We start from the raw sequence: 144,179 nt of genomic DNA on the forward strand, positions 1-144,179 counted from the left end.
TGAACATCAACAAAAGCAAAACAAGGGTAATGGAATGTAGTCGAATTAAATCAGGTGATACTGAAGGAATTAGATTAGGAAACGAGCGCTTCAAGTAGTAGATGAGTTTTGCTATTTGGGCAGCAAAATAAATGATGATGGCTGAAGTAGAGAGTATATAAAATGTAAACCGGCAATGGCAAGAAAAACATTCCTAAGGAATAGAAACTTGTTAACATCGAATATAGAATTAAGTGTTGGAAAGTCTTTTTTTATGGTATTTGTCTGGAGTGTAGCTGTGTATGGAAGTGAAACATGGGTGATAAACGGTCTAGATAAAAACAGACTAGAAGTTCTCGAAATGTGATGCTACAGGAGAATGTTGGAGATTGGGTAGGTAGATGTGACACATCTAATGAGAAGGTAATGAACAGAATTGGGGAGACAAGGAGTTTCTGGCAAAACTAGACAAAAAGAAGGGATCGGTGGAAAGACGTCAAGGGATCATCAGTTTAGTATTGTAGGGAAGTGTGGGTCGTAAAAATCGTTGAGCGAGACTGTGGGACGAATACAGCGTGCAGATTCAGAGTGATGTTGGTGCAGTAGTTATTACGAGATCAAGAGTCTCGCACAAGATAGATTAGCACGGAGAGATGCATCAAATCTGTCTTTTGACTGAAGATCACAACAACAACAACAGTGGAGCGTCGTTCAGTAAGTCTGCAGGTATGGTGCGGAAGGTGGATCAGTTTGTTTGACGGTTTCGGGATGGATGCAATCCGGGCTCGGAGCCTGTTTGTTCTTTTTTCGTGTATTACCAGTGTAGATTCCTCGCGAAAAAAGGGGACAGTAATACCTTAGTTTTCGTAGTTGCCATCTAGTAGTCAGCGGAGGTCAGTGTGAAGCTGCTTGTCCAGGGTGTGGTCGCCGTGAGGAAGTAGCTTGTTGAGGAGACACTGTACTGTGCGTCTCCAGCCGCTTGTGGCAGCACTAACTCGTTTCTTCGGTTTTAATAATACTGTCGAAGGTTAGATACGTTCAGTCTGCAGTTTAAACGGCTTTCCCCAAAATATTGTTTTTTAAGTTTGTCCTAACATTTGTAAGCCAGTGGTCTTTACTTGTCTTACGTGGTTCATCTTTGTATCGTGTTTTAGCGTCGTGGTAATATTGAAGTCTAATTTCTCTTTCCTGTGCTGACTTCTTAGTCTTAGTCTTGTTAATAGTTTAGTTTAGTTTAGTTATGTCATGTTCCGCAGATAATTTTCACGATTATTTTATCGATATGATGTGGTACTAGTCAGATTACAAGATATATACACAAAAATGAATAGTGCTAATATTGATATTTCTGAAATTTTTAGTTCTACACACGCAACTACATTTAGAGGTACATTTCTTTACCAGTTCTGAAACAGAAACTCGTCCATACAATAGAAGGAGTTGCCCAAAAGAAATGATAAAACTTGATCTGCTACCTGCCAAACACTTTATGTTGTTGGGCAAATGATCAAAGAGTTTTGTTGCTGAATAATGTACTCCTTTTTGAGCAACTGACAGCTTTAATAAGGAATAGTAAAGGTCATTTTTCCCTCTAGTGTTGTACGTATGAACATCACTGTTCTTCGCGAAATAAAATGGATTATTTATAACGAATTTCATTAGCGAATATATGTACTCTGATGGTGCAGTTAAAATACCTAACTCCTTGAATAGGTGCCAACATGACGTCCTTGGATGAACAGCACTAATTATTCTCATTGCTCTCTTTTGTGTAATCAATACTTTATGTCTAAGTGGTGAGTTACCCTAGAAAACTATTCCATAAGACATTATTGAGTGGGAATATGCAAAGTACGTTAGGAGGCTGATCTGTTTGTTACCAAGACTAGCGATTATACGAAGAGCGAAAGAAGCTGAACTCAAATGTTTGAGTAGCTCAGTAATATGCTTCTTCCAGTTCAAGTTGTCATCAATGTGAACAACCAAAAATTTGCTGAAATCTACCCTGTTAACTGAGCCCTGCTCATATGCTACATCAATTGTCGGTATAACTCTATTCAGTGTGCAGAACTGGACATAGTGAGATTTTTTAAAATTAAGGGAGAGTCCATTTCCTGAGGACCACTTGATAATTCATTGAGAGACATCCTTAACAATATCTTCAGCTGCTTTTCAGGAATGCGATTTATTATAACACTCGGTCATCTGCAAAAATTATTAGTTCTGCTTGATGAACGTTAAGTGAGAGGTCATTCACATGAATAAGGAACAGCAGAGGACCCAAAATTTAACCCTGTAGGACTCCCTTTGTGATAAGCCCCAGTCACTAGAATTTACCACTCTCCCAAAATTATTTGTGTTATTCAGCACAACTTTTTGCTTTCTGTTCGTTATGTATGATTCAAACCAGCTGTGTGTACGGCCTTCAGTTCCATAAAACCTGATTTTTTCTAAGAGTGTTGCATGATACACTCAGTCAAATGCCTTGGAAAGATTACAAAAAATACCAACTGGCGATAATTTGTTACTGAGGGCTTGTACTCTATGATGGGTAAACGTGTAGATACCATTCTCAGTCGAGTAACCCTTCCGGAATCCGAATTGTGACCTGCTGAGTAAATTATTTTCACTTAAATGTGAGACTACTCTTGAATACATAACTTTTTCGAATATTTTAGAAAATATGCTGACCATAGTGCCGTTTATTTGCGTGCGTCGGGTACTGCAGGTATTGCTCTGCAATTTATGCTTCCTTGGATGGAAAAATATAGCAAAATCTTCAATCACGTGCCTCAGTTTTGCCAGTTTGCTTGCGTGGCAGCAACCTTGGGTGTTGTGATGTGTCTGTGGCGGTGTTTGTTTTAGTTTATATAATTATTGCGTTATGATCACTGAGTATTCTCCTATCGAGCACCTGCCAGTTCGCTGCCTGTATTAACGATGTGCCGTTTGCCAGAGAAATGTTGCTGCCTACACCACTATTTCCGCGGTAAGTTGGCCGTTGGCCGGGTTTGTTTAAAACGAAAACATTACATTCATTTATAACGTCGACTATTACTTGTCCTCTAGCGTCCGTTCTGTCAGACTACCACAGGGCTGACCTCACATTTGTATCTGTCGAGGTAAGTAATCGTGTTTAATTTGTAAACTGCCCGACTTCTTTTGTTACGTCAGCAAAAGGCTCTGTATCAAGTCAATACCGGGCGTTGATCGACGAGACGATCCATGTTTCCCTGCCTGAAGGTATTTAGACTGTAACCGTAAGTTGTGCACATAGTAGCGTTATTTTTGTTATTGCAAAGTTAGTGTTTACTACAACGACTACAGCCATGACCTTGTCTGTCCCTGTAATTTGCATGTACTGCCCCGTAAGGCCTGGAATCCTCCCACCTCATGTGTACGGTTCTTGTAGCACATGTCCTCGCATATCTCGTTTACCAGCTTGCCAAGCTCTACGTCCACGTGTGTCCCATACAGTTTAGCTGCAAGACATTCGCTATTGGAATTTAGTAAAAACGAAGCGCTTCGGCGCGTTCTGGGTGTGATCGAGGTACACGTACCCATGCTCCATTGCTAGGTTATTATAGGCATCGTTCAGCTTATGGCCTTCATTTCTACGTTCATATGATTTGCGTAAAGGATTACTGAGTTCACATTTACCTTTTGGTGGGTTTTCGCTTCGTAGTATCATTCTGTCTGTTTGTTGAGTGGTGGGGTAGCATATAGCGTCGTCCAGTGGGTTATTCAGTCTTGCTGCTAGTCTTAGTGGAGTTTTAAAAACTTCTTTGTTTTACAGTCGACTTAGGCGCTAGTTCTCTTCGATGTCATCGTAGTCTATTTTGATTCTTACTACATGGCTTTGTAACTCTGTCTGATGTATTGTATCGCAGTGTTTTTCTCTCGATGTATTTCCTTTTTTCGGTGATGCGGTGTCTCGTCAGGTGAAGATTATGATTTTTTCAGTGTGAGATTTTTGTGTATATGTTGTTTTTAGTATCCTATAGTTTGTGGTCACAATTTGTTGTTTGAAGTCTTCTGTTTGCATTTGTTTCGCATTGATAATTGTTTCTTGCATTTGAGTTGTCTTTCCGTGTGTATTCTCCCACAGATGAAATGTACAGTATGCAAATATAGTTTACATTTCGATGTTTCATATTCAAATTTTCTGTAGTTGTCATTATATTATACGGTAAACTGTTCTCTGGTGCGGGAAGAATTAATTTGCTTTTATGTTGCTTCGTAGTGTCCACATGTACTGTTGTTTCGTCTATGTCATAATCCTGTTCTGGATGGGCCTGGCCGTGTCTCTGATATCTATCGTCATTTTTATGTACTTCTGTTAAGAGTGGTATGTTGTATCTAACACCTATGTCATTATCCTGTCCTTGATGGGTCTGAGCATCACGATATCTTGGGTATGTGCCATCATTTTTATGTACTTCTGTTGAGTGTAGTGCGTTGTTTTTAGCGCATCCTTTCCTGAGGGCTCCGTCTTCCAGTTCTTATACTCTAAATGTCGTCGTTTGGAGTGTTGCCAGCAGTAAAAGTTCGTGACTGGTGTGCCTCATTGCATTGTAGTCCATGGCGCCGTAGTAACGTGCATTGCCGACGTTATCTGTTAGGCTAAAGTATTTTTCTTGCGCAATATTCCAACTATTGAGAAGATTCATGTCTGTTGGGGAGTCTATGATCAGCACAGCCCAAGTTGTCGCCTCCAGGCTACTGCACGTCGCCACGCTCTTGTTTTGGTTGCTGGTAATTTGTGTTTGCTTCTGTGACGTGGGATGCTGGTGTTCATGACTGTGTTTTGTTGAAAGAATCACTGTTCATTTCTGTTGTTGATATTTGTATTCATATCTTTACCTAAATTTCTAAAGCGTGTTGTCGCCTCATTGCTTTTGTTGTGGTGTATATTAGCAGGCATTGTTAGAGATTTCATTTTCCGTTTCTTTCTATTTGTCATTTGTAGAATTCTTTGTAAGTAAGGTATTCTACTCCCCCAGATTTGTTATATATTATTTTCCTGTTTTGCAAAGAACACAGCTAAAAGTTGCTTCTACATGACATTCGCATTTTTTGTGACCAGATTTCGCATATATCCCTCAGATAGTTTCCCTGTCACATTTTTTTGACGATGGCCAAAATCTCAACAGCTGAGCCCTTTTGCACAGACACATAGTCCATAATGTGTAAAGAGTCAAACAGTATGTACAGTCTGCCCCCTGTAATAATAATAACCTCACCTTTGGTGTCACCCCTAAAATACTATTTACCATTCTGTTCCCTTTGGGAACTATTTTGAATCGTATTTTGACTTATTCTTGAAATTCGTCTTTGTTGATGTGGTAGCTAACGTGTATTTCAAACAGTTCTTCTAGAAAGTCTTGGTTTGTAAGTGTTGTTGTAACGCTGCATACCGCCAGTAGTGGTCTTAGCTTTTGGTGTTCTTCGTATAGAATGTCCTATAAGTTCGATGTTTTTCTAATAATCTTCCTCTTGTCTGTTTGTACATACGTTCCAAGAATTACTGTATTTGCTTTATTCCTTAGGACTTTAAATTTTATTTTGTCGAGTCTAGGGTTTATTGTTTTAATTAAGGTTTCCTTCACAGGATTAGGATCCTAGTTGTTCTGTGATTTAAAACAGTGGACAGTTGCGTCTTTATCTTTTGCTGATTCAATTTGGTCTTCAATCTTCGTTTTCGGCTAGGTGACCGGACTACCTGCCGTGATTCCAGCAAAAGTCAGTGGTGTTGGCCTCGTTTCAGTAGGTAATTTTCTATTTTCTTCCTTTAGGGCTACGATCTCCATTTCCAAACGTTGAATTCTGTCTGTTGTGTCAGGAGCATTTGCCATCGCTAATTGCATACGCAAACGTTCGGTTTCAGTTCTTAGGTCAACATTTTTCGTCGAAGTCTGATTTGACCGAGTGCTGATGCCCATATTTTGTTCCTAGCTGGTGCAGTAATTGTGGTGAACACGATTTACTTTTTATGTTCTGATAGAAAATCCGTCAGAATTTCGCTACAAAAAAAATGGTTCAAATGGCTCTGAGCACTATGGGACTTAACTTCTGAGGTCATCAGTCCCCTAGAACTTAGAACTACTTAAACCTAACTAACCTAAGGACAACACACAGATCCATGCCCGAGGCAGGATTCGAACCTGCGACCGTAGCGGTCGCGCGGTTCCAGACTGTAGCGCCTAGAAACGCTCGGTCACCAGCGGCCGGCAATTTCGCTACAACTGCTATCATTTTTGATTCCATGTTTGTACGTCTGGGTATTACATCCCCTGCTGAGCTTGTTCATCGGATCACTCCCTGCTCCCGTGTTGGTGTGTTGTCATTCCCGTTTCCTTTTTATGTTACAGTAATGTTTAATTTCGGCGTTTGGTCACCTTTACCGGTGTTTAATGCACCCGATGCCAGCCTGACCCAAGATGTATGCTCCACTGCCCATACGAGTGCGGTTTCTGTACTAATGCATGGATTGTTTTAGCTAGTTTCATTTAAATTTCGTTCTACATCTACATCATACTTCGCAAGATACCTAACGGTGTGTGGCGGATGGTATTTCTAGTATCACTAACTGAGTCCATCTTCCCTGTTCGTCTCGCGAATGGCTCGTGGAGAAAATGACTGTCAGTAAGTCAGTGTATTAATTCTATTTTCTCGTTGTGGTCATTTTGCGAAATGCATGTGGGAGGAAGTAACATAGTGTCCGATGAATCCCGGAAAGCTCTGTCTCAGAATTTCAAGAGTAAACTTCTCCGTGATGCACAACGCCTCTTTCGTTATGTCTGCCGATGTAGTTCGTTGAGCTCCGTAATACGCTCGTGGCGAGTAAACGATGCCGTGACGAAAAGCCCCATTTTTCGTTTGATCTTCTCTATCTCCTCTACCAGTCCTACTTGGTGAGGATCCCAGATTAATGAACAATACTCAACAATCAGTCGAACAAGCGCCTTGTAAGCTGCTTTCTTCGTGGATAAGTTATACTTTCGTAACGTTCTTCCTATGAACTCAGTCTAGCACCTGATTTTCCTATTGTTTGTTTTATGTGTTTATTCCATTTAAGGTGCTCTGAATAGTTACTCCTACAAATTTTACGATAGGTACTATTTCTGGAAATTTGTCATGAATAGTGCAGTTGTACAGTAGTGGATTCCCTTTCCATTGTATGCCCATTATGTTACACTTATTTACGTTCGGGGTCAACTGCCAGATGATGCACCATTCATCAATCCTCTGCAGGCTATTCTGCAAATCTGTACTGTCGTCAGGCGTTGCTGCTTTATTGTAGACAACCACATCATCTGCGAACAGTCTTCAAGAGCATTTGACACTTTCTACTAGATCATTTATATGCGTGGTAAACAATAACGTTCCTATCACACTTCCTCATGGTACTCCGGAAATTACCTTTATATCAGTCTATTTTTTTCCTATAAGACCGATGTGTTGAGTTCTATCTGTAAGGAAGTCTTGAATCCATTCGAAAATCTGGTCCGATACACGTTAAGTTCGTATTTTTTTCATTAAACGGCTGTACAGACAGTATGGAATACTTTCCGGATGTCAAGGTGCACCGCATCAACCCGAATTCTATTGTCTACAGTGCCATCGGGAGTGAGTTCAAGATTTTTATCCGAATTCTTGCCGCTCGCCTTCGGCGCGTCATTCCTCAAGTCATCTCTCTGGATCAAACGTGCTTTGGTGGTGACAGTAACAGTCAGACGGCACTCAGCGATTACCGTGACGTCATAGCCCGGCCACGACATGCCGCCGTCACGGTGCCTTAGTGACAGTGGACTTCGACCACGCCTTTGATAGAGTGAGTCGTGTCTTTCCAGAAAACGTACTCCGACGGATGGTCTTTCCCCACAGGTTTATACGCATCGTCTTGCGGCTCCTCCGTGGTGCCACGTCGCGAGTGGTGGTCATCGGCCGTGTGGCGGGCCCTGTTAATGTCATGCGGTCGGTTCGTCAAGGATGTCCGCTGTCGATGCTGCTTTTCGCCATCGCCCTTGATCTACTGTTACACGGTTTGAGGAGCCGGCTCACAGGGATAACAATGAGGGGGAATGATTTCATCTGCCGCACCTATGCAGATGACGTGGTGTTCTGGGTTCTATCGGAGGATGAAGTGCGAGAGGCACGGGTATGGATCAGCCAGTATGGGACTGGTGCGGGCAGCCGTGTGAACCTGACGAAATCTAATGCTATGTCCGTCGGTAGAGGTCTTCCAGCAGAGAGTGAGGCTCCATTAGTGGACAATCTCAAATGTTTGGGGATCATCTTCACGCGTGATATACAGCGCACCATCTCATTTAACTATAAACGCCTGCTTCAAGGTATCCGCAAACACGTTCGTGGCAACCTCCTGAGAGCATTGGACATGTTACAAAGGGTGTATTTTGTTAACACTCATCTAGTCTCACGACTACTCCATTTAGCACAGATTTTATCGATTCCAAAGGCAATGGCACACAGACTTCAGGCGGCTTTCGGCTACTTTGTAAGCGCGGGTCTTATCTTCAAAGTAAGCAACGACACTCCTCGACATGGTGGCCTCGGCCTTGTCAACGTCCAAGTGAGAGCAGCTGCCCTTTATGGAAGCCTGGTTGACGAACTGGTCCCTCCCCCTCTAGTGGCATCTGTTGCAGTGGCCCATATTTCTTATAGTTCTCATATGTCAGGACCTTTTTCATCGAATACAGTTATGTCCATGCCGACTTGCCCAGTACCAGAAACCCTACCGCACGTGATGTTTACCGCCTAATGATGAGAAATCATACTCGGAATGTTGTGGAAAGCCGACATCTTACGATCGCTTGGCCCGTGGTTTAGCGTTCTGTGCATCATATCCTCCTCGACACGAGCGCATCTGTGACCTGATATCTGGTCGTTAATGGGAAATACAGGACACAACTTCGTCTACATGCCATAAAAATGACAGATTCTCCTTTGTGTCCTCGTTGTCACACGCTTGATACGGACGAACATCGACTGATGTGTGGATCTTCTGCACAGGTGTGGCAGCTGATTCAGAAGATGCTTGCCTTTCTTCTACGTACGACTCCCCATGACACTACACCGAAATCTCTTCTGTACCCAGATGAGACATACTTCCCACGTACGAAGACCAGTGCTGTGATTTGGATAAAAGGTCTCTCCATCTCATATTTGTTCTGATAAGGTGATAAGAGTGTTCACGATTTTTGGACGTTCCTGCAAGGTCGCTTTACTTTTCTCGTGCATCATCCGCGATACCGTCAGTACTATGCCAACTTTTTGAGTAGCGCCTTCTTCGATTCCCACTGCAGCTGGGGTGTCCCAGGTATGAGAAGGTGGTTTCAGTGTGATTGTGTAATACCAGGAATCGGTCCACTGTACCGGCAAAATGCAGTATTCTTCGTGAAGACATGCCTGGAACATGCCTGACTGCCTTGGGATTCAGTGTGCGTCTACCCACAAGTTGTGCGGATGCCATTTTGTCTGTTCTGCCAGGGGGGCGTTTTCTTTTATTTCTATAATTTCCTTTTTATTTTGTTTGTTATTGATGGTAATTCCACAAACTGTTTTTCGCCTGGATGAACGGAAGAAATACTTTTCCAGCTGATGGTTGTTGCTGTCTCCTATTTTTAGGCATTTTTCTATTTGGGTGAAGTGCTCGGTTAATCTCGTTGTTCGTATAACCATTTTTCGCAAAGGCCATTCGTAAATGATTTAGTTCTTCTTGTAAGTAGCCTGGTTCACAGAGACCATTTTTAGACCTACTAAGAAAATTAGTGAATGCCTAAGATCAACAAAAGATGCTCGTCACCCCCTAGCCACCCCAGGGGTATATAAAATTCCGTGTAGTTGTGGCAGGGTTTACATAGGAACTACAAAAAGAAGCATCAATACACGGTTGACGGAGCACAAAAGAAACTGTCGCTTGGGACATATCGACAAATCGGCACTAGCGGAACATGTTTTTAAGGATGGAGATCACGAAATAAAATTTGGTGAAACAAGCGTGCTAGCGAGGACGTCGCACTATTATACACGTATGTATAGAGAGGCAATTGAAATCCACAAACATCAATACAATTTTAACCGTAAAGAAGGAGGATTAAAATTGGATAAGATATGGCGGTCGACGTTGCATCAATCACGTGACAATCGATTGGCTGCAATCGAGAGAACAGACGATAGCCAGAGATAGCTGCACATCGACGCCACGTGACGTGTGGTGGCGCCCCCTACGACATCCATAGAAGCGGCGGCCCCAGCTCCTAGCAGCCAGTCGTTGACTCACCTCGGAAGATGTTCTCCGTAGTTGAGAACGAAACGTCAGGGAGAAGAAGTTCTACAGATCGACCACGGCAACTTAGCCCGGAAGTGTTTACTGATGAATAGGGTGATAGGTTCGTGTCGACCTACTTCCCATCATTCTTTTTTCACTTTTTGTTTTGTAAAATATTCTCGAAGTAAAAAAAAAAGTTGGTAGAGCACTTGCCCTTGAAAGGCAAAGGTCCCGAGTTTGAGTCTCGGTCCGAGACACAGTTTTAATCTGCCAGGAAGTTTCACTCAACAAGTAAGTTAACGATTTCTCAGAAGAGTATAGACAGACATTAAAAACGTATCCAGTAACTACAGTAAACCGCATATAGCACGTGGACTGAAGCAGGTGTGTTTGATAACATTACCAAGACCACAGCGGCTTATTTCACCAAAACGACAGATTGTCTCTAGCATTCCACATCACACAGTACCAGTACTGACGGCGATGACACAGACTTTAGACCCAGCAATAAAAATATCCATCCCTGCCCATTCTCCACGACGAAGCAAAATTCATCACTATCTCAGAGTCCTGATGCCTGGCCTCTTCACTACAGACTCTAATAAGCAAACGAATGAAAGAATATGTTCCTAATTGAATACTGAAGAAAGTATAAACTGACACCTAATAAAGAAAGGTAATTTTGGTTCCAATCTTGAAGTCAAGAAAGAACCAAACACGCAAGCCAGTAGTTACTCAACCATCTCTTAAGGACTTTAGAACGAGTGATAAACTGTTGACAGGGCTAGAATATAGAAACCAGAAAGTACTTTAGCCGCTTTCAGTGTTGATTCGGAACATATCAAACAGAAGTCAATGGTCTAGTGACGGCTGTACAGCACTGCTTACTATGGAAACAGCTTCTCATACACCGATGAACCAAAATATTATGATCAGTGTTGCTCCACCTTTGCAACGCAATGCCGCAGCGTCACTGTGCAGCATGTATTCGGAAAGTCCTTGGTAGCTTTCTGCATGTATGTCTACGCACGTGAAGCCAAATTCTCGTAAATTGCGGACCGGTAGTCAGTCAGCGCGGAGCTGATGCCCGAGAGCGAGCCAGACGTGTTATATCAGACAAATCTGGTGATCAAGAAATGAATGTGAATGAACTATCGTACTCCACAAACTACTGTAGTACAATTCTGGCAGTGCAACAGGGATAGTTATCCCGTCGGAGGGTGTCGCAATCGGGGAATACATCAACCGTGAAGGGATGCACATTCTCCGCAATAGTATTCAAGTAGTTAACAGCTGTCATTCTTTACAAGTAAACTTACAATTTCTATTACATCTATCGTTATTCCGTCAGTATCGTCGTTGTCGCTTGTCACAGTTATTGACTTTGGCTTTTTTGTTTGACTTACTTCTTTATGTTCTTCCGTATCGGAATTTTTTCGTTTACGTCTAGAGTCTATGTCTTTTCCAGGTGTAGTCGGTCTTCTATCGTCTTCGTCTGAATAATCAGATGAATCAGATGAGATGTCCTTTTTGGACATATTAAAAAATGAATCTATATCCTTTTGCGATGGTGTGAAATAATGAAATGGATATCTGCCAGTCGTAATAATAGATCTGAAAATAGAATTAAAATTTTATAAGTCACACTGTGTACCTTGATTTACGGATCTTATTAAATCTTTAGTGAAAATACTTTCGATTCTTTCAGCAAACGTTGCTTTCAGACATATTCTACAAAATAAAATATCGCTCATCTGTAATAAAGTTTCAAAGTAAAGAGCCTTGGATGTACATAGTATTTCTTGTGTTGTAAATCCGTAATGATCCTGTGTCGGTTGTTCAGTCAGATATAATATATTAGATGGTCTATTTACAAAATGATTATTGGTTAGTATACGTAATTTACCTTCGTCGTGAGTGTTAACAATAACATTCAAATAACAATCTGAACATAAAACATTATATAAAACTGGTTTTCTCATATGATCATAGTGTCTGAGACAATAATTATGTGTTTGGTTAGTGATATTAATTTATAATTAACATTGACAATTTTAATTCTATATCGTAACTTACGCCTCGTATCAAATCTTGTCCATGTTATCAAATCTCTATCTTTTAGAGAACAAATACGCATAAAGTGATCATATCTCCCAAACGCTACAATACTCCAATTAAAATGTCTCTCAAATTCTTCATTACGAGTAAATATTTTGTATGTCGTGTTTGACACTGCTTTCATTACTGCGTTATCATATAAACAGCTTGGCCAACCCAAACCTTTGAGGACTATTGTCTGTCCTCCATAGAGTAAGTCTTTAGTTGACACAGGTACCTTGTCATCGATACATGCTGCCCAATCTGCACAACGTTGGACAAATCGATCATCATATTCTCGGCTTCGAATGAGTAATTCTTCATTCTCACCTTCACTGTCACTTTCAAAAACTAAGCGTCGAATCGTACTACTATTAATATTGCGTCTCGGAGGAAACGATTCGTTACTCAATAAAGAGACACTATTGGAAGAACTCTCGTTGGAGTCGGACGAACTCATTGTATCGCTCCGAGTTAACGCAAATTAATTAAAATAATATTATAAATACCTTTCTTCTTCGAAAGCCACGATTTTACGCACTGTTTCACTGTTCAGACCTATGACTGTAGTAGCACTTGTTCATCAGGTACTGACTGAAACGTACTCAATCGAAACAAAGCGACTCCTTATATATCCGATTCACATCTGCACACAAAAGAACATTAGTAATACAAATGAACACATTTTTACATAACTGATTACTTGACAACGACCCCCAGCCACCCGCCGACCCTCGGCCGTGACGTCACGGCCGACGCTGCCAAAGGCACGAAGTAGCACTATGTGTTTCTTCAGAATGCGGGCGATTTTCCCCGAGAGTGTGCCTGTGTATGGAATAAATGCAGTGCCTACCTCCTCCCTCGTGACTTCATCCATCTCAACAGGTTGTGCTGCAGTGGTTGGGCGGAGATCACGTTGAATCTGCCACACCCATTTTTTCGAAATACAGTTCTCAGATGTTCCAATTCCTGGGGTAGACTCTCTGCGTCAGAGATAGTGCGCGCCCTATGTACTAGAGTTTTAAGTACCCCATTCCTCTGTGAAGGTTGGTGGCAGCTGTCTGCGTGCAAATACAGATCAGTGTGCGTTGTCTTCCGATACACCACATGACCTAGGGTGCCGTCAGCCCTTCTCTTGACCAGGACGTCAAGGAAAGGTAATTTACCCTCCGTTTCAGTCTCCATAGTGAATTTGATGTTGGGGTGTATGGAGTTTAGATGTGTAAGGAAGTCAAGGAGTTTATCCATACCATGTGGCCAGATGACGAAAGTGTCGTCCACGTAACGGAAAAAGCAAGTGGGTTTCCATACGAATGACGACAGGGCTTCCTCCTCGAAGTTCTCCATGTACAAATTCGCTACCACCGGTGAGAGTGGGCTACCCATGGCGACTCCCTCCGTTTGTTCGTAGTATTCTCCATTAGGTGAGTGACTCGATATACCTGGTTTCCTTTCCAAGTGGCTGGCTGCTACAAGCCTCTCAACTGGACACTTCTTCGGCTGCGTGGCTCGCTCGTCTGGGGTGTCCCATGTGGACTTGTACAGTGTCGGCAGCCGATGAGTGCATGCGGTCTTGTCGTGATCATTAACGGCGATGAGAAACAAGAAGGAAGCCGAAACGTAGTAGCCACACACATCCGTCTTCACGCGAGCAGCAACAGTGTTATCACCGAACTGGTTTCACATCATGGACAGACCACCGTCGACGGTATTAGGCGTCCTCACGTCAACTGACTCTGTGAGGAGGAATTCTGCACAAAATCTGATGATGAGAAACGTTATACCGGTATCTCCCCTTGCCGGCGAAATGCTGCCGATGAAAATGTGCTCCGTTACCAAGAGTTCAACCGGCTTGCTTTGGGTCGAAATCTCCCACCCGAAGCTTTCACAGAGACCTGGGCTGCGTTGCCGATCTGGATGTGAGAGTGAGAACGGGAGAGCTTCAATGTGGCTTTAACTGAATTTCTGTCTTATCTGTTTCACATAGTAAAGACATTCGTCATAGTCTATTTTAGAAATTTCATTAATAACTGCATTTTTCAGAGCCCTCCCAAAATAAAGGTGCGTCCACACAAAATCACTCGCGCTCGCCCTGTGGAGCCGAGCTATATTAATAAAAAATTTGAAGTGGCACAGACTGGACAGTTTGCCATACACAAGTGAATGGTGTCTTTCTATTATGTTTATCCGATGGCGTTCCACTGAGGACGCCATCCGGCTGGCCGGTCCAGGCAGTTGTAAAACAGCAGAAAGAGATTCGTCGGTAAACTGGCAGCACTTGGAAGAAGGAGAACTTGCGGTTTGTTCAAACAATGAGTGAAAACGCGTTGGAGTGTACGTTACACAGTTTTCTTCCTGTGAAAGTTGATAATTGAATGCCGATCAGGAGTTCCTGTTGGAAGTTGGTTTCACGGCTGGTCTGGCCAGACCGGGCTGGAGGCAGTAACAGCGCCAGTTCGACCATAGCGCCTCCGGTCGCATCCCTAATGAGTTGCTTCAACTTCGCTGGCGTGGTGACTACGATCGAAGGGGAAGGTACACGCTTTTCCCCGCAAGCGGTCCGCCGGGCCATGTGGGTGATGCCAGACCCTAAAACTAACTGCACGCAGATGAGGCACTGGAAGCGTAGTCATTAAGTTCGAGGCTGCATTTCAGTGCACAGACACAGCAGACACGAAATGAACAAAATATCTGATGACCGTTTTCGAATCTGCGGAAAATCTTATTCCTGAAATTGGGAGGTTAATTACTTTTTTCAGTGAAATAGTATAATGTGTCTGGGTTGGAGATGAGAGGCTTCAATGGTTTTCGTGGGATCATACGTCCAAAATTCTTAGTTTCTTAATATTTCGCAAACAAATTATCGTTTCTAGAGGCTATTTATTTTTAGAAAAGAACGGCGTTTCTCAGTGCAAAGAATGTTATCACCCAAGAAATCATTCATGATTCACTTTGGAGTATCGGTAGTTTATAAAATATTGCCAGCACAAGATCTAACCAAAAGGAACGACACTGTTGCAATAGTACGGAACTGCTTTTGCTGGTATACTAGCAAGTGACGTTGGACTGTATCCCTACGCTGAGACAAGTTTCACTAAAATACATCAAGCGAGTGACGATGGACCGGCATTTGACGACAAGCTTGTTTTCGTGCACAGCCGGAAGGCAAAATCGGCGGATCTCTGGTGCAGCTTCACTGAAAATGACATGTAGGAATGTTTGGAGCGGTGGGAGGAATGAATGTACGCCATATGGACTTAAACTGGCCGTAAATTGAAGTCAACCATTTGTAATTCAATGTTATTGGAAAATTAAAAAGGAAAGTTATGCGTCAGTTTCATTTCTCTTGTGGCAGACTTCGTGCACAACATTTTGCGGTAAGGCGAAAGAACCCGTCTGTAGTGAACCGATCGAGTTGAAATGGGCATAACGAGAGAACGTAGTTCACGAACGACGAGGAGACGTGCGCTAACAAACCACGAAAAATAGTGTCAGTCGTCTCGTGTGTTTTCCGTCAGGCCACGAATGTCCACTAGAAGCGCTCACTATTCTTCGAAGTTACAGCAACACTTTTTTACAGTCACTGTCTGAAATGTAAAGGCACAGCTTTTCTTTTCCAAGACTGGGAAACAGAACTTACATCAGTCAAAAGTACTACCATATATTCTCTTCAGTGAAGTAGTTTATCTGATGTGTTAGACAAATGTCTCATCAACAATGAGGTGCAAAATGAGGAACGTTCTATGCTGAAGCTGCAGAAGAGGAATTTGAAAATAATTTGAAAATAATAATTATCTTTGTCAAAGGCGTGTAAAACCTGGTGCCATACTCACTTTATTAACACTATACAGTAATGAGGAGGCGAGTGAGAAAATTTCTGATGAGTGCAGACGCTACTGGTGGCTTCTAGTGTGTTTTGTTTCACATATAAAATTGAAATACAGAGTTCTGACTTGTTGCCTGGGACCTGCCATGCTCGATATAGAAATATCTCATTGGCGGCGGTGAGACATGTGTTCACACGGTTTTCAAGATCCTTTCGAAGCACTCCAGTACGGTCGCTGCTTGTGACTGTAGTATATTCCTAATACATATTAACGCGAAGTGTGTTGCTGCTTTATACTGGCTTAAGAAAAGCGAGGTGAAAAAGGTCCAGATCTTAACAAGCAATGGAACTGCTAACGAAGTCCAGCTAAGGCGGTGGAATATCTGATGGGTTTATAAAACCTTCACTAATATCTAGGAAAGACGTAAGTTACAACATGTCTCAACCAGCCGATAGATGATTCATCTGTTGTTTGGGCACTATGCTTATCATGAGGACATCTCCAGAAACCAGCGCCAGAAGTGTCTGAGACACGAAATTGAGTGTTCCGCCATCGGGTCGTTATCTATTATCCACACAGTAGTCAATGCAGACTAGACATTTGGGGAATTCTAAGTGGCATGACGGATACAATTTTATCAACTGTATGGTAAATACTCCTTTTCGCGTTGAGGCAATCTACGGAAAATGTGTCGCGCTCACCGCGCACCTGCTTTACGCGTAAACGAAAATTAAAGGTAAAATCTGAGAGTTTCGAGTGATGCTGGAGTGGGTGGAGATATGCATCCAGCAACGCATGATAAAGCAGCTGACAGCACTGAGAGAGTCACCACCAATGGCTTCTGCACCTAGTGCTCCACTTGTTGACCAGTGAAAAGCAGCCAGCAGCAGAAGTACTAACAGACTAAAAACAGCTTAGTTCAGTGGTTCTGTTGTGTGCTTCTCTGTAGAAGTGAATAGTATCCGTTTATTGGTCTGTGTTGAGGACTGATTTTTAATTTTTCTAATTATTTCTATATGTCGTGAGAGCTTCTAGTAGTCGGTCTTAGTTACAATGTCACTTGTTGACACTAACAGACGAAAAACGTCAATTTCCACGCTTAAGACGATTTCACTGATAGCGAAGTGTGCCTGGGAGCAGCGCTCGGGATGCAAGGTTAACTGGCCACATTCGGCATCAGCCGGTAGCTATGGCGGATCTCTGTGGCAGCTGTCGTGCCATCAGCGATGCTTGTGAACCCTGGTGCCAATGCTTCAGATGCCTGGTTCATCCTCACTGGAGAGTGAACGGCGGAAACGCTTCCTGAAATTAAAACCAAGCCGGTGAAGAGACACAGAGCTGGGCTCGATCTTCTCGAAAGCTTGTGAGGACGGGCTACTTGTTTTTGGGATATCCAGCACTAATCATTTACCCTGAAATAACTATGCTACGAACTGTTCTTTGAGAAGGAGACCCAGCACCAATCGAACGAGGTAACTTATATACAACATTTCACAGATGTCGTACATCGCTACACTCAAGCCTGTCGATTACGAAGTTTTGTGTGTCATCCACTCACGAGAGTCAAGGAGTAAGTATTCTCTTAGAGCGGTATTGTCTCCAGACTGGCACGCACAATGAGAGTTTGTATTGTGCAATCCCTAACCGGCACCGCCCTCACGCTACTTTAGCGTTCAGTATCATTTTTCTGTTAACGGCGGCTTTGAAAAAGTGATACTGCTCCCCCGCTGCATTAATGGAAGACAGACCCATTTTGCCTGTATGAAATGAATATATTAATTATTCCGTATAGAAACAGGACATACACATTTCAAATACAGGGTTGCGATTGTCAATTTCGTTTCCTAGCACATCCCAGTTTTCTTTAGGCAGGCAGACGTCTGCCAGCCGTTTCGGCAGACATCGTGGGGTGACACCGGCTTTCACGGCAGCGTTATAGCGCTGTAATTTCGCCGGGTCGCCTGCTCTCCACAGTTTTATAAAGCTCTACTGGGACCCATCATCAGCGCTCGGCATGGCGGCTGTTTCTTTCCGGACTCTTACTGCACGTCGATTTGAACGTTTTCGCAGCACCTGGCGTTAAACTGGACGTCTCCTTATTTATATTATCCTTTCCGTTTTACTCTACTCTGTAAAAAATGTTTTTCATATCGGCTATCTCCGATAGACACTGTCCAATTGAAAAATCCGTCCCTATAAGGCAAGTGTATCCGAGCACAAATGGTCTTGTCTAGCCCCTTTTGTACTCATAAGTTTACCCTTAGAGGACTCAAAACCATCGTGGAATAAGATATACCTTTAAAAATGCTCGTTGCAGTTTTGAACTGAGTTAGTCAATTATTGGTGATTAGTGAAGGAACAATGCAACAAATACAGAATGAAGTCCGATATCAGTATTAGCGCTACATGGTTGTAGGATTCTGGGTGTGACAGGAAAGACAAGTCAGCTTACCAAGTCGCAAGTTTGGACTGAATTTCTGTTAGGGAAAGTCATATTTGGGGAATGCATGCCAATAACATGTACCCCTGTTATCCTTGGATGGGATTGTGGTGTCTGTAAGCATGCGTCATTAGACTTATTAGATTTATTAACAAGACACTGCAAACTGGGCCCCAGTCTAACGATGTGGTTGACTAGGCAGAACTTAGTGCAGTTTGCGATCCGCAGGTGTTATTTTTATGCATTCCACCATATCACAAGCTTAGTAATGCACAGAATGCACTGCTAACAAAGAGATAAAGATAAAAAGCATGAACAATCGCAAGATTTCAGTCTTAACAAAGGAACAAAAGGTAAGATGGCTGTTGCACTAGAAATACCTGAAGATAACTGGCAGAAATTAAAGAGCAAGCATGAAGCTGTGGTTTCAACCTGGAGAGAACAAGGGAGTTGCCTATGAGTTTCAGGGAAAGGCACATACTCGCTACTACACTGAATCAAACCTAATCCCATACGCTAAGCGTGATGCTTTAGGAAGAGAACTGGACGGAATGTTGCAAGTTGGTGTGATAGAACCACCAGTGAGTCGCTATGATTACCGTTTAGTGCTTGTACTTGAGAAGGACGAATCAGGCCGTTGGCACTAAAGGCTAGAAAACTGAACAGAATTTCATTAGAGGAAAGGGGTCAGCCCAAACTGATGGGTGAGTTGCTGTAAAGGTGTGACAGGGTGCAAACTATGATGAGTCTGGACCTTAGGCCCAGGTACTTGAATTGCTCAGTCGACAGTACATGGCCTTTCTGTACACTGAAAGGACACATCAAGTGATACGACACCGATTTCGTGTTAGGTATTTACCCCAGACTTCGTGAGACTCCTTGGTTAAGTGTTGGGAATTACTTAACCAAACAGGTGATCATCTATTCGCAAATTAACAACTTGCCAGTAGCCGCGAATTAATGGAAGAAATACAATAAAAGCTTAGAGAGAGTATTACAGAACTTCTTCGACAACGGAATGACTGTAAATCTGAGGAATTCTGTGTTTAGACAGGAGAATTTTAAATTTTTACGGTACACAATTATCCTTGATGGAATACTGAGAGACCTGTAAAAAGTGCAGGACATACAGCAAGCATCTGACCTGAAGAAAAAAATGGTTCAAATGGCTCTGAGCACTATGGGACTTAACATCTGAGGTCATCAATCCCCTAAAACTCAGAACGGCTTAAACCTAACTAACCTAAGGGCATCACACACACCCATGCCCGAGGCAGGATTCGAACCGGCGACCGTAGCGGTCTCGCGGTTCCAGACTGAAGCGCCTAGAACCGCTCGGCCACTCCGGCGGGCTCGACCTGAAGACTGCTTGACAGGTGCATGCTGTCATGGCAGTGCTCCATACCTATTAGCCCTCACAACACACAGTTGTACGTGGAGGTGGGACGAACAGTGCCAAGGATAATTTAAAAGTATCATACAGAAAATGTGTAATGCTCTGATTCTGATCATCCAGATTTTGTGCAACAGTTGCATATTGTGACAAATATCTGAAGTATTGGCGTGGGTATAGGATTATATGGAGTGTGACTGTGAAACAACTCCGAGGATCACAGCAGAGTGCTTAACAGCCAAGGGCAGATTTATATGATGACAGAGATAATTGTAGGCGTTAGAGTGGGCATGCAACTTATCTGGCGCTTCCTACTTGGAGGGAAGCATGATAGGCTCATACGATGGGTTTTAACATTACAACAATATGAGTTCAAGATCAGTCACCTCTCAGGCAAAGAAAATGTCATAACTGATGCTTCGTCTAGCTTATCTATAGGAGCAGCGAACATTCTTCAGCTAAAATAGAAAGAGAAGGAAGTCAGAATGTTGTATTTGAGGCAGATTCCTTCGGAAAATTTCCTACCAATCTGTGTGAGGATATGCAGAAGGAACAGAGGAAAGATCCCTGCCTACAGCAGACAATTTCCAAATGCAATGACTATGAGCAAGTAAAACGTCGACAACGTTATCTCATAAGGACTTACGTACTGTATAAGCGGGCCAGATAGGATGGACCAATGCCGGCCTTTGCGGCAGACACTGTGGGTCGTCGTTGTCATTCTTAATACCTTTCTGGAGATGAAATTTCACCGAGTACCCTGCTTTCTTCAGTTTTACGAATGTCTATTATGGTCCCTCACCCACACCGAGCTTGGTAGCTTCTTACCGCATGCCGATTTGAATGTTTTCACAGCATCGGACATTAAACTGGGCGTCCTGTTATTTACTTGTCACATTCTGTTGCACATTCCTTACAGTGGTCTATACAGTGTGTAACGGATCATTAGATCATAGTGATACATGTGTCTGATTCGGTCTACAGTCTTCAGGAGACCCAGGTGACCAAATGTTAGTGCGATGAGGAAATACTGCTGGATCACGGGCTACAGATGAGCTGGGATGACGAGCAGCCATTTTTGTCCCACCATATCATAGTTCCTCTTAAGCAATGTTTCGTTTACTATTTGGAATACTCATTAGGTTGGTTTACGGCGTCTGTGGTTTTCAGCAATACTAGTTTTTCCCTTTCTTCAGCATTAGAGACATTTAATGTAGCTACGTCTGAGATTTCGTCAACGCTGCTGTGTTCCGCCAATGGATTCCTTCAGAGGCAGTTAGCATCCTTGTGTTAGCGTCCGCTTTTGTATTCAAATACGTCGCTGTAGTCCTGAAGCCACAGTGCTATTACGCGTGTCGACCCAATAGATCCTTCAGGTCAGTCAGCCACCGTAGAGAATGGTGATCAATCAAAGTGGTGAATGGTTTGCCGAACAAACAAGACCCGAAATGAACACGGCCAGAACTTGTAGGTTGCTCAGGCAACTGCAAGGAATTTCTCTTCCGTTGTAGAGTAGTTTTTCTAGAATTTGCCGAGTTCTCTAGAAACATGAGATATAACCTCTTCAACGATTCCGGAATTTGCAATAGAATTGCTCTTATACCAAAACCTTTAGCTTGGGTGCGGAGTTTGGTCTCAGCGTTCTCATCGTACAAGGCTAGAACTGGAGAAAATGTTACATTCTCTTAAGGACAACGAAAGATCGTTCTTGCGCCTCGTTCCAGGAAAATTCAGCGTCTCCCTGCAGTAGTTCTTTCAAAGGATATGCCTTGGTACAAAAGTCCTTTATTAGTCGCCGGCAGTACGAGCACATTTCTAGAAAACTTCTCACATCACGAATGTGTCAAAGGATCGGGATATCTGTGACTGCTGCTATTTCCCTTGGATCGTGGTGGACTCCATCGCTGTTCACTAGGCGCCCCAAGATTTTTATTTCTTGGACGACAAAGAGGCACTTTTTCGGATTCATGTAATCTGAAAACTGTTCAGTATGGTTGTCAGGTGGCTTAGATGTTCTTCAGATGTATTCGAAAAAGTCTGTAATGTCATCCAGATAGCAAAGACACGTCGTCCATTTAAGGCATCGAAGCAGGTTGTCCATCATATTTTCGTAGGTGGCTGAAGCGTTATATAGCCCAAATGGCCCGACTTTGACCTCATAGAGGCGATCTGAGCTTATGAAGGCAATCCCTTGCTGGTCAACCTCGTCAAACTTGATTTGCCAGTAGCCCCTCCACATGTCCATAGTAAATAAATACTAAGCTCCTGACAAACAGTTCACGGTGTCGTCAATGTGCATCAACCGATAGGCATCTTTCATCGTGACACTGTTCAGTCATCAGTAATAGACGCATACACGCCGTGTGGCGTCTTCCCCTTAACAAGAACGACTGGAGAGGACCGAAAACTCCTTAAAGGTTCAGTAGTGTCACCTTGCAGCACCATCTCCTATTCCTCCCGTATTATCCATCTTTTAGCCAGTGAAGCTCTATATTAGCCCTGGCTAGTTGATGGATGATTCAGTGTTTTATCATGAGCCACTTGATTCGCTAATCCAGATTTGAAAGTATCCAAAAATTGGCGAAGGATGGCTATTAATCGGTAGGTTCTTCCTGTTTGTTGTCTGCAGTGGTAGCACACTACAAGACCTTGTCGATGACACTAAGCCGCTGGCCTTGGCTGGTTCAGCCGTCCCTGTCCTTTGATGATCAGTTGCGGCTGGTCAAAAAAATTTGTGATCCATAGTTCTCAACGACTGCAAACAGTGCTTGCGATCGGCGCTGGCTAGTAGGTTACTTTTGTGAGCCTGAGAAAGTTTTTGCAACCAAAAAAGCTTCACAGTTAAGCTGTGCATCGCGATTGACGACAGTAACTTATTGTTGATGATGGCAGGATAGGCTTGTAGGCTTGTGTTCAACAGCAGACAACCATCCCGGGCAATCTCTGTTATGTGTGCTTGTTGGCATAGCTTCGTCGATCCGGATCTCTTATCTTCCACAGTCTATGATTGCTTGTGATTTCTAAAAGAAGCCCCATCAGAGAATAAAATTATGACTACAGTCTGTAACAGTCACATATTCGAAGGGCTGTGTTCTTTCATTGATATTTATTCTTGCAATACACGTTCCTGTTCGTTGGACTTAATTCCCATTTGCGATCTTCAGCGCAATTGCTTTCGTTTCACGGAACATAATCTTATTTAGCTTTTGACGATAAGCATTCGACGTTACTTAGAAAGAAGCCTCTATGCCGATTATCCCCCAGACTGGTTGGCCGTCGATGATCGGTCTATGAGATTTACGGTCATCTTGAGAAGTGTTGTCAATGAAGGATTTTCGTCTGTGGCGGCCCGTCGCTTACTTTTCCGGACCTCGGTGGCTAGGAGAGCGTCTGCTGCCTCCTTGTGGCGTTGGAGGACGGCTATGGCGCTTTGGGCAGCGACTTCGTCCGATGATCTTCTCTCCACAGATCGACTATAGCCTTCCGCAGATGAGTGGCATTCATAGGACTGTTGTGTTTGTTGACGTCTTGTTGCTTAGTAATCTTTCTCTGCAGTTGCGCACATTTCCTGGACGACCACGGTAAAAACAGACTGGCGTGTTGTCCATCCTTCAAAAGTTTGTTCTACAGCGGGGTGTTGTACTTGGTGAAGAAGTTCGTTGTATCTGCGCTGGTCGGATGCTGGGTTGCAGTTTGACATCGGTAGGTTAAGAATGAGTTTTCCCTGTCCATTCTTCATTGAGCATATGGTTCGTGGTGGAAATTGATGATAAAGGTCAAAGAACCTCTTCTAAAATATTCTTTATTACCTATTGACTTATCGGGTAGAAATTCATGGCTGTTATCGATTGTGAACTCGGTCCGACATTTCTAGCTACCATAGACTGCTGTATATTTTCTCTTATTCAATTTATATAGGTCAGTACCGCTTGTAGCGACTGTAATAAATATCTTATTAAGACAACATGTGTTTCGGTTCATTTTAAATTATTTTTAGCAGTCACCGTAACAAAATGGTTTTTCTTCCAATTCTGTTCGCTAAGATCATGAACAGTTCTCAGGCACTGATTTACTACTGTAAGCAGTATTATATTATTATCATTACTCATTATGTATTCTTAACGTTCTTCTACGCACATGTGTTAAATTTTGTGCACAGGACTTTCACTGGCCGGAAGTATATATAAGTTTTTGCGTCGTATAGATACCCTGCCACCTCATTATTTCGTTCACTTCGTTTTTATATTGCGGGATGTGCTCGTCTTTCGTTTTGCTTCGGTGGTAGTGGGAGTATCTGTTGTTGCTCTGTGGTGTGTGTGTGTGTGTGTGTGTGTGTGTGTAAGTGGAGCTAATATGTCGTAACTTCCTTGTGTGTAAATTATTACTTCAGAAAATAATGGATACCAAGAATTTCTAGGTGCAAACTTGAAGGACGCAATCCAGAAAAACATAGAAATAAAACCGCCAAACACCATACAAAACCAGGGACTGTCAACAACCACCCCAACAACAACAACACTTCACAACAAGGACATACATAGACGTTTTAAAGGCAAGTCCATCTGTTACATTATTACATTTGTCTAACGCTCAGAAAGTGTATTAGTACCAGCAAACCACCAGAAAATCGCCAATCAAGATACCAGCGTTACACATTCACGAGAAAATAAACTACTAATATATTACAAATTATCTAACTTAGAAATAATTTACGCTCACCTCTTAAACATGCGTTTACTGTCATCATCAGCATATAATCGCCTTTCCGTTTCACCCTCTGTTTATTATGACATTCCAACACAGTGAAATAATGTACCATTGGAGAACAACGCATTTACATACATACACTGTCTGACATGTCCCATGGGCCAAATTACATTTAACTCAATTGTTGTTGTTGTGGTCTTCAGTCCTGAGACTGGTTTGATGCAGCTCTCCATGCTACTCTATCCTGTGCAAGCTTCTTCATCTCCCAGTACCTACTGCAACCTACATACTTCTGAATCTGCTTCGTGTATTCATCTCTTGGTCTCCCTCTACGATTTTTACCCTCCACGCTGCCCTCCAATGCTAAATTTGTGATCCCTTGATGCCTCAAAACATGTCCTACCAACCGATCCCTTCTTCTAGTCAAGTTGTGCCACAAACTTCTCTTCTCCCCAATCCTATTCAATACCTCCTCATTAGTTACGTGATCTACCCACCTTATCTTCAGCATTCTTCTGTAGCGCCACATTTCGAAAGCTTCTATTCTCTTCTTGTCCATACTAGTTATCGTCCATGTTTCACTTCCATACATGGCTACACTCCATACAAATACTTTCAGAAACGACTTCCTGACACTTAAATCTATACTCGATGTTAACAAACTTCTCTTCTTCAGAAACAATTTCCTTGCCATTGCCAGTCTACATTTTATAACCTCTCTACTTCGACCATCATCAGTTATTTTATTCCCTAAATAGCAAAACTCCTTTACTACTTTAAGTGTCTCATTTCCTAATCTAATTCCCTCAGCATCACCCGATTTAATTTGACTACATTCCATTATCCTCGTTTTGCTTTTGTTGATGTTCATCTTATATCCTCCTTTCAAGACACTGTCCATTCCGTTCAACTGCTCTTCCAAGTCCTTTGCTGTCTCTGACAGAATTACAATGTCATCGGCGAACCTCAAAGTTTTTACTTCTTCTCCATGAATTTTAATACCTACTCCGAATTTTTCTTTTGTTTCCTTTACTGCTTGCTCAATATACAGATTGAATAACATCGGGGAGAGGCTACAACCCTGTCTCACTCCTTTCCCAACCACTGCTTCTCTTTAATGCCCCTCGACTCTTATAACTGCTATCTGGTTTCTGTACAAATTGTAAATAGCCTTTCGCTCCCTGTATTTTATCCCTGCCACCTTTAGAATGTGAAAGAGAGTATTCCAGTCAACATTGTCAAAAGCTTTCTCTAAGTCTACAAATGCTAGAAACGTAGGTTTGCCTTTTCTTAGTCTTTCTTCTAAGATAAGTCGTAAGGTTAGTATGGCCACACGTGTTCCAACATTTCTACGGAATCCAAACTGATCTTCGCCGAGGTCCGCTTCTACCAGTTTTTCCATTCGTCTGCAAAGAATTCGCGTTAGTATTTTGCAGCTGTGACTTATTAAACTGATATTTCGGTAATTTTCACATCAGTGAACGCCTGCTTTCTTTGGGATTGGAATTATTATATTCTTCTTGAAGTCTGAGGGTATTTCGCCTGTTTCATACATCTTGCTCACCAGATGGTAGAGTCTTGTCAGGACTGGCTCTCCCAAGGCCGTCAGTAGTTCTAATGGAATGTTGTCTACTCCCGGGGCCTTGTTTCGACTCAGGTCTTTCGGTGCTCTGTCAAACTCTTCACGCAGTATCGTATCTCCCATTTCATCTTCATCTACATCCTCTTCCATTTCCATAATATTGTCCTCAAGCACATCGCCCTTGTATAAACCCTCTATATACTCCATCCACCTTTCTGCCTTCCCTTCTTTGCTTAGAACTGGGTTGCCATCTGAGCTCTTGATATTCATACAAGTAGTTCTCTTCTCTCCAAAGGTCTCTTTAATTTTCCTGTAGGCAGTATGTATCTTACCCCTAGTGAGACAAGCCTCTACATCCTTACATTTGTCCTCTAGCCATCCATGCTTAGCCATTTTGCACTTCCCGTCGATCTCATTTTTGAGACGTTTGTATTCCTTTTTGCCTGCTTCATTTACTGCATTTTTATATTTTCTCCTTTCATCAATTAAATTCAATATTTCTTCTGTTACCCAAGGATTTCTACTAGCCCTCGTCTTTGTACCTACTTGATCGTCTGCTGCTATCACTACTTCATCCCTCAGAGCTACCCATTCTTCTTCTACTGTATTTCTTTCCCCCATTCCTGTCAATTGTTGCCTTATGCTCTCCCTGAAACTCTCTACAACCTCTCGTTCTTTCAGTTTATCCAGGTCCCATCTCCTTAAATTCCCACCTTTTTGCAGTTTCTTCAGTTTCAATCTGCAGTTCGTAACCAAGATATTGTTGTCAGAATCCATATCTGCCCCTGGAAATGTCTTACAATTTAAAACCTGGTTCCTAAATCTCTGTCTTACCATTATATAATCTATCTGATACCTTTTAGTATCTCCAGGATTCTTCCAGGTATACAAGCTTCTTTTATGATTCTTGAACTCAATTACCGGGGTAAAACCAAACAAAACGTAGTATTCATAGTCATCTACAGTTCGTGTCATAACATAATTACACGTAGTGTACTGTACTACAGAGAATTCCCGAAAACATTCTACACTTAATCAAAATGCGACATCACGAGGTTTCTCATCAGGGTTCACTCACCTTATCTTGAAAATCATCAAGTTGGTAAATAACCAAGAGTCTTTAAGTGGGGCGATGGTAAACATATATACTTATACCTATAACTGATTGATTAACCTTCATATTCCTGTCTCCAAATTAATAATCATACTAAGTTAGTCATGGTATGTTTCACACACTGCTTTTCAATCCTTGATTAGAAAGTATGGTAATCAAATAATGAAAATCAAACGTCGTTAGACACCCGTGATTTACGCTTGTGGAAAATTCAAAGTCTCTTCAAGGTCCTTCATCGTTTTAAAGTTACCAGCTCCACACTCATTTCATCAATTACATGCACTGCTTTCCGCGTCAGAGAATAAAATACAACGTACTCAATAATGGACTTATTTCAGATCGGCAAACTATTCATACATTATAAACATTTCCCACATAGCGACAGTCCGCTTATTTCAGGAACTCGGAATATTCATGCTAACTCATAATAACCTCTGGAACAACTGTAAGTCGTGTATAACCGTTCTCAACTACTGCTCAACTATATTGACTAACCAAGATTTTAAAAAATCATCTCAAAACATCTACATCTATATAAATACTTTGCAAGCCACAGTACAATGCGTGGCAGAGGGTGTGTTGTACCACTACGTGATGTTGCCCTTACTGTTCCACAAGGACATAGAGCGAGGGAAAACATTCGGGAGGACGACGGTTCAATCCCGCGTCCGGCCATCCTGATTTAGGTTTTCCGTGATTTCCCTAAATCGCTCCAGGCCAATGCCGAGATGGTTCCTTTCAAAGGGCACGGCCGACTTCCTTCCCCATCCTTCCCTAATCCGATGAGACCGATGACCTCGCTGTCTGGTCTCCTTCCCCAAAAAACAACAACAAGAGCGAGGGAAAAACAACTGTCTGTACATCGCCGTTCGAGTCCTAATTTCTCTTATCTTATGTTCGTGGTCCTTGCACGAAATGTATGTTGGCATCAGTATGATCGTTCTGCAGTCAGCTTCAAATGCCTGTTCTCTAAATTTTCTGAGTAGCGTTCCTAGAAAAGAACGTCGCCCTCTTTCCAAAGATTCCCGATTGAGTTACAGAAGCATCTCCGTAATACCTGCGTGTTGATCGAACCTACCGGTAAAACATCTAGCACCCTGCCTCTGAATCTCTTCGGTATCGTCCTTTAATTCTACCTGGTGGGGACCCCAAACGCTAACAGTACTCAAGAATGTGCGTCACTAGCGCTCTACACGCCGACTACATTATAGATGAGCTACACTTTCCCAAAACACTCCTACTAAAAAGAAGTCGTGCATTCGCCTTCCAGACTGCCAACCTGACGTGCTCATTCTATTTCATATCGCTCTGCAACGTTACGCCTAAACATTTAATCGATTATACTTTGTCAAGCACAATATTACTAATGCTGTATTCGGAAGCTACAGGATTGCTTTTCCTACTCATCCACATTAATTTAAATTTTTATGTATTTAGAGCTAGTTGTCTTTCGTCACATCAACTAGGAACTATGTCTAAGTCATCTTGTATCCTCCTACAATTTCTCAACGATGACACCTTCCCGTACAAAACGGCGTCGTCAGCAAATACCCGCAGACTGCTGCTCACCTTGTCCGTCAGATCATTAAGGCATATGGAGGACCGTAACAGTCCTATGACACTTACCTGTGGCACTCTTGATGTTAAAAAAAATCAACAAATTCAACTCACTAAAATCACTAAAACATCAATACATCGTCAAACATCATTGTCAATCGCACCTATAGGGAATCAGTAAAACAAAATTTACTTCAAAAACCACCTCAAAGGTATACAGCTAGTACCACTATAGTCTTGTAAAGAAACACGCAGAACACCTAAGAAAGACTTCATTGAAGAAGTGAACCATGTGATCATCTCATTGACCATTCCTCCTATGACTTATTATTATAGAAATGCACAACATGAACTTTTATAACAAGTTATCATCAGAAAAAATTCAGTCATTAACCACATTCATTAGAAACACATACCTTATAAACATTCTGAGCATTCTCATTGATACACACATTTTCACAGATGATTAACCTTCATCTCATCACTCTCAGTCAAACAAATTGATGGAAAATAATTCACATACTCATAGACGTAGAACATAATAAGAATAAGAATAGGAAACAGAAGAAAACGACATTTGATGCACACTCGAGGACTTTATTTGTTGGTGGTCATGCACCAGAAAATATTGACAAAATCATCGTCAAAGCTATATAACACTAACTCAATAGTGGAACCATCAGTTACAAAATCACCTCACTTCCTAGGTCATAAATCAGAATTAAATGCAAAACTAAACTGACTGAAGCCAAAAGATATAATCACAATCTCACCTGAGCAGAAAATCCAGGAAAACTGTAAGCATAACATGCAAGAAACAAAGTGAGGCTTCAGCTGAGATGATTGAGTGCTGAATAGGTGGTCTTCATAGCAGTGCACATAGTTGCCTTTCTATGAATATTTCGCACGATCTGACAGTGAATTGCTAGAAGTGGACTTGTATATGGGTGTGCTTAGAGCTTTCCTGGATTTTCTGCTCTAGTGAGATTGTCATTATCCGACATAAAACACAAATTAAGCTGTATCATCTATATATCATCTACTATACCTATTCCTCCTACGTACACATGTATCTAGCTTCATATATAGAAACATTCAAGACATGGAAAATTACCTTTCCAACAGAGAGAGCTAAATGCATCTTATATACAAGAACAGTGCACTACAATTACTTCATGATAACAGACAAAAATTTCACTGAGTTCAAATTTATTCCACGGCTGAAATCTCTGAGGCTGAATCCTTTGGATTTACCACTAGTCACACGAGTCTGGCTAGAAGAGTCCTTGAGCTTCGGTAGTACAAAACTAGATGAGAAGCTAGTGGAGCTTTATCATCATGTCCTGACATCCACGTATTTTTCATTTAATGGCAGCATTTTTGAGCAGAACAACGGAGTGGCTAAGAAGCATAGGGCACTGAGGATTTACGACTTGCAACCAACGTGTTTCTGGAGATATATTGATGATACCGTTCTAGTGTGGCCTCATGACCGTAATGCTCTTAACCGATGTTTGCACTACTTCACCTGTCTTCACTCCTTCATTGAATTTACCATGGAGGTCGAAGACCGAGGGACGCTTCTATTTTTGGACGTCGTGTTTTACAAGAAACATAATGCTACTCTGGGACTTATTATTTACAGAAAGCGATCACATAGTGATCTGTATCTGCAGGCTAAGAACTCAGGGCTTATGCTATTTCCGGTGCGGACAGTTTAACCCAGGACCTTGCACATTTGACGGATGTGTTTACGGAAAATGCATACTATGAGATACAGATTCGTCGAGCTGTGGAGTTTATATCATCCCCGGCGGTGCATGAAGTGGAGCACCGATCTGGGGTTTTCAGTCCTTATGCTGGGTGCATATCGTTAAAAACTGAAAGAATTTTAAGGAGTTTTAACGCCACCTACTAAGATGAAGGCACTACTCGGCCCTGTCAAAGATAATTTAGGGCTTAAGAAGCGTGGTATGTATAAAATTGTGTATCGGTGTGGGAAGGCTTCCACTGGCCGTTCGATTCGCATAGTTCAGGAGAGGTGCGTGGAATGCCATTGCCACACGAGACTACAACAGCCTTAACATTCGGCAATAGCCGAACATTGTTTAAACGAGGGACATGAGAGAAAATCTGAAAGACTCTGGTAGCTAGTACTTCAGTGTTTTGGAAAAATGTTTATGAAGAGGCAGCTGAAATTATGTCGGCAAATTATTTGATTAATAAAGACAAGGGCTTAGCCTGAGCCAGACGTGGAACCTCGTACTATCTCACATCGAAACAACGCTTTTAGGTGTAGCCGGCCCGAGATTTTGAAGGTGGTCTTCGAGTGAGACTCATCGTTGATGTCGGCGTTCTATTAGGGACTGCGCCACCAGCATAGATTTGGGGCCAGAAACACTGGTCGGTGGTAAATACGCCGCTTACTGTATTAAGTCCTGTATTGGATGACAACTTGAGGACTTGGAATCAGTTTTCAGCGGCACTTTACACCCACAGCGTTCTCCATAAAATGGCGGACAAGTGGATTGCTGGAATATGGAGTCATTTGATTTTAGGGTCGAGCAGCAGACACGAGGAGACTACCAAGAATTTCTGCGCTGGGAAAGGCTACAAAGTCAAACATACACGTTTTAAGAAATACATCTACTCTTTCTCTCCATCACTCAAGCGAACAGTGCGAGTATGGAAGATTGGTTCAAATGGCTCTGAGCACTATGGGTCTTAACTTCTAAGGTCATCAGTCCCCTAGAACTTAGAACTACTTAAACCTAACTAACCTAAGGACATCACACACATCCAAGCCCGAGGCAGGATTCGAACCTGCGACCGTAGCGGTCACGCGGTTCCAGACTGTAGCGCCTCGAACCGCTCGGCCACCCCGGCCGGCCTATGGAAGATTCTCGATTATATTTCTCACAAATGAACCATCTGTTGCCACAAGATGAGAGACCGTGTTCGGTTGAGATACGATGTGTACCGCCTGTTATCATGATGGAACGTTTGCTTAGGTTACCCTTCCCTTCTTTTTGCTGTCATCTCTTTCAGTACGGTACACGAACACTTCTGATTCGCACCAGGGCTGCCTGAAGCCAGCAGAGATTGGCACTGCTCCTCTCGGGACATCACTATGTCATTCGTTACCAGTCCTCAGTGCAAATGTCAATACGGACATCCTATAACGTCTCCCAGGGGAATAAGACACCGCGTTTGATGCAGCTTCCGAAATCTTCTTTCATGCTGATGCAGAAGCCGAGACGGTGGTGACCATTTTGCCAGTTGACAATACAGTCATCGCCTGGCCGTCGCCGAACGACATGGTCCTCCGGAAGTCATGCGATTGTTGAAGAACGGTTCCCAGCAGGTCGCAAGACTCTTGAAGATCTGAACACATTAAACTAATGGTCCCGCGACATGAGTGGCTCACTCTCAGTGGCGTCCTCATGCTCCAGCGACGTAACAGCTACGCCGAAGTGGTCATTCTACAAGTACTGCAACACCGTGACTTGACATTACTTCTCAAAGATTATTGGGGCATGGTCCTGACGAAACGGGTGGCCTGCCAACGTGTATTCTCGAGTGATATCGGATGAAGATATAGAACACTTGGTTGTGCCATGTATGACATATCAAAGCAAGCAAGCAGGCAGCCCCAATACTTCGGTATCTTCCTTGGTATGGTGTGAAATCCCCACTCTCTCGCATTCATGTATATTTTGCAGGGCCGAGTCTGGGCTACTCCTGGTTGATCGTAATAGATAAGGACTGCAGTTTTCCATATGTTTCACGGATGCACTCAGCATCATCAACAAAAAACTATCCCCATCTTAACTTGCATCTTCTAAACTCAACGGCTCCCAGAAACAGTTATAGCGGATAACGACATTCCGTCCACGTCAGCAGAATTTTACAGTTTTTTGTGTTGAGACTCCCGTAATTTTGGTACATATGGCGCTGTTCTACCCACTTCCAACAAAATGACAGAGGGTTTCTTCCGCATGTTTCAGACTCAACTCGTAAATTTGCAACAACACCATAATACGAGGGGCGTTCAGAAAGTAAGCTCCGATCGGTCGCGAAATGGAAACGACTATGAAAATCCGATAAAGCTTTGCACAGATGTGTTGGGTAGTGTCTCTAGTATAACCCCAGTTAGCATCACGTCGCTCTTCTCATTTCTGAGCTCGCAGTGAGTGCGTAAAGATGTCTAGAAAATAGTGTCTGCCGCCAAGTACGAGGGCCTGGTGAGAAATTTCGCCTGAAGCTATGCAGCTAACATTACATAACTGTCGTGCTGTTTCTTCTTCAAGACAATTCTCAGCCGCATTCTGCAGGGGCAATGAAGATGCTCATGCATCGTTTTCAAATGGAAATGTGAGATTACCCACAATACAGTCCGCAATTGTCTCCCCCTGAGTTTCATCTCTGGTCACATGAACCGCTGTCTTTGAAGACAACATTTTGACACAGACAACGAGGTGTAGGCCAGCGTAGAGAATTGGCGGAAAGCACTGGCAGCTGCCTTCTATGATGAGGCTATTGAAAAGTTGGTACAACGCTATGACAAAAGTCTAAGTCAGAACGGCGACTACGTAGAGAAGTAGCTGAAAGGTGTAGCTAATTGTTACAAGTAAAACATTTCTGATGTTCACTGTGGTTTCAATTTGGCAATCAATCGGAGCTTACTTTCTGAACAGGCCTCGTATTAACGGAGGATTCAGTTTATCTCTTGCCTGCTACCGCTCCTGGCCACAGGACGGAAGCACCTCATTTGAAAAACTCCGTCGTTGGCTGAATCAATCAGAACTGTCTGTCATCCATCCCACCACTCTCCCGCCCTCTACCCAGCGTTCTTGCTGTCACCGTCATGCTACTGAGGATATAGTTGGTCACCAAATGTGTGCAGGGGTCGCCAACACTGGCTCCTGGCACACATCACACATCTTTTCGGCAAAGCCGCCATCAAAGTCGTACTGCGAGATGGCCCCTGCTGTAGAAATCGTATCAGTCAGTTGCGTCTTCGAGGGGAAATGGCTGCCGATACAGAAAATTCCCACAATTTTGTGTTCCAGAGTTGAGCTCCTCAACGGCAGGAGCATCGGCGGCGACCGCTGGCTGCCTCAGCCACAGGACCCGCAGGCTACAGGACCTAGGTACATCAGCCATCCGATGAGCGAGGTGCCCACCCATTAACATAGCCCTGGCCACCCCTCTTCCGGCTTCCCAGCTTCTCTGTTTCCACAGGACACCAGCAGCGGCCCCACCACCTTGTAGGACCAGAGATTTGTCAGCCTCTCTCTTCTAATAGCTGGAGGCACGCTATGTCGTCGATCGTAATCTTCCAGGATAACAACGCTGCACCACGATAGGATTGTGCCAAAAGTCGCAGGAGCTACAACGATAAACACCACCACGGTAATTCCGAGAGCACGCCTTGCGTAGCGGAAGCAGCGGCATCGCCCCAAGAGGACGCACTCAGCGCTGACTTAGTTCTGCCGGATCAGATGCTGAAAAATAGGTCTCACTCAATCCTTGCTCCTCAATAGTATTTAGACCGGCGCGCAACTACGACTAGTGAATTCTCCATTGACTAAGTCTCTTGGGCTTTCGCCAGCTACTGAAACGGTTCTTCAATTAGAAGCTCTCTAGCAGTCTTCTCACGACCTGTCGTCCAGCGCCCATCGATCTTCCTAGAAATTTCGCTTCTGCAACTGCCGGCAGTGGTCCTCAAGCAACGCTGAGACCTAGTCTCTACATTGCAGACCTATAGGACTTCGCCGGCCGGTGTGGCCGTGCGGTTCTAGGCGCTACAGTCTGGAACCGAGCGACTGCTACGGTCGCAGGTTCGAATCCTGCCTAGGGCATGGATGTGTGTGATGTCCTTAGGTTTGTTAGGTTTAATTAGTTCTAAGTTCTAGGCGACTGATGACCTCAGAAGTTAAGTCGCATAGTGCTCAGAGCCATTTGAACCTATAGGGCTTCGGTATTTTGGTACGACACAGTGTCTGTGCAATTAATGACAATAAGTTCCGCGTAATCCACTTACCTTGATTCTAGTAATATGATCCTGTTTTCCGTGGCTGACATCCCACCGAACTTGCACATCTCACTCACTTCAAAGACAGATAATTAATTGTGAACTATACCCTGTGTCGTCTAATTATGCTCAGGAAAAGGAGTGTTGAAGATTTTTGTTTGTTTCAGTAGACGTGCTCCTCACTGTTTACCGGGGTTTAGTTGCTCTGCGTCGAAATTGATGTCTACCACTTCAATGTGCAACTAGTACAATTTGAAACATCCATTTAACCTATCGCTGATCATCATATTCTTCGTCTTGTTGACAATGTTTTTCCTACCATTACAACTCTTGTTGTTCATATTACTGCTTCAAAATTTACGTTTAGAAACACAAACCGTTTGTCCGCAGCTCGTGGTCGTGCGGTAGCGTTCTCGCTTCCCACGCCCGGGTTCCCGGGTTCGATTCAAAAAAATGGCTCTGAGCACTATGGGACTCAACATCTTAGGTCATAAGTCCCCTAGAACTGAGAACTACTTAAACCTAACTAACCTAAGGACATCACACACACCCATGCCCGAGGCAGGATTCGAACCTGCGACCGTAGCAGTCCCGCGGTTCCGGACTGCAGCGCCAGAACCGCTAGACTACCGCGGCCGGCGGTTCGATTCCCGGCGGGGTCAGGGATTTTCTCTGCCTCGTGATGACTGGGTGTTGTGTGATGTCCTTAGGTTAGTTAGGTTTAAGTAGTTCTAAGTTCTAGGGGACTGATGACCATAGATGTTAAGTCCCATAGTGCTCAGAGCCATTTGAACAAACCGTTTAATACAGGGTGGACAAAATAGAACTGGCTCGGAAAGTGCCTACAGTAAGCTGAGACAGGTATGACCGTCGTTATTAAACATCACAGAAGATGCTGAAAATAGCCATCGTTGACTTCAATGTAGCGCTATTCTCGATTTATCAAACAGTGAGACACGCATAACAGCTCTTGATGCGGGTTAGCAGAAATAGATTTTTTGGTGTTTTGCTGTAGCTCTTCCAGTGTCTGGGATTTACCTGAGGACACCTGCCTCTTCTATTTGCCTCACAGGTAAAAATCGCAGAGAAAGAGAGCAGACGATCGAGATGACCAGAGAGATTGTAGTGACTGTACGTTCTCTCCGCACCGAAAACCTTATGCAATCGTGACAAGGTTGTCAATGCCGTGTGCACTGGCGCATTGCTGAAAACGTTCGTACAGTCTGTCATCATCTCTGAATTGATCCATATGCTTACGGACATACCGGTTGGCATCACCAATTTTATGAAAGTAGTGATGAGAATCTTCTGATGCATAATGGCGCATCTTCTACGAATTCACAAATCCAGACAGGCTGAATAAGGCCTCATATGAAGGATGGCTTGAACATGTGAATATGTCTACCTTGGCCAGATTATAAATATGAAGGGAGACATAAGGCCAGAAATCTATCGACGCATCAAGCTTGGCTGGCAAGCATTTGGGAAGAATTCAAAAGTATTCAGATCAAAAATGCCAGTAAATCTGAAGAAAGCAGTATTTGATCAATGCATTCTTCCTGTGATGACGTATGGCTGCGAGACATGGACACTGAACTCATTCACAAAAGGGAAACTTAGGACAGCACAGAGAGCCATGGAGAGATCAATGCTGGGCTATACAAGAAAGCACAGGAAAAGGGCAGATGACATCCGGTCTGTGACGAAAGTTAATGACATCTTAGACGGAGTAGGTTCCTTGAAATGGCGGTGGGCTGGCCACGTTGCAAGAAGAAAAGACAACAGATGGACGAAGCTAGTACTGGAGTGGAGTCCGAGAGAGCACCGGAGGCCTAGAGGAAGACCACCAGACAGATGGGACAAAGACATCAAGAAGATCGCTGGTAACACCTGGCAGAGAACTGCCCAAGACCGTCCCACTTGGAGAAGACTTCTGAAAGCCTACCTGAATCCACAACTCGAAGAGGCCACATCATCTAATGATTGAATTGGCTGATGATGATGATGATGATGAAGGATAGAAAACTGAGAACCTAAAAGTCTTTATTACACTTCTCTCGGAAACCACCTCCATAACTCAAGCTTCAAAGGTTCATTTTGACGCTTTAACCCACGCACATCAGTAAACTTGTAAGGATACAGGTACATAACATTTTTGGTAACAAGATGATATCTTGATTTCCACTTGCAAAGATAAACGGCGTTGAGATTTCGTTGGAATTTGTTTCAGGCTTTCCTGAACTCGAGCAGTGATGTCTGGTGTTCGAAGTCTTCCAGGATAATTACTATTTTTAATCACTATAGAGACTGTTTCGCACTATTTTACCACTAAATTTTGTATTGCAAATTTTGCAAGAGATTCTGACAAAAAAGCTCGAGTCAAAGTCTTGCGCAATGAGCTCCGCACACGTTTCCCAAAATTTGTGCTTGCCATTACATTCGAAAACGAACACGCACTGCATTATCGTGAACACTGTTTTGTGTTGCATTCGACTGGTCACTAAGCGCATTTTCTCCTCTCACGCACTCAAACCTGATGACACCGCACTCTGGACAGCATGTTGGAAATGTGCATACGCTGACATTTGACAGCAGCCGACTGGTCCATCGCAGTCACAGTTTCTGACATGTCCTGTGATGGGCAATTTTGTTCATTAACAATGGTCACTTCCGCGTCAGTCTTATAAATACTTTCCGGTATAGTAATTAGTGCTAAAAATACACAAAAGACGTCACAGACGGTTGAATTATACACGAAATAATAAGGTTACATGCAGTATCTCAGATATACGAAGCTGTGCTTGGAGAGAACAGACTCGAAATGGCCTGTCTTCTGAATACGGGTTATCAGTAACCACAGATGATGTGAACCTTTGACTGATCAGTTATGTAGCATATGCCACGCACGCATAACGCAAATCTCGTGTAGGTGGAAGGCATTAAAATAAAATGTAAGTGTAGTAGCTAGATGTAGTTCATAGCAGCAGCCTTTATCAATGATCTGAACACAGAAGTTGCGACGAAGGAAACAAAATGCTCTTCATGTTACCAGATTGTCAGAACAGCGAAATTAAAACATCTTTTTTTAAGCCACTTAACTTTGCAAAACTAATTAGGGAGGCATACGAAATGAACTAGAGTAAGCTTTCTGACTGGATGAAACTCTGGTGAGTGGAACACGCAATCCTAATCTTTAGCGCAAGTTGTCGTAATAAGTAGTTACATATTTCGTCAGAGATGTGTTGTCCCTTGCATTCGTGTAGTGAATGTACACTCTGTACATAGCTGGTGTATGTGATCTCAAGCACGGGTGCTATTAGGGGCTCTGACAGCAAGCAGCATCCATTCTGTATTTGGTGGCAACATCTGTTGTATGCAGTAGTTTGGTATGAATCCCATACGTGTGTTCAGTGCAAGAGGAACTTTTATTTCAACCTGTCATTAGTCAGATTAGAATAATTAACAGTTATTATTTTGAAAATGTACTGCAACTTCATAAAATCTTTCTAGTTTATGAGTGTTTTTGTTGAAGTTGCGCGCAGCGCTTCATCAGCTGATCGATAATCGATGAAAAACGAGTGTCAAATTACATGAGGCCCGGTGTGCAGTCTCCTCGGCAGCTGCAGTGACAAGAGGGTGGCGGAAATTTCCGCCATTTATGAGTAAGCGCACTGCCTATAAACCGCAAAACATGAGACATGAGCGTGATTAACGAGTTTCTGAATACTTAACTAGTGCGCAGCAGTAAATATGGATTATGGGTGAACGCTACCGGCTAAGCCGTTCGCGCCGTTTTAATATTACCATAAATACATAACGACTCATCTCGCAGCACGTGCCGTCCACTCGTTTGCGGTTTGCTTTCGAGAGGTGCATCTCGTCATCCCAGCAAACTTCACGAGAGCCGTAGTCCTTTTGCAGTCTTTATGCATAATAAATTATTGGCATACGGTCCATTAACTACTCACACAGAACTCGCCTTTCAGATGGTTTTGAAAATACTATAAGAAAAACAGTGTAATATCTATTTTTAATTGTGGAAATGATCGTACGGCATTGTTGCCCGGGAGGCCCCATTCGGGGGAGTTCGGCCGCCGTATTGTAAGTCCTTTTTAGGTGACGCCACATCGACGACTTGCAAGTCAATGATGATGAAGGACACACAACATCCAGTCCCCTGCCGGGAATCGAACCCGGGCCCCCTTCGTGGTAGGCAGTCACGCTATCGCTACGCTACGGAGGCGGACTGTTATGAATTACCATCGGTTGTAGTAAGATTACTTCTTGTTCCCCTTATTCAACAGAAACCAATTTAAACGGAATTGTTTGATAATCAATTACTACTACGCGTTTTTACTAACAATTCCCAATTCAGTTTGCATAGTTGATATTTGGCTAGTGTGAGCAACTGAAGTGATGGTAAAGTAGCGTGAGAACCTACGTTTCACCACCTTACCTAGCGACTTGTCATTGCACCGACCTTGAATATGAACATTCTAGCACCAATGAGAATCTTCAGCTGCGGAGAGAGAAGTGCGCATTTACAATTTAGTGACAAATATGAATGCTATATGGAGTCTAGGAGATATGATTTACAATAATATCATGCAGATACCGTGTCACGGTTGTTAACTGCGAGTTGATGCAGTTGAACGAATGTGTGAGTGTAAGGTAACAGACCTAAAGTACCTATTAACATAATGGACAAATGGATACGTATCGTCTAAAGCAAAATTTAAGTTCGGTAGAAGTTCTTCAGACGTCTCTTTCTAAACAGAAATAATTAAATGCACTCACAAAAGACTTTAATTTAATTGCAAATATTGATGTTGTTATTTAAGGAAGAATGACTCCCAACTGATCGATGGATGAATAGTGATACGTATAGCCAACTCTCCCATGCATAAATAGGTCAAACATTTTGTTTTTCTGTCCAAGTATCGTTTACGATGTGACACCACTCGTCGAGCAAACGTGTCCTGGAGCACGTCAATACGTCATCAAGGAAACAAAAAAGAACATGTTGTAAAGTTTACGTTCTACCAAGCGAGAGAGGGAAACCAGTTTGAACACTGTAATTTTGCTTTTTATTTGCAGACTCATCTTTGATGTAACGGATACTCTATCAGGGTGCCGAAATTAGCTCTTAAACATGTGCTAGGGTCCGTTAGTGACATGAAATGTGCTCGTCCCACACAGTTTCGTGCGTTTCTGGGCTAAGTGAAACTGAGTCTCGAGCTTTACGATGAATCCAATTTTTACGTCACTTCTGGCGGGCGTCCATATGAATCTTTATGGACGCTTAAGGTTGTAAAGTTGGGTGCATAACGTTCGCCTCTGATTCGCGGACACGGCAAGTTTAACGTCAGTGGCCACATTTTGTCTGTCATAAACTGTTGCTTTTTATGAGCATTTTAGACATGTCGGTACCAGAGTCTAGTAAGTTAAGAAATAATTACATATGCTTTATTGTGCATCGTCTCCCAGTAATTTCTAGATTATTCTTTTATATTGACGTTTATTTAGGTATCAATATTGTTATAGGTTCTGTGCAGGTAAATAATTCTGCAATCTTCAACCGCATGTCGAAGTTTAAATTTGAAGCGATCGCTAACTTTCCCCTTTTCGTCTGTTGTAACCTACACATAAATGAGCTTTCAAAATTATTTGCTCCCTCAAATAAAAATAATAGTGATACACGAGTTAGTGGAAGCATACGGGTGTAACCGTAGTGAATGTATGACCTTCTTTGCTGTCATCATCATTTTTAGTTAAATAGTAACACTCTTGCTTCTTCTCAGTGACACCACATGGCAATTATAATGCACAAAGGAACTGATTATAAAAATTATCTCCAAATTGAAACATCGACGCAGTATTTTTGGTACACAATGAAGTATTAATTGCCAGGAACACGTGAATGGTTTATGACTTATCAGTGATATGAGTCTCAGTCTACAAATTCGATGACTAACATTTCTATGTCCCGTAGCAGAATGTAAAGATGTCCTACGAATAATCTGTAGTGCTGCCTGTAAGAGGACATCGTCTTAGAGAACACTGTAGTGTGCTCTTGATTTTGGAGTATGTATGATGTATGGTTACTCTAAATATGTTGAATTATACGTGCTGACGCTTAATGGCGACACACGGCACCTCCGTTACTATAGTGGAAACAATTTACACTTTCTCTTGCATAGTAAGGAATCTATAAAGTTATATTCAAATTAAATTTCACTTTTTATTTTACCAACTTGATAACATAAATTTAACAACAATAATCAAAATGAAGTAACATAATCGATTACGGTATTTCGACGTTAAAATCGGTAGTTGTACTCTGAATACTGCAATCAAGACGAGAAAATGGTAAATTCAGTCAGTGTAATCATAACATTCCACCACTTGGCCATGCCAATAGTACAAATTTAATTATCTGTTTCTTGAAAGAACAGTAGATATGGGGCTTTTATTGCTTACAGAAAATTTGACACTGGAGATTTTGTTGCGTAACGTTTGTCTGAAGTTTTAGAATGCTGCAGTTGTCTTAATATATATCTGAAATTTGCAATACAAAGAAGTGCTCTCCGTCACACGGTTTTTCAGAGAGTGAGACGTTGACATATGTCGCCTAGATATCAGTATTCCAGCAGTAATTGCCCTCAAAGTCTGCTAAATAATATTCATAAAATGTACTCACATGTAAACAGCAGTATATTATTCAGTTCAATAAACGGTTAAGAATTTGATCCCAATAGACACACATACGCATCACATTAGATACTAACTCTTTACTTGTTTCTACTTAGTCTCTAGAATGTGTGGTTTGGACTCTCGAAACTGAAGGCGTGAAAAACAAATCAAGTAAATAATCTTCTAAGATAAAATTCATGTCGTCATCACAAAATAATTGTGTTTGCATGTAGATGACATTAAACAATAATCTCAAACGAACGACATACATATGCATAATGTTTTAAAGAAAGTTCTTTGTATGCGGGTGTCGTCAATCGTTCATCGTGCAGGTAAGAGAAGTTCAAATGCCTCTGAACAGCAATGTAACACATTTAATAGCTTTCGACGGCAATAAACGACAATGTTTTTTTCAGAATGACCAGACAATTTTTTTTCGTGTTTTTCATTATTATTGTGTTACTCTTAACACCAACGGAAAACTTAATTCGTGTTAGATATTCGTTTGATTCACTGTAGAGAGTACTTCAGTTCTAGACCCAGTTTTGTGGAATTATTTCTGCTTGCACTCTAGTAATTCTTTTTCCGAAGGAGAGGCCCAAATTGATGTCATAGTCTAGCACTTTAACTCACACAAGCTCGAATCAAAGTCATATACGTAGTGCAAGAAGTCCCACCCAGTGCAAAGCACATACCTTTAACGTCTTTAAAGCCACGCAAACTCTTACAACTAAGAGACTTAACTGAAACTGTGAATACTGTAACCAAAGGCGCCCATACAATAGTTTGTGGGGAGGACGGGAAGGGGGTGGTGCTCGGAGGGGCGCCTAGACTTCGGCTGTGGAGTATTTTTAATATGCAGTTCCTTTTGTTAAATGTTAATATTGAACAGAATGTAAAATATACTAAGTATGAGTTCAGGAGGGTAGTCAGTACGCCAGAAATTGGTTGTTTTAGGACACGTCTGAAATAAATGAACTCAAGTGACACAGTGTTTAAGGCATTAGGTAACGATACGATGCGTTATTGATAATGTGTTTACCCTACTCGATAGCTGTTTTTCCCCAAACCTAAGCGTGGTTAGAGCATTCTACAAAGATGCCATGGATTACTCAAGGAATAAAGGGATCTTGTAAAACAAACAAGAAACTGTATCTGCCAGTGAGAAGCATCAATGAAATTAATGCCTTCTGCAACTCTTTTTGTGGTGTCACCGCCAGACACCACACTTGCTAGGTGGTAGCCTTTTAAATCGGCCGCGGTCCATTAGTATACGTCGGACCGGCGTGTCGCCACTGCCAGTGATAGCAGACCGAGCGCCACCACACGGCAGGTCTAGAGAGACGTCCTGGCACTCGCCCCAGTTGTACAGCCGACGTTCATAGCAGTGGTTCACTGACAAATCACGCTCTCATTTGCCGAGACGATAGTTAGCATAGCCTTCAGCTACGTCATTTGCTACGACCTAGCAAGGCGCCATTACCAGTTATATTGAACTTATTATACTTTTGTATCATCAAGAGCGATGTACTCCAATTATGGATTAAAGTAAAGTATTACATCATCTACGTACTTTATTTGCAATTCTCAAGACATTGTCCTGTTCCAGACCTCACGCCAGTCAGCGTGTAATTAAACGCGTGCATTTCGGCCTCCTCTAGCAACACGGTGTTGGCTCTTCTGTCAACACTACACTTTTCTTCACATATGAAATTTTATTTGCTTCTGTCATATAAGGATTCACGAAGTGGCATGGGGCCAAACTACTGTGAATGTACGACTGTGTCGTTTTCCTATGACGTTGGGTCCCGTTCTTTACTTTCTTCTTCTGCTAAGCAGAAGTTCAGCCAGGAATTTGTCTCAGCTTTTGAAGTTCTCTTCTTAGTTCTCGGACCAATGGTTGGTTGTACCGTCCAAGCAAAGGCACATATTTGCCAAACACATCATATCATTCAACATGTTCTATCTGAATAATCGGTACAATTTTTTCAGCTGCTTTTTCGGGTCTGCGGAAAACACTGATGGATGCCTGATGTGCAACTGACTTATTGCTGTTCTGCAATCTGTCTGCATCATGGATACATGGATCTTAGTAACGATGTACTGATTGTATTGCAGTTCCTGTGCGTGTTGGTGATGGCTTTTATGTTGTCCAGTTGGAGGCGTGATGACGTCGATGTTTCGAAGCACCAGGCATCTCCACCAAAGGCTGTCACGTCTAAACCACAATCAAGTCCAAATATGAAGGCAGGGCCAGACATGAATTTCAACAGTTAGTACTGAAAGCACTTTTATTACTGATACCAATGTACAGCCAAAACAGAAGTTGTTTCCTGGACGAAAAGTTCAGCTATGTATACTAACACTAAACATTTGTAAATGCGGTTATTTATATAAAAAAGTTGAATATTCCAGAATACAAAACTTTAAAATCATAAAATGTTTCACGAACCTTCCAGAAATGATAAATGCTAAGTAAGAAATAATTGCTGTTGGTCAGGTTCGAGCTGGAGACCTGCAGTACGCCAGCTAGCGAGGCTAACCACTGTAGCACGCTGCATGCATTACAGCATGGGTGGCCTTGATTTCGGCTCGCGGCCCATACCTGGGCCCAAGTGCCAAAGCGCTTAGCCTCACTTCACATTTCCCCCACCACCACGCAACGTTGTCGGAGTGTGAGGAAGGGAAAGAGGCGAAAACAGAGAACGCGTCGCGTTTAAATGACACTTCAGTCGCACTGCAAGCGACTTGGTTTTATATTTTACTTCCCTCAGCAACACAGACCACAAACTAAACAAGTTTTCAGTAATAATTAAATATTTTGTGCCACTGAAGACATAACATAATTTTTATCTGGTGCAAACTGTAGGCATACGCACAGAAGCAGACAATTTCACAGTGGTTTTCACTGAAGTTGCCACGTAATAGTGACTTATTTAGTTTCATATGTGAAAAATGTCTTTCACATAAATATGTCGACCGAAAAGTTGTAGCACTTTTGTGACCTCATTATGGAGACTTGGAAAATCTACCCGAGGAAAACAATGTAGATGCCCTGGACAGTTTTACCGTAAAAACACTTGTCACTGAAACTGGAATTATCTTGCAAGTCAATCAGTTACGTCTGTACATGCACAGGGCCCTTTCGACTGAAACAGTGAACGGTCTCGAGAGAAGCTCGAAAAGAGATGTGAGACTGTCAGTGTCCTCGAAACCTTTACAAAACTATCCTATTCTTGCAAGGCTAAAATGAATTCTTCAGACCTCGTGCTTTCTTTAACGTCAGTGAGCTTAGGGAACTGGACTGACTTTGTCAGAATGTGTTCTTTCCACAACGCGATTTTATTTTTAAATGCATCCCCATCAAATCAGAAAGAAGTCACCTTGCAATGTTATACTGTGGGCGGTGTACAGTCATGTCAACTTAAAATGTGAAGTTTGCAATCCATTCCGGGTATTCTAATTTTCGTTCCTGCACTCCTTCTTCCTACATAAATTCAACAATAGCGAGTTTTAAATCTAATTATCGTTCCAGGCGCGCTCCGTGATTTACCAAAGTACTTTGCTGTAATATATGAAGTCGTCATACTCTTCGTTCGTTTCCACTGAAAACTGTAGCAACCGAAAATGGAATAATGGGTGCGACTTTAGGTATTTTGCTATCCTACCATCAATTTCTTCAAGTGCTCCATTCCTGCAAATTTGACAAAAAGTACCTCTTGATGTATAAAACAAAGAATCTCGTCTGTCCATCTTTGTAATTTTTTGCTCTTTCATTTTTATCTAAATGTTTAAATTCCCTCTGCATGGTAATGTAATATTTCGTCATAGCAAATAAGCACTACCTGTCGCAAATGAAGACTGACAAATCTCATCCCTATCTTTTGTCATTCCCATTCATTTAAAAAGAATGTGACGATAGCTCGCTACACTGAATCTTTTTGTGCAAACTGCCAGTGGACCTGTGAACGTCCTTTATAACACGAAGAAATAGTGAAGGTAAACACCGCTACACCGCGATTCTGCCGAGCTCAGAGAGTTGTGCCCACCGAAAAATGCCGCACCGTAATGCTGAATTAAATGTTGCGCTGTTGTGGGTACCTCCGAGAAGGACCGACTAAATCCGAGTGAGAGACCAGGCCATGTCACGCCCGTGGCCTGCACACGCTCCGCGCGTGAACTTTGGCGCCCCGTGCCCGATCCGCATTACAGCATACGGCAATGTCACTCATATTCAGATAACTTCCTGATGCAGAATTAAATATACATCTGTGCTGTTGCCAGGGAAATGCTGAAAGCTAAAAGAATGGAGTGTCATGTGGGAAATTTTCATTCCCACACAAGTTATTTACAGACAAACACTTTTCAAAATTGCACTAGAGTGCTGGTGCTAATACCCCATACTCTAAGTAACATGGGAGAGTGTTGTATCTTCTAACACTTTGCCGACTCTAGCCTCAGTGACAGAAGTTTAATATATTATCTGATCCCAGTTTCAAATGATAGCATTCACTTTTAAAATGTTATAGTCTTTTTCTGAAACTGAAAAAACTTCTGTCAAAAAGCAAGTGCTATGCACACGAAAAAACATGCTACAAGCTCTATATGATCATATTCTTTTGAAATTTAAATGTATTTCAGTAGCGAAAACCTTGCCGATACTGTATTTCATTATTCATCTCTTACATTATTACCCTGCTACGCCCCAAACATTAGTAAGAGAAATCAAATTAAGTATAAGTATTATCAAAAAGCAGTTAAAAGTGAAATACACATAAAAATACAAACTACTTGAAACTAAGACAAAGCACTATATTCAGACCCGGTAAAATTGTTAAGACATTAAAGAACTTCAGTTTATCTGAAAGCCTCTTTCGGTTTCTAAGTACAAGGTAGTCCACGACCTACAAAGCAGGTCTGAACCACCCACACGTTATAAACTGAGGTGAGTGTAATGGCGGAATGTCATTTGTACTCAGGTTAAAAGGTTTCCGATGCGATTATACCCGCACGACGAGAAATAACAGAGTGTGAGTGCGGAATGGCAGCTGGAGTTACACGCATGGGACATTCCATTTCGGAAACCGTTATAGAATGTAATATGCGAAATCCACAGTGTGAAGAGTGCGACGAGGATACCAAATTTCAGGTAGTACCTCTCACCACAGAGAACGCAGTGGCCAATGGCTTTCACTTTACGACCTAGAGCAGCGACGTTCGCATAGAGTTGTCAGTGCTAACAGACAAGCAGCTCTCCGTGAAATAGCCACAGAAATCAATGTGGAACGTACTACTAACGTATCCATAAATGTTCAATGGGATTCATGTTGGACGATCTGGATGGTCAAATCATCCACTCGAATTGTACAGAATGTTCTTTAAACCAACCGAACAACAGTGGCCTGGTGGCATGGCACACTGTCATCCGCAAACATGAAGTCCGTGAATGGCTGCAAATGTCCGGCGAAATCTGGCGTTCGAGGGCTACGGCAGTAGACGACCGACGCGAGTGCGTTTGCTAACAGCAGTACATTGCCTGCAGTGCATCCCCTGGGCTCGTGACCATTTCGGTTGGACCCTAGACAACTGGAAAAAAGTGACCTGGTCAGACGAGTTCCGATTTTAGTTGGTAAGAGCCGATGGTAGGATCCGAGTGTGGCGCAGACCTTACCAAACCATGGACCCAAGTTGTGAACAAGGCGCTGTGCAACCTAGTGCTGACTCCATCATGTTGTGGGCTGTCTTTACATGGAATGGCGTCGGTCCTCTGAACCAACTGAACCGATCATTAACTGGAAATGGTTGCCTGCTGCTACTTGCAAACCATTTGCAGCCATTCATGGACTTCATGTTTGCGGATGACAACGTGCCATGCCACCAGGCCACTGTTGTTCGCGGTTGGTTTAAAGAACATTCTGGACAATTCGAGTGGATGATTTGACCATCCAGAACGTCCAACATGAATCCCATTGAACATTTATGTGACATAGTGAAGACGTCGGTTCGTGTAAAAAATCTTGCACCTGCAACACTTCCACAGTTGTGGACGGCTAAAGAGATTGCATGGCTCAATATTTCTGCAAGGGACTTCCAACGACTTGTTGAGTCCATGCCACGTCGAGCTGCAGCACTACACCGGGCCAAAGGAGGTATTAGGAGACTTTTGTCTCCTGTATATAAAAACTTTTAAAAATGTATAGAATTTTTGTCACCATGAAATTCTGTAACTAAAAGATTTACAGTATCTTCCAAATAGTTGTAATACATGACACGCCTTCAGTAGGTAACGCAACACATTTTTTCTCGCCTAACTTCGATTGAAAAACTGTGGAATTTGTTGTGGGATATCGTGGAATATTCCCGCTTCCGCCACTACAGTTTCATGAAGGCGGCGACGCTGTAAGTAGCCTTCAAAATGGCATCTGTAACAGTGGTGTGTTCCAAGCAGAGCGCTGTCATTGAGTTTCTTTTGCCAGAAAACCAGAGCATCGCAACTATTCATAGGCACTTACAGAATGTCTACAGAGATCTGGCAAAGAAAAAAAGCACGATGAGTCGATGTGCGAGACATCTGTCACAATCGCAATCTTATTTCTTTTCTTCTTTTGCTTATGCCTTTGTCCCGCAGTTTTTGCAGGGTCGGCATTGTTGCAATTGGATTTGGCATGGTTAATTTAAAGGGGTGGCCGGATGCCCTTCCTGCCACCACCCTATACCCCCGAGATGGAATCGGTGTACTCCAGCTGTCTGCATCTAGTGTAAACCATAAAATAGTGGGAACGTGTTTCAAATGTCTGCGAGTTGTATATCCGAAGCGAGATGCGGTAACCAGCCCGGTATTCACCTAGTGAGATGTGGAAAACCTCCTAAAACCACATCCAGACTGGCCAGCACACCGGCCACGACTTTAATCCGCCGAGGGGTTTCGATCCGGGACCGGCGCTCATCCCGAGTCCAGGAAGCAGCGCATTAACGCTCTCGGCTAACCTGGCGGGCTCAGTTCAAAAATGTTCAAATGTGTTTGAAATCGTATGGGACTTAACTGCTAAGGTCATCAGTCCCTAAGCTTACACACTACTCAACCTAAATTATCCTAATGACAGCCGGCCGCGGTGGTCTAGCGGTTCTAGGCGCGCAGTCCGCCTAGACTGCTACGGTCGCAGGTTCGAATCCTGCCTCGGGCATGGATGTGTGTGATGTCCTTAGGTTAGTTAGGTTTAAGTAGTTCTAAGTTCTAGCGGACTGATGACCACAGATGTTAAGTCCCATAGTGCTCAGAACCAATTGAAACCATTTGAACCATCCTAATGACAAAGACACACGCCCATGCCCGAGGGAGGACTCGAACCTCCGCCGGGACCAACCGCACAGTCCATGACTGCAGCGCCCTAGACCGCTCAGCTAACCCCGCGCGGCGCGAGCTCAGTCACCATCGCAATAAGGCCCTATAAACCTGCCCAACCTTCCGCGTGCCGGCCAGCGGTAGACATTTGTGACTCCTACAGTGTTGGAACAAGCGGACACTCTCATTCGAGGTGATCTATGGATCACAATCAAATATCTTGCTGCACAATTGCACGTCTCTGTTGGGAGCGCTGACACACTCGTAACTGGTTGGGGTACTCAAAGATGTGTGGCCACTGGGATCCTTGCCACCTAACACAAGACCATAAAGAGCAGTAAAGGGCCATTTGTACGGAATTGCTTGCTCGCTACGAGCCTGATCGTGACAATTTTTTGTCGATCATCGTTACAGGCGATGTAACATGGGTTCATCACTTCGAACTGGAAACAAAACAGCAATCCATGGTGTAGCGCCACACCAACACTCCGTCGAAGGAAAAGTTGAAAGCCGCACCCTCAGCCGGTAAAGTCATGTGCGACGGCATTCTGGAACTCTGAAAGGACTATTCTCTTTGATGTTCTCCCCCACGATCCAACGATCAACTCTGGAGTGTATTATGCTACCGTCAAGAAATCGTCGCCACAAAAATGCAAACGAACTTCTGCTTGTCCACGACAAAGGAAGGCTGCACACAAGTCTGCGCTCCCGAACGCAGTTCACAAAACTTTGTTGGATTCGTCTTCCGCGGTCACCCTTTACCCCAGATCTTGCACCTTCCGACTTCCATCCATTTTGCCCAATAACGGTTGTACTCCAACGTCGACCAGTAGAGTGGTACCATGCGGGTTTAAAGGTGCTCCAATTAAGTCGGCATAACGGAGTCCCCTTGGACGAAATTCGTTTGAAAAACAGGGTTTTGTAGCCAGAAGAGTGGGGAATGATACGGTGTATTTAAATCCTGAATAACATCAACCTGCTTACAGAACAAAAATGTATTGTATTACTTATTGATCGTCTCTCGTATGATGCAGAATTTATTGTGTAGAACAGAAAACATTTACAAATGCTCCACAAAATGTTGTCTGATGCCTCGTAACGAATGCGGTTTGTGGAAAATACCGGAAACTACGCATTGTTGTCTCTAGTACGCATTCCTTGATGTGATTCTATATTCGTTCGTCGGTTCTAAACACCGACCAGGAAACATCGTGAGTTACCAGGTATAATAACCTCAACGTACCCTTCCCCCTATACATTTCTAACAGGCGCGTAGAAGGACTGTGTAGTCCGCTGAAAAACATATGGCAATGTGATGCGGAGTGGAAGCAGATAACGCAAATAATACGATAAACAGATTGCGAGGAGCGAGAGAGCAGCATTAAGAGCTACCGACAGCTGCAATAAGTTAAGCGTCTGAGTGTAACGGGAAACGTTTAAACAGAGAGGAAGGCGTAAGTAAACGTGTCGGGGGCAGCACAATATTCGTGGGCGTCTCCGATGAGCATTCAGTGCATCGCAGGCCTTCTTCTCAAGCAGCGAGATCGATTTGCATACCATCACGATACGAGAACAAGAGCAAGTAGCGGCGGTGCATGCAGTCACTCCTTAGGTCCTCACTCTTGGTTGCTGTATACTGATGACTTCTTTCTTTGCTTAGTCTTCTGACAGGGTGAGCGACATACCTCAATCAGGGTATATACGTCGCTCAACAGTTACTTGCCAGTAGGTTGCAAGCAGTTGGTGCTGTGTAGTAAGAATGAGCTACTAAAATGATTAGTCAAATAAAAACATGATCTATTACGTTCCGTAGTGTTGTGAATGTCGATGTGCCTGTACTCAACTGAAAACGCACTCGACCACGAATGATTAACGAAACAACCGGAGACATGGAATTAATACACCGTCCAGTCATATTAACTTGACCAACGTCTATGCTCGACGAAACAGGCAGTAACCACTTATAGACTGCAGGTGGCATCACTAGTCGCGGAGGTTACGTAAAGCGTGTGGGTGTGGTTGGGGGGGGGGGGGGGGGCAGGAAGCGGGAGGGGGGTCCGGAAAAAATGGCTCTGAGTACTATGGGACTTAACATCTGTGGTCATCAATCTCCTAGAACTTAGAACTACTTAAACCTAACTAACCTAAGGACATCCGTGCCCGAGGCAGGATTCGAACCTGCGACCGTAGCAGTCGCGCGGTTCCGGACTGCGCGCCTAGAACCGCTAGACCACCGCGGCCGGCGGTCGCGGAAACCGTGCAGTTGTTGTCGTAATGCGGAAACGGAGCGATTTATCTGGCGTCCAATAGGGCAATAACATTGGCTTCCAGCCAACGGTGGAAGCATTTCCGGAACGGCTAGTTTTGTAAACTTTTCGTGTGTAGCCGTGATTAAAGTATACTATACATAGCAAACTGGCGCTATCCTGGCGCCGATGCAACTGTGGTGAACTATGGACCATAGATGGAAGGGGTGAACGACGGCTGTGGTGATGTGTACTGGTGAATGCACGTGCAATTCTTGTGCAAATGATTACCGAGATGAACAAGGGGGCTGCCAACACTGTCTCACCAACGACTGTTCAGCGAACGTTTCTGCGTATGGACTCCGCAGCAGGCACCTGGTTCTGCTGACTGCCATTTAGCGGCGACGAAGGCTGGAATTTGCAACCCAGTACATCTACATCTACAACTACATCTACCGCCACTGGACGTCCACTGAGGGGTGAGAAGTGGGCTTTTCAGATGAATCATGTTTTATGTTCCATCGAACAGATGGCAAATACCTTGCAACAACTGTCGGAATTGTCTTGGCCGGAGGAGTAAGCGTTATGGTATGGAGAATGCCTTCATGGCATTCCCTGAGTGACCTTGTCATTCTGGAACACAACTATGCATCTACGATTGGGGCCATGGCAAACCCTACACGCAGTTTGTTGTTCGTCGGCACGGAGGCATCTACCAGTAGAACAATGCGAAGTGTCACACAGCTCTCAGCTTACTTGCGTGGTTCGAAGAGCACCAGGATTAGTTTACCGTACTCTCATGGCAACCAAAACTGCCTGGATTTAAACCCAATCGAGGATCTGTGGCACCGTCTCAATCGCGCTTTTGCGCCACGGATCCTTAACTTAGAAACCTATTGCATCTGGCCAAGGCAATGGAGTCAGCACGGCTCCACATCCTCAAGGACTCTCTTCCTGCAATGGTCTACGCTGCAAAAGGCGGTAGGCTTTTGACAGGAGGTCACGTAGCTGTGACTGGACAGTGGATAAGCACAGTGATAATGCAAATGCGTAGTTGTGTATTCTGTCATCAAATAGGAGGTAATCACTAATCACAAAACACTTACAGTTTATAGCCAAAGGCGGGGCCCTTAGGCTGTTTCCTCGTGGCTGTAATCAATGAATTTACTCTCGACATTATCATTAGTCAATGGCTCCAATCAGCCAAAGAAATCGTGGCCTAATCTCAGAGAGGAACGTCTACATGATATTGAAAACGAAGAGCCCATTACTATCTTATGTTCCACGAAATATCTCACTGATATACAAAACCTCAGCGGATAGTCTTCTCAAATTATCGGCATTCCAGCACAACAAGCCGTGACCTACTTTTCTGGACCTGCAGTTTGTGTCATGTATAGGGCCTGGTACATTTTTTAATGTGTTGCTAGAGTACCGTACGACCGAATCATTTAACTGATCATAACATGATAACGCAAAGTCTGTATCAACAGATGCTGCCGGTGCAGCAGCGGGAAAGTCTTTTACGTATGAGAATAAAGAATTGACCTAGGTTGATCGAAATAAATCAGAAAAAAATTGTAAATAATTTGTATTTTGTTCTCAAAACTGGATGGAATAATCATAAAGACCTCATCGGTTCTCAAGTAACACAACATGAAGTTAGATTCTATAAAAATGGTAGTGAAGTTAAATGTTCTCAAGACACGACTTCCAGCAAGATAATAAACCATTTAGAATGCAGGAGAGGATGATAAACTTGAATCCACAACAAAACCGATAGAAAAGATATTACTCGATCCTATAATCAGCCTCCATTTCACGCAAAGTAAGCAGTGATCCCGTGTGTCGTCACGTGCAGAGATAATATTTCTCATAATAAATCACGGAACGACCGTAAGAGAAATGTGCGAGTATTTAAAACGTACGACCGAAATTACGTGAATATCACCTGTTATTTACCATGACAAATAATTGTCAAGATTTTATCCAGGATTTCCAACATTCCAACATTTCGAACCTAGCTCACGTCGACCCCAGAACACACCAGGCCAAACACAAAGGCTGAACGGAGCAGCACAGACCAGGACAGCATCGAACGGAACGGCGCGGGCCAGTTCAACCACATCGTCTCATGGCTCGACACTCTCTAACGTTTCGTTTTCGCTCATAGCCTTTGTAGCACCCAAAGATACAAACATACTCAAATAGAGAGCTGAAAGAGTTTGTCTTGATTAATCAAAGTTGACCGCAAAACTAACTGCGAAACATTGCACTGAGACCCACGATTTCATAAAGCAAAAATATTGTCTACAATAATTAATGAGCGATTAGACAGGAAAGTTTCAAGATACTCACTAATTCGTTACTGTCTTCTTTTTTTACCCATATGTTGTCTTGTACAGTTATATGTCGTTTCTAGCACAAACAAAATTTAAAAACGATTTGCAGCTCTGTTTCTTATTTCGTTGCTGATCCGTATAATTGATTACATATTTAAATACACAAACAGCGTTTGTTACGTTGAATTACGTGCGATAACGCTGCTAGGGAGAAACAGAATCATTTGTGACTGAAAATGTATGGGAGCAGCAAAAATACTCTTTGTTGGATGTTGGTGCGTTCACGAACAAAATTTCAAATATGAATCAGTGAACTGAGATACGTGTGTTTCAACCCAGTGAAAAATACGTTCATACCAGTAAGCAGCCGTGATTGACAGTACGCTAGAGGCAGGCACTTCCCCCAAAGTAAAGACGTTTAAATGGTGTTTGGGAAAGCTTTCAGTCCTTAACATAAAGGTTTTGCTGGCAACTATTTGGGTGAAGGTAGATGCTCTTGCAATGCACAATTTTTGCTTACACGGAGACACTAATTAGTGACCACCAATGCTACAATGGCGGTGATCTCCCTGAAATATGAATTGATAGAAACATCTGTTCTTGATGCATCAGATCCGCTTGCAAAATAAATCGAAAAACTTTTCAGTATTTATTTTTGCATGTGTGAGGCTGCCAATGATTGATTGTTTATTTTAACGTATATCTATAGTAAGTCTGCAAATGATACTTATGTTTATGGTGATATGACGATCTCAGACCATCCTACTCATGAAACTCTATCTCACCTAACATTATTCTATATAAGAAACTCAGATAAACGTATCCTAATTACGTACTTAAATATGTACAGACCTTAGGAATACTGTGTATCCGTTAATTTGGACTCCACTTAATTGGAGGTATGAGCTGTCAGATATTGAGTAAATTATAGCGTCTGACATGAAACTTGTTAAATACTGTTGAAGACTTTGTCACTAGGTAACATTCGTAAGTATTCTTACATTGGAACATTCCTGGCCATTTGACTTTTAAGATGAAAATTATATCTAAATGTGGAATTTAATCGAATAATAGGTCTGCTACATACAGGAACATATTTTTCGCAATAGCGTACTTTTCTGTTGTTTCGGCATTTAGTACGCCTGGATGATTTTAAGATACTTACACGGCTAGTGACTACTTGCAACGTGCATTCAGTAGAAGTATACTGATCGGTCATTTTCGCTAAAATGTGAAATCACTTCGCGCCAAAATTTCATAAGGAACTATTAATGTACCTGTGTCAACAACGCAATGTGCAGAAGCATTCATTATCATTATAAATCGAAGTATGCTGTGCTTTCTGACCCAAAATTAATTCAGGGTTAGGCGTTCAGAATTCGGCAACAGAACGTAAACATTATGCACCATACAATGTGTGAGCGTAGTACAAGCAAAAATCGTAACGCGAGTAAATCCCTAATAATGTAAGCGTTGTCTGTGACACGATGACTATCAGACGCGAATCGTTTTTTTGGAACTACAATGAAACTTTAGGGGAGCTAGAATGGGTAAAGAAGAATTTTATTTCTGTAAGTGAGACGATGAAAGTAGCAGGTAAGTTGCAAACTAAGATAAGACTACAAAAGGTTGCACCGAGTGGATTAGTGCACTGTTTACTTCATAAGTTCGCAAAAAGGTGTAGCAGGATTCCTTCCCGGTTGTTAAGACTTAATTCATTTCCCCAAGCCATTAGCAGTGCCTACCGCGATGGTTGCCTTGGTCATGCTTTCTCCTATTCTTATCCTCATTCTACTCCGACTGAACTAATATTCCACCTATGAAGTCTTAGTGATCGATAGATACTAAAATTTGACCGTTATCTTGTTCAGTTCAGAAACAGTATTTTCAGGTGGTTTTGACGTTCACGAAATTTTTGGAAATTTGTGTTATGGTCTTATGGGACCAAACTACTTAGGTCATCGGTCCCTATCCTACACACTACTTAATCTAACGTAAACTAACTTACGCTATGGACAACACATAAACCCATGCCCGAGGGAGGACTCGAACCTCCGACGGGGAGAGGCTCCATGAAAGTACCAGTGGTTTGTGAAGAAAACACAGCAGCTGCGTGAATGATAGAAATTTGCAGACTATAAGATAACCATAGACAAATAGTTTTACCATCTTACAGAATAAGAAAGGAATTTGAACAAAAATAGAATGTAAAAACATTTTTAAAATAAAATGAGGAAATGAAAAAAATTTCAGGAAGAAAGATCCACTTTACATGTAACAATTTACACAACGGAATCTAATGGCAAGAGAGATTTTAAATGTGAATGCAGAAAAACAAGTACAGAAGGAGGTAGCTTCACACGTTGCAGCAGATGTGAAAATACCAGTTATGAAGAGAAAGAGCACGCCAAGCGATAATGAGATACATTGTCGTATTTAATTAAATTAATGATTGAGAGAAATAGCTTGGTTTAGTCGCTTTCAACATATACTCGTGTGGCACTCAAAGCTGAGTTCAAAAAAAGTTGAGGCAGAAAATAAAATAAAAGCTGGGACACACACTCTGGCAAAGAATTTTGTAAACAATACAAACACACACAAATATTATCGAAGGAAAGCTGTGAACACATGAAATTTAATCTCATAAGGCACACAGGAAGACTAATTTCTTCACACTAGCACAATTTTCATTACAAACAGAAAGGATATCTCTGGTAATTAATTAACAGTCAAGATTAGAGATTCGTATGACAAATTTATTACAAGTGCATAACTTTATTTAATTCTGTAAATTTAACAGTGTTTCACACTCACGTGAATCATCTCATTTTTGGACTATGACCCAAAAAACTGAATCTAATCTAATGTAACATAATCTGAAAATACAACGTCTTGATTCTAGTAACTTCGCTAGAAGCTGCAGGGTCTCAACGAAACTCCACTCTGAATGGTCTGACGAGCACGGTGTCTCAAGCGCAAGATATATTCTCAGCTGAAATGTCACTAATGCTCAGACATGACAATAGTGTATTGAAACACTTCCGGGTACGCGTGCCAATGTAGCAGAGCCTTGTCTAAGACATTGTTTCAGCTCCAACGCAGTTAGTTGGGGTAAGGAACAATGACCCAATACGGGTGGATACTTCTGTCATAGCTTTCTTCACTAAGACAAATGGATCAAATACGTACTACAAACGCAAACAAATTTCGCGTTGTCACATTAATCTCGATGGCGATGGTTGATTAGTCAGCTCCAATAGCCACAGGTTGATTTTTCAAAATAGAATCAATATTGCTTCTTAAGCTGTTCTGGTCTCTTCTAGCATTTTCTCATGTAGTACGCTAGTGGATACAAAATTATAAAACACAGCTATGGCTGAAGTCAGTCACAAGGCCGGAACTGATGTAGCAATTAAAACTTGGCGTATTCGTAGTCCTTCCTGTGCAATGTTTATCACTCTTGATGTTCACAACTGCAGCTGTTCCTTGACTATCGACATTGCTTCCTGCAGGCTCCTTACACTTCGTCACTCATACTTGACCTACTAATTCTTGTCGTATGTCATAGTATCAGTATCCTCCCATCGTATCGTGACTGACATTCCAGTAAGACCACAATACTGAAGTTGTCACAGAGGCACCTGTCGAACTCACAAATATGCTTACTTACTGCGTGTTCTAGCACGCTCATGGAACCACCGATCATTCATGAGCCCATACACGTTTAGTAGTAGCTCTCCTATGCAATAAAATGCAGAGATGAAACGTGTACCGAGGTGAAAAGATAGGATGACGGAGCGGTTTGCGGTAACACACGTGACATCGGCTGCGGCAGCTGCAGTGGCGCCACGTGCGAGCGAGCCCCTTACTCAATTTCAGGCCGTTAATGTTTAACGGAGGCCGGCCCGCGGCGCATGCATTTATTACGTGCTTTCCCGTAATCACATCGTTTGCCTCTCGCTACTTTTAATTTTGCCTGCTGCGGCACTAGTGCTCTTCGGAGTTGCCACCTCACGTCGACTGCGTGCGTTATTGCGCATGTAGCCTGTGTACCCCTGGCCACCTTTTTTTTTTTTTTTTTTTTTTTTCATTCAATCTGCAACTGGCTCTACGTAGCATTTTGCTCAGTTCAGCGAATCATACTTCCAAATGCAGCATTTATAGCATAGATTACGGGGAAATTCTGACTCATTAGCTGTGACCAAATGTTAGTTCACCTACAAAGCATATAATTTTGTATCCTATCAGTTTACTGCATGCGCTTCGCTGTCCTCTAGAGACCTTTCTGTATTAATTAAATGATTTTGGGAAAACGTTCTTTATAAGGAAGAAGGAATTGTCCGTACTATAAATTCAACGCCGGCCGCGGTGGTCTAGCGGTTCTGGTGCTGCAGTCCGGAACCGCGGGACTGCTGCGGTCGCAGGTTCGAATCCTGCCTCGGGCATGGGTGTCTGTGGTGTCCTTAGGTTAGTTAGGTTTAAGTAGTTCTAAGTTCTAGGGGACTTATGACCTAAGATGTTGAGTCCCATAGTTCTCAGAGCCACTATAAATTCAACGAACATCAATACTTATAAAAACAAGCGCTCTTGCCGTCCCAACAAATGTGAATTCTAAATATGTATCATCTTTTTCACTTCTACAATGGTATAACATGTATGAATGAGAAGAAAAATCTGTAACTTTAAAGCACAGAGAATGTAATACCTGTACAAACAGAAATATTAATTCCATAGTAAAAACATTCTTGTAATGCCATAGTACTGGCCAAAAATGTTTAGCTGAAGATTAAACGTAACTGATTTTTGCATAAGCCGGACTCTATTTCAGAAAAGTAAAGAAATTTAAATGACGGTCTCCTTCAGTCTCCAAGAGACCTATTCTGTTTGTGTTGCTCTTAGGTACACAAATCCAACCATTTCATCGTAATTTTGGGCTACAAGCTCACACCATCAGATCTAAGGTAAGTTACTTTGTCACTGTAGTCTTCCATTGTGTGGGAAAAATTATTTTGAGTGTGCTTCTCAAGTTTATTAGAGACACTATGATATGATGAAACTCTTGCATTTTTCCTATTTGTAAATCTACATCTACTTCTATATAGATACTCCGCAAGCAACCGTGCGGAGAGTACCCTGTACCACTACTTGTCATTTCCATTCCTGTTCCACTCACAAACAGAGCAAGGGGAAAACGACTGTCTGTATGCCTCTGATAAGTTCTAATTTCTCATATACACTCCTGGAAATTGAAATAAGAACACCGTGAATTCATTGTCCCAGGAAGGGGAAACTTTATTGACGCATTCCTGGGGTCAGATACATCACATGATCACACTGACAGAACCACAGGCACATAGACACAGGCAACAGAGCATGCACAATGTCGGCACTAGTACAGTGTATATCCACCTTTCGCAGCAATGCAGGCTGCTATTCTCCCATGGAGACGATCGTAGAGATGCTGGATGTAGTCCTGTGGAACGGCTTGCCATGCCATTTCCACCTGGCGCCTCAGTTGGACCAGCGTTCGTGCTGGACGTGCAGACCGTGTGAGACGACGCTTCATCCAGTCCCAAACATGCTCAATGGGGGACAGATCCGGAGATCTTGCTGGCCAGGGTAGTTGACTTACACCTTCTAGAGCACGTTGGGTGGCACGGGATACATGCGGACGTGCATTGTCCTGTTGGAACAGCAGTTTCCCTTGCCGGTCTAGGAATGGTAGAACGATGGGTTCGATGACGGTTTGGATGTACCGTGCACTATTCAGTGTCCCCTCGACGATCACCAGTGGTGTACGGCCAGTGTAGGAGATCGCTCCCCACACCATGATGCCGGGTGTTGGCCCTGTGTGCCTCGGTCGTATGCAGTCCTGATTGTGGCGCTCACCTGCACGGCGCCAAACACGCATACGACCATCATTGGCACCAAGGCAGAAGCGACTCTCATCGCTGAAGACGACACGTCTCCATTCGTCCCTCCATTCACGCCTGTCGCGACACCACTGGAGGCGGGCTGCACGATGTTGGGGCGTGAGCGGAAGACGGCCTAACGGTGTGCGGGACCGTAGCCCAGCTTCATGGAGACGGTTGCGAATGGTCCTCGCCGATACCCCAGGAGCAACAGTGTCCCTAATTTGCTGGGAAGTGGCGGTGCGGTCCCCTACGGCACTGCGTAGGATCCTACGGTCTTGGCGTGCATCCGTGCGTCGCTGCGGTCCGGTCCCAGGTCGACGGGCACGTGCACCTTCCACCGACCACTGGCGACAACATCGATGTACTGTGGAGACCTCACGCCCCACGTGTTGAGCAATTCGGCGGTACGTCCACCCGGCCTCCCGCATGCCCACTATACGCCATTGGTTACACATCTCGGTCACCTCTTGTTCGCATTGCCGGCACTTTGAACAGTGGCCGGTACATTTCAGATGTGTTATGACCCGTGGCTCTACCCTTCATTCGATCCCTGCGAAACCCTACATTTCAGCGGGATAATGCACGACCGCATGTTGCAGGTCCTGTATGGGCCTTTCTGGATACAGAAAATGTTCGACTGCTGCCCTGGCCAGCACATTCTCCAGATCTCTCACCAATTGAAAACATCTGGTCAATGGTGACTGAGCAACTGGCTGGTCACAATACGCCAGTCACTACTCTTGACGAACTGTGGTATCGTGTTGAAGCTGCATGGGCAATTGTACCTGTACACGCCATCCAAGCTCTGTTTGACTCAATGCCCAGGTGTATCAAGGCCTTTATAACGGCCACAGGTAGTTGTTCTGGGTACTGATTTCTCAGGATCTATGCACTCTAATTTTAACAACCGCTTTCACCAGATGACGGTATATTGGACGTGAACGGTGGGGAGTGGCTACAGGGCAATGTTCAACGTTACCATGTTATAAATAGCGTATGTGAGTACTTCCTTGTCTCATTCAAAAAATTCATTGTTTAAAAGTTCAGTTTGTACCTCAGAATTGGGGGATCGAATAGTTTATACGAGCTTTTATTATACTATTTTTTGTACAGATTGGCTGAGGATGCACCGATAGGTGGTGCGAAACCGGTCGCAGATTTAGTAAATATCATTGATACAGCCAGAGCTGAATTTTCTTTGGAAAAGTGTCGAAGTTTGGCTGTGGTTGCCCGCCCTACAAAACAACATGTATAAAAAGTTGATTGTGTTTCTTAAATTGCTGCAACCCGTAAGACCGATGTGTCCTCGGGGTAGCGTAATATCGCTACACGGAGAAACATGTGTTATTACTTGATAACCAGGGCTGCAAGGCCGCTCTTTGTTTATAACCTTCCTTTTTGTCCTTTACTAAATTCCTGTTTCAATTGAACAGAACTTTTCAGGTAGTAAATTTCTAACCATATACGGGACGAATTTCGTTATAGGTGTGCTCTGCGAATATTCCCTCGACTTCCAAAAACTGCTTGGTTCTAATCAGGTACACACTCGTAGCACACTGGTTATCTTTGTCTGACTGCAGATCATTAATCATTAACTGCTGAGAACTGTGTATCGGTTACCTTACACGCAACATGTGCTGCGACCTTCTAGATACGTACACACGCGAAATTTAAAATGATATACCGTATGCGGGCTTTTGCGTCTTAGTTTTTGACTTACCCAAGTATACTACAGCATATAGTTCATATTTCTTACACTATACAGTCAGTTCAACTCAGTGTGAACGGTTGACACAGGGCGTGCAGAAATTGTACACTGTTAATGATAAGACAACTGAAGCATCAGTCATTGTTGGAAATCATGAATGTAGATCTTCCGGTGGTAGAATTTGATGAGTATGGCATTCGATGAAACATGACGATTTTCCACACCCGGCTAAAGCATCCGAGAGCTTTTCATTAATATTTGTATTCGTGTTCCATTAAAAGGAAATATCTTTTTCTTCAATTTCGTCGTCATTTAATAACACATTCGAACTCTGAATTTTCGTATTGTTTGGCGTAAGTCCTGTAAGAGTACCTATATGGGTGGGTTCCGAATGATGCAACTCTAAACTGCGAAGCTCGACCAGGTATTTGACTCTACCCTGCCATGATGAGCCATCAGAGTATACACAAATGTTAAAAGTTGTAGATCAAGCGTCCATCCACGTTCCAAAACGGAAGCCATGTTGTTGTTGTGGTCTTAGTCCGAAAACTGGTTTGATGTGACTCTACAAGCTTCTGTGCGAGTCTTCTGAGTCTGTTAACTTTATTCATCTCTTGGTTTCGCTCTACGATTTTTACACTCACACTTTCAAGTACGTATTTCTTTCTACTATGCCACTTTTTCGTAATGTTTTAGATGTGTGGAGTTCTACTTTTTATTGTTCACTTTACTGCAATAAATAAAAAAGGCGTAATTTTTAGTTAGTTATCGATTTTTATATGTATTTAGTGACGAAATTTGGCAGAAATTGTACTTACGGATTTCTTATGATCCAATTGTGCAGAGTCTCATCACTTACAACTTTCAGTGCACAGTGCACCTCGAGAATAATTTACATAAACAAATAGTCACAAAGATGTTTTTAGCTGTAGTTGACAAAGAAAATGTTACAGGTCCGCCACAAATATGATTTTGTACAAAAGATACTTATCTTAACAATACGGATTTGTTTACATCTCATTTACAATGGTATTTTTACTGAAAGGTAGTAACACACAGAAATAAATTCGACGACATTCCATTATCCTTGTTTCGCTTTCTTTTGTGCTCATCTTGTATCCTCATTTGAAGACACTGTTCATTCCGATCAACTGCTCTCTCAAGTCCTTTGCTGTCTCTAACAGAATTACAGTGTCATCGAGAAACCTCAAAGCTTCCAGTTATTCGCCCTTCCTACTCCACATTTTCCTTTGGTTACCTTTACTGCTTGTTCATTGCACTGATTGAATAACATTGGCAGTAGGCTAAGACCTTGTCTCACTCCCTTCACAACCACTGCTTGCATTTCATGCCCTTCGACTGCCGTCTGGTTTCTGTACAAGTTGTAAATAGCCTTTCGCTCCCAGTATTGTACCCCTGATACCTTCAGAATTTCAAAGAGTGTATTCCGGTCAACACTGTCAAAAGCTTTCTCCGTGGCTACAAATGCTAAAAATATAGGTTTTCCTTTCGTTAACCTATCTTCTAAGATAATTCGTAGGGTCGGTATTGCCTCGCTTGTTCCTAAATTTCCTCAGAAGCCATACAAGGAACATTTTTCAGTGATTGGATGATTATCGAAATGCGAGCGACTGCACAGCTAACTTTGCACGTGATTTATTATTAACGGCATGACAGAGGCATAACTATTCTCATGAGATCAGTAATCGTCAACGCTTTACGGAACAAACTTCTATGCTTTTTGTGTTACATTGTGTTCCCTAAGAATCAGTCATAAGGAGTATACAGTGTCACTTACTCTTAACCGAGATGGAGTTGCAGAAGACAGCGTTACTGTTAAAAGTACGTTATGCGCCAAATACTGCAAAATCGAAAATTGGGAAAAGTAATTGAAAGAAAACTAAAATTACCAAACTTGAGAAACTTATCAGAAAACCATGAATGAATATTCCTTGATGTTGTATTAGAGCTTTGTGCTGCGAACTAATTATAAGTACGCTCGATGCTCATGCAGTCCTTTGTACACAAAACAAATTACGAAAGTTGTGTGTCAGTGGGCATATGAGACCACCTTCTAATGACCTTTGGTGTCATATTATAGCTGACGCAATTGTGAATGTCATATTCCAGGTCTGGCAGATATTGTCAAGGTCCTGCCTTTCCCCATTCCCCGCACCCCGCGAACACCTCCCTCCCCCCCCCCCCCCCCCAGCCGCTTCAACAGTTTGCTCTCGTCCAATATGGATTATTCGAGGACAGTATACAGCGGCTGACCATTCAGAATAAATCTCCTCTGCCTCCCATTTTGGTCTCTCCAATTAGAGACCATTCGAGATCTGTGCCTTTCAGTGCCATGACCACAGCCTCCAAAAGCCAAAAAAGTAAGTATTGGTATTAGTTAATAATGGGAGGGGACCTTCTTGTTATGAGGCAATTTGCTCTGAACGAAATGAATTATTTGTCAAAAAGTGCTTTACTGTTACAGTGTAGCCCCATCTATGTCAAAAGGAAATTTCATAAAAAAGATTATGTTACTAACTGAAATAGCTATTATTATTTTTTCGTCTGAACTGTGGGATTATTGGACTATTTCGTGTCACATTGCAGAGATATACATCCCAGATATTATGATCCTACTATCAACGCTCGTCAAACCGCTACCAGGACGTACCTCATCCATTAACACGATCTTATTCTGTACCACATGCGTGGGATAGTAAACGTTTGGTTGTGGCAATGTTTCTGTCAATGAATGGAATCTATTATGTGACAATTTCTCAGATGTATGTGCGGTGTTACGTCCTGTGCCACCACACTGTATGTGTTGCCGTCTACCTGAAAACCGTTATGACATGCAGCAACTGGTATACTTAGGAGTGCTCTCACATACAGAGACCTAACGTGTTTTAGCTTAGCCATTCAGAGTGATGTGAGTACGTGTATACTCTCAACAAGAAATCGTTGACGACGTTCTTGCAAAAAAATTTTATGAATGTCGCACCTATATATAGTACATCGTCACTACCTGACGTAGATGGGAAATCATGTACACATCTGTATACTCTACAATCCTAGTTGAAATTATCTAAAAAAAATGAATGTCACCATTCTGTTGTGTATTATATTGTAAGAAAAGATGGGCACCTGAAGTATGAGGTAAAACAAAACACACAGACATTATAGTATGGATCTGACGTCATAGGATATTCATGACACTGCAAGCTCCAACATGCCTGGACATTGTATAAAAACACAGATTGAAATGCAAGTGTGTGCCTGCCTGTTGTTAAGATAACGAATTAATTTTGAGCCCTCTAAGACAGTGAGTAGAAATACCTGGCAGTAAGTATCTGTCCATTTCTAATTATTATGATTTGTGTACATCGATTTACTTAGGGGTTTGTTATTACTGCAGTGCTGGCAGGACACAGTGATGTACACATCACATCAGCAGCGATAGTCCGTAAGTACATATTCCGACCGCTGCATCAAGACATGAGACTTTAAAAGGAATTCCAAGCAATGAAGAAGAATATCGTTCAATAGAATGGTTTCCATCCTAATACATATGAGTAATAGTTATGAATGCTACGAGACAAGTACACATGCAGCACAATCAATTTATGTCAGACATCCACCAAACTGAATCTGTGATAAAACAGTATTCACCAATAATAATAACCCTTTAAGTTAAATGGACAGAAAATCGCCACTTCATTGTTGTTGGCATCGACCTGCGTTTCTTCATGATATTAAGATGTTGTTTCTGTGGTCTTCAGTCCAGAGCCTCGTTTGATGCAGCTCTCCATGTTACTGTATCCTGTGGAAGCTTCTTCGTCTTCCAGTACCTACTGCAACCTACATCCTTCTGAATCTGCTTAGTGTATTCATCTCTTGGTCTCCCTCTATGATTTTTACCCTCCACGCTGTCCTCCAGTACTAAATTGGTGATCCCTTGATGCCTCAGTACATGTCCTACCAACATATCCTTTCTTATAGTCTAGTTGTGTCACAAATTTCTCTTTACCCCAATTCTATTCAGTGCCTCCTCATTAGTTGTGTGATCTACTCATCTAATCTTCAGCATCCTTCCGTAGCACCACATTTCGAAAGCATCTATTCTCTTCTTGTCTAAATTATTTATCGTCGACGTTTCAATTCCATACATGGCTACACTCCATACAAATACTTACAGAAATGACTTCCTGACACTTAAATCTATATTCGATGTTAACAAATTTCTCTTCTTCAGAAACGCTATCCTTGCCATTGCCAGTCCACATTTTGTATCCTCTCTACCTCGACCATCATCAGTTATTTTTCTCCCCAAATAGCAAATCTCATTGACTACTTTAAGTGTCTCATTTCCTAATCTAATTCCAGCAGCTTCACTCGATGAAGATAGGAATCAAACAAACAAGATACACAAGTGCCTATATATGCCGTAGCTTTTAGTGAGAACCTGTGAATGCAGCAGTAATGGCCAGGTGAACTAGGAAAAAAAATCTAGAGAGACTGAACAGCCTCAGATCCTTCTAATTGACAGCTTATGGTAGTGACACAGTGGAGTATTTTTATAGTTGTGTAATGTAAATACTGGATGTGTTCAGCCTCATACAAGTTACTAATAGATTTGAATGCTGGAAGACAAGCACTCACTCAGTGCAACCTATTTACGACTGGGTACGAAGTTATGATGATGCGATGGAGTGATACTAAGTGTTAGACCTTACTAAAAGAAAAAGAGGTAATGTACAACCGCAGTAGAACCGTCGCAATATTGCTGCAATCTTGTGTCAACACTGCTGCAATCTGTCTGCAGACTTGCTGTAATGTCCTGCTGTGAGTATTCATCTTGCCCACCAGAGAACCTATGAGAGATGCACTGCACTCGCAGACCCAGTGTCCTTTGATGATATATGTGTACCAGCACCTGAGATATATTCAATATATGCAGCAGAGCAACTGTCTCTCTTTTAGAGGTGGAAATGCAAGGAATCAGTGAGAAGGAAGAATCATTCAACATAAACTGCCAAAGTACCTGAATTATTTGTTTAAATAATGCACTGTGGTGGGCTACCGTCGACATTATAGTTGTTAATACACATCGTCGTAATTGGCCTTCATCATATTTACGTATGCGCTACACGATGTGTGTGTATCTGTCAAACAAACGCCGGCCGCGGTGGTCGTGCGGTCTAGGCGCTGCAGTCCGGAACCGCGGGACTGCTGCGGTCGCAGGTTCGAATCCTGCCTCGGGCATGGATGTGTGTCATGTCCTTAGGTTAGTTAGGTTTAAGTAGTTCTAAGTTCTAGAGGACTGATGACCTAAGATGTTAAGTCCCATAGTGCTCAGAGCCATTTTTTTTGTCAAACAAACAATGCTCAGCACTAGGTAGTGCGGTGTGATACCCAGTCTGTGTGCTGGAGAAGTAAGGCCACCACACACGTTGCATTCTACTTCTCCCTGTACACAGAGAAAAATTCACGTAGTGGACATTAATTAAAAAACGTAATCAGCTTCTACACAGGATCCCCCTCCCCAGAGCTTAAACATATCTCTCGATATTACCTCCAGCGTCGAGAAATAAGTTACTTTATGAATAAATCTAGTAGCTACATATCGTGTATTGTAGCATTAACTTAGTCAAAGCACACTTCACAATTTAAAACAATTGCTAAGGAAATACTGTCATTCAAACATCATGCACCACAGAGCATAACTGAATTACTGAATGGGGAAATGCATTCGGCATATTTACTCTTTGTACCTCCAGCATAATACACAGCAGTATGCATGTATTTCCCAATGCAAGTTGTGTATCTGCTCCTACGACAACAATAACATAACAGTACTTTCACACTGACATATAGATGCCTATGCGAAAACATATTCTCTTGAATCAGACAACAAATGCTACAGGTGCTATAGCTGCACACCTAGTGTGCAATATACTACACCAATAAGGTCTATAGCGCTTAACGAACTGTATTTTGACAACCATACTGTGGAATAAGTTACATCACAAGCTGCTGTACAGTGAATGATGGAGGGCACATCATACCACCTTTTTATATACAACAGAGAATCTATGAACAGAATGTCGAGCATAGATGCAGTACACACACATTGGCTGATTACCACTTCCATGCACAGACACTGTAATAAAGTGGAACTACGACTGTTGTCACAGTATTAAGGTTCGTATTTGGTTCTACACACAAAAAAAATCATTGCTCATAGAGATCAATCCTAGGCTTCCTTTTATGTGTTAAAGTATTCTTTAGGTAGCTGTGGGTAGACAACAGAGTGGAGATAGGGAGGCAAGGAATGTGTGAATACATATAAACCTACCAGCTCACCTAGTCACTATTGCAATCTGCTGATCACGAGAATGTTTATTTATGCAAATGGATTTGCAGTGTGTCAATGTTTGCATTTTATCTGACATTGAGGTGGTAGCTGAAATGGAGGAAGGTTTAGCTGATGCAAATACAATGGTATCATTGTGCGACAAAAATCTGTACGTCCATTTCATACCAGACGTTATCAATGTGATTGCTTTCTCCAGCTGCAACGGTAACATTGAGTGTCTTAGTACCTTGATAGTAAATGTTTATAACAGCACAGAACATAATTATTGAATTGTCTGATGACATGTAGTGTAATATTAAAACAACCATGTAAACATCCAGTTGTTGTGTGAGCCTATACATTTAACTTCTTACCAGACACATTCCTTAAGTGACAATGCGAAGAAAGTGTTCAGTGGCATGTTGCAAGGTATTGTACAACATCGCCAATGTGCTGCTTCAGAACTGGGCGATATAACAGTAGTATTAAACACATGCTGAACTGAATGTGTATAAAAAGCTAGCATTTGCTTAATATTACGCTATGACAGGTGGGTTTGACCTTGGAATAATAAGAATGTCTGCTGCCATGAAAAATTCTATAAATTATTTTTTTTTAAAGTTACTTTACAGGTCCAATTGCCTTTTCTGAAGAAGAGTATGGTCTACAAGCAGTGATTTGTAACTGTGGAACGGCTTGTCTGCTTTTAACTTTGTGAAGAGTAGTCTAAATGTAATGCTGGCAAGAGCTTTGTGTATGTGTATACGAGATGAAGCTGCAATAAATCAGTACTTGTAACTCCATTATACATATTATTAAATTTCACTGGGAATAGATGTATTTTTTCCATAATATGTGTAATAAAATGAAAATTTCTACAAAAATGCTCTTACTGTAGCCGAAAAAAGTCTCTGGCACACAGCACATGTTAAAGTATAGGTCCATGTTTAACACATGGAATGATACGTCTGCATGAAAAGAATATCACTCCCACGTCATCCTAGAAGCAGATTTTATACAGGTGAACATTGTGAGGAGCTGCCAGAGTCACATGGTGTTCTGATACTGCTTTCGGAAGATTCGGTGCATGATCAATATTAGGTGGAGCCTTTGAAGTAACTTTCCCATCTCTGTTCTGACAAATATTATCCACAAAATCTTTACCCTTTGCAAGAATTATGAACAAATACTTGGAAAACCATACAGTATGTCCGATGTTCAACCCATGGGTTGTACATTTTTTCCCAGCATCTCTACCCCCCTCCACAACGGATGCACACAGTTTGATCTCCATCACTGGTATAAAAGAAACCAGTCACACTTAGCTTGTCATGACGTTGGTTAACAGCTAACGGTCAACGATCAAAGGATACCAACCTCATAATATGTTGTATATTTATGGAGAGTTAATTGAATGCCATGCACAAAAATGAAATGAGCGTATGGCATTGTTGGGCGGGAGCTCCCGTACGGGGAAGTTCGACCGCCGAGTGCAAGTCTTAGTTGAGTCGACGCCACGTTGGGCGACTTGTGCGACGGTGATGAGGGTGAAATGATGATGAGGACGACATAACACCCAGTCTCCAAGCCCGCCGGAAATCGATCCCTGACCCACTGCTTTGGAGGCAATCACATTATCATCCAGCTAAGGAGGCGGAATGCACATAACATATTGAACTACTCAATGGCTGATTCAGGAGATAAATGTGGACGTATTTTCATTCTGCAGAAGTCAGATACACATTCATACATCCACTACGTATCTATGTACTCTGAAGGTCCAAGACTTTGACACGTCCAGCCACATGATCATGATGTCACTTTTTATTTGTAGATGTAACCCAATTGTATTGCGCAGTATTCTTACCATTAACTTCGCAATTCGTTCTCCAATCGTTGTGTGTGGTCTATGAAATTTTGCAGTCATGGATAGGTGTTCTGTATAATGTCACTAGATTCTGCACTTTTAACAATACTCTGATGATTTATCTCAAGTCAGAGTTATGTGTAGTGTCGTAAGCAACAGATTATCATCTCCCAACATAGCTACTCTCCTGGGTATTATACTTACGGCCCTTGGCATGTGTGTGAGTGTCGCTCTTTGTTCATGAGGAAAGAACAGTCGCCAATACCCCTCTGCAGGAACTTAAAGTCCTCAGTACAGGTATTTCGCGTGATGAATGTGGAACGAAGAGTACTTCGTACAATATTCACAATAGCTTGCGTACCTTATTCCAACTAACACCAGAACGAACAGAACAAAACAGACTAGGACAAACCCCCTCCAGAGGCTAATACCTCTCTTGTAGAGTCACCCTAGACGATTGTGATTGACCTTCCTGCTGCGATTAAACGGTCGAAGCCCCTTAATTCCCCATATGGTTGAAATAATCCGGTGGTGACCTTGCTAATCCACCGCAAGTTATTCTCAGTGAGCGAGAAGTGTAATATATGTCGTTTTTCACTCTGCAGTTCAACAGGGAGAGTATACAAACGACGTCAAGCCCAGGTTGGCATCCATTCAGGGAATTTCAAGTTAATGATCAACTTACAACACGTATCTTGCAGACATCCGTCTATATGCTGAATACTCCCACTAAGTGTTTATTATTCTCAGATGTACCGTTATGAACATCATAACTTTTCTATGTTCTTAACGTCGCTATTGACATAAAAGAAACATTCTTCTGTTTCAGTTTGCGTTTTTCATACCTTTATGTTAAGAGGGCAGACTGTACTTCCTATACCTTTGTCACTTACCCTGTCTTACTGTTCCTGCTGCAAATTCTTCATAAGAGGAACGACTGTTGGAAAGCCTCGAATCTGTCTCTAATTCTACCAACAATCTCACTTAGCGATGTCTGTGCATGTTGTGCACATGAAAATATTATAAACGACCAACGCCCAAGCCTAATACAGTGTAGGAAACCTGTTGGCATTCAAAAAGTCAATAAACAGAGGTCATACAAGGTTCATAAGCGACTCTTATACCATTGTTCCTTCAGGAAACGATGACGTCGGTGAATTCCAACTACACTCCCTCCTCTACAAAGCAGACCACAAAGGATCAGTAATATTCAGATCCGGTGACTGCAGTTGCTAGGAGACTTGTGACAAAGCGGAGCAATACTGCGATATATAAGGAGAAATTGATATGAGGCGGCGGAAATGTAATGCAGAATTGGCAAACTTTTCATGTAGATGACTATCGACTTATGGATACGAAAATTACCTGTGTGTGATTAAGCAAGCAGTGTGCAGAACAGGCATAAACCACTCCCTACTGAAGATTTTGAGTACGCAAAACAAATATGTAGTGCTACAGCTGTAACTCTATTGTTCTATAGCAGCGGAACAGAAACATATGACACCAGTGGGAAAAACACACACTATCACGTACCTTCCTGACTATACAGTATATAATTAAGTTTTATTCAATCATAGTTATTCCCAGAGAAGCATAATGATGGAATGAATATCATAGTGGCCGTGGCACACGTGTATATCGCGCTAGCAGAATCGCTTCCGAACCAAATGTGACCGAATCAACCTCTGAACACTATTCCGGATATGATGCGGGTGCACTCACTTCGAAGTAGACACATGGAATAGCGTAACTGAAAGTAATGTTGGTGTTGTGAGTTTTTTCAGAGTAGGCATTTGAATATCACCAATCAGCTCGCCTGTCTCTGAGAGATGGTTCAAATGGGTCTGAACACTATGGGACTTAACATCTGAGGTTATCAGTCCCCTAGAACTTAGAACTACTTAAACCTAACTAACCTAAGGGCATCAAACACATCCATGCCCGAGGCAGGATTCGAACCTGCGACCGTAGCAGTCACGCGGTTCCGAACTGAAGCGCCTAGAACCGCTCGGCCACCGCGGCCGGCCTGATAGATGGGGTCGCACAACAGCCTACGCAGGATACCATACACGTGTGACGCGCACCTATGATGTTCGATGCATGCAGATCCATGACTGTCGGCATAGAACTTCCGGCAGCTGCAGTACTGTGTTCCAGTGCAAAGAGAGGAAAACCATTATGTTACTGTTGATATCTTGATGCACTGTAAATACAGGGTCTCTCTTCTATGGATCCGCAATTTCTCTGGTGTCTCTGTGATAATCGCAATTTCGTTATTCCAACATGTAGCTGCTGTCCGTTAAAATATATCCTGCTTATCACGTCTCTCATGCGATGCCCAGCGTCGGGGCAGAGAGTCAGTATCATTCCCATTACTAATAAAATTATTTTTAAATCAGAATTTTATGTGTCCATTCGACAGAGCGCTCTGAGATTAGTCTCGTACGAAATTCATTGTATCGCTGTGTATTAACTCCAGCAGCAACTGAGCAGCGCTCTTCTGCATGGCGGTAGCAGTCAGTGCTATAGCATGGAACTCAGCGGCGCAGTTACTGCTCGATTACTCATTCGTCGTGTATTGTCGTCCCTGTTAGTAAACGCCGCTAAAACGAATATTGCTCTAGATTAATTTGGTGCCGCTCTATCGAATGGGCACATAAAATTCCACTTTAAAAACCATCGGCACTACGCGTCGCATGAAAGATATTCTGAGCAGTATTCGTTTGAGCTGACTCCAACTACATATTGCAAAAACGAAGTTGTATATATCTATCTGAACTGGCTGGTTAATTGGGTCTCAATGTACAATGCGTCAATATCTCCATCCACGTGGATACTTTACAAATCACACGTAAGTGCCTGGCAGAGGGTTCGTTGAACCACCAAAAAAATATTTTCCCATTTGGAGGAGAAAGTTGGTGATTGAAATTTCGTGAGAAGGTTCCGCCGAAACGAAAAACCCCTTCGTTCTAAGGGTGTCCATCGCAAATCCTTTATCATGTCAGTGACACTCTCTCCCCTATTTCTCGATAATACAAACCGTGTTGCTCTTCTTCGAAGTTTCTCGATGTACTCCGTTAATTCTATCTGGTAAGCATCCCAGAACACGTAGCAGTAGTACAAAAGAGTACGGACAAGCGTAGTGTAGGCAGTCTCTTTAGTAGATCTGTTACATTTCTAAATGTTCTTCCAATAAAACGCAGTCTTTAGTTTTCCTTCCTCACAACATTTTCTAAGTGCTCGTTCGAATTTAAGTTGTTCGTATTGTAATTCCTATATATTTAATTGAATTTACGGCCTTTAGATTTTAATGATTTATCGTGGAACCGAAGTTTAATGGATTCCTTTTAACACTCATGTGGATGACCAAACACTTTTCATTATTTAGGGTCAACTGCCAATTTTCGCACCATACACATATCTTTTTTAAACTGTTTTGCAATTTGCTTTGATCTTCTGATGACTTTACTAGAGGACATACGACAACATCATTAGCAGACAACCTAAGAAGGCTGCTCAGATTGTCTCATAAATAGATTATATAAATAAGGAAAGCAGACTAACTATAATAGTACCTTGGGGAATGCCAGACATCACTTTTACTGACTTTCCGTCAGTTATTGCAAGCTGTGACCTCTCCGACCGGAAACTACGAAACCAGCCACATAAAAGAGACGATATTCCATAAGCACGCAATTTCACTAGAAGTCACTTGTGTGGTAGAGTATCAGAACGTTTCCGAAATCCAGAAATACGGAATCAATTTCAAATTCCGTGTCAGCAGCACTCAGCACTTTGCGTGAAACAGGAGCTAGTTGCGTTTCACAAGAACGATGTTTTCTAAATCCGTGTTGACTGTGTGTCAATAAACCGTTCTCTTCGAGGTAACAGTTTGTCTCTCAAGCAATACCACTGTATTTGTGAGAGCTGAACATCCTACGACACATCACATCCTCTATTTTTAAAAAAAAATGGCTCTGAGCACTATGGGACTTAACATCTATTGTCATCAGTCCCCTAGAACTTAGAACTACTTAAACCTAACTAATCTAAGGACATCACACAACACCCAGTCATCATGAGACAAGGAAAATCCCTGACCCCGCCGGGAATCGAACCCGGGAACCCGGGCGCGGGAAGCGAGAACGCTACCCCACGACCACGAACTGCGGACCCTCTATTTCAACTACCACCTCATCTCGGTCACGTGAAATGCCGACATTGACACATTATGAACTGCAGTCAGTTAAACAGAACTTACATCAGCATTGCACTAATGACTAGGTCATCAGGTGGGATTATATGTATGCTTGTAGACTCTCTCTCACCATCCCCCCTCCAGCTGCTGTTGATTACCAATGATCTCCCAACACCTACCTAAAATATAATTTAATACGTAAAACAAACCTAGGATCGTTCTTCATGAGAAATGGCTATTTTGTATGTGGAACTGAATGTAAACATTAATACTGTGATATAACTCGTAACTCCACATTATTACCGTGAACATGTATGAAAGTGATCCTCTACTCACGTATGTGCACCGTATCAACCCTCGTCATTGGGTTCATAAGTCCTCAGTCTGTAAGAAGGTGGTATGATGTATCCTCTCCCATCCACCGTACAGAAGTTTGTGAGGTACTTGTTTGGGTGCAGAACTTTCTTACAAAGGTTGGTTGTGGTAATATTGTGTAGTAAGCGCTATAGACCTTAGTGGGTGTAGCATATTGTGTTTTATGTGTGCAGCAGGCTAGGTTTTGTTCGAGGTATGGGATTTTGAGGTTAGAATTATTGAGAACGTTACTTTCACTTTCTTCTATAGAACACCAAAACACATATATAGGCTGGTTGGCTTAATATGTTAGTGTGCCTATAAATCTCTGATCGCTATGATAGTATTCGCGTTATAGAATTTAAAGTAGGAAATATCCTATCGAATGCGAATGAATTTCGTTATTTTAGGTGATTATGTTACACCTATGTCAAATGTCAAAATGTGTGTGAATTGGTAAGGGACCAAACTGCTGCGGTCATCTGTCCCTAGTCTTACGCTAAGTAGAGCACACTCCCCATGCCCCAGAGAGGACACGAACCTCCAGCAGGAGGAGCCGCGCGGTTCGTGACAAGGCGCATCCATCAGGAGGGCCACTCTGCGCGGCTTCACCTATGTCGTAAAAAATAACATCTCGTTGCTGAGAGTATTATAAAAAATCAAGAGAGCGCACGTAGGATTTTGTTATCTGTGCATTAGATTCAACGTAGTGCGCTCTATCAAATTTCCAAGCATAGTTTTCTGTTGGCCGATCTCATATCAATGTCTGGATCTTATATAGTTCATGAGAAATAAACTAATAGAGTTTTCGTTCTTTCATAGATGGTTTTGTTGAACGCACCCTACGTTGTAAGCAGCGTGAAAGAAGATGAATTGCGGCATTCTGCTTATTGCCGTAGGAATAAATCTGGAAACTCCACTTAACATGGCAAGTCCACTTCCTATAGCTTCTGTTTGATACGAGACGAAATGCTTTCTCATAGGCGTTATCGTGTTGCTGTGAAAGCATTGTGATGTGGGAGCAGCTGCACAAGATGTTTTTGAAATTATATCCATACTGCTGTGTATCAAGCTTGAGTAGCAAAGAGTAAATACGCTGACCGTATTTCCCCCATTTAGTAAAGCAGGTATGTTCCGTGGTGCATGATGTTGAAACGGCTGTTATTCGTAGCAGTAGTTTTAAATATTGAAATTTGCTTGGACGAAGTTAACGTTACACTATATTAAATGTAGCTACTGCATTTCATCAAAAAATAACTTCTTTCTCGACGCTGGATGCAATGTTAAGAGATACGTTGAATCGATGAGGAGGGAGGAGGGGGGGGGGGTCTGTGCAGAAGAAGACTACGTTTTTTAATTAATGTACGCTAGTATAATTTTTCTGTGTGCAAAGTGAAGTTCGAATCCATGTCCCAAATTGATTTCAATGTGTGTGTACTTGTCTTCTAGTACTCAGAACAGTTAGTTGTATATTTGAGGGTGGAAGCCAATCTGTAGAATGACATTCCTCTTGATTATTTGGGAGCACAAGTAAACCCCACGTCTTGATGTGGAAGGCTGTGAATATGGACTTGAGACTCACTGCTGCTGCTGTATGTTGACACTGGTGTGCGTTATACCATCGTGTCCAGCTAACGCTGTGATGATGACAAGGCCCTCGTTACGATAACATACACAATACAACACTTATTAAAGATGGAAGAATGCTTACTGACAGGCACTGTAACTCATTGTCTTCGAGGGCTCAAAATTACTTTCCTATCTAAACTACAGGTAGGCATACATTTGTATTTCTATCAGTGCTTTACACATCTTCTGGACACGTTGAAGCTGCGATGTTGTGAATATGGTATTACATTACACACACATTATAATGTCGATGCGTGTTTTTACCTCATTCAATACTTCAGGTCAAATTTTTTTTAATTTTTTTCCACAACAATACACAGCAGATTGGACACATTCATAGGTTTTCTGATGAGTGCATGCACGTACTCGCAGTTCTCTGCATGGCTGGGTTAGCACACATTATGTCTCTAAATGTGAGTGCTCTCCTCACTGTTCCAGTTGCTATATGTCTTAACGGTTTTCGGGTAGTCGTTAACATATACACTGTGGTAGCAAAGGAGTTGATTAACATTACACATAAATTTGACACATTCTCACATAATAGACGCTTTTTTTGCATGAAAGCGTTATATCTTCAACCGTCACCACTTCATTGGCTATAAACCCACAAGCAAACGTTTACTACTTTACAGAATAACATCATGTTAACAGGTGAGATATTCCGTGATAGCGGTCTGATGAGTGACGATAGCGGGAACAAAACGTCTGGGATGTACTTGGGCATCACTGTGCTGTGATACAGAGTAGTACGATACATCTACAGTTCTGCTGCGAAAATAAAACATGAATATATGTTAATAGTATCATTTTTACGCAATTCCGATACTTTCACATTGATGGGGCCTCACTGTAATAACGACACTTTTTTTTTATACTTATTTGATGTCGTTCTGAGAAATCTGCATAGTATCAGGGGGATTCCCTCTTATTATTCATTAATACAAATACTTATTTTCCTGCTTTTTGGGCGTTGTGATCTTCTCAGTAAAGGGGACAGGTCTCGAATGGTCCATACTGAACGAGGGCAAAACGGGGGTAGGATAGGTTGATTTCAATTGGTCACCCTGTGCGTGAAGACCTTGAATGAAGGAGGGGGACGTCAGACGGACCTTGACGCATGCTGCCAGTGACCCTGATTATTTCGTCAGCTGTAAAATGACACCAAAGGTCATCTGAAGATTGGCTCGTGTCCCACTGTCACCGCGGTCACTGATGTATACAAAGGGTAAATTAAATATGTTGGTTTTTATTTGGGTCCAGGAAACTGATTTTGGAATCTAACAGATTTTTAGCACTTTTAAAGTCTTTTCTAACATAACAGGATTTAAAAATAAAATAATATGTACGGACGTAACAATTGTGAACATATAGTCATAGCCGGCCGTTGTAGCCGAGCGGTTCTAGGCGCTTCAGTCCGGAACCGCACGACTAATACGGTCGCAGGTTCGAATCCTGCCTCCGGCATGGATGTGTGTGATGTCCTTAGGTTGGTTAGGTTTAAGTAGTTCTAGGTCTAGGGGGACTGATGACCTCAGATGTTAGGTTCCATAGTGCTCAGAGCCATGTGAGCCATATAGTCATAATTTTATTCTGGCACCGAATAAATAGTTACAGTTTTTGATCTGTGGTTATATCTTTGCTTACCAAATCTGTGAAATGGTCAGATCAATTCTTAGAAATAAACCAGCTTGGCGATGCGATATAGCTATTAGTGGGTTGATCAGCGTTTAAAACAATCTTATTCAGGTTTGAGCTCATGTAGTATACTCATGTAGCAATATACACTTACAAGCGAAAAAATTTACTGCAACCGAAAAACGTTTGGCAGGCGATTTGCAATTTTTTTTCCAGTTGTATTCCTGCCACTACCAGGCAGTAGAGCCCAACTATGTCCGATGTGCTAATCGAGCAGGCCACTGACCAGTACTGCTGACGTTACGTCAAACACTGCGGACGGACGGGTTCGCGACGTCATCCACTGGCGAAACGCACAGAACAGCTAACGCCGCAACAAAGTGTAAGCATGAGTGAAGTAACATCTTGCAATTCGAAAATTCGCAAGCTGCAAATACGACAGCGCCTAGCTAACTGTGCTGGGTGCGAAGCCCGGAAGCGAGACAGGAAAACCTGACTGGACGGTTAATGTGGAACAAACCCACTCCTCCGCCCTCCCTCCTTCCCCTCCCTATCACAGTAAGACAATGTCAGAAGCGTAGCAAGAAGTATACATATAATCGAGACTAGAGGCTGAGGTATTCAGTCAAGCCGCCATACTGTCTGCGTCTTGAAACGTAGGCAATGGCAATTTCTTTTACTTAATAGAAGGAGTGACTAACACTCTAGATGTGCTGGCTGCCTGCCCGCTGATCAGCTTGTCAAGTTCCGGCCCTAGACCCGTCAGAGCAGCTGCCGCATTTGGAAACTTGACCGCTGCTACGCATTACGACCACCTGCTTAAAAGCGAGTTTTCCTATATAACACAGTGCAGCAGCGATTCAGCGCGCCAAAGTTTCGGAATTCCTTAGTAGGATTCCGGAGGTATGTGATTCATCCAAAGTCGCCGAACCAGCGCCCTCTGCAGTTGTAATTAACGATGTCATTGCGCCAACACGGAAAACTTAGGAATGCTTAGCTACGATGCCCCATTTTCAACAATGTGAGCTCAACTGTGTGCTACGGAACACTTGTGCCTACACTAGCATTGTACTGTGTCATCAGATCTGCTACAGGTAGCAGGCAAGACTCGGATCCCCACGATCTGTGATGAGCCGTGGGCATCCAACATCTTGTCGCTTCCTGTCGTTTCGCCATTCTTCAACAACTTTCCGCAGAACTAATGACAGCAGCACACGAATAGTCGATCATATCCGCCATTTTCTCAGATGCTCGTTCCCAGGTGCAGGCCCATAACAGTCTACAATGATTCCCCATTCATCTCTGCTCCACTTTCCTCACCGACTCACGTGCCCGAAACATCCAGTTTCGCGGTAGGCAGTGGACGTGATGTTGTGGTTCATTAATGCAGATCCTCAGTACCCCAGCGTGCTGTAGTGTTCAAGCCTTGTGGCGAGCAGCCCAAACAGACTGTGCAGGCGGAAATTCTCCTTATACTTCTGTTGGGATGCATATGGTAATAGTAGATTCATTTCATCACACTATACTGCTGCAAATACTGCTTTCTCTAATTATGCTTTCTCACCGAACGAGAACATCTAATATGATACTTAGCAATAAATCCATTCGGCTCAACAGTATCGTGCAGTTCTTCCTAGTGGACACCACTTCGGCGACTTGCGTGAGAGAACTGGTCCTATTGTTCTAAGTGGAATCCGTGGAGTCTGGCGATTACTCATACCAATGAGAAGTTAAACAGCAGACTCAAATATTCCGTGATACCCGCGGGATTAGATCACACGACCTTTAGATTTCTAGGCACGTTGTTCAACATTTTTCTTCTTTCTGTCTAACTGCGTCTTCGTCACTTTACGTTTGTAGTTATGATCGGATATCATAAGATAACTGTCAAATTCTATCGTTGAAAATTTCATTCTGTTTTTATTACAGAGTGGGGCCAGATCCAGCTTAATACTTAGTGTAGAGAACTCTGTAACTCTTCTCAGTACCTTAACAGAATTAGTGTCGCTACCCGATCGCACGTGAAATGGAACGCGAAAGCAATGAGGAATGTGGTAAGCAGCTTTCGTCTCCCAGCAGCATTCGTCGATCAGAGAACACACAAGTATCAGTAGACGCTGAAGCAATGTCCCGTATCCTTTTACTTGACGTTTCTTCCACGCGTGGCAGCAGCGACAGTTGGTGTTCCGCAAAGAAAGCGACCACATATAATGACAAGTGGCATTAGTTTCGAGGATCACTATTGCGGTACTCACTAAACACTGTTCTTAATTTTGACACTTGCATGTTATATGCTGAATTTCGGAACATTTATGTCCGCTGTTTAATAATCGGCTAATATTATAACATGTTGGGATCTACTGCATTTGAAAATGCCCTGTGAGGTTGATGCTGGCCAATTGTGCTAATTTTAATAAAGTGAATAAGCAGTTGCCGAGATGTAAGCACTATGGTGTCTCCGAACAAAGTTAATCGTTAAGACGGAGTCACCAGTTCGCAATGACGAACTGGCAGTGCCTAGTAGTGCTGCACGACAGTATTTTGGGCTGTAGACATAGTTTGCAGATGGCATGCTGTCAAAAAAAACGACGAAAACTATCATTAAAACCGGTGTACAATAATACAGTTCAGTTACCAATGTAATTTTTGGGCGAATGTGTACAGAAAACAAAGCAAATTGCACATGTTGAAATTCTTAGGCCTACAGCAGTTAAATTATTATAAATATTATATTGTACTTTACAGAAATAAAAATTGTATCCACAGAAGATTACACATAGGTGTCGAAACATGTCTGGGTAAATACAGAAACAAACTAAATGTGTTTGCCTAAGGCCGATTTTCAAAACAACCCAGTTTTTAAATCGCAAATACGGAAGAACATAAAGAGGAGCTTCAAACCTTAGTAAACAAAGAGTTGTATTCAGTTTAATTCAGTTTAACAGTGATTTAAATTCTTCTTGGTGGCAGCTACCTGAAGAGGGCAGAAAGACTTGTACAAGAAAATTCTTAATCGACGGCTACATCCTGATCAGCCTTCGGAAAAGATTAAAATTATGTACCAGCAGAAGAAGACCTCCAGTACAAAACGTAAGTTGATGTATATTATGCAGCTACATAAAAAACTGGGCAACGGCCTTGCCGCAGTGGATACATCGGTTCCACTGTTGGGCGTGGCCGGCACTTGGATGGGTGACCATCCAGCCGCCATTTTTCGGGGAGCACTCAGCCTCGTGATGACAATTGAGGAGCTACTCGACCGAATAGTAGCAGCTTCGGTCAAGAATACCGTCATAACGACCGGGAGAGCGGTGTGCTGACCCCACGCCCCTCATATCCGCATCCTCAGCTGAGGATGACACGGCGCTCGGATGGTCCTGGTAGGCCACTCCTGGCCTAAAGACGGAGTGCATAAAAAACTAAGTATGGAATTCCTTGAATGCCATATAAAGTTACAAAACGTAATTTATTAGTAAGGTTTAAAATAAACATAAACAGACTCGACCTCAATGCACTTTTTTATGTTACCGGTTTAGGTCTGTTTTAGACCATCCTCAGACATACGGTGATGGTAGGCGGTGGCGGTGGACGGACCACGCTTTACGTCTCCACGAACTGAAACAGACCGAAACTGGTAACCGGGAAATAAAGTTTCTTGCGGTCGATACTGTTTATCTTCATTTTAAAGTAATAAAACAACCGCTGTTCTCCAAGAGAAATGGTCTCAAAAATTATTAATAAGGTAGTATTTTAATATAGGCAAGTAAGCGAATGGTTTCTGACGAACTGCGTACTTTTATGGAACTGCGTAGGATTCCACGGCTGATATGGCTGTCATTAAACGCATTCTGTTTGTACTGTCACGTCATCTTATAAAATAATTAAAATACTGAAGTAATAAAATACAGCGACGTATCACCTACTTGCAGCGGCGTTCCTTGAGGCAAGGACTTAGTATTTTATTTATAAAGTACTTCATTTATTTATTTTATAAGACAACTGCCACACACCCAGAAGGATTTTAATTTGTACTCCTGAGAAGAGTTGAATTACGTCATAAACTTGTTAGAAACATTTTACACTCTCTCTGCTGAGAAAAGGGATGCAGTCCTCAATGGAATATGTCAATCAGATTTCCAGGAGTGCATTATAAGTATATTCTCTCCCTATCTGAGCTACAACTGTACAGTTCGTCTTTCATTCGACAGGGAGCGCTGCTGTGTAAGCGAGCGAGTTTAATCGTAATTCAATTCAAAATACTTGAGTAAACCGCCCATTCCTTGTTATGCTTCATATTGAAGAGTTTCATTTAAATTGGTTGTTATTCTTGGCAGAATGGAGAGCGGATAGGCGCGGCTGCTGCGGCCACGTCTGGCGGCGTTATTAAGCGGCGCCTGTGGCGGGGGCGGCGGCGCTTTCGCTCTCCCTCCGCCCTTTATGCGGCGCGTGCGTGCGTGCGGTGGGGTGCGTGTCCAGGCAGCAGCCCTCGCCCGTATTTTTCCCCTTTTTTTCCCTCCTGCCGCCCTCATTCTCCCACACTCATCCACTCCGGAGTGCCCTAGGGAACTTGTAATATTTAGCACAGCTCCCTTCAGAAAGACGCAGTACCACAAACGTTATGAGCGAGGTAACGCCTTGTCCGCGCTTCAAACATTAACCGAGGTCAACATTCCGCTACGGAGCGCTCCGAAAATATTATCGATAGCGGGAGGAGTGGAATGGGTGAGGTAATATCCTGATAGAAAAAGCGCAGTTCTATTTTAACGGCTTGTTGTGTTTTGTGCTAACACCTCCTGAGCAATCCATTGTTACGCATATTACGTGCCGCGTTGATGAGCAACAGAGGAACGTGAATTTATCCCCCAGCTATGGAGTACCTCCCTAGTTTTCCTCTTAACTAAGACAATTGTCACTGCGTAAGAGAGAAGTTCCTTATAGAGATCGGTGATCGTTTTAGCAAATACGCACACAATTTGTTCAGATCGCAATGTGTTTATTACTCATAAGACGTGTTACAGCCACATCCCTCATCAGATCTAAACAAAGAAAATGGAAACATATAGGAAGCAATCCACTGTGAGCTAATACAAAGACTGATAAGAATAGAACATTGTAATGCCAGAGAAGAGAAACCATGTCTCACGTTAACAATTGTTACATGTATACGTGTCAGACAGAAATTCTTGGAAGAAAACTGCGCTACTAGCAAAAAAATTACTACAGTGAAATACAGATTGAAAAACTAATTGAAGAAAAAACATAAAAACCTTAGTCACATTATGAAACCACATAAGAAATATATGGAGAGAGAAAAATGGAAAATATCTCTAAACATGTCCGTTCCCTTTATTAGAAATGTTCATCAATTCCCTTCTTGGTTGTTGTGAAACTAGAGTTCTTTCTGGGGAGCTCAGAAAAATGTAGAAGTTTTTTTGAAATATGTAGGAACTGCTCTGCAATTTCCATGGTTGTTAAGAATCAGTTGTCAATTTCCCTTCTTGAAGAGAAAATTTTGATAACGCTGTCCATTTACTTTCATTCTAAATGTGTTAGGAAAATACCTGTTTTATTTTCTTAAGTCTCCTTCACTTTCAATTGGCTGAATATTCTCATACCATCTCTTTCTCTCTTTAGGTAATTTTGATGCTTATTTTACAGTTTCTAGAAATTATTCACGTGCATTTTCTGTTTTGCTACTGTTCCACGATTTGAATACCTTGTCTCCGGATTTTACGATCTGTTACAATATGCATTGCACCAAGGATGCTTTCTGATTCGTAGTTTTAGGCAGTTCTAACAAACACGTATTTGTGTTGTTTTCAATGCTGTTCTTGCATATTGTCGAGTAGAGCAGTTAATAGTGACAGCTGAATTTTACTATTGTCAAATTAAGATATATTTGACATCTTACTGCAAAATTTTTGTGTCTTTGAATTTGGTTTCCCTCATATTACATTGTGGTGAATATCAATATCAACCTATTGTGGCGTCTCATGGATCACTAAACTCAAATGCACATGTGAAAGAAAACTTTAACGAAAACCTCAGCTCACTCGGACGTACGTTATTCATTCATACTATCATCATTGGTGGAGGCTTAAATCATTCCATAATATACTGGGATGGTTACAGTTTTCTAAGTAGTGGCCGTGGCAAACACACTGCTTAACAGTCTTAAATGCCTTCTCTGAAAACTATCTGGAACAGACAGTTCGGAAGCCCACATATGATGGAATTATATTAGACTTGATGATAACAAATAGGCATGACCACTGAGGATATCGACGTTGAAACTGCTATAAGTGACAATGAGGTTTCGTGTCAACAATGATTATCAAAGAACACAGAGCAACTGAAGTGTCTTGAAAGATTTAAACGTTCATCACTAAATAACGAGGCAGTAAGCTCATGTCACAGAGATAGACCTGAAACACTCAGCTCTTGTCAGCAATAAGCATAGAATCTGCGGCTAAGGTTTAGAGGAATAGTTGGTCAAACACTAGATACATATGTACCTAGTACGATAGTTCATGATGAGAAGGAACCTTCATGATATGTAGTTTCTGCAAAGAAACTTCTGATTTATAGACACAGGACAACTTCAGAATAGGTGTAAACCATAGCGTAGAGCTACAGGTGGAAATACTAAGCGAAATGAGTTTGGCTCTCAGAAAGATAATGCGGGAAGCCTTCAATGACTACCGGAACGGGATCTTGTCGCAAAACCTCCCACGGCACCCAAATAAATTCTGGTGATATGTAAAGGCTTTGAGCAGACACTCATGGAGCACACAGGAACTGCAGTTATGGTAATAAGGCAAGAGCAGGAATGCTGAACACAATTTTCAAATATGGTTTTACAAAAGAAAACCCAGGAATATTGTCCTTGTTTAGTTCATGCACCCTTCGATGGAGAGTGACGTAGATATTAATGTCAGTGGCGATGTGAAACGGCTGAAATCTCTAAAACTGAATAAAGCTGTGTTGGAATACCTGTCACACGTCACAGAATTTGCGTCTGACAGAGCACCTCTTTTAACCTTTTTAGCGTAGCTTTCTCGAACAAAAACTGTGCACAGCAGCTGAAAGAAATCACATAACTCTCGGATACAGAAAGGGTAGCAGAAATGAATCACAAAACTACAGTCTAACACATCGTTCAAAAGAATTAGGGAAACACGTGTATCAACGTAGGGTATCTGAATCCCAGTTTTGATGCAGGCTGTACCTGCGGTCTCACGTCATGGCTTGAGATCTTCATTTTCAGTGCAGGCAACAATTAATACCATTCACAATCACTTCGCTGTGTAATTCTTTACAGTGTCAGGTGAAGAAAGTGAGTACCAGTATCCCAGTGTTTTCAATTGAGGTAAACAGATGGCAGTTGTCATTTGTGGACGTTGCGTTCAATCAAGCACACGCAGTGTGGGGTCTTAACGCAGTGGAACTTGCAAGGGCTGTCTGTTTGATACAAAGAGATCGGCTTTCGGTCGTGTTGCTGAAAAAGTCCATACCTCTCCATGTGTCATCCATACGTTGTGGACACGCTACAGGGAGACAGGCTAGTACAAAAGGCGAGTTAGACAAGATCGCCGACGCATCACAACCTCACGTCTAGACCGATATCCGACCATCTCTGTGTTGCGGAGTCGTACGGATAGCGCCAGAGAACTCAGAAGGGCAAGTGGAGCCACTGTGTCCGAACAGACTGCAATGAACAGGTTACGAGAAAAGAAGTTACTACCTAGACGTCCAGTTCGAGTACCTAGCTTTACACGAGGACATCTTGCAGTTTACTTCATTTCTGACTTTCCAATGTCAACTGGCTGCTTCGTCACTGGCAAACCTTGTTATTCACGGTGGAGCCGAGATATCATCCGGCGCAAGTGGATGGCTGTGTTCGTCTGCGCAAAACTGTGGTGAGTGGTACCAGCGAAATGCTGTCCACAAAATCGACAGATTTCCAAGGTTCTGTTATACTGTGGGGAGGTTTCGTGTTGGCAGCCATACGAATGTTGTCGTTGTCCATGTTCGTTTTACCGCCAGGCAGTACGTAGAACAGATCTGTTGGTCAATGTGGAGGTTGCTGTATACAGTGGTGGCCCTGAATTCCTTCTAATGCCAGGGCCTATGTGGCGGGAGTCAGCAGCGATGTCATGCAAAGCCTTCATATTAAAGTAATGGAAAGGACAGTGGCGAATCCCGACCGAAACCCCATCGTGCATATGTCGAACATGCTTGACAGTCGAGTTCGTGGCTGTCCTGTTCCACCACAAATTCTCCTAAAATTCTCATGGTCTCTCATTGAAAATTGAGAATGGAAACCACAGATTGATCTCAGTAGACATATACGAAGCATGCCAGGCAGTGATAAATGCCCGCTAGGTCCATACACGTTACTGAAGTTCTCAAAGTACAGTGTAAAGCACGAATGGATGACAGGATGGATAATTGTTTCCACTTCGTTTTCGACACCTGTCGGGCATTTCAGTTGTTTTTATGCAAATGATCGAGGATGTGATAAGGTTTCGTAGTGTACCTGATTTGTGAAAGATAAAGGAAAAATTGGGTGACATAACCAGTCCTCAATTATTGCTCAGTGGAGTATGGCAGACGTCCAAAGTCACGTTCCAGTAATTCTTTTGAGCAGTGTATTTTTGACAGCCATCTGTTGCGGAGCGCAAACGCAGTGAGGTTTCTCGAGCAGATTGACCTCTCCCATGTCAACCAGCTTGTGTAACCCTAATTAACGTTCTCACTTGACGTCTTCGAATGCCATGCTTCATGGCAGGAAGACAGAGGCAGTATGTCTTGACACCCGAAAACTGTTTGACTCAGTATCACACTAATAACTTAACAAAAGCATGATAATACGAGTATGTGAGTCGACCGTTTCCCAAGTCCGTTGACTCCAGGTAACAAAAATTTTCAGAAACAAGGAAAAACTGTCACTCAGTTGTTAATTGGATTTTATTATTATTCTTTACTCATTATACTGTTTCTTTATATTTCTTATATTTATACTTCCCATGAATCACACCACAATATTTTTATATAAAGCTAATATTTTACTTTGAACGTAACGACTTTTGGAACTAATCTGGACATAACGGTTTGTGGAAATGCTTTGGTTTTAAAATCATGAATTAAAACGGAAAATGAGATAGACATTTCATAATGTTTATTCCCGTTACAAAATTATTAATGATCACTATACAGAATAACATCTTATGTACCTATATTGAAAAATTAAGATCAAATTTATATTAAAGTAGCACATTATTAGGAGATCACTACTTCCTTACTTCAAGTACTGACCTGTTCCTCAACCTCATCAGGTAGCTCCCCGACATCAGATTCTTCATCCATTTCAGGTCAAGATTGCTGTTTGAAGACATTCCTGTAAAATAAAAGATCATTAACATTCATCCAACCTGGTCCATATTGGATCTATAAAAGGACTGCTACACTAAACTTTTTTCTGGTTTTACCATAACAGCTTTAGCTGCATCTGCTGGGTTTACTCCCATCCAGGATTTGCCCTTCTTGCAGACACTTTTACCACAGCGTATATCAGTATTATAGCTTTGTTCCCCTTCAGTAATAATAATGCTCTGACCTTTCTTTTCAGTTAATATTCTTTTTGTGGGCTTAAACCGAAAATGCCATGCGGAGGGATGTTTTGTGTAATCTTTAATGTATGTCTTCCAGCCAGCAACAGGTAAATCTGATCGAAGTTCACAGGTAGTCCCAAGTTCTCCATAATGCCATAATAATCACTAGGATTCAAGATAGCGCTTTTTGAACGTACTTCCTTTTCAATCCGACAAAATATGCGATTGGGAGAAATATATGGATGGTCAACAACTGAAAAAAGAAGGTTGACATGTTTCACGTTTTATGGACGATTTTGAGCAAACCAAGTACAAAACATGACAATCATAACTTTAATTTTATTTTATTTTCCACAAAGGTCGTCTATAACTTCAGTACATGGATACTTGTATTGAATAGCCCATCAAAAATATATGATCCAATTTGACATGATCCTTTGGAGAATTCATTTTCTAATAGTACATAGCGAAACACAAATTACTGATTCGGGGAACCGTGAGAAGGTTCCTCACAAACAGTGAAATTGTAAAAATAAAGTTGTCTTAAAAATAATATGAAGCCTGATCAGAAGGCTTAGGGAGAATCACATTCTTTTGGTAATCAAAGCTTACTATTTTCTCTCTTTGTGCTTCACTGCGAAGTTGTTTGTAAAATGCGTCTACTTTCAATTTATGTATAGTAAGCTAGACTTTCAACTCACCCTTTTTTTAAGTCAGAAGTCTGTTTTATTTCCTCTCCGGACACAAAGCAAAAAGTGCAAATACCTGTGGCAGGAGATCCAAATCAGATGCTGCATTTATTTTCGAATACATGTCGAAGGTATTCATAGTTCACGTGCACATTTTTGTCGGATTTTCGTTGTGCATTTTTTGTAGATTGAAAACTGAAAGGTCACTGCGGAAGTACTGCCTGTAAATCTCTTTCTCCAGGCAGTAGTGTTTTTCAGTTGGTGTTAGGAGCTCTAAATAAATAAAATCTTTCACTTTCCTTCTTCTGTCAACACAAGAGTGACGTGATCTTTGTCACCTTCCTTGTTCCAGGGGACTGGGCCAGTCTCCAGGAACTGCTCACACAGATCCTGAACACGATCTCACCTTACCACAGGGGTTTCAAGGAATGCTTTTTTAAAGATCCAGGGTCTCTCAGGTCGCCCGTTATTTAGCTTTGGAATGAAGTATCTATTAGTAATCTGCCTACTCTTTATTCCTTCCCATGATCTCCTCCGCATTCCTGTCTACACTGTTGTGTTCTTAGGAACGAAGACACTGTGGGTCTACCGCATGGAGAGTCATATGGTCCTCCCTTATACTTGTATGACTGCATCGTTGGAAATACCTTGCTGGAATACGTAGAAAGGTAAATGAAATTAACAGTAGATGCCGTACACATTTCCTTGACTATAAGAAACATATCTGAATGAAAGTTAGAAGGAAAATATTCGAAACGAAAATAATCTGTAGCGTGTATAGTTTTCTTTTCAACATTTTCTGCGCAATTTTCCTTCGTCTACCGCTTTTCGCTTTTTCCGCTATTTCCATACAGGAGCTAATGTAATAATACTGTTCGATATTCCTGCACCTTCAATAGCTATCATTTTATATAGCTTACTGCTTTAAAGTTAAGGATATAATAAGTAAAGCTCAAATAAACTATCATATATTGTTCAATAAAGTCTGTTTTCCACCAAAAGCCAACTTAACAGGTGTCCCAATGTGAAAAATATGGAATACAGAAAGCTAAACAAAATAAAGTCGCAGTTAACTCAAAATAAATTTGTGTAATATTTAAAATCTATCCTAAATATGATTTGACAAGTGTAATTAAAAAACGGAATCTGGAAGTGAATGTTTTTCAGACCATTAAAAATGCAGTGGTTACAATGGTTTAGGTTCTGTAGTGTTGTCAGGATTTAATGTCTACTGGAACTGTGGCCGTGATGGATATAACGGAGTCTGGAATTTCAGACAAACTTCGAGATTAATTTAGCTACTGAAACTTGCATTATGTTCTAAACTGTGGAACTCCAGGTGCATTCTTCCGACATATAAAAAAGTTAGTATTGAAAAAATCGATTTAACAAGTTTTGAAATAGTCGACACACCTTGTATCAAATGAAATTTGTGAATGTATTGAAGATTTCGTGGTACAAATGGCACAACATGAGATCTTGGATGGTGAGTCGCCGGCACACATAGAAGTAACGGCCTTGGAGACAACATTAATAGTAATCTCAGATTACTCCCAGATAAACACGAACTTCAGGCTCGTTGCGGTTACGCATGCTGTGGATACTGTGATCAAGTCCGTGAATAAAACCCAAGTGTGCCGTACGGCTACGAGATATCCAACCAGTGTTTAACACCAGAAATAATCCAAGCTCAGCGTAGGCCGTCAACAAGAGGGTAGCGGCCTCGTATGTTTTAAGCATGTAGACTGAATAAGACACTGGTTTGTTGTCACTGGTCTGCAGCTATGTCTCTCTCTTCAGACGACGGGATTATGTCACCTGGTGAAGGAGGGCGTATCTTTGCCCAGTTTCTGATGGCGATGATGATGATGGTTACGTTAGGTGTTGTTATGCGTACGACAATTTAGTCTTAGTGCCCTTGCTAAGATACCTGAGACAGACGTGGAAAAAAAAGCCGTAGAACTTTGGACAACAATAAGACCAATGTAGTTCAATACGACGAAATAAATATACATTTTAGCTGCAGCGGGGCACTGAGCGAACCAAACGGTGACGGATTAAAGTATGTGCCGGACCGGGTGTCGAACGCAGATATCCCGCTGTTTGCGAGCGGTCACCTTAATCAGTTTGGCTCTCCCAGCACTTTCCCCGTCCCACCTAAGTCTCCATATGGCGCACATAACACAACAGCTCCCCCTATCAATTAATCCAAATGCTCGCAACCTAACTGTTGTGCATTCGTACTGAAATATGATAACGCCGTCTGGCGGATGTGTATTACATGGGTGTCTGTTCTTTTGGACATGCATATAATCCACATAATAGTTCCTTGAATATCAAGACCACAGTCTCTCTTTCTTCCTTTTTCTCTAAAAAAAATGTCAGCGTTAAAAAGTGATTAAAAGAGAAAACACACAGTGAAATATCTCAAATAGTACACTAGAAATGTTGGTGGCTGATCAATTGACTAATAAAAGATGAGCCAGCCATTCTGAAACAGACCTACTATCAAATACACTACTGGCCATTAAAATTGCTACACCACGAAGATGACGTGCTACAGACGCGAAATTTAACCGACAGGAAGAAGATGCTGTGATATGCAAATGATTAGCTTCTCAGAGCATTCACACAAGGTTGGCGCAGGTGGCAACACCTAATACGTGCTGGCATGAGGAAAGTTTCAAACCGATTTCTCATACACAAACAGCAGCTGACCGGCGTTGCCTGGTGAAACGTTGTTGTGATGCCTCGTGTATGGAGGAGAAATGCGTACCATCACGTTTCCTACTTTGATAGAGGTCGGATTGTAGCCTATAGCGATTGCGGTTTATCGTATCGCGACATTGCTGCTCGTGTAGGTCGAGATCCAATGACTGTTAGCAGAATATGGATTCGGTGGTTTCAGGAGGGTACTACGGAACGCCGTGCTGGATCCCAACGGCCTCGTATCACTAGCAGTCGAGATGACAGGCATCTTATCCGCATGGCTCTAACGGATCGTGCAGCCACGTCTCGATCCCTGAGTCACAAGATAGGGACGTTTGCAAGACAACAACTATCTGCACGAACAGTTCGACGACGTTTGCAGCAGCATGGACTATCAGCTCGAAGACCATGGCTGCGGTTACCCTTGACGCTGCATCACAGATAGGAGCGCCTGTGATGGTGTACTCAACGACGAACCTGGGTGGACGAATGGCAAAACCTCATTTTTTCGGATGAATCCAGGTTCTGTTTACAGCATCATGATTGTGGCATCCGTGTTTGGCGACATCGCGGTGAACGCACATTGGAAGCGTGTATTCGTCATCGCCATACTGACGTATCACCCGGCGTGATGGTATGAGGTGCCATTGGTTACACGTCTCGGTCACCTCTTGTTCGCATTGCCGGCACTTTGAACAGTGGACGTTACATTTCAGATGTATTACGACACGTGGCGTAGAGCCTTCATTCGATCCCTGCGAAACCCTACATTTCCGCAGGATAATGCACGACCGCATGTTGCAGGTCCTGTATAGGCCTTTTTGGATACAGAAAATGTTCGACTGCTGCCCTGGCCAGCACATTCTCCAGATCTCTCACCAATTGAAAACGTCTGGTCCATGGTGGCCGAGCAACTGGCTCGTCACAATACGCCAGTCACTACTCTTGATGAACTGTGGTATATTTGTCCATTGAATACCCGTTTATCGTCTGCATTTATTCTTGGTGTAGCAATTTTAATGGCCAGTAGTGTAGTTTAGGATGGATTCTCAACAATTCAAAAGATTTCCAAATGTTTACCACACTCGACCCATCATCCGCTGTAACGGAGAGGAGATGCGTAATTTTCTGCTGCTTTCTCGTCGGGATATAAAGCGCACTCCATTAAAATATAACGTACCGGAATGTGTGGGCTACAGGAGTCACAAACGGGCGGGTCCTCACGCGCCAGATGGAAAAGCCATGTATTTGGTGGCTATGTACTCTGCGGAGACGAGTGAATAGGAGTTTATCCCGCCTGTGTGACCGGAAGAAGGATCGCCACGGACTTACAGTGGGCCGGCCGAAGTGGCCGTGCGGTTAAAGGCGCTGCAGTCTGGAACCGCAAGACCGCTACGGTCGCAGGTTCGAATCCTGCCTCGGGCATGGATGTTTGTGATGTCCTTAGGTTAGTTAGGTTTAACTAGTTCTAAGTTCTAGGGGACTAATGACCTCAGAAGTTGAGTCCCATAGTGCTCAGAGCCATTTGAACCATTTGAACTTACAGTGGGTTTCACAGCACGCAGCTTTTTGTGCCTCACGTCCAGCCGCTCTTCCTTCCATTGCTGTATGATCTTCTGGACAAACAACGAGTCCACAGCTGGTAAGGGAGTAGTGCATTTTTCATTGAGCCGTACATGCATCCTTGAAACTGCGTAACCTTGTTCGCTTCCCTTGATTCCCTTGTGCCCAGGTGCCCAGAAAAATAACACTTTTCATCGGTGTTGTGTTAATAAGTTTTGCCGGCCGGAGTGGCCGTGCGGTTCTAAGCGCTACAGTCTGGAGCCGAGCGACTGCTACAGTCGCAGGTTCGAATCCTGCCTCGGGCATGGATGTGTGTGATGTCCTTAGGTTAGTTAGGTTTAATTAAGTTCTAGGCGTCTGATGACCTCAAAAGTCAAGTCGCATAGTGCTCAGAGCCATTTGAACCATTTTTTTGTTAATAAGTTTATTTACGCTACGTACATTTAATAATTGAGTTATACATAGCTTTGAATGCTGTAGGTTCTTCCGTAGTGCTGTGTTACATACAAATGATACTAATGTGCTGGATTGTATGAACAATCTTGAATGCTGACACTCTTATATAAGACACTGAATATTAGTAATGCTCAGTAGCGTTGTGCTATTTCGATGTAATGTTTCTCTCTGCAGTCTTCCGCGCTGATGGTCCTAAGTCCATAGGTGGACTTGATCTGGAGGCCGAGATCGCCTAAAAGAGTGCGCAGGCATACCAGGTCCAAGAGAAGTACGGGACACGCAACGAACTTGTGACGTCAGACTAGTCGCCTTGTCCTCCACACATCGCGAACGGTCGCTTCTGTACAATGCTCACAGTAAATCACTATGTCAATGGCAAGGTACCCACTAAATGTCTTAACTTTGTCGTGTGTTGTAGAGAGCTTGCATGTATATAAAGCGCAGTTAAGAATTATTAAACTCGTCTGAAATAGTAATTCGTTCCCGCCGGAGACGGCCGCTGGTATTCGTAAGACCGCTCGTGTCACGTGCCGTGACACACGCCGCAGAGTCAGAGTCTCGAAGAATGAGGTCGTATGGATCCCACGTCGTCTGGTTTCGCCAACGACCTTGTAAAAATAATTAGACTACCCGGGGCGCTGCAGACGCAAGACATTTTGAACCTTCGGCTGAACGCCATTCAGAACTTCAAAGAGACTGAAGTGCAAGCAAGAGGAGATTTCACGCCTAAGTTTACCACCACGACGGCCACTATTCAATTTGTCCGTTGTTCGTCACACTCCACTTACCGGACTGTGGAGCCTTGGGGGGAGTGTATACGTGGCGCCACCGCTCGGAGAACGGCGAGCAGCGGAAAGCGATCTCGCCTGGCGGCGGGAGGCGGAAGGTTCAAAAATGCCGCTTCTCACGTAGCGGGGGGTGCCGGGTGCGGTCGACGGAGATCTTGTGGATACCGCAAAAGAAAAGTATCCTGTATACTCGACAAAACTTTTTCTGCAGCGTACTTCTGTTGAACAGACTGTAAAGCGGTAAGAGAAGCTGAGAAGGTGAGAAACGTGATCTGTTGGCCTAGTCAAATCTGCTCCAGTACACCCAAGCAGGATATAGTGTAAATATATTTATTATATCTGGTTGGCCGGGTCTGAATCCATGACAAGCGAAAACTATTGAGCATCTAACGGATTATCCCTGTTTTGACTGATCTGCAAATAAATTCTTTAAATTATGGTGCTCATCTAAAATGTTGTTAACATATTTAAGAACCACCTTTGAAGTGCACTCTTTTTTGAAATTAGTCAAATTTAAAACGACTCTGGGCCTCTGATGAATTCAACGTGGCGATTTACACCATTCTTGGAATGAAACAATAATAATCGTCACACCATTTCTAAAAGGTACCTATGCTCGGGTTCCTAACGGCATCGTTGCGCCAAGACGGCTACTGTTGGGTGGGCGATCAACAGTATGGTATGAAGGCGCCTGAGCACGAAATACGTTTTCCATGCTTGTCTCACACATATAATTGCTGCGTGATGTGAAGCTGTGGCTCACCTACTTCGGCGCAGTGACTGGGAATGGGGTTCGATCTAAAAGCGCCTGTCATCAACCTAATGCCCAACTCGTGGACTGAATCCAATGCCTTAAGATACGATGGTCCAGCAGAGCATTAACCGTACATCTACAATCAGTCCGGGAACGAACAAAAGCTGTGTAAAATTGCTTCGTCTGTTCTCCGTATCTGGTGTACTACACATTTTAAAATGTTCAGGCATCTGAGGTACCTAATTTTCTAGTCCATCTGGTGTGGCAGTCCAGTAAGTTTCTGACCGTAAAAGAAGCGCCTATACGTAACCGAGTCTTTACAATTTGGGACACTGCCTCTCAGTTTAAGTTCTGGAATCTTACAACCTCGACTAGAACGGTTAAAAATAACACACAAATTTTTCTGATGAAAACCTGAAACCTGTCTTTAGTGTCCGTTCCTCCGGTCCCTGGATCGTCATCTATGGCTTGCGTGCACTTTCCACAATCCTGGAAGATGAGCAAAAAGATGAAAAGTACTCCACAAGCAAAGAACACTTTACTCACTATGGAGGTAATGTTATCCTTCGCTATTAAAAACCAGGTCACATTTAAAACACTACCTTGAGGGACGCTGTTTTCTTGTATGAAATGATCTGATAAAAAATCACTGACTCGATATCTAATATGACATGTGAAGGCGAAGGACTGTCTAAAAGCAGGAAGACGTCCCCGGAAGCCACATGCATATAGCAGTCCGAAGGTATCTACATCTAAATACATGCTCCGCACGCCACTATATGGAAAGTGGTGGAGTGTACTGTTTACCAATACTAGTCATTTATTTTCCTGTCCCTATGTCACCAATTCATACGTTAGGTATTTTCAAGGTCTAAGATAATACCAGTTAAATGTTGGTTGTATAGGAAAGCCTACTGTATAGCCATCTCCAGCAGAGGCAGGTTATCAATGGTGGAGTGAACCCACACTCAAAGCCCCTACGGAGCATCAAGCGGTGATTGATCGTCCACTACAAGGTCTCCTCAAACAGTTGACGAGGGAAACAGTACGTAACTACTAGGGAATTCCAGTCCTCCGATGGTTGAAGAAACTGAATTAAAATAACTTCCTTCTGTGTGTCAGGAAGTTCAAATGGCTCTGAGCACTATGGTACTCAACTGCTGAGGTCATTAGTCCCCTAGAGCTTAGAACTAGTTAAACCTAACTAACCTAAGGACATCACAAACATCCATGCCTGAGGCAGGATTCGAACCTGCGACCGTAGCGGTCTTGCGGTTCCAGACTGCAGCGCCTTTAACCGCACGGCCACTTCGGCCGGCTGTCAGGAAGTTGTTCAGTTTCCCATATTAAGTAAAAATCTTCGAGCAAGATTTCCTTAACAGTCCCAGTGAGGTGCCGCAACATAATGTAATGGAGTTTATCGCGACCTGTGTCGCGTGCTGCAGTCAACGGTGAAAGCAGCTCCCACACACAGCCTTTATACTTGATGTGACAAAAGTCCTAACTGCTCTTCTCAGCAAGCACTCGGTAGTGATAGAGACTTGTGCCTCGTCGGGAAGTGTTTTGATTTGAGCGAAGTGCTCCTCCATCGCCTACGTAAAGTCTTCTTTTAGGTCAGAAGGCTCCCATTCTTCATTGACAGGGCACCTCAAACCGCTCTACGAAATCTTCATAGAGGCGTCCCGCAAGTGGGTTGTTTCAGTCGGACGGTTGGTGGAGTTCATTAGGTGTTGCCACTATCGTCTTGTGCTCTCTGTAAATGTACGTTGACATTTTGCCGTCGCCATCCGAAAGACTGTAAGGCCACCATCAGATGGACAGACTTGAACCTGCGCAAGGCCACGGACCTCTGTAGCTGATTGCAGAGCGACATCCCACTCGTAACCCATAGATTTTCGTAGACATTCACAATACGTAACCCTTTCCAGTACCTGAAAAAACTAAAGAAATTGAAATCAAATTGATACAGAACATCGTACTTTCTTTTAATCTCAGTCGCCACCGACGTGACGACAGCCATGATTACTATAACACTCCGTTACGATCAACAGGTAAAAACTCCAATTTTTACACTGGCTCTAGCAGTGGACAGGTGGCCTTCGTGGCGATTGTAATATCTGCACAGTTTTACAAGTTTCTTTAGATTTTTGTAGACTATCTGTGCGCAGGGAATTCACTGATCGTTTCCCATTAGTTATCTTTTGTAGCTGTACATTAAAGTTACAGACTGAATCTCCACGTGTTTGCGAAGAATTTTGGAGATCATATTTCCTAGCAATTCCCGTGTCGTATTTACTTTCTTCTGTATTTCTTTAATTCTGTTTGTTGATTGGTCTATCGGTGAAAGTTAATGTGTAAATTTTATTTGTACATTTCAAGGCAACTGACATAAATATATGGTTCAAAGGCTTTTCCTTCATTATGGGACCAAGAATGTCCAACAAAACAGCAATTTCAGCATGCAGATGGTGTGCTTTTAACAATTCTGTTTTCTGTTTTAAATTGAGCACTCATAAATTTCAAAAATCTATGGTACTCTCATCTGGCAATCTTATTTCTTGTAAATTTAAGTTTTTAATTTTTTGTCCTCAAATACTTTTCTGAATTCGTAGAATTTTCCTGGCTTTAAAAATAAATCAGTGTTGATTGTACCCAAGAACATTTTAATTTCCTTGCTTTATTGTTAAGGATACTTAGGTTTTCTGTGACTTGGATGTAGTCTCTCCAAGTTCCGCCACTGATGGCAATGAATTTTATTGCTCTTGTTGTAACTTTGCGGTAACTAAAGCGCTTGATAAATGTACTTGAAATTGTGGGCCTGAAACTGTAAAAAACTCAGGACGTAGGTATAGAGAGGTTGGATACAGAATTTAAATTCTGCTCGAACCTCTGGTCAACAAACGCCACGTTGGATTCTGCTGAACAGGATGCCATTTTCCCTAATTCTGCCATACCGAGATCCATTGTGTTCGCTTTCACTACCGACAAGTACTTTGCTAACCTCACAGGGCTCTATCTCCCAGCAAGGTGAACACTCATACTATTGCTCCTCGGCCTCATTCTTGCTCATAGCTTGGAACCCCAGTTGTCAAGTTTTGTTTAGGATTATTTCTATATATTTTGCAAAACTGATAGAGATTGAAAATACGAAGATAGAACTTTGTTAGTGCCAACCATTTATTTACAAAGAATACTAAATAGGTACTTGTTTCAAATCCTTCCTTCATCTCAGGCATCATATCGCAATTGCAAGAGCTTAAGACCAGCAAGTATGGTGAGTGGTATAGCACTTCCTGGTCCTACTGATGGAACAAATTAGTCACAGTTTGTGCTGTTTGCTCTAAAGAATCTTCCTCCAAAATGACGGGTGGGTTCTGCAGAAAATGTTGGTACTTATGCTCAAAACTGATCGAATGTTGTGCTTTAAAATTAATAGTAATACTGCACAATGAAGTCATCCATTGGGTAATGCATGCTTTAGGATAGCACTGTCGTAGTCGTACACCAGAATCGCCATAATTTTCGCACTGCTGAGGTTCTGGCAACCTTCCGATCGTCATTGTGACTCGTAATGACGTCATTCGTGTGAGATGCGTGGTTCGTACGATTTCTCCCTTGTGTCGTCCAAAGTAACACTATGGCGTAAGAAATCCATTCATTCGCATTCATAGAGATAAAAGTGGGTACAAGAGGCGGCGCATCGTAAGCATTTCTGTATTTTCATAAAGGAATACGGAACTCATTTTTATGCAGTTTTTCTCATGAAAAGGCGTCTCTTGAGAACCTGAAGCACAGTCGTATGCACTGTTCTTGCCTCTCGGGTCTGGTCACGAATCGTCTCTTGTCAGTCGCTCACCAGTAACGTGGTAAGAGCGAATACATCTTTAATAACACGAGGACGACGTGGCCGACATGTGTCTGCCACAACTTGTTGTCCCACCTTGCCACTGTTGTACAAGGCAACGCAGATCATTAGCAAGACTCTTGTAGGTTTTGATGACATTCCCGTGCTGTACGTCACCTTGCACATTCAACTTTTATCCAACTCCGTTGTGCATGATTCGAAAACATTGCGACAGCACTTAGTCACACTGTCCGTTATATAAGGCTCTGTTCTTTTCATAACTGCGGTTACGTGCGTTGGTGGAAAGAAAGATTCCTTCTGTTCTGCGGTAAGTTAGCTGTCTGTAACTAATGTGTGGCATAAACGCCATTATTTTATTCTGTTACGTTGCATCTCTACGGCAGTGTCACCACCGTTAAAGTTCGAACCGTAATATGTGTCTAGCTGAGGCGTTTCTTACAAGCAAGGTTGTGTAAGCTTTTCTTTTATTTTCCTTATTCTACTTCAAGGCTTACAATGAATTTTAATCTTCTGCAAAACACCTTTATTTAAAAAATGCAATATTGTAATACTAAGCACAGTTCATGAAAAACCTCTTTTTGGTGCATTCCAGATGCCATAAATAAATTAATTTATTGTTGTAATGCAACTGTTACCAGTTACATTCACAGTTTACTAACGTCTCTTTCCAGTTTAAGTTGTTTTACTTGTTTAAGGATATTATTTTTACACACATCAAAAAAGTTTTGCATCACCTCGGTTCCGAGAGTTCCAGAACCTGTACAGAAAATTGGAACTGAGATCGACATAAACATTTCAGCCCTTTTTATTGCTCATGAAAACCATACATTGCACGTTGTACCACCATACAGCGAGGCCTTCAGATTGCTGTACACACCGGTACCTGTAATACCCAGTAGCACGTCCTCTTGCAATTGTGCATGCCTGTATTCGTCGTGGCATACTATCCGCAAGTTTGCAAGACATTGTTGGTCCAGATTGTCCCACTCCTCAACGGCGTTTCGTCGTAGATCCCTCAGAGCGGTTGGTGGGTCGCGTCGACTATAAACAGCCTTTTTCAATATATCCCAGGCATGTTCGATAGGGTACATGTCTGGAGAACATGCTCACACTAGTCGAGCGATGTTATCCTGAAGGAAGTCATTCACTAGATGTGCACAATAGGGGCACGAAGACGAATGCCTCGCCAATATGCTGCCGATATGGTTGGACTGTCGGCCGGAGGATCGCATTCACGTATCGTACGGCCATTACGGTGCCTTCCATTACAACCAGCGGAGTACGTCGGCCCACATAATGCCACCCGAAAGCAGCAGAGAACCTCCACCTTGCTGCACTCGCTGGACTGTGTGTCTAAGGCGTTTAGCCTGACCGAGTTGCCTCCAAACACGTCCCCGACGATTGTCTGGTTGAAGGCATATGCCAGACTCATCGGCGAAGAGAACGTGATGCAATTCCTGAACGATCCATTCGGCATGTTGTTGGGCCCATCTGTACCACGCTGCGTGGTGTCGTGGCTGCAGAGATGAACCTCGCCATGGACGTCGGAAGTGAAGGTGCGCATCATGCAGTCCATTGCACACAGTTTGAGTCGTAACACGACGTCCTATGGCTGCACGAAGAGCATTATTCAACATGGTGGCGTTGCTGTTAGAGTTCCTCCGAGCCAATTCGTACGGAGCGGTCATCCACTGCAGTAGTAGCCCTTGGGCGACCAGAGCGAGGCATGCCATCGGCAGTTCCTGCATCTGTATCTCCTCCATGTGCAAACGACATAGCTTTGGCCAACTCCAAGACGCCCTGAGCCTTCTCTTGTTGAGAGCCCTTCCTGGCCCAAGTAACAATGCGGACGCGATCGAACCGCGGTATTCACCGTCTAGGCATGGTTGAACTACAGACAACACGAGCCGTGTACCTCCTTCCTGGTGGAATGACGAACTGATCGGCTGTCGGATCCCTTCGTCTAATAGGCGCTGTTTATGCAGAGTTGTTTACATGTTTGGGCGGGTTTATTGACATATATGAACAGTCAGAGGGACTATATCTGTGATTCAATATCCACAGTCAACGTCTATCTTTAGGAGTTCTAGGAACCGGGGTGATACAAAACGTTTTTTGGTGTGTGTATATATCTGTACATCTGCGTATAGAACTGTGTTACACCCTTACACATAAAACAGTATTATACCTTTCAAACGCGCCATTTTACTTTCCGTACGTCAGTTCGCTTTTTGTTTGCGGACTACGTAATAGGATGACATACGGCATTAAATGAAAAGGATGTTAAGGGAAAAATTTTCTGTACTATGAAGTTAAGGCCTGAGTTATCAGATCCTGACAGTAATTGTTTCCATCATATCAGCTATGAGTGGAATATCAGTGGAATAAACTAGTAATCCGGAAACTGATTTCAGTAACAGCTCGAATACTTACCACGTACATAAACGGTAGCTAATTTACCTAATTTCAACTGAGACTCACACCAAATTTGTAGCACTTCACTACTAAAACGGGTGTGAAAGAGCAGCTGCCGATCTCCTTGAAAAGCTATTACTTAGATACCAAAACTAATGGTAAATTAATGGTATTAATTATAAATTATTATGAATAAAGGAAGAAAAGCTGCCTCGAAAGCATCGGGCTGGTTAAAAGGCCGCCGTGAGGTGGAGGGTTACTCTGCAGTCCCGGCAACCTGACGCCAGGAGCCCAGAAAACAATACTGCTCCGCTGCCTTCGGCAGTACTTTACCACGTTCTGACTACCGCATGGGATGCTTGCCATTGGCTTAGACCTTGTAGACGTCGAGCTCAGTTCTTTCACGTGACCACCGCGTATGTTTGCAATGGAGCCAGATGGTGGGCATCATTGTCAACGGTAAATTTCGAAAGGAGTATATATAAAACACCAGCATCCTGTTGTTCTCCCTCATGTTTGCTCAGTTTTTCGACTTCGTGAAGTTATGTGGCAGTCCGTCTCTCCAGCCACCAGCGAGTCGATATGTGAACAATTTCCATGAAGTGAGGTGTTTCGTCATTAACCTTCTTAGCGACTTACTGACATACTACATCATTTCCCCTCGACTTAGGTCTTTCTTGAAATGGCTAGCTGCAGGGTGTTTCAAAAATGACCGGTATATTTGAAACGGCAATAAAAACTAAACGAGCAGCGATAGAAATACACCGTTGGTTGCAATATGCTTGGGACAACAGTACATTTTCAGGCGGACAAACTGTCGAAATTACAGTAGTTACAATTTTCAACAACAGATGGCGCTGCAAGTGATGTGAAAGATATAGAAGACAACGCAGTCTGTGGGTGCGCCATTCTGTACGTCGTCTTTCTGCTGTAAGCGTGTGCTGTTCACAACGTGCAAGTGTGCTGTAGACAACATGGTTTATTCCTTAGAACAGAGGATTTTTCTGGTGTTGGAATTCCACCGCCTAGAACACAGTGTTGTTGCAACAAGACGAAGTTTTCAACGGAGGTTTAATGTAACCAAAGGACCGAAAAGCGATACAATAAAGGATATGTTTGAAAAATTTCAACGGACTGGGAACGTGACGGATCAACTTGCTGGAAAGGTAGGGCGACCGCGTACGGCAACCACAGAGGGCAACGCGCAGCTAGTGCAGCAGGTGATCCAACAGCGGCCTCGGGTTTCCGTTCGCCGTGTTGCAGCTGCGGTCCAAATGACGCCAACGTCCACGTATCGTCTCATGCGCCAGAGTTTACACCTCTATCCATACAAAATTCAACCGCGGCAACCCCTCAGCGCCGCTACCATTGCTGCACGAGAGACATTCGCTAACGATATAGTGCACAGGATTGATGACGGCGATATGCATGTGGGCAGCATTTGGTTTACTGACGAAGCTTATTTTTACCTGGACGGCTTCGTCAATAAACAGAACTGGCGCATATGGGGAACCGAAAAGCCCCATGTTGCAGTCCCATCGTCCCTGCATCCTCAAAAAGTACTGGTCTGGGCCGCCATGTCTTCCAAAGGAATCATTGGCCCATTTTTCAGATCCGAAACGATTACTGCATCACGCTATCTGGACATTCTTCGTGAATTTGTGGTGGTACAAACTGCCTTAGACGACACTGCGAACACCTCGTGGTTTATGCAAGATGGTGCCCGGCCACATCGCACGGCCGACGACTTTAATTTCCTGAATGAATATTGCGATGATCGTGTGATTGCTTTGGGCTATCCGAAACATACAGGAGGCGGCGTGGATTGGCCTCCCTATTCGCCAGACATGAACCCCTGTGACTTCTTTCTGTGGGGACACTTGAAAGACCAGGTGTACCGCCAGAATCCAGAAACAATTGAACAGCTGAAGCAGTACATCTCATCTGCATGTGAAGCCATTCCGCCAGACACGTTGTCAAAGGTTTCGGGTAATTTCATTCAGAGACTACGCCATATTATTGCTACGCATGGTGGATATGTGGAAAATATCGTACTATAGAGTTTCCCAGACCGCAGCGCCATCTGTTGTTGAAAATTGTAACTACTGTAATTTCGAAAGTTTGTCTGTCTGAAAATGTACTGTTGTCCCAAGCATATTGCAACAAACGGTGTATTTCTATCGCTGCTCGTTTAGTTTTTATTGCCGTTTCAAATATACCGGTCATTTTTGAAACACCCTGTAGCTGCAATGGAGAAATGTGGGATAAGTAGGTATCCTCTACAATGCGCGTGCGCGTGCTCCTTTGCACTGTTTCATTCCGTTTCACGGCACGCCTTCCCCACGGCTGGGTGTTAACGCAAAAAAAATTGAACATAGCTCTGGTAGCTCAACAATGCGCTCTTTGCCTAACTCCGTAATAAATGTCCGATACTTATTTGTCAGTGACAAATCTACCTTATCATTGTATTCTGCAGCGGGGATAGCGGTGAGCTGCCTTATTCCTTGCAATATACGGCCACTTATAGTAAAATTACAGGGATCGAACCTATCCTTCAAGTAGGAAAAGAAATCCCCATTGCCTGTGCGAGGGATAAATTATTTAATCATATTAGTTGTGGGTGAATTAATTACATTTGAACATTTTCACCAGTCACCAGGCCTCTGACTGATTCCTCCCCATCCACTGCAGTAATACTGCATATTAAGTTTTCTCTAAGCAAGCAGCTGCTAAGCACTCATTTGTATTAAGTATACGAAGAAGGCACTCATCGCTCGCGCCATATGTAGGCACGTTAACAGTAGGTACTGCTGGATTCTCAGAAATGCTATCAGAAAATCGTAAATATGTGATACGAGTGTCTGGTGAAAAGCAATACCTCCGATTTTTGTATGTGGAAACTCCATAAGTTTTTTTTTTAATCAAACAAACGTTATTATCATTCAACATCTTAATTTTCCTGGTCTAAGTAATAGCAGCCTTCTGCTGCTAGAGGGCTCCGAACTATAGCGTGTAACTTACCCGCGTGTAACGTAACTACGTCGGTGCGCGAGTAACTGCGTGCTGCAATCGAGTTCCGTGATTCGAAGAGTTCTTCCACACATGGAACACCCTCTCCTTCATCATGACAGTGCCAGACCACGCACGAGCGCTGCGACATCTGCAACAATCATTCTTCATATAGTCCCGTCTTGGCCCCATCCGGTTTCCACCTGTTTCTACAATTTAAAGAATATCTTCGAGGAGTTCATTTTGATGGTGATGAAGCGGTGCAAGCAAACGTGAGTTTGTGGCACCATCAACGAAGTCAAACATTTTACAGTGACAGTATCAGCAAATTGGTCTCTTGTTGGAAGAAATCGTTTCGTCACCAAGATAACTACGAGTATGTTGAGAAATAAATATGTAGACACGAACAATAAAGATGCAAAATGTTGTTGATGTTTGGTGTACTTAAAAAGCTTGAAGAGTTTTCAAATGGCTCTGAGCACTAAGGAACTTAACTTCTGAGGTCATCAGTCCGCTAGAACTTAAAAGTACTTACACCTAACTAACCTAAGGACATCACACACATCCATTCCCGAGGCAGGATACGAACCTGCGACCGTAGAGGTCGCGCGGTTCCAGACTGTAGCGCCTAGAAACTCTTGGCCACTCTTAAGAGTTTTCACGTAAGAAATTCGGATGCATTACTTTTCAACACGCACTCGTAGCTGGGAAACTCGAATGTGGAGCTCAGAGAGAGACAGTCCTTAACAAATGACACCTTCCTGCCATCTTAAACTTTGAAAGCCTACAATCTTTTTGAAAAAGGTCGGAAACGTTGAATAAAATATTTTGAAACATATACTACCCTAATTTTGAGCCAGTTTTCATGCTTGATTCCCTGATAACGCAATGTGATTTAGAAACACTAATGATAATGCTAGTGCAATTGCAGTTTGTTTCAAAAAATTCCAAACGAAACAGATGAGTTATACCCAGAAATGGTGTTTCATTGTTCTAGAGTGGTGTAATGAGCTCCAACTTGTAGACAAAAACCCTGCCAGACATGCACTTGCCATCTGTTTTCTATAACACTAAGTTCTCAGAAGAAAAACTTTCAAACAAAAACAAATAATGACGAGATTTATATTGAAGACACTGATCTGATTAGGTCGGATCTCCGAACTGCGTGCATCAGCAAACTGTAATATTCTGACAGCTGTAAATGTTTAGAAAGACAGTAGAAGAGTGCATGGTGAAGTGCAATAAGTGCATATCTCAGTGAAGTGAGACAGTTAAATGGGATCAGACTCCTTGACGAAACCTAGCAGTGGTGCAGGCATATGAAGGCACGTTGTTTTAAGTCGTGCCCACACAGGCGTCCTGGGTGGCCACGGTGTCAAACCAAAATTCTCGCAGGGAGCACGTTAACTGTGTTCTAGTCAAAAGTCCTTCAACTTCAACACACAGCCAGCCAGACAGTTCAGTCTGTTATAAATGTTATCCTTATGAAAGTAACAGAAGACACACATGGGAAGAATGGCGCAGATAGCCGACACCTCTCTACTTTTATTCACTCTCAGGAAAGCATTCGGTCCGGAATTATCCGGATTATGCATACAGTGGCCACGATCCTCTCGAAACATGGTTCGACCCGAAGCAAAATGCATATTCCATTACCGATGAAGATACACTCCTGGAAATGGAAAAAAGAACACATTGACACCGGTGTGTCAGACCCACCATACTTGCTCCGGACACTGCGAGAGGGCTGTACAAGCAATGATCACACGCACGGCACAGCGGACACACCAGGAACCGCGGTGTTGGCCGTCGAATGGCGCTAGCTGCGCAGCATTTGTGCACCGCCGCCGTCATTGTCAGCCAGTTTGCCGTGGCATACGGAGCTCCATCGCAGTCTTTAACACTGGTAGCATGCCGCGACAGCGTGGACGTGAACCGTATGTGCAGTTGACGGACTTTGAGCTAGGGCGTATAGGGGGCATGCGGGAGGCCGGGTGGACGTACCGCCGAATTGCTCAACACGTGGGGCGTGAGGTCTCCACAGTACATCGATGTTGTCGCCAGTGGTCGGCGGAAGGTGCACGTGCCCGTCGACCTGGGACCGGACCGCAGCGACGCACGGATGCACGCCAAGACCGTAGGATCCTACGCAGTGCCGTAGGGGACCGCACCGCCACTTCCCAGCAAATTAGGGACACTGTTGCTCCTGGGGTATCGGCGAGGACCATTCGCAACCGTCTCCATGAAGCTGGGCTGCGGTCCCGCACACCGTTAGGCCGTCTTCCGCTCACGCCCCAACATCGTGCAGCCCGCCTCCAGTGGTGTCGCGACAGGCGTGAATGGAGGGAAGAATGGAGACGTGTCGTCTTCAGCGATGAGAGTCGCTTCTGCCTTGGTGCCAATGATGGTCGTATGCGTGTTTGGCGCCGTGCAGGTGAGCGCCACAATCAGGACTGCATACGACCGAGGCACACAGGGCCAACACCCGGCATCATGGTGTGGGGAGCGATCTCCTACACTGGCCGTACACCACTGGTGATCGTCGAGGGGACACTGAATAGTGCACGGTACATCCAAACCGTCATCGAACCATCGTTCTACCATTCCTAGACGGGCAAGGGAACTTGCTGTTCCAACAGGACAATGCACGTCCGCATGTATCCCGTGCCACCCAACGTGCTCTAGAAGGTGTAAGTCAACTACCCTGGCCAGCAAGATCTCCGGATCTGTCCCCCATTGAGCATGTTTGGGACTGGATGAAGCGTCGTCTCACGCGGTCTGCACGTCCAGCACGAACGCTGGTCCAACTGAGGCGCCAGGTGGAAATGGCATGGCAAGCCGTTCCACAGGACTACATCCAGCATCTCTACGATCGTCTCCATGGGAGAATAGCAGCCTGCATTGCTGCGAAAGGTGGATATACACTGTACTAGTGCCGACATTGTGCATGCTCTGTTGCCTGTGTCTATGTGCCTGTGGTTCTGTCAGTGTGATCATGTGATGTATCTGACCCCAGGAATGTGTCAATAAAGTTTCCCCTTCCTGGGACAATGAATTCACGGTGTTCTTATTTCAATTTCCAGGAGTGTATTATTAAATAATGTATTAGGTTTGTTTCTCACAGCATCAGATCTATTTCGTAGAATTCTCAGGGATTACGAATAAAGCCATGGGATGAATAATACATCTAAAAACATTACTGCTTGATGGCGAGAGATTACTTCAGTGTCGATTAAGATTTGCAATCCGTAAATGTGCAATAAACTAACACAGAATACTTAGGAAGCCAACAGTATCAGCTTGGAGAAAACAATGCTGTCATCTTGAGTGCAGACCATTATTTCATAGACTGCTTCATGAATATAGAATTGTTCGTCTTGAGTGTTGAATATTTGTTTGAAATGGACTGATCATTCAAAATATTAGCAAAGGAAATATTATCAGCACCTTAATGCGTTAATCTTCTCATCGGTGCAGAGAACTAATTTTCTTCTACTTACCTACTACTCCTATATACACTAGATCCTTGGTTATAGAATCGTTTTTATGGATGAAAGACAAAAAGTTTCAGTGTAGCCAACGAAGTAAAGATAAGATCCATACTAACGTCAACAAATCATAGCAATTCCTCTCATTTCTCTGTTTGAAAAGTTGTGGGCTTCAAATATACCATGTGCGTACATGTGACAACCCTTAATGCATATCACTAAAAATCGTCTGTAATCGCTAAATTATCACACCTTTCATGATAATAGGACAGTAGCCACGATACCCTTCAACAACAATATTTAGATACCTCGTAACAGGGTATGGTCAAAGAGCCGAGACTAGAGCGAAAGCCTGAGGAATTAAGCCACAGTCACATTGTACTTCATGACAAAAAGGCCTCAACTTCAATGTAAAGAGCGTTCGAAATAAATGAGATTCGGCACATAACAAGATTCCCCAGTAATAAACAGCTGAAATTTGGGAAGTATATGGGAAACAGCGAAACAGAATGAAGTGAGAGCACAGTTATTTTCGATATACACAAATGATCTGGCGGACATGGTAAGCAGCAGTCTCCGGCTCTTTGCCGGTGATGCTGTGGTGTATGGGAAGTTGTCGTCGTTCAGTGACTGTTACAGGATAGAAGGTGACTTAGACAAAATTTCTGGTTAGTGTGACGAATGGCATCTAGCTGTAAATGTATAAAAATGTAAAGTAATGCAGATGAGTAGGAAAAACGACACATAGTGTTCGAGTACAGCATTAGTTGTGTGCTGATTGAAACAGTCACGTCAATTAAATATCGGGTGTGACGTTGCAAAGCAACATTAAATGGAATGGAGATGTAAAGATTGTTGTAGGGACAGGGAATGGTCGAGTTCTCTTTATTGCGAGAATTTTACGAACGTGTGGTTCGTCTGTGAAGGAGACCGAATATAGGGCATCAGTGCGACCCATTGTTGAAAACCTCTCGCGTGTTTTGGATCCACACCAGGTCGAAGTAAAGGAAAGTATTTAAATAATTCAGAGGCGGGCGGCTCGATATTTTACTGGCACTTTCCAACAACATGTAAGTACAGCGTGACAATTATTAAACCATATGAAAAAATAATGTAAATTAGTTACAGACTACGGCGTACACACACTTTACTGGACACGTAAACGTCACTATAGACATTCAGATTTAGGTTATGACATGTTCGATATGCCTGTCGTCATTGGCGCTGATGGGGCGTAGACGAATAGCGAAATTCTGCACGACCTGTTGAATTGTCGGATGCTGTCGATGACCACCTCAATGGCTGTTTTCAGCTCTTCAATGGTTTTGGGATTCTTGCTGTACAACAATTATTTAATATAGCCCCACAAAAAGGAGTCTCAAGTGTTCGGATCCGGAGATTATGGGGGCCAATCGGGGCCCATGCCAGTAGCCTCCAGGTACCGCAGAGTCAGAAAATGCGTTACCCAAAGTGCTCCTCCAGGACATCACTCTCTTGCTTCGATGCCGGCCGGAGTGGCCGAGCGGTTCTAGGCGCTACTGTCTGGAACCGTGCTACCGCTACGGTCGCAGGTTCGAATCCTGCCTTGGGCATGGATGTGTGTGATGTCCTTAGGTTAGTTAGGTTTAAGTAGTTCTAAGTTCTAGGGGACTGATGACCTCAGCAGTTAAGTCCCATAGTGCTCAGAGCCATTTGAACCATTTTTTTTCTTGCTTCGATGAGGTCGAGAGCCGCCTTGCATGAACAATATCTTGTCGAAATCAGGATCACTTTGGATAAAGGAGATGAAAGCATCTTCCAAAACCTTCAAGTACCGTTTGGTAGTCACTGTGCCATCAAAGAATATCGCACCGATTATTCTAAGACTATATATTGCACACCACACAGTCACCCATTGATAGTGAAGAGACTTCCGGATCGCGAAATGCGGATTCTCAGTCCCCCACATGCGCCGTTTTTGCTTATTGACGAACCAATCCAAATGTAAAAACGATACCGCTCGTGCAGTTTGAACGTCCTAACGCAAATCGTTCAGAAATTATCACCATTTTATTTCGCATAGTCGAACAATTGTCACCTGGTACTACGTAGATGCTTCGGGAACTGAAATGGGTATCAGTGGAGGGAATACGAAGTTGCTTTCGAGTAACACTATTAAGAAAATTTAGATAACCGGCATTTGAGGCTGACTACAGAACGATTCTACTGCCGCCAAAGTACATTTCGAACAAAAGTTATGAAGATAAGATCAGAGAGATCAGGTCTAGTACTGAGGCATACAGTCTTTCTCTCTGTCTGTCTGCGAGTGGAATAGGAAAAGAAATGACTATCAGTGGTACAGGGTACCCTCCACTACGCATCATACGGTGGCTTATAGTACGAAACCCCAAAATCAGGTATGTACGTTCTGTTGGGTACAGCGAGTTAAATCCTGCACCCCTTCGGGATAGGAACGGAAAAATCTGCTGCTATTTTTGAATGTTCCAAGTATAGATTAAATGTTTGTCTCAGTTATAAATGAAAATCATTGTATTGTGGATGTCCTACACTAGTAACTTTTTTCTTTGACCTGTTTTTGCCTTGCAAGAGAAGCATCAGACATTAACTAAGTACCTTCAAAACCACCAAGCGACTAATGTCCGATCGACATATAACGCTTCATTTCTTGATTACGGGAGTATAATGTTCATAAAATGATGAACTAAAAAAAATGATAACATCCATCGCAAACATCAATCAGGCTTCTGGAAACGTATCAGAGCTACTAGACTGAATAAAGTGACTGACGACGTCAAACATGCTATAGACAAGTGTGAAGCGACCATTTTAACACTGCCTGATTTCAGCGAGGTTTGATATTGTTGATTTCAATATATTACTTATGAAATTTGTCAAGCTGTGCAATAATATTTCACCACTACCTAAAAGACATATCAAGGAGTCGTCTGATGTTCTGACAAGGTTTTGCAGGAACTTGTGAACTCAACTGCCCTCCAAGGATCGGTCCTTGGTGCACTTGTTAATTTGGTATCGATCAATGACGTTTCTTCATCAATACTTTCATATAACTACTATTTATATACTGCTGACTTCCATTTGTATCTGAGTGCAAGCCTTGTGAACATTACTACAAACCTGTCTGGTGTAACTGACGTTCTTTTCACAATATCATGATGAGCACAAAGCCTGTCTCTTAAACGTAAATCCAAAAGATAATTGAAGTATGTGCACGAATACTGCTGTATGGTACATTTTGCAGTTGTTGGGAAATTGACAAAAACTGTTAGTTCCAGAGAATTAATACGATATAATAATGTAATAGCAGATATGTATTGTTTGTGCATACAGACTGTGGAAAATACTAATTTCTGGTTTTTAAAATTGCGCTAAGCACAGATTTTTCGAAAATAAGTAAGTTTTAAAATGGAATAACGCTGTATGGCAATGGATATACAGCGTTATTCCAGATGAGCCAGTGCTCTGCTGTAATTATAAGGTGTCTAGAATCCAAAAATAGTAAGTAAGAGATTTAAAACAAGATACTAAATAATATTATTGTAAACTAAATTACTAGATCTTAAAAAAAATACAACATTAGTTTATCAAGTTTAGGCTGAAATCTAGTACATTATAGTCAGTTGTCACACTGCAGGTTTTCATGAAACTGCCTGTATTTTGGTTCCATATATTTCGTCAAGTCCAATAGATCCCTTTTCTCCACCTTATGAACTTTCAGTGTCCCGTTATAGAGCACTCGGAATTCAGAAGGCAATAGACAATTTCTTACTTGATGTTCACAACCATGCTTTACAATACAGTGTCTTTCCCATAGGCGAAGCACATTGTGGGTACGGCGCACGCTTAAACCTCGAGGATCGTCACTACACAGCTCCAACCAAAGTAAATCGGTAATTTTCAAAGCAGGTGGCTTCTTCAAAAGCAACTCGATGGATCCTATGTCCTTGATGTCTTCCCTCATCATCTCGTGAATGGTCAGTTTTGAGGGATCGACAAAGGCCTCAGCAATGACGTGCTTCCATTCTGAAGGAACCATAACTTTTGACACTTTCTTTCTTTTCTCGATGACTGCAAAATCCATGTAACAAGGTAGGAAACTGTGACCCGAACATAAAAAATTCTGATGTATTTCTGTAAAGTACTTGCAGCTGATCAGATAGAAATAAAGCGCTAAAACTCTCCAGTTGTTGTTCTGCCCGACACAGCGGTCGGACCAAACAATCAGTTTTCGTTCCATACCTTCTTCAAGCGTATCATAATTGTGCGTCACAAACTTAAGCAGACAGGAAGCTATTTCGGCTGAACCTCTCCTTGCGGTGGATTCGTCCCAAAAATTTACGGTGATGTTCCCGGTACCAACGTCATGAAGCGTGAAATTATACGACGACAGCTGTCTCTGGTAGAATACCGTGGAATGAGTCAATGTAGGACAAAGTAAAACCTGTTGTAGGTCAACACATACAACATGTATATTGTTATTCCTCTTAGCCATTTCCGTATCGTTTTTTAGGGCTTTGTATGCTTGGTCTGCCCTTGAATGATGCAACTGACTCTCAATTTCGATCTTGTGCAGATCTATATCATCTGAAGCTGCAATCATTTTGTTAAACAACAAATCGGACAGTCTGCAAGTATTTGATCTAGGTGTTCCGAAATGCAGATTAAAATCTGTTTGAAACACACTTTGATAGTATGACCTGCTTATTGACTTATCAGGAAACTTTTCGGTAAACAACTGATACATTCTACAGAGGTTGAGATCGGGGTGCAGACATTCTTTTGAGGATTTATTCCTGCTGTAACGGCTCATCTGCTTTGGGAAACTCGATATGTGTTGCCGAATAAGAGCCCTGTCGTCATTTGATATGGCATGTGGCCTATTGCAATGTTTTCCTCTACCGTCTTTAGGAGTGGTTATTCCACCATTTACTTTACGTTGCAGAGTCTGCATTCGTCGCTGGGTGATGGAGAATATGTCAAGCAATGTTTTTTGATGCACTTCTTTTGAGTAAACTTTGTATTTGAAAGTAGCTTGTTTCCGTGCAGTATCGACTGTCTTACCTCTCTTGCGCCTGGCTGGCACGCCAATTTCCATGGATTGTATTAAGTATATGGACTGCTCATCGTATGTTAAGGCATGATATTCTTCCTACAGCTTTAACTTCATTTCCAGGTTTATGTCCTTGCATCCTTCTTTTGAGCACACTTCTGCATTGCATACACGATCCTGAATCACGAAAACAATCACTATTGCTACCTAATATTCAACTAGATTATCAAATTTCACATTCTCTTTTAATAATATAGCATTACTCAGACTGAGTATTCTATTTTTTCGGCAATGATAGCTACAGAACTGTAGTTAATTTCATTCACGTCAAAGCTATACAGGTTAGCGGCGTATTTAAACAAGCGTCGAGTAAGAAACCTGGTCAGAAGGTAATGGAACCAGTACTAATTTACAACTAACTACAGCAATGAAATCAACTAATGACAGGTTGACCATTACCGAGGTGGCATACGATGGACAGTGAATAGACTGAACACTGAGCTGAAACCCAAGTATAATGCTGAAGGGTGAAAAGCCCAGCCCAAAGTATGTTTAGCGCAAACACCTAGTTTGAGAACAAAACAACCATGAAACAACAGGATGAGATTGCAGCTTGCAGTACAAATGCCAGTGCCCGAACACAGCCTTACCCAAGGCAGGACTAGAGCACACTAGTTGCTCAACTAAAGTTTCCAAACCAACGAAAACTAGCAGAATTCCTTATACAACAGACGTGTCAACACTTCCGTTCATATCCCAGAATCAACTAGCAATCATTGACACATTTCAGATAATATTTGAAAACATACTTAAATACGAAACTTCCTGGCAGATTAAAAGTGTGTGCCGGACCGAGACTCGAACTCGGGACGGGGTGTGAGTCGTGCTTAGGTAGCTTAGTTGGTAGAGCACTTGCCCGCGAAAGGCAAAGGTCCCGAGTTCGAGTCTCGGTCCGGCACACAGTTTTAATCTGCCGGGAAGTTTCATGTCCGCGCACACTCCGGGGCAGAGTGAAAATATTCTGGGTACTTAAATACCTTTGTTTACCACAAGTCTTAATCAGTTAAAAGGTTAGGCTCTGTTACTAATGCCCCTCAAATGAGGTAGCAAGTTAAGGTCCCCAATTGCACTTTGCCATTTAACACGCGTTGTCACCAGGAAAGAAAGAATCCAGCTAATTAATTGAAAGTCACTACTTGGATGAAATAGTGGAGGTAGCAGAGGATCAAACAGGTAAAAAGACGAGGGTTAATTGAAATCCTTGTGTAACAGAAGAGATACTGAATTTAACTGATGAAAGGAGAAAATACAAAAATGCAGTAAATGAAGCAGGCAAAAAGGAAAACAAACGTCTCAATAATGAGATCTACAGGAAGTGCAAAATGGCTAAGCAGGGATGGCTAGACGACAAATGTAAGGATGTAGAGGCACATATCACCAAGGGTAAGATTGATACAGCCTACAGGAAAATTAAAGAGACCTTTGGAGAAAAGAGGACGACTTGCATGAATATCAAGAGCACAGATGGAAACCCAGTTCTAAGCAAAGAAGGGAAAGCATTAACGTGGAAGGAGTATATACAGGGTCTATACAAGTAGGATGTTCTTTAGGACAATATTATAGAAATGGAAGAGGATGTAGATGAAGATGAAATGGGAGATATGATACTGCGTGAAGAGTTTGACACAGCACTGAAAGATCTGAGTCGAAACAAGGCCCCGGGAGTAGACAACATTCCATTAGAACTAATGACAGCCTTGGGAGAGCCAGTCCTCACAAAACTCTACCCTTTAGTGAGCAAGATGTAGGAGACAGGCGAAATACCCTCATACTTCAATAAGAATATAATAATTCCAATCACAAAGATAGCAGGTGTTGACAGATGTGAAAATTACCGAATTATCAGTTTAATAAGCCACGGCTGAAAAATACTAACACGAATTCTTTACAGGCGAATGGAAAAACTGGTAGAAGCCGACCTCGGGGAAGATCAGTTTGAATTCCGCAGAAATTTTTTAACACGTGAGGCAATACTGACCCTACGACTTATCTTAGAAAATAGATTTTGGAAAGGCAAACCTACCTTTCTAGCATTTGTAGATTTAGAGAAAGCTTTTGACAATGTTGAGTGGAATACTCTCTTTGAAATTATGAAGGTGGCAGAGGTAAAATACAGGGAGCGAAAGGCTATTTACAATTTGTACAGAAACCAGATGGCAGTTATAGGAGCCGAGGGGCATTAAAGGGAAGCAGTGGTTGGGAAGGGAGTGAGACAGGATTGTAGCCTATCTCCGACGTTATTCAAACTGTATATTGAGCAAGCGTAAAGGAAACAAAAGAAAAATACGGAGTAGGTATTAAAATCCATGGAGAACTAATAAAAACTTTGAGCTTCACCGATGACATTGTAATTCTGTCAGAGACAGCAAAGGACCTGGAAGAGCAGTTGAACGGAATGGACAATGTCTTGAAAGGAGGATATAAGATGAACATCAAAAAAAGCAAAGCGAGGATAATGGGATGTAGTCGAATTAAATCGGGTGATGCTGAGGGAATTAGATTAGGAAATGAGACACTTAAAGTAGTAAAGGAGTTTTACTATTTGGGGAGCAAAATAACTGATGGTGGTCGAAGTAGAGAGGATATAAAATGTAGACTGGCAATGGCAAGGAAAGCGTTTCTGAAGAAGAGAAGTTTGTTAACATCGAGTTTAAATTTAAATGTCAGGAAGTCGTTTCTGAAAGTATTTGTATGGAGTGTAGCCATGTATGGAAGTGACGATAAATAATTGAGACAAGAAGAGAATAGAAGCTTTCGAAATCTGGTCCTACAGAAGAATGCTGAAGATTTAGATGGGTAGATCACATAACTAATGCGGAGGTATTGAATAGAAATGGAGAGAAGAGAAATTTGTGGCACAACTTGACTAGAAGAAGGGATCGGTTGGTAGGGCATATTCTGAGGCATCAAGGAATCACCAATTTAGTATTGGAGGGCAGCGTGGAGGGTGAAACTCGTAGAGGGAATCCAAGGGATGATTACACTAAAAAGATTCAGAAGGATGTAGGTTGCAGTAGGTACTGGGAGATGAAGAAGCTTGCACAGGAAAGAGTAGCATGGATAGCTGCATCAAACCAGTGTCTGGACTGAAGACCACAACAACAACAACAACAACTTGGATTCAGTATTCTACGATGCGCACAAAATCAACAGACGAAGGTGATGATCAAGTTTACACTCTGAAGCCGCATACGCAGAACACGAGCATAAGGTGAACATTAAATAACTAGATTGGGATCCACAGTCATATAATATTTCTTAAAAGACATCATCGTCGCTGTTGACGATATGAAATATACAGTCAACGGCGACGATGACGTCTTTTAAGAAATTAAATAAATTGCTCCTTGTTCAGTGATTTAAACACCGATGAAACAATCTTCGCCGAATTACTACAGACGCCGGAAACCCCAGTTGCTTGCAAATGACGAAAATAATGGTGAAAACGTCTTACTTTGTCCGATGACATGCGTAGGATAGGAGTCTCAATGGACAACCAGGCCTCATCCCCTTGGATCCACCTGCGACATTGGGTGCTATCACGGCTCTAACGATGCATCACAGCTGACGGGTCACGCCAAACCATCACCAAACGGCGTAGCCTCCTGGGCGCTCCCAGCAGTCCGCAATCAGAGTTCCTCCTCCCGACCGACGCTCTCCCGCAAACACGGCAGGCAGCCGGCCGCAGCAACGCCACAGCCCGCTCCGGCTAGGGCAAGAAAACAACAGAGCGCGAAGCGGGAATTTCAAAAGAAACTCGCTACAGACAAGGAGGAAACGCAGAGAACCAATCGTGAAATTTCGTCACGGTTCACGTTTGGCTACAACCTCTCTGGCGGGCCGATTGAATTTGCGCGAACAACAGTCTAACTGGCTAACGTAAATGCTAATTAGCTCGAAAACGACTTAACGTATCGAGTATTTTTCTCAATAATTATTTCACAGCGCGATGTACCTGGAGACACCCTTACAAGCTTTTAACACTGTAGCAGAACACCCAGTATAAAGGAGTAACAATTCGGGGCCTTACAAACATCGTATAAGTTCTGAACCATGTGTGAATAAATTCTGTCTGACTGAAATTATTTTAAGTTCTGTAATGGCAAAAGTTTTTACAATCGTAAATTTGTCCGTGATGGATAATGCATCTCTTGTATCGTCTGCCAGTGGAGTTTGGTGAGCCCTCCGTCTTAGGGAACGGACCCATAACGAAATATGCCACTCCTCTGTGGATCTTCTCTATCGCCTGCGTTAATCCCACGTGGTTAGATAAAAAAAAATGGTTCAAATGGCTCTGAGCACTATGGGACTCAACTGCTGAGGTCATTAGTCCCCTAGAACTTAGAACTAGTTAAACCTAACTAACCTAAGGACATCACAAACATCCATGCCCGAGGCAGGATTCGAACCTGCGACCGTAGCGGTCTTGCGGTTCCAGACTGCAGCGCCTTTAACCGCACGGCCACTTCGGCCGGCGTGGTTAGATCACACACTGATTCGAGAGCTAGTCGAACGAAGTTTTGCTAAGTTCTCTCTTTTGTGGGTGAATTTAATTTCTTTAGTATTCTTCCCTTGCTACTTTCCCTATCGTTTGTCTCGTGAGATTTACTAAGCTCCCTCTTTCGTTGGTGAATTACATTTCGTATTTTTGCTGTGGTTGTTTTATGAGACAATTCAAATTTATGTCACTCCGGGCTCATGCTCTCAGTTGTCTTACGATTGTTGCTGTTCCCATTATTTGATCGCCAACAGTGGTTTAATGGAACAACACTTACACAGTGAGCAAGGTGGGGCATGAATAGCACACTAGTCTCGGTTTCAGAACTACGGTTCAAATCCGCATCTGAGCACCCACATATAGGTTATCTGTGCTTTCCCGAAATACGTTATGGAAATGTCGGGATGATTAATTTGAATGGACGCGGCCGATTCCCTTTCCCGTCATTGAAAAATTCCGAGCTTTACCTCCGTCTCTTATTACCTCGGTCTCGCCGGGACATTAAACCCTAATCTTCTTCACAACCTTTTAACATTTCACGTGCATTGGACACGACGGAACGGAGATATATCCGTTAGAGAAATGACATTAGAAACCATATATGATGACACCATTTCAAGTTGTATGATACGCTGACAGCTTGCTGCTTTTCATCCCCTTCCACTGCCACCAAGTTTCTGACGTCAGTACAGCGATGGTAGCAGTGATTTCGACCGAGAGTAACTTCTTCGCACGTATTTTAATGAAGTCTGGGGTCAAAACGAGTGGCAAGTAGGGTAAGCGAGGGCATCGGTGGAGCGCTATGGCGTGGGCACACGAGCGCCGGACAACTTCGTGAGCGACTTGCATAATATACGCGCCCGCCCCCACCTGAAAACATTATGAGACTACGGCAAGCTCACCACTCTGCGTTGCTTGTTCTTGCACTTTTTCTGTGTGCTACGCCTTACATGTATGATCACTTGTGATTTGCTACCGAACAGGCCCCTACTTAAATATCAGTAACACATAAAAAATTTCTCGGCAGTCCAATATCTAGATTTTCAAACTCAGCAACCTCGTATAATTTTAATGTTTCATCCAATAGTCGAATATTAACCTATTAGTTTCAGTTATAATTAAATGTGTTAAGTAAGAATTTATTAATCATCACATTATGAAAAGAGTTTTGCAGGGTGTGGGTAAGTAATACATTTCAGAGCAAGAACTTTCTTGTAATACAATCTACTGCTCATATGCTTGCATGTTCTTACAGATAACTGCTCTCCTATAAACGTATCTCATAGATTTAAAAATGCCTCGATTAATTATAATCGTACAAAAGTAGAGATTTTTGGATTTCTCTGTCTCACCTAGTGGTGGATGTGAGATTTTGTCCCCAGAGCAACGAGTACCAACGGTTTCTCCCTTCCATTTTCATGCACTGTTATGCCTACATTTTTGATCCATCCCCCTATGATGACTAACTAATGATTAACATAGCCGGTTAATAGTCCATAATCAAATGACTCATCACCAACAGACTCCCATGCTTCACATGTAAATATACGACTCTCCTTTTCCATACAACCCTTAATGACGACGTCTTTGTGCGTCTTGAAGCGGCTTGGAAGCTGTAAAAGACGTGTGACGTCCATCGTGTAAAATACGACAGATTTGTGAATGTTCTATTGTCTCTGTAGCTCTTAAAGCAGCCTGACGTGCTGCATCCAAATTCCGTCGGGTATGAGATTGCTCTGATGCTTGTTGTATTCGAGTAACTTCCATAGTTTGGACTCCCACGTCTTCAAAGCTTACAGTGATAGTTTTAAATACGGTATTCGGGCTTATCATCCGGTTTTACTGTCGTACATCCACCAAAACTATTCATATATGTCAGGTGGTGTAGGAACAAAATATCACATACCACGCGGACAGTAAAACTGGATTTCTACTGCCACAGAATAAACTATAGACACTAAGAGTCGCAATCATCTCACCAGTGTCATCTGCATGTCTCTCACATATACCATATTTAAAAATATTATTAACACTCAAAAAGATAAAACATCGTAAAGTAGCCTGCGGTCATACTCAGGGATCAAGCTATCTCCATAACAACATAGGAATCGGTTCAGCAGTAGAGTCGTAAAAACTAACAGACACAATGTGATTTGAACCATTATAAATGGCTTTTGAAAGTTTGCGACTATGAAAACAATAGGTTTGTTTATAAATAAATATTTTACCACCAGCCACGAGTTTTCATTATTTACTTTATGCACGACGCGTTTCGGGAAATGGTTCCCATTTTCAAGTGCGTTTTTGTGTGTGTATTAAGCCATTTCTATTGATGTTGTCAATTTGTGGGAGACTGCTTCATTTCGTTGAGTTTTAAGTTTCCTAATGGTCCATTTGTGCAGAGTCTCACACACACTAAACATCATACACAAATTGTTGTACACTTTAAACATCGAAAATGTCTCATATAAACAGAACAGTTACAAAGATCTTCTTACAAGTAGTCCACAGAGATAACATTATAGGTCTTCCACAGGTTATGATATGCTTTTGTACCGAGGTTATTTATCTCAACAATTTGGCTCATAAATTACTTATATCGAGTTTACAATTGTGCTTATTTCTATGTTTTTATTTAAGTAGACTATCGAAACATCTGAAGAAATTCACTGATTCACATTCTAGTTTTTTGTTTAATATTTTATCTTCACATTTTCTGTAATCTGAATATATCTCCAGTTCTTCTAGCAAATACATTGTATGTCCTTCATTTAGTCGGTGGAATACTTCGACATTCTGCTCTATTTTTCCAAATAGATGTCCTGTATTATGTATCTGTGTTGCTATTGCTGACGCAATGTGTTTGTTGTGTGTATAGGCTTTAATGCGCTCTGTGTACCTGGTGTTGAAATTTCGGCTGATTTGTCCTACGTAAAACATGGAGCATTCCTGGCATGTTACCTTGCATATTCCAGAGTCTGAATATGGATCATCATTACACTTTATATTATGCATTAATTTTGTTGTAGTTTATTAGATGTAGAAAACGCAATTTTTACTTTGTGATTTTTGAAAATATTTGCAAACCTCTGTGATACATTGCCTATGTATGGGATACTAGATATAGATTTGTTTTTCCCCTTTTCTTATGTGGTGCAGTTTGCACCTGGGTCTTTCTTAACTTTGTCTAGGACTGTGTCAGCCACTGAAACATTGTAACCATTGGCAACTGCCATCTTTTTCACTCTGTTTATTTCTTGTTGCATGTTTTCTTAGTTCAATGAGTATTTTTGTTGCCGTATGTAGAATTGACCTGTATGCTTCCTGTTTTTGTGTATTTGGGTGACATGAGGTTTCAGGGATTTTGGTGTCAGTCGTTGTGTCTTCCTATAAATTAAGAACGTGCATATATTGTTGTGTCTTGTAATATTTAGGTCCAGAAAGTTGATGCTTCTATTTTGCTCATGTTCGACTGTGAATTTGATTTCCTCATTTAGATTACTCAAATAATTTAGAACGTCTGTGATGTCTTTGGCATCCCCTTTCAGTAACAATAGTGTGTCATCTACATATCTCCTACAAAATTCTATTTTCTTTAGGCAAGGTTGTTGGCCGTTAAATAATTTTTGTTCTAAATGTCTTATGTATATGTCAGCTATGGTGTCAGATATACATGATCCTATTTCTATGCCATCTGGTTGTTTATAAATGTTGCCATTTAAAGTAATGTAGTTGTAACTTAGGTTTAGCTGAAGGAGTTCCATAAATTCCACAATCTCTCTTTGTGAAAGTTTCTTGTGTTGCATAGTTTCTTTTATACCACTCTTAGAGCTTCTTATATGGGCATGTTTGAGTAAAGGTTGATGACGTCAATTGATATAAACTGCGCATCTTGGGGGAGCTTTCTAGTACTTAGTTCTTTAGCTAGTATCATGCTGTTTCTTTTGGAATATGGTGTTCATATGTATAGTTTTTCATCAGTATATTATTCTGTTTCTGAGATATTTTGTATGCTGGAATATTTATAGAGTTGACCCCGGGACGTATCGGATTTCCTTCTTTGTGTATTTTTGGATGTGCTCTTAGGGGATGGGGTGGGGGGTGCTTTTGGATTCACGAATGTAATGTATTTCTTTTCAGTTTCTGTCAATAGGAAATGTGTGTTCTTTAATTGTTCCTTAATTTTACTTTGAAATTTTTTGGTTGTGTCTTTTTCAATGTGCTGAATATTATTAGCACCAAAACATTCATTTGTTCTCTCTATGTTTTCTTTTAGTTCTTCACATCTAATTTATTTCTTTTGTCTGTCTTTACAATTATGGATTGGTTGTTCCTCAGTAAATTATTTATAGATTTTAGAGTTTTTGCATCATTTATTGTATATTTAGTTCTTAACTTATCTTTATTCTTTTCTTTTTCAAGGAGCTTGCTTGCTTTGTGACCTACCGCTCCTTTGTATTTGAATTTAATTTTGCCCCATCTGCTGCATTTTTAGTAGCAGCTGTAACCTGTTTCAGTGTATAGTTGTTGAGGTTAGGTTTTATATTGAATTTTAGTCCTTTTTGGAGTAGATCATTTTCTCTTTGGTTGAATTTTATGTTTGTGTTGTTCACCACTCTACTGTAAAATGTGTGTGTGCTTTTGTCAGTTATCTCACGGTTGGATCTCTTATTTTGCTTGGATTTCAAGGTCTGCAGTTTCTCGTTCTGTGTGTTGCCAATGTTAAAGTACTCCTTGTCGACTATGTCTTGGAGGTGCTTGCATATGCTGTCATAAACTGAGGGTTCCATGTTGTTTGTTGTTTCTATCTACATGTTGAGTAACTTTCTGTTTAGTAAGCCCTTCTTCTTGCGTCTGCCTTATTTCAGTTTTCAGCCAGAGTTTTTCTGCTTTGTGCTTCATAAAATTTTCTATGCTGCTGCTAGAACATATTTTCACTTTTATATAATTCGGAATAATACCTACTTGTTTACAGTGTTTGTTAAATGTTATGTGTGCAACTGTTTTTAGTACTTTAATTTTTAGGTTTTTGTATTTATATATAGTTTTCATTGCCTGTCTTGGTACTAATAATCTGATTTGATCCTGAGACTGTGAAAACAATAGGTTTGTTTATAAATAAATATTCTGCTACCAGGCACGATTTTTCTTTATTTGCTTTTCGCACTACGCGACTCGGGAAATGATTCTCATTTTCAAGTTGCGTTTTTTGGGTGTATGAAGCCATTTCCACTGATGTTGTTAATGCGTGAGAGTCTCCTCCATTTCGTTGACTTTTAAGTTTACTAATGGTCCATTTGTACAGAGTCTCTGAACCAAACATTACAAGACACAGCAAAATATGCACATTAATAACTTATAGGAAAACACAACGACTGACACCGCAAACCCTGAAACCTCATGTCACCCAAATATACATAAACAGGCAGCATACAGGTAATTGCCACATAGAGCAACAAAAATACCATTGAACCAAGAAAACATACAACAAGAAATAAACACAGAAAAAAAGATTGCAGTTGCCAATGGTTACAATGTTTCCGTGGTTTACACAATCTTAGACAAAGTGAAGAAAGACCTAGATGCAAACTGCAGCACAGAAGAAAAAGAGAAAAACAAATGTATAAAAAATGGTTCATATGGCTCTGAGCGCTATGGAACTTAACATTTGTGGTCATCAGTCCGAAATACTTAGAACTATTTAAACCTAAGGACATCACACACATCGATGCCCGAGGCAGGATTCGATCTCGCGACCGTAGCAGTCACGCGGTTCCGGACTGAAGCGCCTAGAGCCGCTCGGCCACCGCGGACGGCTAACAAATGTATATCTAGTATCCTATACACAGGCAATGTATCGCAGAATATTTTCAAAAACCACAAGTTAAAAATTGCATTTTCTACATCTAATAAACTATAACAAAAACTAATGCATAATATAAAGTGTAATGATGATCCATATTCAGACTATGGAATATGCAGGGTAACATGCCAGGAGTGCTCCATGTTCTACGTAGGACAAACAGGACGAAATTTCAACAACAGGTACACAGAGCACATTAAAACCGACACACACAATAAACACATTGCGTCTGCAATAGCAACAAAGATACATAATACAGGACATCCATTTGGAAAAATAGAGCAAAATGTCGAAGTACTACACGGACCAAATGAAGGACATAAAATGAATTTGCTAGAAGAACTGGAGATATATTCAGATTACAGAAAATATGAAGATAAAATATTAAACAAGTGAAAGTGAAAGTGAATCAGTGAATTTCTTCAGATGTTTAGATAGTCTACTCAAATAAAAATAGTAAAACGTAGAAATAAGCACAATTATTAAATCGATATAAGTTATTTATGAGCCAAATTGTTGAGATAAATAACCTCGGTACAAAAGCATATCATAACCTGTGGAAGACCTATAATGTTATCTCTGTGGACTACTTGTAAGAAGATCTTTGTAACTGTTCTGTTTGTATAAGATATTTTCGATGTTTAAAGTGTACAGCAAGTTGTCTTTAGTGTGTGTGAGACTCTGCACAAACGGAACACTAGAAAACTTAAAAGTCAACGAAATAAAGCAGGCTCTCACAAATTGACAATTTCAATAGAAATGGTTTAATACACACAAAAAACGCACTTGAAAATGGGAATCATTTCCCGAAATGCGTCATGCGAAAAGTAAATAAAGAAAACTCGTGGCTGGTAGCAGATTTATTTATAAACAAACCCAACAGACACAGTTACATTTACGTTAATAATACACACTCAAAAAAAGTTTTGCATCACCCCGATTCCCAGAACTCCTCAAGATTGACGTTGATATTGTATGACAGACACAGTCACCTTCACTGTTCGGGGATGTGAATAAACTCGCCCAAAGATGTAAACAACCAAGCATGTGCAGCGTGTATTAGACGGATTACCTCGGACAGCCTATCTGTCCCAGTTATTCCACCAGGAAGGGGGTACATTGTTAGTGGTGTCTGTAGTTCGGCCATGCCTAGACGGTCAATACCATGGTTCGATCGCGTCAGCAATGTTCCTTTGTGCCAGCAAGGGCTCTCAACAAGGGAAGTGTCCAGGCGTCTCCGAGTGAACGAAAGCGATGTTGTTCGGACATGGAGGAGATACAAAGAGACATCAACTGTCGATGACATTCGTCGCTCAGAACGCCTAATGGTTACTAAGGCAATCGATGACCACTACCTACTTATTGTGGCTCGGAGGAAACCTGACAGCAACGCCACCATGTTGAATACGCCTTTCGTGCAGCCACAGGACGTCATGTTACGACTCAAAATGTGCGCAATAGGCTGTATGATGCGCAACCTCACTCCCGACGTCCATAGCGAGGTCCATCTTTGCAACCACGACACCATGCAGCGCGGTATAGATGGGCCCAACAACATGCCGAATGAACCGCTCAGAATTGGCATCACGTTCTCTTCACCGATGAGTGTCGCATATGCCTTCAACCAGACAACCGCCGGAGACGTATTTGGAGGCAAGCCGGTGAGGCTAAACGCCTTATACACACAGTCCAGAGAGTGCAGCAATGTGAAAGTTCCCTGCTGTTTTGAGGTGGCATTATGAGTGGCTGACGTACGCCGCTGGTGGTCATGGAAGGCGCCATAACGGCTGTACGATATGTGAATGCCATCCTCCGAGCAATGGTGCAACCATATCGGCAGCATATTGGCGAGGCATTCGTCTCCATGGACGACAATTCGCGCCCCCATCATGCACATCCTGTGGATGACTTCCTTCGGGATAACGACATCGCTCGACTAGAGTGGCCAGCATGTTATCCAGGCATGAACCCTATCGAACATGCCTGGGATAGATTGAAAAGGGCCGTTTATGGACGTGGTGAAATTCCAACCGCACTGAGGGATCTACGACGAAACGCCGTTGAGGAGTGGGACAATCTGGACGAACAGTGCCTTGCTGAACTTGCGGATAATATGCCACGACGAATACATTCATACATCAATGCACTGGGTATTAGAGGTACCGGTGTGTACAGCAATCTGGGCCACAACCTCTAAAGGCCTCTCTGTATGGTGGTACAACATGCAATGTGTCGTTTTCATGAGCAATAAAAAGGGCAGAAATGATGTTTATGTTGATCTCAATTCCACTTTTGTTTACAGGTCCCGGAACTCTCGGAACCGAGGTGATGCAATACTTTTTTTGATGGCATGAACCCTACCTAACATCCCTGGGATAGATTTAAAAGGGCTGTTTATGGACGACGTGGCCAACTAACCATTCTGAGATATATACGCCGTATCGCCGTTTATGAGTGTGACAATCTGTACCAATTGTTCCTTGATGAACTTGTACATAGTATGCAACAACGAACACAGGCATGCATCAATGCGGGAGGACGTGCTACTGGGTATTAGAGGTAGCGGTGTGTACAGCAATCTGTACCACCAGCTCTGAAGGTCTCACTGTGGTGTGGTACAACAGGTAATGTGTGGTTTTCATGCCGGCCGCCGTGGCCGAGCAGTTCTAGGCGCTTCAGTCCGAAACCGCGCTGCTGCTACGGTCGCAGTCTCGAATCCTGCCTCTGGCATGGATGTGTGTGATGTTCTTAGGTTAGTTAGGTTGAAGTAGTTCTAAGTCTAGGGGACTGATGACCCCACATGTTAAGTCCCATAGTGCTTAGAACCATTTGAACCATTTTTTTTTGGTGGTTGTCATGAGCAATAAAAAGGGCGGAAATGGTGTTTATGTTGATCTCTATTCCAATTTTCTGTACAGGTTCTGGAACTCTCGGAACCCAAGTGACGCAAAACTTTTTTTTATGTATGTAGTTTAAATGCTTGCTGACGCAGCTGAACCTGATTGCGAGAATGAAAATAAAACCGCACGTATTCACATAGAGCACAGCACACTATTTTGTTTCTCACAGTGTGGAATATTTATTAGATTATTGTGAAAAAATTTAAATAAATCGTCAAGTACTATTCTTGATTTTTGGTAACAATGTTAAGCAACGACTTGTCTTGATATAGTAGTATAGATTCCTTTTTTAGGAACACCATTTGTAAATATAATACAGATGATTTACAGATTGTCTGCATTTATTCGTATAATGTGCAACTATCCAGTAAGTTTATATGTCTAATAAATTCTGTTGCTACCACTAGGGTCGCTTAATTGCCATGATTACTTCTCCTGTACTCAGCACATTGCTTTTCATAATCAGCCAAAGGTGGTATTATTTCGTGTATTGAAAGGTGTAGCGTATAGTTTTGTACTAGCCCTACGTTGGGCACCGTTTATCAAGAGATCATCGATTTTTTAAACCGAAACTCGGGAGCTGTTTTGCATATAATGGTTTTTTTTTAGTTCCACACGTTTACAATTATTACTAATTATTACAGTTTCCCTCTTGAGTGCAGCATTTCAGGTTAATAAGAAATGAAAGGATTAGTCTGGCAGCTGCATTAAACTAAGTATCATGCATTACGATCATTGTTTTTTTCAAACAAAATATATATGATTTAGATCTTGGCCTCACTGATTGCAGTTACTGTTTACGAAACTCAATCGTAAAAAACCACTATCTTTCTAGCACACACTAGTATTTAATACAACCAAGTCTAGCCTCACACTTGGGGGCTATCACCTGTACCGTTCTGCAACTGTGTCTTTACAAGTGATTAATCAGCTCGGATACTTCGTCTAACACATCGAATTGTTCGTTGAGAACTTCTGTTGCTGATTTATGAAATTAAATTGTTTAGCGATCTTGAGTCCCCTCATACATCACGAAGTCTTGTCACTATCAACATCAACTGATCTTTCAGTGTATTGTACATATTCTCTGAGTTTAGCATTATGGTCCGAAAAAATTACATTTGCCAAGCCATTTTTAAGTGCAACCACTATTCGTATAAGTAATTAGGCCACCATAATCAGCCGAAAACTGATATGTGTTACTGTTATATCCTATTCGTACATAATCTTGAAGATTTTAAGGATAGATAGACAGATGATGAACATTTTTTGCGGTGGCTTGCATGAGAAGACAAGAATCTTAACTGATTCACTGAGCTGGCGGCTGCGATTGATGTTAAACTCGGGAAAATCATTCAAAATTAGAAATTATATTACTGTGAAATAAATATAAAGCGTTCGAGTTGCTGTAAAAAAGGACTGGCTTTATCTCGGTAGAATCGATCTCGGATTATTTTCTATTCGTTGATAAATATTACTTATTGACTCAAAGATTTAAAAAAGTGATCAGAACTAGTTTTCGAGGAAAAGGAAACACCCAGAAATAAATGTAACAAAGAAACTTAGAGGATTGATTGAAGAGTGTCACATCAATAAGTAAGAGAATTGAGAAGTCATAGCCCAGACCGAACTACCTGGAAACTTTAGCGGCATGAAATGTTCAGGCAATGATTGACTATTAAATTAATTTGAAACGTAAAAAAATTGCGAAAATGCCTAATCGACGTCGAAAAATAAAGTATGAACAAGTGATTTTTTGAGACACAACAGAACAATCGATTTCCGAGAAATGACTTTTCACGCTAACACAGCTTGGTTCTTACGAGGAAAGCTGCTAGAACACAAACATGAGTTTAGACTACCGGGTAACATAAGATTGTACAAAGAGACGGCCTGGTACTGAACCCCAAAATATAACCACAACACTCGATGTTGTCTTCGTGTTCGTACAACATGCTTCTACTACGGACAAATGCAAATAGCACACTGAAGCAGCGTTACGCCAGGACACTGTGGTGGAGCGTGTTGTTCGACTTCCGTATGTTTCCGATTCTGCTCTGATATTGTTCTAGAGTGTATTACCCGCACACGCAACAGGTGCCTGTGAACTGCTAACAAGAGGACCACACGAGAAACGGAATTTCGAAATTTTTTGTATCCATGGTACGTTAAGTTCAGCACTCGAATATATCCCTCCCAAAGCTGTTCCATGCAACTGTAAAAAAATCCCGAGGAAAACGACTTTGAATTTTCCGACCTCGTTCAATACGTTGAAATACGGTTCATATTTTTGGGTAAGGAGGTTGGCCCTGTGACAGCTCGTTCGCTGCGTGGCAGACGCGGGTCCAGTTCCTGGTGGCATCACATTTCTGCACCAAACTACTTGTTCTACGAAACTTTCCGTGAAGTGTAGAATGCATAAAGCGTACGAGGCCGGCAATAGCTACATCCAGTCTCGTTTCGTCAGTATTTTCTCCGATTTTTTTTTCCATTCAGTTCGAATCGCTAGATGATGTAAATATAAAATTCATCAAATATATAGCAATTAACACTCCTGACAGTCATTTTTATGACAAATACACGTCGTCTTCTTTTTAATCATGTATTGCACACAAAAATCCAGTTTGCTTTACGTACAAAAATTCTTGATTACTAATTCTGAAAAAAAATGTTAATCGAGCCTGTATCATTAAAAAAACTGAAATTAAATTCTTTCTGCTTTTCTTTGCATTTTACGCTTCACGTAAATGCTCACAGAACATACGCCTTTGTTTAAAAATTTGATTTCCAAATGATTCGAACCCAGGCACCCCATGCAGAGAGCGCCCACTGTACCACAGAGCCACATTGCTTAGCTTAGCATACCAAATGACGCTGGAAAACTACAAAGTGTGTTTTCTCTACAATTTTTTATACTTACATCGAACTGCTTCGGCGGAAGTGGATTTCAGTTCTGCTCTTCACGTACCATAAACATAATCAATTGTAAAAGTCCGATCGCTGTGTGATCCCCTTGTGAGATAGCTGCTGATACTTCGATATTGTGGGATCGTGGGGTGGTAACTACTGAAATCATTTATCCAAGGCTTCAAGAGTGAACCAACACAACCAAATCTCCCTTATTCATAAGCACAAAATACTGATATTTCAGCAAATTGTTCCCTTTGCTCAGCTCCTATTTACGAGGCTACAAATTCCGCCACTGTCAGACATCAGCCGGACAAATCCAAGGTAGTTTAAATCGCCTAAACATGGAAAGCTTAACGAGCAGATCACAACAGCGATACTGAATACGGACGCACACAAAGAATCGCTACACTGGAACAGATGAGACTAATAATTGTGTAATGCACACGCGAAACTTCTGTTTCATACAGTTTGAATCTAGTGAGAACAGAGTAGCCCTCTTCCAAATATAGTAAATCCAAGCTATCGCTCAGGATTGCAGCTACTGTCAGAAATAAATACATTGCGAGAGGCTAACACACTGACATTTACTCCCTGACAACACACTGTCCCTGAATGCTCTTATGTGGTGGCTTGCAAGCCCTGGTGTGGACGGCAGACAGACCACTCTTCCTAAGGCCAATATCGAATAAATATTTCTTTATTTACAAAGAACTAGTTTCGACAGATTTCGCATCATCTTTATATCTTCAAAAATTTATGTTATAAAATGTTTTCATTTTGAGTTGGATGTCTTGTGCGAATGCAGTCATTATGATGCCACTCGCCCTGACTGTGGCGAACCGAAATGCAGCCATCATTTTCAAACAAACATAACCTGTATTCGTCCGAAAACACCATCTGACGCCATCCCTGTCCCCAGTGACGTCTTTCCATACACCATTGCCGTCTAGCATGTCTCTGCACATTTGTCAAAGGTAGACGACCAAGTGGACGACTTGCACGTAATTCATGCCAAAATAAACGGCAACAGGTTGTCACCCCTGATGGTGTGCGATGTGTTACACTGTTCCATTTTTGCACCAGAGCCCAGGAGGATGCAGATCTCTCCTGCAGTGGCACTCGGATGAGGTGTCGATCTTCTAGGGTAGTTTTGTGTGTGGTGCGACCTGATCCATCTCGTCGTATTCTAAGGCCTTCCGTGAACCATTCTACTCACACGCGTTGCACTGCCGAAACATTTCGTCTCACAAAAGCAGCAATTTCCCAGATGGATGCTTTACATTCTCTCATGCCAATAACGCGCCCTCTTTCAAACCCCCTGATTTGACTGTATGGTTCGCGCATACATCTGTTGTTTATGGATACTTTTATCGTATGTTGTACTTACGTCATTTTTTAAATTTCTAAAATTTGTTACGCTTTTAGTTTTTATATTTTAAATGTCAGACTGTGTTAACATCGTTGTAATTAATGTTTATGCTGTGATACTCTCCTGCTTTACTCCACTTGCTCCTTTTTGTGGCCCGTATCGTTTGCTATCGCGTGGTGCTATGCTAGCGGCTATGAGTGCATTGTACAAATGTTTCTTTTACATCTTTTTAATTTTTAGTTTGTATTCCGTCGCACACATTATTTCATTGTTGTTCTTTAGTCATAGCGCTTCTGCAGCTTAACATACTGCAATATTTGTTATAAACGTCAGTTATGTTGTGAAAATTGTTTATGAGTACAATCTTCATGTGTTTCCGCTATTTAACTGTATGCGGTGCTCACTCTAATGCTCAGCTGGATGCTCGACGTCTTCTACTGTGACAGGCGGCATTGATTGAACTATGTTTAGTGAATTAAGATGTGTATACGTTTGGTCCTAACGCTAGACCACTACACTTGCCGTCATGACTGTATCGTAGGTACTGTCTCGTATTGTAGCACTTTATTTGACTTGACACAACTCCATTTATATTTTTGTTTTCAAGGTTTGCTTGTCAGTTCGTGTCCACTGTCTAGGCACATGCCCAAGTTAGTTCAGTCTTGACGTTTGCCTAGTTCACAGCATAATCGTTCTGCAGCTGTCTCCCCATCCATTGTTCGTAAGAATTTCCTAAGATTCTTTATAACAGTAGTGTAGGATAGGACCATACCTTAAGTATTTTTTTTCCATTTATTCTCCTTTTAGATACTCTGACGATGGCCTACAAAGGCGAAAGGCGAAACGCGTCATTAAAGCTCCAATTTGTATGAAAATGCTGTGAGACGACGCGACCATTTTGGATGCATTGTTAATAACTTTTCTCATGTCTTGACCACACTTTTATTTTGCGACAACTATACAGGTTTCAACATTTCGTCATTGTTCATTAGATACTTTGTGTCACTTCGGCATTCTCGATCACGATATTTCTCAACCAAGACTGTTTTATTAAAATGGTTTTTATACGGTTGCTCTAACAGTCAGCTAGATGAAGTCGAAGACGGTTTATATTTAAAGCTCCTATACTCTATTTCTGAGCTGCTTATTGTCCACATCTCGCTTCCCTACAAGATAACGTTGTAGGCAAATTTATCTTCTTCAGAAACGCATTTTTTGCAAGTGCCAATCTTCATTGTATATCCTCTCTAATTCGGTCATCATCAGTTGTTTTACTGCCCAAGTAGCAAAAACCATCTACTTCTTTTAACCTGTCATCTCTTCGTCTAATTCTGTCACAATCGGTGTCGCATGAATTAATTCGATTACATTCCATTACCCTTGTTTACCTTTTGTTGATGTTTATCATATATCCTGATTTCAGTATACTTGCCAATCCTCTCAAGCGATCTTCAAAGCCCTTTGCCGTCTCTGACAGACTTATAGTGTCACCTGCAAATCTCATTTTTTTTATTTCTTCACCCTTAATTTTAATTCCTACTTCAAATTTCTCCTTGCTTTCCTTCTCTGCTTCCTCAGTGTAAAGACTCAATGGCATCGTGGATAGGCTACAAAACTGTCTCACTCCCAGCTTCCCTTAATGGCCTTCGACTCCCATAACGGCCATCTGGTTTCTGTAAAAGTTGTATACTACCTTAAGAATTTCAAAGGGTGTATTCCATTCAACGAGGTCGAAATCTTTCACTAAGTATGAGAAAAGTTTTAATGTAGTTTTGCCTTTCCTTAACCTGCCTTCTAAGAGAAGTCGTAGAGCCCGTATTGCTTCGCGTATCCCAACATTTCTCCAGAATCCGAAATGTTCTTCCCCGAGGTCGCCTTCTACCAGTTTTCTCATTCTTTTGCAAATAATTCTTGTTATTACTTTGCAACCATGACGTACTACACTGATAGTTCTGTAAAATTCGTACCTGTCAACACCTGCTTTCATTAAAATTTGAATTGTTACATTCTGCTTTTAATTCAGGGTATATCTTCTGTGTCACATATCTTGCCCACCAGGGGGAATAGTTTTGTCGTGGCTTGCTCTCCCAAGGATATCAGCAGTTATTAGAGAATATCGATAACCCAGGATCCTTGCTATGGTCTATCAGTTTTCTGTCGAATTTTTCCTCGAGTGTCACATCGTCGCTGAAGAGACTACGGAGCGCAGTCACCGTGCTGTAGTGGTTACGAGCTATACTCTTGCTTGGAGGATCGTGAGTTCGAAGTTCACGTAAACTGTAACATTTTATTTTCTATATTCGGTTCGTGTACATTCTAGAACTAATCACAAATTTCAAGAATCGTTGTACTGGAATATTCTGTAAGTGTATACATACCGTATGTGTTCTGGCCGGAGGCAGTTCGCTCCGATCTCTTGTATGTGCAAGTGCTGAATAAACCTTCGTTAAGTTAACTTAGAGTTCGTCATTCATCTAATTACACCTTCTTCTACGTGAGATTATTCTGGTGGAGACGCTGGGTATTGAAACTTGTGATAGTGCACATTATCGACGACACAGTGGCTCCCATCAGGCCACGACAGAGCCGCCGTTTACGTGGCGACAAACCCAAGTTCGACACATATTCAGCAGATCGCAATCTATCGTAGACAGAAGAATAAGAGGACATTAGCATGATAGCAACTGTGTGCCACCACATGAGACATTCGCCGCGTGGGATTAGCCAAGCGGTCTTAGGCGCTGCAGTCAAGGACTATGCGGTCGGTCCCGGCGGAGGTTCGAGTCCTCCTTCGGACATGGGTGTGTGTGTTTGTCCTTAGAATAATTTAGGTTAAGTAGTTTGTAAGCTTAGGGACTGATGACCTTAGCAGCTAAGTCCCATAAGATTTCACACACATTTGAACATTTGAACATGAGACATCCCTCCGGGTTCTCTGGTGACGATGGCCAAGATCCAAACAAGTGGCTGAAGGTGTATGAGCATATAGCCAAATTTAACAAATCGGATGACACCGTGTGTCTGGCTAACGTATTTTTCTACTTCGAGGGCACTGCCAAGCAATGATATGACAACAACGAGGAGACGTTCACAAGCTGGGAAGCATTCCAGGCGGAACTGCGCAAGTATTTCGGCGACACACAACGACAGAAGTGCAAGGCTGAAGATAAATTAAAGTGCAGGGCACAGCGTCTAGGAGAAACTACAGCATCCTACATCCAAGACGTCTTGGAGCTGTGTAAAATAGTGGATCTTAGAATGAAGGAGGAAGATAAGGTTGCACATCTCATGAAGGGTGTTGCTGAGGACATGTATCAGGCCCTACTCCTGAAGTAGGTTTCGACAGCAGACGACTTCATAAAGTGGTGCCAGTATATCGAGACAATGCATCAAAAAAGAATTACACGCAAGAAGTTTGAACGGCTTCCCAACGTCGTATCGATGTCAGTGATGGAGGAAGAAACAGATTTAACAAGTGTTCTTCGTCAGACAGTAAGAGAGGAAGTTAGGAAGGCACTTGGATTGCAAGGCGAGCAAAAAACCGAGACGCTTCAAGAGGTCATATGGGAGAAGTTCAACCGACATTGAACCCAATCTCTCGTCCTTAATTTCTCTTTAAATCAGCGAAACTGTCGAGACCCCGGCTGCATGAGGAACCTGTTTGGGCACCAAGGAAGACTGACGTCTGGAGGACCCAGGATAAACAACCACTATGTTTTCACTGCGGGCGACCGGTACATGTGGTGCGCTATAATCGAGAAAGGCGGCGGTTATTTGATGACGCCCGCACCAGAAGGCAGCAGACCGATCTTAGCCGACGCCAACTCCGGGACGACGAAGATGAACAAGAAGATGTGGGCTCAGGACGACATAGGTCACCATCGCCGCAAGCTAGCCGCTGGAGAGGACGCTCCCCAACACGCCGATCAAGGTCTCCATCGCCGTTTAGAAGCTCCAGCCGATCACCTATCCGCCGCGACCTGGAATACTAAAGAGTGCGACCTCCCTTGGAGGTGAGGCCGCCGAAGAGAAAAATCCTCCGCCATCGATCACTACAAAAATGATAGGAAACTACGTCGATATCCTTCGATATCCTCATGGGTGGCCGACCAGCCCAAGCTCTTGCGAACTCTGGAACATCATATTCAGTCATCTCGGAGGGTAACGTAGCCACTTGCTGAAAACCGTATTCGTCGACAGCAAAACATCTCTGCTGAAGCTGGCTAATGGGAAGTATGTAAAACATATAGGAAGATTTGTCATTCGTGTGAGTATAAGTGCCCATACACAGCCCTTAGAATTCATCGTCTTACAAGAGTGTAGTCATGACGTCATTCTCGAATTGGACTTTTTGAACGGTTCTCAGGCAATTATAGATTGTGGTTGCTAGAAGATCATGCTAGACGAGATGAGACACTGTGGACTGGAAGATGCGCTTCCGAGTGTGTGGAGACTATGTGTGCTGGATGAAGTGATCATTCCTGCAATCAGCGCTAGGAAGGTAACTGTCATGTGGCATGCCATGCATCAACCCATGGATCTTGTAGTGGAATGTAAGAGAAGCTTACCACTGAAGTATAACTTGGTGCTCCCAGCCTCTGTCGTCTCGTTTAAGAACGGATTCGGTGAATTGTGGATAGTTAACTGTCTCCAGGAACCTCAGATCCTTCCAAGGCGCATGTGCGTTGCAAACGCTAAGCAGTTAACTGCGGAACAGCTGAGCTTCGTAGAAACCTCCCATGCTGAGTTTGTGAGCGAAATTAGCGCTACCACCACGATACTAGATCTTCTATCTCGACTATGACCAGATCTTACTAAGGAACAACAGAAGAAGCTACTTGCCATTCTTCAAGAGTTCTCTGAATGCTTCAATCCACAGCTAAAGAGCAAATTAGACAAATCGACGGTGAAGCACCGGATTAGCACTGGAGACCATCAACCAATAAGCCTGAGAGCATACCGTGTGTCAGCAACGGAACGTCGAATAATTCGCGACGAGGTAGAGAAAATTGTGAAGAATGACAACATTCAGCCTTCGCAGAGCCCATGGTCGTCACCAGTGGTTCTCATTCCTGAAGGATGGCAGTGGGCGCTTTTGTGTTGATTACAGGAAGTTTAATAAGATAACTAAAAAGGACGTTCACCCTCTTCCACGAACTGACGATACACTAGATTGCCTGAAGGGGGCTAAGTTTTTCTCAACCATGGACATGTACTCGGGATACTGGCAAAACGAAGTAGATGAGGCTGATCGTGAGAAAACATGATGCATCACCCCTAAGGGCCTCTATGAGTTTAAGGTAATGCCATTTGGTTCGTGTAATGCACCACCAACTTTTGAACGGATGATGGATCATCTTCTAAGTCACCTGAAGTAGACGATATGTCTTTGTTATTTAGATGACATTTGGTGAACACATAAAAAGACTGAGGGCTGTTCCTAAAGAGTCTCCAACAAGGCGGACTGAAACTTAACCGAAGAAAGTTTCTCTTTGGAGCAAAAGAAATCAAAATACTTGGACACCTTGTGTCAAACGAAGGTGTGCGGCCAGACCCAGAAAAGGTAAGATCTATAATGGAATTTCCGATTCCTAAAAGCATTAGAGATGTGAGAAGCTTCCTCGGATTATGTTCTTATTACCGTCGTTTTATCAAAGACTTTTGTATCAAAGACATGCCACTCCAAGACTTGTTAAAAGTGGATGCTAAATTTATCTGGGGTGGTACTCAACAAGATTCTTTTGATGTGCTGCGAAAATCTCTGACGACTGACTCTGCACTTGGTCTGTATGATGAGAGAGCACCTCCAGAACTACACATAGATGCCAGTGGGTATGGGATCGGTGTTGTTATGGTGCAAATTTCGGATGGAAACTACTCAGCTACATAAAGAGAATGTCTTGCTGTGATCTGGTCCATGTGCAAATTTCGACAGTATCTCTATGGAAGGTCATTCACAGTTGTTACAGACAATCACTCACTTTGTTGGTTGACATTTCTTAAGGATCCAACAGCACGACTCGCCAGGTGGGCACTACGTCTTCAAGAGTATGACATTACCATAGTGTACAAAAGTGGGAGAAAACACCAAGATGCCGACTGTCTCTCAAGAAACCCTGTGCAAGACCATCAAGACTTTGATGAAGATTGTGACTGTCTCGTTGCACTCCAGAATCTCTCTGATAAGCAGAGATATCTCAAATTATGCTTGCCTGAAATTCGTCAGAGGATGTGAAAGGACAATTTAAGGTAGTTAATGGATTACTTTGCAAGAAAATCTTTGATCCGTTTGGAAAGAGGTGTGTACTAGTGACTCCTAAACATATGCGCTTAGATGTTCTAGAAAAATTCCATGACGCACCTGAGGCCGGACATTTAGGATTTATTAAGACGTACGATAGGATTCGCAAGAGATTTTTCTGGCCAGGTTTACTTAGAAGTGTCCATCACTTTGTGTCGCACTATCGAGAATGCTTGAGGAGAAAGGCAGTTCCTCAGAAACCGTCTGGTCGACTCATACCAATTTCACCAGCCGAAACGCCTTTCCATCGTGTTGGGATTGACCTCCTCGGACGATTTCCAACGTCTGCTATTGGCATCGTGGAAAACGTATTAAAACACGGTGCCCCAGGGTCGTTAATTACGGATCGAGGGAAAGTTTGTCAGTCGAATCTTGTGACACAGATAAACCGTCGGTGCAACATTACTCATCTCATGACGACTGCCTACCATCCACAAACTAACGGGCTTACTGAACGCCTTAATAAGACCTTGGCCGACATGCTATCAATGTTCGTCAATGTTGAGCAGAGCAGCTGGGATGAGGTGCTACCTTTCGTGACGTTTGCCTACAACACCTCCAAACAAGACACCACAGGATTTAAACCATTTTTCCTGGTGCATGGGCGTGAGGCGACTAGGACGATGGACGTTGTTTCCGTTACATCCTGATGACGTGGACGACGACTACATCGGCCAGGTGTTAACCAGAGCTGAGTTAGCTCGACTCTGCACGCTGCAGGCTCAAGAAAACGATTGCCGAAGGTATGACGCGAGCCACCGCCCTGTTGTCTACCAGCCGGGTGACCTCGTCTGGATCTTCCCTCCTGTTCGGAAGGTTGGTCTCTCTGAGAAGCTCCTTTGGAACTTTGGACCTTATAAGGTTGTAAGACAGTTATCTGATGTTACTTATGAAGTTGAACATTTCGACGCCGACACAAGACGACGAAAGATCAGAGATACGGTCCACGTCCTTCGAATGAAGCCCTATAAGGATTCTGCAACCCATGGTAAATTCGAAGCTCCAGCAACAGGCAACAAGCGGAAAGGTTACGAAGATCGTAGCGGCAAAGGAAATTCTAAGATCACCGCCAGGGCGAACATCAGTCACTGGGAATCTGAGTATGCAGGACTGATGACTCGTTCCCGGATTAGGACGTAACATCGAGACGCTGTTCTCTTAAGGAGGGAACAATGTGGAAGAAGAATCTGAGCAGCACAGTCACCGTCTTGGAGTGCTAATGATACTAGACTGATGCATGGAGGGTCGTGAGTTCGAAATTCACCTCAACTGTAAAATTTTATTTTCTATATTCGGTTCGAGTACATTCCAGAAGTAACCACAAAGTCAAGAATCATTGTACTGGAATGTTCTGTAACTGTATATATACCGTATGCCCTACGCGCTCTCGTATGTACAACTGCTGAATAAACCTTCATTAAGCGAATTTAGTGTTCGTCATTCATCTAATTACACCTTCTTCTACGTGAAAGTATCACCCATCTTATCTTTATCTGCTTCCTCTTCGATTTCTACAACACTGTTTTCATTTTCTCCATGTGACATCTTGATATTTATACCTTTTCTCCAAAGGTCTCTCTAAATTTTCCTGTGGACCAGTATTATCTTTTCCATAATTATATATGCTTCTATAGCCTTACATTTTTCCTCTACCCATTCCTGCTCAGCCACTTTGCACTTCCTGTCAGTCTCATCTCTTGACATCTGTATTCTTTTTGCCGGCTTCATCTGCTACATTTTTATGTTTTCTCCTTCATTAGTGAAGTCCAATGTCTCCTACGATATCCAGGAATTTGTATTAGGCCTTGTCTTTTCACCTCTTGGATCCTCTGCTGACATTACTATTTCATCTCTCAAAGCAACTCATTTGTTTACGAACTTCATGCTGGAGTAACTTCGCTCAACAACTTAAGTTAATCAACAGAATGAAAAACCAGTCCAAGTTGCAAATATTTTATTTTTCATTCGATAACTGGTTTCAGGCCGAGACCCATTTTCAAATCAACATAACAATATCGAAAATAGCATTTTCGAAGGTGTTAACAAAATGTGTAATATGGATTCACAGTGCAGACAGATAACTCAATATCTGTATGCATTGTGAACGTACATTACACATTTTGTTGATATCTTCGGAAATGCCATTTTCGACTTTGTTATACTGATTTGAAAATGGGTATCGGCCCCAGACTAGCTATCGAATGAAAAATATATTTGCAAATTGGACTGGTTTTTCGTTCTATTGAACTCATTCGTTTTCTGCTCTAGTTCGTTTCAGAGAATTGTTGTGTAATGTTCCCTTTAAAGTCCCAACAACTTCTGGTTCTTTCTACTTATCCACGATCCATCTTTTTAATTTCCTACCTATTTCTAATTTTTTTAGTTTTAATCTAAGTTCCTAACCATTAAAAAGTTTTAGAGTCCATATCTACCCCGGGAAATGTCTTAAAGATTAAGATCTGGTTCTGAAATCTCTGTCTCACCGTTATATAATCAATATGAAACCTTCAAGTGACTCTTTATCTCTCTCATGATTCTTAAACCAAGCGTAAGCCATGACCAAATTATGCTCTGTGTAAAATTATACCAGACGGCTTCCTGTCTTATTTCTTTCCCAGACTCCATATTCTCCTACGTTTTTTCCTTCTCTTTCGCTTCCTACTATCGAATTCCAGTATCTCACCACAGTTAAATTTTCCTCTAGCTTAAGCGTCTGAATAAATTCTTTTATCTCACCATACATTCTTCCGAACTGTTTATCATCTGCGGAGCTAGTTGGCATACCAACTTGTTCTTGTTAAGTTGGTGGCTTTGTTTCTTTCTTGATTAAGATAATACGTTACCTATGCTGTTCATAGCAGTTTACACGCATTTCTGTTTCTGATTCATTATTAGACCTACTGCTGGATTACCACTATTTGATTTTGTACTTATAACAATGTATTCACCTTGCCAGAATTCCTGTTCATCCTGCCACTGAACTTCACTATATGTAACTTTAACCTATGCCTTTTTATCTTATCTAACCTCCGATTCGGAGATTGCCAGTTTCGTTTTTCCTGATGAGGACTTACTCCAGAGTGACCCCTGAACGGACATCCAGTTGGTAGCTGCTTTACCTCCCGAATATTTTACCCAACGGAACTCCATCTTTTAATTATACACTAGAGTTGCATGCCCTCGATGACAGTAATAGCTGCACATTCCTCTTGCTTTCAGCCGTTCGCAGTACTGGTATGCCAGGCCATGTTGGCTAATGTTACAAGACGATATCAGTCAATCATCGAGACTGTGTAACGTTACACACATTTAGGTGAGTTTTTCGGCCATCTACGCGTTATACTCAGGAGAAGTGAATTTACTTGCTTGGCCGGGTGGAAGTCGGCGGATCAAGGAGGCCGTTAGACCGTTCCAGGGTAATCCCAGAGTAGGGACAATTTGTACGGCGGTTGTTCTCATGGCCGGGGTGCAAAAAAATGTACCAGAAATGGCGGCATTTAAGGCAGTCTGAAATATAGCTACTTACCTGTACAGCTCTTAGAAATTCAATAATAAATTCAATTTCCATAGGGAAGCAAATCTGCTCCAAAGTTTGCAGCTATGCTTCCTAATAAAGTCAGGTCAAGGAATGGCTCCATTTAGGTGTTTCATATAACTAGCTTCCAATTGCAAATTTCAGTAAATACTACGTCTAACTCCAAGCACGGGAGAAAAAGGAGAGGCCAAGGGGCAATTAAAACTTTAAGGAAGAAACAGAAGAGACTTGGTAATAACAGCAGAGCTCTGAAAGTTTGGCGTGGGTTCCGTGATATATTTGGCAAGAAAGATAGCACTGCCGCAGAATTGTAAACACCATCATCTGAAACAGTCACTGGAACAATCATGTATAAAGACACTGTAGCTATGTGATCATCTGGCCGGCCGAAGTGGCCGCGCGGTTCTGGCGCTGCAGTCTGGAACCGCGAGACCGCTACGGTCGCAGGTTCGAATCCTGCCTCGGGCATGGATGTGTGTGATGTCCTTAGGTTAGTTAGGTTTAACTAGTTCTAAGTTCTAGGGGACTAATGACCTCAGCAGTTGAGTCCCATAGTGCTCAGAGCCATTTGAACCATTTTTGTGATCATCTGTCATTCGTATCCAGTCAGGGTGTACCTGCCAAACTACTAAGATGAAGGGTTCCTGCCCCTATATGAGAAATACGTGATATTATAAGTATAAAATGTTTCCGTGTGGGCTTTGTGCAATGAACCACTAGGAACGTGTTGAAGAAAAGACGACTTGACAGGTATTCCAAATGGTTCCATGAAATAGCGACAGAAGGGGAGACGACACGCAGTTCGTCTCATTTGCATCGTCTAACATCAGGAGCCCCATTGCTCAACCGGAATGAGGCACCCATACGTATTCTGGAACAGTACGTGATAGTTGAAACAGCCACAAGGCACACAAGTATACGTCTGTTAGCGAAGTTCAGTACACTGATTTCGCATTCTGAAAGCCTATTCAGGTTTCTGTTATTTCCTGAAATCGGTTACTGCAGATGCCCGGATGATTCATGTAATAAAACTGTAGTGGACTGACAAGGCATCCAGTCCACAGAGACGGGTAGCCGAAAGGGCACACGTACACACACGCCGACTGGCGCGAAGTCTAGAACAGGATACGTGATGAATGTGATAAAGAAAAGAACGTAGCTACTAGAACACTTAACTTTTATATCGTCCTTTGGTATACAGCGTTCTTGATGATACAAGTGAGACTCTTTAGATTCATGAAGTAACTAATGGCGCCTTGCTAGGTCGTAGCCATGGACTTAGCTGAAGGCTATTCTGTCTCTCGGCAAATGAGAGAAAGGCTTCGTCAGTGTAGTCGCTAGCAAAGTCGTCGTACAACTGGGGCGAGTGCTCGTACGTCTCACTAGACCTGCCTTGTGGTGGCGCTCGGTCTGCGATCCTGACAGTGGCGACACGCGGGTCCGACATGTACTAATGGACCGCGGCCGATTTAAAGCTACCACCTAGCAAGTGTGGTGTCTGGCGGTGACACCACAAAAACAACAACCAATTCCGTACCACATCGTTATGCGGTTGAGCTATGTCTTTCTCTCTACTACTTGCATGTAGAATAGTCCATGCACTGCACCCTCTTAATGCAATGCACCGACTTGCACTTGGCCCATTTCAGGCAGGGCTGGAGGACGACAAAACAAAGATTTGCCTCACACATAGACAATCAGTGCACAGGGACCAAGCTCAACCACCCCCATGCGGTGCAGCCACAAAATAAATCCCACTCTTGCTGTGTATCAAGAAAATACGAAGGTAAAAGTCGCACACAGGAGATAACGAACTCTTAGATATTTTATACATTGGAAACTGAAGTCACTGTACAGTATGTTTAATAATGGAATACATTGCTACCAAGTACACAATGTGATTTTAAGGTCATGTCCCGTAAGATAAAATCTTCATTGCTTGTTTAAAAGTCTGGGTCCACAGAACAAATTCGGTAGCTGAGATATGACACAAATGATCATTAGAAGGGAAAAAGTCTAGTAAACGTGGGTTCTAAAATGCGTATCTTGTGAGCCATGAACTCTTGTTCAGTAGAAGAGATATATTTCGCAGTAGCGAAGATGAAGAACAAGTGCTTATATCTCTTAAGGGATGCAATTCAGAGCCCATGTTGGCTAGACTGTTTTGCTTCGAATGATCGTTCTTGTTGTATCCCTGAATGTACATTTTCGTCCCATGGGACAAGACTATTGAAACACCGGTGTAGGATTCGTTCTTTGAAACATGACTTTTGAATTACCCTATATATCTGATTTTCTTTAGTACAGCGTACTTAAAATTTAGTGGTTGGAAATGTCGCCGAATAAATCTTATAGGTCCGAATTCTACCGACTGGCAATTAGGGAGGTGTGAGGTGAGGATAATGCGCACGTGAGCGGCGCCAAGTGCTACCAGTGGTGTATGGTACAGTGCTACGCTTCACACGTCATCTGCGTTGTTTCGGGTCGCAAGTTATTTGGCAAACAGGCGAAAGACTTGTTTCTTCATTTTCTTGGAATGCAATCTGAGGTGACAGATGGGATAGCGGTATGGACATATACAGATTCCGGTAGTATCGCGTACACAAGCGCATTTGTGTAGCTGTCATTTGCACTCAGCTAATTGAAGCCAAACGTTTCCGAAGTGATTATGGGCGAACGACGGGAATCAACAGACTTTGAACGTGGAATGGTAACTGGAACTTAACGCCTAGGACATTCCATTTCAGAAGTCGTTAGAGAGTTCAATATTAAGAGATTCACAGTGTAAAGAGCGTGCCAAGAATACCAAATTTCTGGCATTATATCCCAACGGACAACGCACTACCCCAAAGGTCTTCACTTAACGACCGAGAGCAGCGGTCGTTGAGTAGAATTTGTCAGTTCTAACAGACAAGCAACACTACGTGAAATAACCGCAGAAACAATTTGAAACGTACGAAGAACGTATCCGTTAGGACAGGGCGGAGAAATCTGGTGGTAATGTGGTATCGCAGCAACGACTGAGGCGAGTTCCTTTGTTAACATCGGTTGCACCCAAGACGATTTGAAAACGGTAGCTTGATCAACTGAGTCCAGATTTCAGTTCGTAACAACTGATGGTAGGATTCGAGTTAAGCGCAGACCCCACAGGGTCATGGACCCAAGCCGTCTACAAGACACTGTGAGCTCGTGGTGGCTCCATAATGGTTCAAATGGCTCTGAGCACTAGGGAACTTAACTTCGGAGGTCATCAGTCCCCTAGAATTTTGAACTACTTAAACCTAACTAACCTAAGGACATCACACACATCCATGCCCGAGGCAGGATTCGAACCTGCGACCGTAGTGGTCGCGCGGTTCCAGACTGTAGCGCCTAGAACTACTCGGCCACATCGGCCGGCGCTCCATAATGGTGTGGGATTTATTTAAGGTACTGAACTGGGTCCTCTGGTCCAACTGAACCGATTTTTGACTGAAAATAGTTATTCTCGGTTACTTGGAGACCGTTTGAATCTGTTCCTGAAATTCATGTTCCCAAACAAAGATGGGATTCTTATGGATGACAACGCGTCGTGTCAGCAGGTCACAATTGTTCGCGAGTGGTTTAAAGAATATTCTAGAGAAAGATTTGGCTACCGAGATGGCCCGACAGCCTTTCGAACATTTACATAATTGAGAGAACAGTTGGTGCACAAAATTCTGCACCGGCAATACTTCCAGTATTGTGGACCGCTTCAGAGGCAGCATGGCTCAATATTTCTTCAGGGGGAATCTTTGGACGGCTTCTTGAGTCTACGTCGAGTTCCTGCAGTACGCCGGGTATAAAGAGGTCCGACACGATATTAGGAAGTATCCCACGACTTTTGCCACTTCAGTGTTTTACAGCATGATAAAACTGTAAAGTCCGTAATGGCTAGTTATAACGCTAAAGTCGTTGTTCAGTTGTCCAAGAAGAATTTATTCCTCACACACATTAGCAGCTTTCGTTAATGAGGTGTAGGTGAACTGTAAGAACTTTCTAGAAAGATCCTTTCTTTTTCTTTCTTGGAATTTCTTTGCTACGACTCCATTGATTTCCTCAGCGCTCCATTGCGCACACTGCCGCAAACATTAATAAAAGCCGGCCGTAGTGGCCGAGCGGTTCTAGACGCTACAGTCTGGAATCGCGCGACCGCTACGGTCGCAGATTCGAATCCTGCCTCGGGCATGGATGTGTGTGATGTCCTTAGGTTAGTTAGGTTTAAGTAGTTCTTAGTTCTAGGGGACTGATGTCCAAAGAAGTTAAATCCCAGAGTGCTCAGAGCCATTAATAAAACGTCGTATAGTATACGTCAACATATGTATACGATCTTTCTCTCCGCATTGTATAATCATTTTTCTCATTTTCTTTCATGATGAAATGTGGTGTCACCGCTAGACACCACACTTGCTAGGTGGTAACTTAAATCGGCCGCGGTCCTGTAGTACATGTCGGACCCGCGTGTCGCCACTGTGTAATCGCAATCCTAGCGCCACCACATGGCAGGTCACAAGACACGGACATGACCTCGCCCCAGTTGTACGGACGACATAGCTTGCGACCAGACCTACCAAGTCTTCCTCTCATTTGCCGAGAGACTGATAGAATAGCCTTCAGCTTATTCCATAGCTACTACCTAGCAAGGCGCCATTTGTATCAGTGCTTATAGCTTACTACTATTCAAGAGATGTATTCCAACAAGAGAATAAAGTTAAGTATATTATTCCAGCTACGTACTTTTCTTCTTATTCATTAATAAGTCTCATGTTCCAGTACTTCACGCCCGTCTGCGTTAGTTTAGCGTGCACTTTCAGCCACTTCGATCTACAAGGTGTTGGCCCCGCTGCCGACACATCATGAAACATAGGAACCATACCCAAAACTCGCACAAATATCGGTGAACAGTTACATAAAAAGCAAATTACATTTGCCCTCTAGTACATCAAATAACGTTAACCAGGTTATCGGAATTCACTTTTGGTCATATAAACAGATTAAT

This window comes from Schistocerca nitens, chromosome 3, assembly GCF_023898315.1.
Source record: "Schistocerca nitens isolate TAMUIC-IGC-003100 chromosome 3, iqSchNite1.1, whole genome shotgun sequence".
In the NCBI taxonomy this organism is placed as follows: domain Eukaryota; kingdom Metazoa; phylum Arthropoda; class Insecta; order Orthoptera; family Acrididae; genus Schistocerca; species Schistocerca nitens.